The sequence below is a fragment of the Mustela erminea genome, chromosome 12, assembly GCF_009829155.1.
Source record: "Mustela erminea isolate mMusErm1 chromosome 12, mMusErm1.Pri, whole genome shotgun sequence".
Lineage (NCBI taxonomy): Eukaryota > Metazoa > Chordata > Mammalia > Carnivora > Mustelidae > Mustela > Mustela erminea.
The window spans coordinates 71,314,951-71,459,129 of NC_045625.1; the positions used below are offsets into that span (position 1 = coordinate 71,314,951).

The following is a 144,179-nucleotide window of genomic DNA, read 5'->3' on the forward strand; positions in this document are numbered from 1 at the left end:
ACACACACACACACACACACACACACATACACACACACACACACATATCATGCGGTATATAATTGCTTTTATTGTCAACCTACTAAAGGCATATTAGCTCCCATTGTTAAATCTCCTAAGTTTATATCCGTGAGAGTGTTAGTCTTTAACTAAACTACATCTATGAAGAGATGCATTATAATTCAGACTTTCCATTTATTCCAAAAACATTACCATCAAAGTAAAGTTTCTGACATTGGCAAAGTTAAATACAACACTGCTTTTTGAGAGGTTTTTTCCAGCTTCAACCTCTTGCATATTTCATCTCAGTAGCTCCCCGGACCCCCTTCTTTCCCCGCAATTGGCAATTGGCGCCCTTCAGCCGTTATCCTTTTCCCAATCCAGCACTTAGTACATTGCAGCCACTGTCAGAAAAGCAGCCTGTCAAAGACTAAATCAGAAAGGATGGACCCTGCTGTTTCCTTCACATCAGAGAGAGAATCCCCTGGGGTGACTTTAAGACACAGTGTTCACCTGTCATTTCTAGCTCTTCGGCAGAATCCACTTGGGGTGCTTTTCACATTGTCAGGTAGTCACATTTCTTTCCTTGTGTCTTTTATTTATGAAAAAAGAAACACCCCCACAGAAGGCCAAACCAGGACTCTTTTTGAAAGAAAATTCAGTGAGGTACAGATAGTAAATGCGTAATCTACTTGCCTTGTACTGCTTTCAAGCAGGCTTAAAACAAAGTATTTTATAAGGGCCAAACTGGAATTACTGTACAAGAGACTCAAAATCTCTCTTCAGGCTCAGTGGTCAAAGGGGCTGTGAGTTGAGCTAGCTTAAGGTACCTAAAATAAAAGGACTTTCCAGAGCTTCCTTCCACATCCTCTGACTACCTGTTAGGTTCTTGGGCTTATTATCATCCAGGGAATCTCAGATCTGAGACTGATTGCTAGAAACAAGGTTTGAGGAGTGTACATCTTAGTGTGAGAGGGAAGATTTAAATTATTTTCCAGAAGTGCACTCAAATCTGCCTAGTGCAACTGAACATAATTCTTTAAGCTCATGATTGCCTAACCTGCTAAGTGCCCACTCTAGCCCTCAGAGTTCCTTCCAAATGAGCTAAGTGCTTTCTGCATGCAAATTTCATGCTTGGCGATAGGCATTTAATGGAACAATTCTGTAGTTCTATGGCACATAAAGACATTGGAGAAGAGGGGACTACCTTCTGATAATTGGGACTGTTAAAAGGTCCCCAACCTGTTTAGTAGGAAAAAGATTGATAGGGTGTATATCCAAAATGCCAAGGGGATCAGACCTACCTGAGTGGACCAAACATTCCCTTTCTGCTCCAAAGCTTCCCTGCCAGGCCAGGCCCTGCTAGAGGCTCAGAAGTTATTCATCTTATAAATGAAAATTAGCACCCTTTGACTTACATCTCCCTTTTTCCGTGACCCCCAGCCCCTAGCAACCATCTTACTATTCTGTGTTTCTGTGAGTTTGGCTTTTTTTTTTTTTCTCTTTTTTTTTAAAGATTCCACATGTAAGTGATACTGTATAGTATTTGTCTTTCCTTTGATTTAGGGCTCCTAATTAGCCATACTGCTTTTTAGGGCCTCCCATACCAACCACTCTGTATGCCATTGCAAGATAGAACTTTATAAACTACCACTTTTCATGAAGATGTTCTCAAAACTTCATGCTATCACGACGATGCTCTTGTATCATATCTAGCCCTGCTTCTTTATTTTTCTTTCATTTATTCACTTAAGAAATATTTACTGAGTGCCTACGATGTGCTAGGCACTAAGTCTGCTGTAATACAAGTTACATTTTAGGAAGAGAAGACAGACAATAAAAAGAAAAAATTGGGAAAAACAGAAAACATGGAAAAAGAACAGGGTGATCAACAGAAGCTATTTCAGATAGGGTAGTCAGAAAAGGACTCTCTAATAAGTGGGTGCTTGAGAAATACTGAATGAAATTAAGCTGCAAGCCATGCCAATAACAAAGAACAGCATTCTAGGCAAAGGGTTAAGAATTCCATTTTTAAAAATTTTTTAAAGATTTTATTTATTTATTTGAGAGAGAGAGAGAGAATGAGCAGTTGGGGGGGGGGCAGAGGCAGAGGGAGAGGGAGAAGAAGACTCCCCACTAAGCAGGAAGTCCGACCACATTGGGACTCGATCTCAAGATCCTGAGATCATAACCTGACCCAAAGGCAGCTGCTTAACTGACTGAGAGACCCAGGAGCCCCAGAATTAAGAATTCTAAAAGCCCCAGGTGCCTAGTGAGTTCTAGAGCCATCTTGAAGGCCATTGTGTTGGGAATGGAGAGAGTACTATGTAGAATGACAGGTAGTGACGTTAGAGAAGGAGGCTATATTGCTATCATATATTCATCCTTATAGTCAATATTATAGACTTTCTGTTTTATTCTGTCCAAATGAGTAATTATGGAAAGCTTTGAATTCATGAAGTTTAATCTCTAAACTTTTATCTCATTATAAGCCCTTTAGTTTTGACCTCCTCTGCATCATTACTCACTCTTCTTTTCATCCAATCATAAAGTATATTGACTACCAACTTTATGCTGGATACCAAGGCAGGTACTGGGCACACAAAGGTGTGTATGCATATGGTATATAAATGTTATCATAGAAGCATTTAGAGAAAGTTCCAGAAATCTCATCCAACTTCCCCAGGAATCTCATCCAACTTGGAAGGCAAGGTACTTGGAATGGGAGGAGGTCAGAGAAGTCTTTGCAAGAGTTAGTGAGCAATACTATTCCTTTGGCAGGCATTCCTATGCTGTTTCTCACTTTGACAAGCTTTTTTATCTCCTCCCTGCTTATTTGAATCCTGCCTATACATCAGTACTCTACTTAGATGTCATGTGACTTCCTCTGAAGTACCCAATCTCACTGATTATACTTTGCTTCTATTCCAGTGTCTGCCAGGGCCCTGTTCCTCAGTACTTTTGTTCAGATTTACTGAGGAGTAACTGACAAATAAAATTGGCATGTATATAAAGTGTACATTATGAAAAGATGCCCACATTCAAGTTAATTCATATATCCTTCACACCTTACATAATTATTTTTTCTCTCCTTATTTGGTTGTGAGAACACTCATGATCTACTCTCAGCAAATGTTCAGTTTTCCCAACACCACTTATTAAAGAGACTCTCCTTTCCCTATTCTATGATCTTGACACTCTTAGTTGACCATGTGTGCACAGGTTTACATCTGGGCTCTCATTTTGGTTCCACTGATGTATGTGCCTGTTTTTATGCTACCACAATCCTGTTTTAATTGCTATAGCTTTGTAATATAGTTGAAATTGTGAGGTATGATGCCTCTGGCTTTGTTTTCATTGCTTCATTACATAAGGTTTGCTTTTCTGACACATTTAAAATATCCTGAATGCTGACGAGGTCATGGTTTAGACTATTTCCTCATACCCTTCAAATTATCCAGCACAATGTTTACATAAATGAAAAGAAGTGATCATGGGCTATATGAAGATTAGAGGCCTAAAAGAAACAGGCAGCCCCAGGATGAGGCCTTTTGTTTCAACCTTAGAGGCCAAAGGAGGTATCTGAATAGTAAAAGAAAAAGCGAATCATCTACTAAGAAACATTCATTCTTTCACTCATTCACCAATGACCTGACAAGCATGTGTAACAGCCCAGAGTCTGCCAATACCACACACACACACACACACACACACACACACAAAATGATTTTATTCCCACAGCAGCAAAAATACAAGGCATGTGAAGGTATTCATAAACCACTTTTCCTTTGCTCTATTTTATATGGCTTCTCAGGAATAAAACTAGTGACTACAGCAGAAATGCAGTACAAATGAGGCAGAAAGTGCTTTGCTCTGAGCAGTTGCTGACAGAGGGAGTAAGCTCCTTAGGAACTTTACCAATGGCACTGTGCAACATTGTCCACAGGGTGATGCAGAAGTGGGTAAGGTGGTCAAATGCAGAGCCATGAAGAGCTGGGGTGTTTCAAGAGGTGGGTTCAGACCATACTGGGATGGGCCCCAGGACCACACATTCTCTTATCACCCTGGCTTCATTAGTCTTCTCCGACTCCCTCACATGGAGGATGCATAATTAACATGAACCACATTGCGTGTAATCGGAATTGATGGCAAATATTTACATCTAAGTTTCCTATTAGTAAAGTGTATGTAGGTCATTCATAAGGAGGGCTTAATTCTCCATGTGTCCTTTTGCTGCTCTCCTAAATTTCCAAATCTAAGAGATACATATCTCGTTAAAATAGAACACCTGCCTTGTGTGGACACACCACTATTTCAACAACTGCTTTGATGTCCTGATTGCTACAAGGTACAAAGGACTTAAAACGTTAGAATGGAGATCTCTTTTGAGCTACTACATACTCACCCATTCTCAGACACTATGAATACCCAATACATAATTAGTTGATTAGAATATCAAGTCTGTCACTTGATTGAATCAACAAGTTATTGAACTGCAATTTCAATTATGTACTACAGGTAAACAGAAATTCAGGTAGGATTCAGAAACTCCTACATTGGAGGAGGGAACAGCCTTGAAGCTAAGTCCCCAGAAAGCTTAATATTTTCTGCTATTTACCCTGGAGTTCAGTCAAACACATCCACTGTCCCTGTGCAGAAGGCACTGTGATCACCGATGTGATTAATATGCTGCTTTTGCTGTGGCAAAAGCTGCCTAAAGCCAGTTTCCAATGAGCTCTGTAAATGTCTTTTTTATGCCCTCCACTGAGCATAGGCCTACGAAGTTTAGGTCAACAATGGGTATTTGAAGGTGCACATTGTATTGGCAAATACATTCCTCCCACTTTTGAACTAGTCTCCCGATGACAAGGCAAAATCGCAATCCTGCCTGACTGTTCACTGCCAGGCTCTTTAAGTTCATGACTCCCTTACACAAGCAGTGACTAGGTGACACATTTACTTCACTTTAGCACTGAAACAATGACAGCAAACCACGCAGAGGAGTTTTTGCTAGACACACACACACAAACTCTTCCCTGCCATCAACTGTGAGTCGAAAAGGCAGAGAATGCCTCAGAATTTGCCATCCATATGCACATGCAGGAGACACATGCAGTTTCTCAAAGCAGACAACCAGTGCCACAGTTTATGGATGGCTCTCCCTCTCCAAACTGGGGATGTGGGTGCAGGATATTATACATGGGCTCTCTTTTGGGTCACTCCTTCAAAGGAGAAAAAAGAAAAAAAGCTAACCTGTAGCAAATCATCCTTGGAAATCAATGCTTGGACGAGCTCTTGGAAAGTGTGAAACAAGATAAAAGCAAGATGAGCATTCACTCTAGTCAATAGCATTGCAGTCCACTCCACAGATTTTAAGATAAACTGCCAGAGTTTGTTGGGCTACAAAGACATTTTACCAGAGTAACAAAGTCCAGGCACAACACACATGAAAAGCCAGTTATTGTTCTGACCTCTCGAATGCCCTCTGGGGACTCCAGTATAGATTCCTTTTTTATACTGGAAGCTCACAGCCCTAGACGAGCTTCATGTGGGGTTTAAAAAAGGAAAGCCAGTCTCACTTGTAATGTTTTTTCTGCCCACTGATTTATTGCTTAAATTTAAATTTTTTCTTATAGAAATACTAAGGATGGCCTCATCTTATAGTAAAAGAAGCCATTTATTCACATCTCATTCCTAGAGTCTCACACACACTATTTATGTGTGTCTGTACGTTGTTCGCACATGTGTATACTTATGTGCATATACATACACGCAGGTTTACACACACATTTCCTAATAAAAATTCTTCACACAGAATGATTCACAGCTACTTACAGCTAATTTCCTCATAACCGGGCTCTTTGTGAAAATTCACAAACCTGGCATATGACAGTGCCTCATTTTCACTTGTGATGAGACTAATGTATTTATGCTATAATGTAGCCACTTTTATTTTTTAAGAGCAAATAAACTAAAATGAATGATCTTGTCCTCTGATCAAGAATATTGGCTGCATAAACCAAAAATATAGAAAGATACAGATAAAAATACAATGCAATATTCTCAAAATATAAAAAGTGACAAGTTACTTAAATAATTGTCTCATATATTCAAAGGGTATGGGAACTATGTTTGTTCTGTTTACAGAATACTGAATCATATGCTTTTTCCATGTTAAAAAAAAATGGATTGATTCCTTGCCACCAAGTCCCTGATCCATTTTAGTAGATTCTCCTTCTGCAAAATGGCCCCTCAGTGACTCTGAGGATGAAAACTAATAGAGAGATGAGAGATTGAAAATTTACCATATGTTAGAACATGTGTACAGCGGAAGTTGCCTTGGATTGAATGCTGTCAACATGGGGATTCTTCAGCTTAACTGTGTCATTTCATCCACACCTAAAGCCCTCAGCAATGCTTTCTGTCCTTTGTTTTCTTTCTATGAGAGAAGCCCTTCAAATAACAGATGTTTGCAAAAGCACAGTGCCTCATACCAAGATCCAAATAATTCACCACTATTCAGGTTTGGTGCATTTTCAAGATTCTCTAATGCCATTTGCCAGACTTCTAATTTAATTTGTATTTTTAGCAAAGTTGTATAGGTGCATGATTTACATAAATAAGACTGCAAAACAGCAGTCACCTTACCTATTCACCCTTGCTTCTTGTTTTCTAGAAGCAACCACTCTCAGTATTTGCTCCTGAAATCTACCTGCATATTGCTACACAGTATCCTTACTGGGTTTTGGGGTTTGTTTTTGTTTGTGTTTTTGTTTTTTTTTTTGTTTTTGCAGCTTTAGGTATTATTGTTCAATCTCCTACTGTGGGACATAAGGACTTCAGTGTCTTCAGTGTCCTTACATATCCACCCCCAAGACACATCTATACCTTTTTTACTACCTCACTACCACCTCTTGATACCAACTTTTCATGACAAATACGCCACAATTTTCAATAACACCCAGAGCTAGTAACTTTCTTGTTTAGCATTTTATTTTCTAGTGTTAATAATTGTCCTGGGTTTTGTTTGGTTTGGTTTTGTTTTTTCAAATATCTAGCATTAGTACATCCCAAGAGTGTGAATCATCTTTCAAAAATCTAATACAAAACCGGAGAATATTTTTTTCTGTAAAAGGCCAGACAGTAAACAGTTTTGACTTTGTGGACTATATGGTCCATATTGGAACTAATTGACTCTGACATTGCAATAATATAAATGAGTAAGCCTGAGTATGGGAAAGGATCTTTATTTTCAAAAACAAGCAGGGGGCAGGATTTAGCTCTAGCCATAGTTTGCTGACCTTGCTCTTACATCAGGTGATCTATAAGTTCCTTTCTTTTTCCCTAAGATATTCTTTCTAGATGTTTTGGCCCTCTTGCTTCGACCTGTACTCGATTCTTTCCACACCTATTGGAGAGTCATTGTCCTGACATTTCCCCATCCCTCTCTCTTAGGCTGAATTCTTCCTTTCCCGAATCCTCTTTTCTTTCTTTATATCATCCTTTCCATAGCTTGCCTAGAAAAAGGGCATAGCTGGTAAATTTTCTGATTTCATTGGTTCCTCAAATGTTTTTCTTATACTCACACACATCTTTGCTATCTTTACTGGGTTTAGAATTCTATATTAGAAATAATTTTCCTCTCAGCATTTTTAACCCTATCGTTTTCTTGAAATTTCCAATTATCATTGAGAGATACAACTTTATTTTGATTCCTGGTCTTATTGGTGTGACTTCTTTCATTCTTGCTGGCAAACTTAGAATTTTTCTCTTTTTCTTCAATATTCAGAAATTATATGATAAAACATTTTGTTGTTTTTTGTTTTCATCAATGTATTAGAGACTCAATGGATCCTATCAACATAGAAATGTGTATCATTTATGGGAATATATTTGGAATAATTTTGGTGAATTATGTCCAAAATTATTTTCCTTTCCAAAATTCCTTCCAGTCAGGACCACCATAATTCATCATATCTTTCCTCTTCCTCTTTCCCAGTTGAGCCTCTTGCTTCTATTTTTTAATTTCAATATTTATATTTTATGAAACATGAAGTTTTATAATAAAATTGATAGTAACAAAACAAATAAAATAAGCCCCAAACATTTTCAAGGGTGTTTCTCCAGAACAGAGATAGGGATTTTGCTTCTCCTTTTCCCTACCACCCGGCTCAATGCCTGGCACAGAGTGAATGTTCAGCATATGACTTAGTTCTATTTTTAAAAAGCGTTTTAGGACTTTATCTTTCAACCAGCATGGAAGTTACAACATGTGATGAAGTAATGGATGCAAATATACAAAGAAATACTATTAGAGGATGTAAAGTTCTTTGATCTGGGAGCTTATGGAGCCGATTTGCACAAAGCAGGCAGTAACATTATATGGTTCTGAATGGAGGTATGCTTCCTAGATCCTTCCTAGGACCTCCCTAGAGGAGTGTAGCCTTGGATAACACCTATCGTACAAACAAGGATTCCAGTGAAAAACATCCCTGATGTTTACAGATGACATATCATATTAGACATTTTTAATCAAATTTTTTTTCTTTGCCTGTGTTTCTTCTTAGTTCCTTTGTTTTATTTATTTGTTTTGATCTCTTCTGTTTCAGACAGTTTCCTTAAGTGTTTGATGCTCCTTAGTTGTTTATGTTTATGAATGATATACTACAAAACTGATTTGAATGAGACAGCCATTAGTTTGACATTTTTTAAAAAATATAATTCATTGACCAGCTATGCGAGCCTAGACAAAAATGTAAACTTCAGTGAGCTACACTTTTCTCATATATAACCTGGGGATATCGAGTCTCTTTCTTGTATGGCAGTTTTTAATACTTAATGAGGTCACATGTGCTAAATGCCTATCAAAAGCCAGACTCTTAAAATTTGTAATGGGCTTTTCAAATTAGCAGTCCCTTCTCTGCTAATTAGCATCTGAAAGGATGGTTATAGTATTAATTATCAGTACAAGGCAGACATTAGGCCTAAGAATCAGATAAACCAGAAGATGTTTCCCAAGCAACTTTATTATTTCATTTATTTATAAATTTTAAAATATTTGTTAAATATCACCTCTGCCTTTTACTAGCTGAGTGAGCTTAGGTAAATTACTAAATGTCCCTCATTATCTCTTGGTCTACTGATCTATAAAATCAAAATAAGAATATCTACATACCAAGGTGGTTGAGAAATGGAAGGAAACAAAAAACCATAGTAGATTGTCACTGAGAAATATATAATGTCAAATGATTAAATAAATGAATTATTAAGTGGTTACATAGCATTTTTTTAACTTTGTTTTCTTGGAGTCTGAACTAGAATAATATTAATATATCTATAAATACATTTTCCTCTAAATGTACTTGTATTGAAGACAAAATACGGTATCTGTTCAATGTATTTGCTTAACATTATGCAGGCTCTGTGGGCCCTTCAAATTTACATCTTCAGTAATTCTGGGAGATACAAATTTATCAATCCTTAGGTCATACCCACTGAAGTAAGAAGCTATAAGAAAGGTATTTATGAAAGCAGTATGTCAAGAAAGAGAAGTCTCAATAGCTTGAATTTTGCTTATGAAAACTGGCTTATTTAGGAAGAGTATTTCCCACTTGCAGCTTTTCCTTATGATGTGATTTATCATTGAAAAAAAAAGACTCCTGAGGTCTCTGACCTATTTTAAGACTGTCTTATCTCAGGAGGCATTTCTTTAGTGACTCTCAGGATAAAGCTGAGAGATGGGCATTGAAGGTATGCCATATGGTACAACATATGTACAGTTGGTATACATGCCTTGAATGGGTAGCAACATAAAGACACACTTTATATACAGTGTATCATCACACATAAACCTTTCAAAAGAAGTCCAGAATATGTGTGTGCATGCATATAATTATAGGAATACTTATGCATAAATGTGCATATATATGCATATGTACACTCTCAGATATGTGAGTGTACAACAAAGAATTTTTTTCATGGGGTGTTTAAAATATTGGGAGATGCCCACCTTAACAATTTTACAAGTTTAATTTTAAACCAATTCATTTATTTGTTCAAAAATACTTATTGAAAATCCTATTATATGCCAATATTGAACATACTATTGAATGGCTTCATAGGCATTGCAAAGAAAATGATGTTTTGTAGCAAAGAGAATTTGTCACCTTCTGCAGAAGATTTTTAGGAAGAAATGGGCTGGCTGAACATTTTCCACATTCTCAGTAAGTCTTCCTTGGCAAATGTTAGTCCCATGGCTAAGGATTTTTAACCAGGGAAAAATGTATTTATTTTGTTTATAAATTTTAATATAAATGTAAAAAGATGAAAAAACTCCTACTAATTCAGTTATTACTTTGAGCCATAATTTTCCAACTGCTTGCTAACACAAAGGTACCCAATTAAACCTTAAAGAATTAAACAGTTACACACACACACACACCCCACAATAACTAAGAGATGATCAAATTAAAGAAGCTCTTTAGAAGAACTTAGAAGTTCTTAGAAGAACTGAAGATCTGTGGAGTATCCTCAACATCTTCAGAACCCATCTGGTCCATTTTGGAAATAACAGGACCTTACACTCAAGCACCTAGCTCTGTTTTCCCTTCTACTTATGTTTCCCTTTTCATCTACATAGCACTTCCTTCTCCCAGCCCTTCCCCATTTCTTTACTTTAGGTCTTCTCCTTTCTTGTTAACTCCTCTATTTTCTTTTACTAAATAGCCATTTTCTGTGAAGTACCTAAAAAACTATCACTATAAAGGCAGTCTATAATACAGCCAATAAATGCATGAAATCCTGGAGAATGGTGGCAGAAGGAAGACGTCAATATGAAGGCAACAAATGCAGAGTTTGAAAAAGAGCCAGCTAATCCAAACATGTTTAGAAGTCCACATGTCACCCTAATCATTATATCTGTTGAAAATATTTCCACTACTCACAGGTCAATGTGATGGGGCACCTATAAAACTCTCAAGGGTGGGTCTAGTAGTTTCCTTTGGCAAGATGTACTCTTCCTCTTAAACACATAAAAACATATGTATGTGTGATAGAATAGCAAATGAGAAGATATTTCTCTTGAGAAATAAAAATAGTCAACCAGAAAGACAAAAATGTAGTATATATTACATATTACAAATAACAAATAATTTTAATATAGCAATATATTTTAACACAGCAACATTTCTATACTGAAGAAAAACTTGCATTAGAGTCCATTAGATTTTCAAAAAGTGAAGTCAAGTCCAGTTACTTTAAGTAATTTTAAGTGCTATCTTTGCCTCTCATTGACTATAACAAGATATTTGATTAATTTGTTATTCCTTTATATTCATCATACAAATAATGCAGCCGGGTCCTTTGTTTCTTCCAATGTTTATATAGAGTAGGTACTCAACACATTCATTTGGTCAGTCTTCTCCCATCATTAGGTCATGTGAGCAGAGTCTCAAGTCTCTCCAACAACTCTGGTCTTCATTTCTTCAGTTAGAGTTGTCACTGCCAAAAGTTATACTTGAGGCCATAGACACAACACTAAAGATCACTTTCTTGTAGTTCCTCCAGTCTAAGAACAGGGTAGAACTTTCATGTAGCCCAAATTATCTGCCAAAATGTCTTCCAAATCACTGAATCTGGTTGCCTGGTGGCTTCTACTTTGGGGGGCATTAATGTTGGTCAAATAACAACATCAGCAGTGGCAGAAAAATAGCTACTTCTATATAGCAAAACTATGTACTTGGCAATGTTTTCTATAGACATGATCTGATTCTATTTTCATGGTGATCTGTGAGGGAAATGTATTATTATTATTTTACTAATGTGAAAATACCCAAGAGAACTAAGAAAACTTGTGCAAAGCATACAACTAGTAAGTGGAAAAGTGGGGATTTAAACCCAGATTTTTATGATTCCAAATTTATGTTAAAAAACAGAAGGATATATTGCTTTTTCCTGCCAGGTAGTTCTTGCTGATTGCTTTACTTCTGTGAAGCTCCTAAACATGTTCCCCATCCCCCAAAAAAACAGTTTAAAGTTTTGAATTATCTTTTTATTCTTTTCTTCTCCCTCACCAGAGGCAATTTATTGGCAAATTTTTCCTGATTCTACCTCTAAATATTCGGTTCAGCCTTCTCCCTTTTTCTATTTTTACTGCCACTAACTTGTTGAGATCCTTCTTTCTCTCACCTGGACTCTTTCAATAGTGCATTAACTCTTGTTTCCCCTTTAAGCCATCAACTTCCCTTTTATTCCATTTCACATTTCCTCAACCTCAGCACCACTGACCTACGGGGACAGATAATTCTTTGTTGTAGGAGGCTTTTTTTGTTGTAGCAGCATCATGGATTCTATCCCCTAGATTCTTCTCCCTTTTATCATGTAGTTGTGACAACCAATAGTGTATCCAGATGTTGAGCAATGTCCCTGGGGGACAAAATCACCTTCAGTTGAGAACCACCATACGTCTTAATCACCAATAGTTAACCTTCCATGTCTTGATAGTGTTACTCTCTGACTCAGTATGTTTCAAGACAAATGTTCCCAACTTATCCTTCTTACTCCATTTCTTCTCTTCGTATCCTCTGTTTCCAGCAAATTTATCCCAATTGTTGTAAACTAAATATATCCTGTCTTCATGCTCTTGCCTATTCTGGTGCCTACATGTTCCACCTGGATACACATTCTTATCAGTTTTTCCTCCTGAAATTCCATCTATCCCCCATGGTCTATCTCAAAATAGGTGTCCCCAAGAGCTTTCTGTGATACCCCAGCCAGAAATCATGGCTCCCTTTTCCATGCTGTCTCTATTAAGGCTTTGTCTCTTACGGTTGACCTGGTAACAATCTTCTCTGAATTATAACCACCTGTATCCATCTTCCCTAACATACTCTTGGCTCCTCAGGAATAGTTTATAATTATAACAGTGCTGGTACCTATCAAGAATACTATAAATGTTTTGTGATTGAGTGCTATTAAAAATGTTTTGTGATTGAGTGCTACTAAAAAACAAAACAAAACAACAACAACAATTTAATGTCAGGAAAATTCCTTAGTCCCAGCCAAATAGCAGAGAGAAATGTAATAGTAACCTGTCTGTATAGACAGTATCCAGTTACTAGAGTTCTTAGACTCCAAGTAAACTAGAACATATGCCCCTAAATTTGTCCCTTATAAGCTGTGTAAGAAACAAGAACACTCAGCATGTCGGGGCTGAAGGTTAGATAGTGGCTGAGTTGTGCTGGTGGTGTTGGCAGGATGCATGGCAGAAAGCAAGTGGGAGTCCTGAGCAAGGGAGTTGCAGAGAGCTACCTATGATGTAAGGAGGTGAGGCATGGCCTTTGTTTGTGGAGGCTGGTTGTTGGCCAAAATATTCCTTCTGTACTGGCCCTGCCGTGTTTCTCCAAGCCAAGGGTTGGAAATTTCTCTGGTATGACATGAATCTCAACTGCTAAAGTATCATAAAAACCCACATCCCCAAAAGGATGGAACACATGAGTGGTCATTCCTTACATCTTCTAGGCCTATGGCGTAAATGCTGTGTATGAAGAGAGGGTAGGGAGAGGAGGGACTTTAAAAATGTCTTTAAGATCCTAAACACTTGGGCGGGTACCATTTTAAGGACTGCTATATATAGCCAGCACACAGGTATATGCTATGAATCAGATGGGCTTGCGCTGCAGAATAGAGTGAAAAATGACAACTGGTAAACATGTGAAACTAATGCACTTTCAGAGTTTAAATAGAAAAGTGACATTTCACAATGTGCTGCACGAGTCCACCAGATTGGCTGTAAACCAACCCAAAACACATCCAATACGTCCTCCCAGAAGGTCTTCATGAGTGGTAACACACATTTCCTATACTTCCCACCAAATGTCTACCCTGAATGTGACTGTTGGTACAACATGCGCTGTAGCAGCCTGACAGGGAACTGCAAGGTTTTGCGGTCTCCAGCCTCCTCTCAGGAGTGCGTATGGCAGCTGTCCTCATCACCTTTCACCCTGATTATGGGTTTTAGTTGATGTAAGACTGAAATCTGTCTCATTGTTGGCAGGGTAGAAGGAAGAGCTAATTCAGGATTCTTGCATTTTAGATTATATTTTGGATGATGTAATACGCACCAATAATTGCAGAGTATTGTTTCCATGAGCCAAGCGTGTAAGAGACTTACTTATCTTCATTCTTGTCATACACGTCTCTTCCCTTGGCCTCCCTTCTTTTCCACCCACCACATTCGTTTGTGACAGTTGCATTTCCTTTAAAGCACATTTTCTTATCCATATTGTATGTTACTCGAGCTCTTTTATTTGGGGTTTTTCACACACCCTTCACATCTTCTTTGCAGCTCCAGTCAATACGCACTAAGACCTAAATACGCCTTTGCATTTCATGGCTATTCCCTTATCACATGCATTTTCTGTTGCCTCAAGGAAGACCTGTACAATTTTTGTTATTGGAATCTGAATTTTTTTTCCCTCCCAAGCAGATGGAGGATGTGTAAATGTGTCTAAAGACTCAGAATAGCATTAAGTCTGTTTTTTTTTCCCCCTTCCTACAAAGCCCTAGGAGGCAGAGGATTTCTCAGGCACTCATTAAAAACAAGAGGGGAGAAAAAAACAGCAACAATTCTACAACCCAGAGAAAATTGCAATACATGTTACGAAGCCTCCTCTACATGTGGACTTTTTTTTTTTTTTGGACTGAGGAATCAATCTCCCCATCTTTGGCAAGACAGTATGATTCCCAAATCATCCATGGATGGATTACATTATTTCATCATATATTGGTTTAAAGATGTAGAGTTTTTATATTGTTATTTGTCTGGGCCCCTTGCCAGACAATGTGTGGGAAATAATGCAGCACAGGGAACCTCAATTTACCCACCTGCTACACTGACACTCTCTTGCATAGATTGACTCGGTATATATTAAGATGCATTTCACAGCAAATAAATCATTTTGGATGGTTAGGTTTCTATGGCACACCATGAAGGCTGAATTAACCCTTAATAGGATACTTCTCCACTTTTGTTTTATACTCCTAATTCACCAAGCCACTCTTTGTTCACCTGATATACCTGCACACATACAATTCAGACCCAGCTCTTGTTATTTTATACTTTGAAGGCTACAGTCATCCTATTCTCATTGAAGCAGACATCTTTCTTTTCCTTTGTGAAAGTAACTCTGAGACATTTGTGATTGAGCTTAGGCATTGTCTCTTGTAGAAAGCTTTCTCTGATTCCTTCCTAGCCTATCCACCACCCAGTAGAGTTACGTGGGTTCTCTGGTTTCCCATCATAACCCAGGCAGATACAGTGTCAATGCCATACTACAGTGTTTACAACAGTAGATTAAGATGCTATTATTAGCCTTCTCTTTGATTTACTAAATTTAAATTCTTGAAAATCAAGAATTTAAAGGGGCCCTGACATATAACAATATAAAAATTCCACATCTTTTAACCAAGAAGTGGTAGTTGCTCTATATGTTTTCTTAAATGGCAATTTAATTGGTAGTCACACAAGTGCGGTCTCTAGGAGTCCACCTCTAGCACACTCTCTTCCTCTCTTCCTGCCAAACACAGTGAAGCTCTCTGAGAGTCTCAAATTCACTTCTGGAAGAATCTGAGTCATTATCAGCAAAGAAATCTTTACACTGTCAAGGCGGCTTGGGGAAATCCAGTAACATGTGAGTTGGGATGGAGGGGATTATATGGGAAATCTAGAAGCAACAGAAGTACATGCTCTGCAGGAAGAGTGCTGATGTTAGATATCTTAAAGTGGACACAGAGATCTCTGCAGAGATGACTCAGGGGACACCAGGTATCATATACATATAACCCCCATGGGTAAGTCAGATTCTGTCTATATGGAATGGCAAAAATTCCATAGACTTTGCTTTAACCTAGGATGATTTATCAACACTTACTCACCAATTTAATGATTTTCTAATCTCATCTGTCTACTGGCTACTCTTTGAAGCTTTCCTTCATCATATCACTCTTCTTCTGCAGAAATCTCATAGTTCTCCGTGGTCCTAGTGCCAGTTTATAAATATCCCCTCCAGGTTCCCATGGCACTGTAGCTGCCACTCCCTGTAGCATTTAATGGCTACTCCCTTACAGCACTCAAAGAGAGCACAGAACCTTGACATTGGACAGAATTTTTGAACACATCTAGTTTCTCCTTCTTGTTACACACCTAAGGAAACTGACACCCAAAAAGTAACATGTTTTGTTCAAGTGCTCACAAATAATTAGAAGTGCAAGGGTGACAATCTATATAACCTAATTTTAAGTTTATTGTTCTGGCTGTTATATTAACAATCTCTACCTTGTCATACTTAACAAATTCTATCCTGTCATATTTATGTCAAAATATGGTTTGTCTTTTCCTTGAAGGCCAGATATCTGTCTGATTTGCCTTTGTATGAGCTCAGGTCCAGAAAGGAAAGACAGAACATTAAAATTGGTCATTTATATTTAATTTAAGGGACTATTCACAAAGTTGTGGGCAGGGTTTATGTTCTCCTTAACAGAAGATAGTGTAGTACTCTAGGACTGGCAACAGCAGGGAGCCATTATTACCTTAAAGGGTCAGGGTATGGGCCATTTACTAGAACATAAAGAGGGTAGCTTCATGAGTAAAGCAGCCCAACTAGGATGACCCAGCAAGAAGGAAGCCAAGAGGATACCTACTGCACCTTCATTCTTTTCCCATCCTGATCTCATGTCAGTGTTGCCCAATTGGCTCTAACAGGAAGCCAGAAGGAAAGAAACTTGCATGGATATAATCTGTATGCATCCAGAAGCAGCAGAGAAGAGTGAATCAGGAGAAAAATTGGAGGGTAACAAAAAGAAATGCCTGCCTTGTACAGAGTAAAAGCTCAGGAAATATTTTTAAATCAATCAATGTACTTAATGACAAAAATATTTATATCATTATTTTATATTTCAGGTATGATGTCTTCACTTTCTCACTTAATTATAAATCTATTGAGAGTTTCCTCACACTGCACAGAGAAAAACTGTGCCCAGAGTCAGCATTAAATAAGTAATAGGGAAAGAAAGATTAACTAGCCTAGATAAACAAAAAAGTGAAATCATTTTTTTCTTTCTGGACAGTAATGAAGCAGCCTCCTTAGAAACATGCATGAAAGTCAGACCCAGTTAGTAGAAAAGATTTAACATTCCAGACACTATCAAAGATAAGACTCTCCATCCTTCATGGATTTTCCTGCAAGTCATTTCCCCCAACTGTGGTTTCTATGTTCTCTTCATTTACATTAGAAGTTTGAGGAACAGGAGAGACATAAAGCTACACACTCTTTACAACATTTATTGCCTGATTAGACTGAGACTCTTTTAAATCATGATACTATTTACTTCTACAGCTAGATCCATTGTTCTTCAGTTCCCTCAGGTTCCAAACTCAACTAAGGCATTTAAAATGGCTACCATATGTACACATGCTGGAGTTATTTCTTGGGTATCAGATTCTTTAGAAACTCCTTATCTATAGCTAACAACAACAATAATACTCAAAAAGCTATAAAACCTGATAAAAATTGAGGAACTGTTAGAGAAAAGTTATTTTTCTCTGGAAGAGTAAATATTTAAAAAGACTAACTCTATACTTCAAGGGATTTTTAAATGTTTATAAAATATTGTCCACTTAATTCTACTCCTCCTCTCATTCAGTGTACTGCCAAAATTTGTCCAAATGAAAGATGACCCATGCAATTCATGCCACAGAGTTTTCTAGTGGTTTGTGAAGGACAGAGGAGTCAAGCTCAAGACTCAGCTGCATGCCAATGCACATGGAAAGCAAAGACCTCTTTTTTGACTTCATAGCATCTTTTCTTATTAGCCAACTACTAAAAAGAGAGGCGATTTTGGAAGGTGAAAGGTGAAAGAGGGTGTAGTCATCTCCTGAGTAACTATTAGAAGTAAAAGTGAGGGGCTTTGCAAGCCTATCACATGAGGAGACTTCCTGAAAGACCTCATATTGAGATACCTAAGACCTTCTATCCTGCTCCCTTGTTCTGTTCTGACTAAAATCAGTAGGTTCATCCAAGCGCTCTGAGGATAGAATCCAATCTCTATGTTCTAAAAATCAGAAAAACTACACAGGAACAAATTTTTTCTTTCTATTCCTAAGAGTCTTTCCTCCCCACCAATCGTGTGCCCATTTCCTTACCTTTTTCTTCTCCTCCCTATTTGCTCTCAGGAAGGCTAACCTGAGCTGAGCCATAATGAGTGAACAAGATTTATTATGTGTGACTACCTAGGGCAAGAAAATGACCGATGTACATATAAGACAGGCAAGATGCTCTAATCAATATAAGGGAAGGCTTCTGAGAATAGAGCAGGTTGACAGGTTTGTCTCTTTTGTTTCTTGCCTGGTGCTTGGCTATTTCTCTCAGAATTTTTCAGGAAAACAGAAAACACTGTAGGCATTCTGAGCAGCAATGAATTTAATACAGGGAATTAGAAGGTTGCCCAATGAGTAGGATGGCTGGTGAGTTAAGGTCAGAGAGATCTCTGATGGCTTTAAGGAAGTCTAGAAGTACCAGAAATGCAAGTTAGCTGCCACCAAAGATCTCAGTTGCTTGTGACACAAAAACGGATGATCATCAGGAGAATGTTCGTGAAACCCACTGTCCCTGTGTCATCTGCCAGAGCCTACTTTCCCATTGCTACTGCCATAGTGATGCCTTCTCTTTCTCTCCTGGCTTCTAAATCTCACAGAAATGCTCTCGGTAGGAAAACTTAAACAGAATAAATCATCTGGGTTTGTTACTCAGAGACAAAAGACAGTGTTTGTCATACAGGGAGAGTTAGAGGGACTTAAAACATATTTGATAAATTAATAAATGAATAATTGAAGAGAAGAATGGAGGGAGGGAGGAAGGGAGTGATGCAGGGATATTTTCTCACAGAATAGGCTGCTACTCTCCAGAGATTGATGTAACAGAGCCCAATGTCACGCAAAGACTCGAAAAGTCCTTTTGCACCCTCTGGTTTGTGGGTCTCAAGCTTGAATTGATTACACTTTACCAGGCCAGAGCTCTCTTTTCTTTAGTTCAGGGAATTGAATTTCTAATTTTAGGCTATTAAACATTTTCTAACATGTGGTGAAAAGTTTGAAAAGGCAATATGGAGTCCTTCCAGAATCCCTAAACTTTCCATGAGGCCTATCACCTAACTCTACCTACTAATAAAGAATGCTCATGTAACAAAGCAGGGCACAAATCTGTGTGAGTACACACACACATACATACATACTCCTCTCCATCTATACTGTGTTCAGAGATTAGTCCTAATTTAGAAAGCTTTATAAGAAATGGTCATCTCACATTAGACACAATTTTACCTTTGTTAGACATAATTATCGACCATGGCTAATAAACATCTATGGATATGTAATAATGGGAAGAATAGGCCCTCAGGGCTAGACATGCATTTTTCAAATACCAATTATTACAATGGTTTCCTGAGTGACAATATATGTCTTTCCACTTCTTAGACTCTCAGTTTCTTAATTTGAAAATTGAGGTGTTGGAAATGTATAATCTCTGAACTGCTTCAAGGTCTCAAGAGCTATGGTATTATAATTTGTCACCTGTATGAAAAACGTGACTTAGTCATTACTGACACTGTGACCTCACCTGAATGCTGTTTGCATGACCTCCTAATTCTTCCTTGACCATTCATTCTACCATGTTGATATTTGTGATTGGATTATAAGCCAAGGTTGATAAAGCTGCTTCAGTTCCTAGACAATATTCTTGGTCTCTGAAGTGTCCTTGAAAGAAAAAAATGTATTGCTTTGTCACTAAAGAAACCTTATTGGAAGATCACAAATTTCTATCTTCACCCATCTTATCACTGGGATTGAGGTGACATTAGGTAATACCAGAATGGCCTTAATTTGATGTTTGGCCAGAGATCAACAGTATAAATATACTGCCTTGGGTCAGGGCTTTGTCCTGTCAACAAGTACCCTAAGGAAAATATATATACAAAGAAAGCTAAAGCAAAGAAATAATTCATTATTTGGGGGATCTGACCCCAAACACCATTAAGTTGGACCATATGGAAGTCTCTTTTTACTTAAGGCTTCTTTTAATTAAATAGGCCCAAGTACTCTTGAAACAAAGCAGTTCTCTAACTGCTACATATTTTACTTCTAAGGCATAAACCCTAGTCTCACATCACACCACTACACCAAAAGGCTGATCCAAAGTTCACCTGCCAGATCCTGAGAAACTAGAACTAGAGAGAGAAAAAAGAGGAAGAGAAAGTTTGCTCCCAATGCCTGGGGTCAAGTTGACCCTAGGCTGTAACAGGGCAGTAGTTCTAGTGTTGGGAGCCACATGGGAGGAGGAAGAAGAGCAGAAGATGGCTGAGACTGCTTCCCCTGGGCCTCTGGGAAGGCAAGGAGAGACACCCTGCCCAAATGTGCTCAATTTCTAATCATTTTGAATTCCAGCCATAGAATTCAAGACTCAAGACTGGCTACATATTTTGTAGGGCCCAGTGCAAAAGGAAAATGTAGGGCCCCAGCCAGAGGTAGAAAAGTCAGTATCTACCTCCCACAGGCCCCACTGCCCCAACCCATAGCATATGGGCAACCCCCAAGGGCCTGCCATCTCCAAATAGGACAAGATGAATACCTGACTCCCTAGGTGGAGAGCACTATGGAGAAGGGAGGCTGGGCAAGGCCTGGGCAGTCTGAGCGCAGGGAGCAGGAAGAAAACAACCCACTGTAGGGAGGCACGAGGAAGCTTGAGGAGACGCTGGATTTTTGCCAATGCTCCAAGCCCTGAGCACATGCTCTGCTGTCCCATTAGATTTCACTTACACCACATAAATTCAAAGATAAAATTATTAAGAATTTTAAGACAGTGATGGCAGAGCATTAAACCCCAGGTGCAGGGCTCTTATGGGCAAGGGGCATAGTGTGGCTGCAGTGATTGCCTACCCATGAAGCTGACCTTACTGCAGCCCATCAAACTTCCCTGGCTAGGTTAATGCTCCTTCTCTCCCAAGAGCTGTAATGTCTGGCAGGGCAGGGAGGAATGGATGTTTGTGGAAAGTATAATGCTCTCTGTAGGCTATGAATAGGATAGGCTGCAGAACTTGGAACAGGAAAATTCTACCAGCCAGCATTCTTACCTGTGTTCCCATTGTAAGGTTTGAGCAACTACTGACTCCTGCAAAGCCCTGCCTTGATTCTGGTTGGCAAAACCCACCTATCCAGGGAGGTTCTGCAGTGCAAAAAAGAAGCATGGACTTTGGAGCCAGGGAGACCTGGATTCAAATTTGACTTTGGTTCAACTGGGCATAGATCATTTGACCTCTTGGAGACTTAGCTTCCTCAAATGTTAAATGCAGATGCTAAGACCTCTCTTAGAGCTTATATAATAAAGTGCTTGCCACAGAGTCCAGCTGTGTGTTATCTGTTTTGGGTGGTAGCAACCTCTATCAGCAGGGATTTTACATAAGCGCTTTCTGCATCATTTCCCACAGCCTCATCCCAAAATGGCTCTCCGGGGCTTTTAGCAGCTATATCATCAGTCAGACCCAGCCATGCCCAGCACCCCTCTTGCCTGGGACTTCTGGAGTGCCCTGGTGCTTTCTGCTTTCCTGAAGAGCTCTAGACAGATGGAAAACTCAAGGTTTTGTTGTTGTTGTTATTGTTAGTTATTTTGTTTTGTTTTGGTATCACCCTCTGGTTCTTGCTGAGCCCTGGAAAAACAGTGACTGTTGAGAAGGTCTCAGAGCAGCATTAAGAGAGAAAGAAGTGTCTGTCTCATGTTGATGCCACGCATCTGTTTTTGTAGTCAGGGTTGGTCTTCTAAATCTCCTGACCCCTGAGTTTCATAGCTGAGATGAACTTCTGATCTCCATCAGGCTCTTCTCCTAGAGTATGGATGCCAAGTGTGCCCTTCTGACAGTGTCTGAACTCTGTATTTTAGGAGACTGGGGATTGGCAAAAGTCCCAAATCTCTCTTTGCATAAAGCTCTAAAGAACTCAGGAATGCCTATGCAAGTAGGACTTCCAGAACAATCTCTGTATTCTGGTCTTTCCCAAAATAGATTTGCAAACTCAGTTTTAATAATGCCCCTGGATTATATTTCTGTGTGCCTATATACTTACTTTTTTTTCTCTGCCTATCTCATCTTCACAGCCAGATTTCAAACCCCTGGAGGACTTTTTGGATAGTCAGCCTTCAGTGGATGCCCTTGCCTTGATAGGAGCTCAATGAGTACTTGCTGATTCAGTTTACACCAGTCAAGGCTCTGAAGTGCTCCTAGTCTGAGGCAGGTTGTCATTTTACAGTCACACTCTTCGTGTTTTAAAGAGGACCTGCCACTGTGGATTCACTATTGGGCATTTTGGACCTGGGCCTTTTATAGCAGAGCATAACCACCATTAAAGTGCATAGAAATGATCTGAGGGTCCTGTTAAAATGCAGATTCTGACCCAGTAATTCTAGGGTGGGGCCTGGGATTCTGCTTTTTTAATGAGCTTCCTGGGTGATACCCATACTCTTAGTCTGAGGACTACAAGAATTTTGACAATGCTCATTTTCCAGAAGGAAAAATAGAAGCACTAAAAGGTGTGGAACACTAGGGAGAGGCCTTACTTGGAACTCTTGGGCTCACATTGTACGTGCTGAGCTGCAGGGTCCTTTAGATGAGGTTTCTGGCCCCTTTCTTTCCTCACTCATTAACTCAGACTCTAACTGTTTTCTTTGGCTCTCCAGACCCTACTTGGAGATTCAAGGCCAAAAAAGTCGACATTTTCATGACAGTCCCACTGGAGCCCCACCAGAGTTCAGAGTGAGGTTAAATTTGCTCTGGCTGGGTTGCTGACAATCACTTTGGGTGCCCAAACTCCCAGACTTAGAGATGGAAATATAATATTTCCCCAAGGAAGCACTTTTATTGAGCCTATGAATAAGAGAACATGCAGTTTGTTGCGTCTAATTTCAACTCTCTCTCTCCATGTGGCATGCCTGGAAGGCAACAGTGCTCATGGCTGGGTGATATCAGAAATGTGGCAGGAGATAGAAAAATATTGGCACCTGTGTTGAAGCAGAGAGCTATTTATAGAAACATAAATGGTAAATGGCTACACTGAGCCTGTGCTTCTTTTGCTATTATCTAGGATTTTTAAATTATGAGGTGATTTGTTTAAGAAGGAAACATAGTCAAGAGTCTCTTCCTCTCTCTCAACTCCTTCAGCACCCCCACTTAAAAAAAAATACACTTATTTACAAAATGATAGTTGGCACAGGAAGATCAGGAAAGGACACATCTGCCTGGTTTTAAAGTTTCATTCTAATGTTCACTGCAGAGAAACAATATAGATAGTAATAATGCAGGTGATGTTACCTAACAAGGCCACAGGATTGAAGATATTTCCCTAGGATTGTTTGAATAAAAGTCTGGAACATTATTATTTTAGTTTCTGGAGGAAATTTTCTCCCCTATCACGAGCAACAATTATTGGCTCTATATGTTTAATAGAATCTGTAGAGATTTTACCTCCAGGGAGCCCCAGGGAAGAGCACCTTTAAAAAAAGTGCGGCCGAAGCAGTTTGCAAATATGCAATGATGCAATACTAAATTTAAAAAAGAGTTACTCTGAATATTATATGTATATAAACTCAAACATAAGAAACGCTAATGCTTAATTATTCTACCATTTAATTTATGGCTTTTAATCCCAATCCATAATATAGTCCAAACGGAATAAGGAGGATATAACATAGGGATAGTGGGAAGTTATATTTATTCACTAATATTTAAAAATGTATTTTCTTTTTGCTTACCACACATAAAATGCAATGTCTGATACTTATATTCCCAAACAACCAAAATTATCAGGCTTTTCTCTCTTCTTAGTTCATCTGCCAGCTGTATTTTACCAATATAACCATAGGAAAGAGGTTCCGTTTCTGCATGGAACAAATCTTTAAAAAAAATAAATAAAGGGAGGACATACATTTTCACAGCACCATAACAGGTGCTTGGGGGTTCATAAATCTTGCCTAATTCAGACCCTGTGTTTGGTGGCCTTTTTAAACAATAATTTCTAATCAATGTATACTTTACTGGAACAGAAAAAAATTTACATTGACTGGACAACCACAAAAAGAATTATACGGTGTTTTGCTACTTGTGAGTAAATAAGTATGTTTTGGCATTCCTGGATATCTGATCCATTAAGTGAACCAAAACAACCATTTGTCCTGCTTTTTTTATGGTTTAAATAAATTCTAGAAACCTATTACAGCACTCAAGGGCAAGTACTTCTGTGGTTTAAGCTGCAGGAAATATTACTGTGTAGCATAAAGTATGGCAAATGGGATGTCAGGAGATGGGAGTTCCTCCCCTGATCTACCACCTACAAGTGGTGTGACCCTAGGCAAGTCACTTTGCTTTTCTTAACTACAGTTTTCTTATGAACAAAGAAAGAAATTTCATTCAGTTATTCAACAAATACATACAGTTAACCTTTGAACAACACTGGTTTGAACTGTGAGGGCCACTTACACATAGATTTTTCATAGGAAAGTATTGTGAATGTATTTTCCTTATGATTTTCTTAATAAAATTTTCTCAAGCTCACTTTATGAATATATAATACACATAACATGCAAAATATGTGTTAATCAACTATTTTATATATTGGTATGTCTTCCAGTCAACAGTAGGGTATCAGTAATCAAGTTTTAGGGAGTCAAAAGTTATGTGTATGTTGGGGTCCCAACCCCACAATGTTCGAGGATCAACTATATTGAGCTCCTGTTGCACCAAGTACATTCATGTTTTAGGAACACTTACATGAACAGAAAAAGCATGGGCCCTGAACCATATTGGTCTAAATTTTAGATGCTAGAACATAGATAATCCATAATTTTTTTTCCCAGAACTGAGACTTAGTACTTCATTTATTTTCAGAGCTTGTTAGAAGGTAAGAACTTGAAGTAACAACAATTAAGGTAGGAGAGTTTGGGGGTTTTTAGTTAATTTTACTTTTTTGTAGTTTTTCTCTTCCTTTTACAATTGACAGTATGGGACTGTCTGTACACAGGTATAAAAAAAAAAGCAGTGGAAGTTTTTTCTTTTTTGTATCTCTGATGACTCATTTCTACCCAATTCTTTTCTACATCCTAAGCCTTCAATGCAGATCTCAGGAGAGCTTTGAGACATTGCTATTCTTAAGCCTCACCTCTTCTGAATAGGACAGCAAATAAGGATTGCTATTTTCCACTTGTAAACGAGGGGCGAACTACTATTTCAGGGTGAGACAAAGGAGATTGAGGAAAAAGTTTCCAACATCACTAGAAGGCTTCTTGCATTAAGACCACCTTATCCCTTCACTGTAACACTCGGCATATGAAAATAAACTTGGTTTTGTATTCTTGAAACACTAAATAGCAAATGAAAATAATTCTGGTACCAACAAACTCTGGGAAGTAAGAGATCCGATTTGGTTCAATCCAAGAGTTATTCTTGGTATATTTATTTGTATGCCAGGCACTCTGCTCAGATGCAAAAAAGAAACTGACCAAAATCCCTCCCCTGACAAATTTTCTGACTGGTGGTGGAAGGATGGGGAGGAAGGCAGAATATAATCTGACATTTGAAAGTAGGAGGATGTGAAGGGTGCCATGCTAAAGGGGAAATCAAAGCAGTTCATCCTGACAGAGTCAGGGAATGTTTGACAGTTAAATTTATTTTTGAACTGGATGCCTGCGTCATGTTCCCAATGTCTAATGGGATAAGTTACACTTCATGGAACATTGGTCCAGGCCCTGGACTTGGCTGGCCACCCTGAGGCAAAATCCCAGTGAGAAGCAGGGATCAGCGTGAGTCCAAAGGTCCTTTCCCACTACCACCACCTCACAAAAAAAACTCCTTTGAACTCTTTACCCAGACACCATCTCAGGAGGTCCGGGAAGGGAAGCAGAAATCTGAAAAGGCCAAATTTACCCCAAAGAGACTGAGGAAAATAAAAGATACCATTAAAAACAGAAGAGAGCTGAAAGATATTAATTGTCAAGTTAAAGTACTCCAGCACCTCTGCTACCGGGAGAGGGGAGTTTATGAGGAAGCAAGAAAGAATCGGTTATAGAAAATAAAGAAGCCAAATGTTCTCTATACATCTGAATTGCATTTGTTACATTTTAAAACCTGTCATGTCTCCTGCTACATATTAAGAGCACCTAAAATTACATAGGCCCAAAAAATCATGGTGATTTCTCTTCCAAAAACAACTATTATGTTATTTTCTATAGCAGGGGCACCCCCCCCATCCATTCAGATTTAAAATCCTAAAACCTATGACTCACTTTGCCTTTCATAGGAAACCCATCCCCTAATGATACTGAGTTTATTTACTACATATATCCTGAATTTTTCCATTTTATCTCTCTCTAGAATCACTATATCCTCTTTGGTATTTATTTCTCTCTCTTTTCCATATTCCAGCCAGAGATAACACTAAAAATGCAAATGCTATGATGATCAACCACCACCATGTATCCCCTTCCTATCTATCTTAGAATAAAGATTAAATCCATAATGCCTCCCTTTCCACTACTGCTTCCTACTAGTCTCCCCTGCTCTGTGCACTCACATTTCCCTGTCTGTCTTCTGGGGTCGGCATCCCTCACACTACATTGTGTGTCTCACACAATGTGTCTACAATGGAACCCCTTCCCACACTACACTATCCCTGGTCCCGCAGTTAACTGCTATCCTTCCCTGAGATCCCAGCTCCCTCAGAGAAGGCTCTCGATCCGCAGCCCAGGTGAGATCTTCTGCTACATGCACTCATACGAAGAGGACTGAGAACCCTCCTTTCACACATCTCTGGAATAGCTAACTTTGCATCCCAGATCCAAGGCTGACATTCAAGAAATAGAGAATTAATGAATGGATCTATTCTCTTTTTAATGGATGGACTTTTCCTGAGGTTGTCTCTTTCACTTTTCTAGTATAAAACTGATTTTAGAAAATCTTAGCCAACTTCTTTTTTTTTCCCCCTCTCCAAAGTACTGCTTAAGGTAAATAGAGACCACAGTAGGAAACAGGAAAAGAATAAATATAATACTGTCTATTTCCATAAATTCTAGAGGATAGCTTTTAAAAATGTGTTTTCTCTCTATTAATAACAAGACAATAAAAGATACAAGTTTGAAAGGAATTTGTGTCTGTCTACAAAATTGTCAAGGAGGCTCACTGAGGCTGAAATTACAGCACAAGAATTTCAAATCTAACTCCCCCACACTGAGGGAACTTTCCCTCCTCCTTGCAACCCTATTTTAATTGCTTCCTTCTAAAGTTTCAGTAATTTTCTCTTGCATTATCTAGCTCTTGCACTAAATGCTGAAATGAGTTCAATACTTACTCTAATCTTGGTAAGTAATGTTCAGGCAATCGTTTCCAGTTCTAAATATTAAGTTTTAGTTTGGCACAGAACTGCATGGTTGGGTAATTCCAGTACTGCCAGTAATGAGAGTTAGCTGGGAACTTACATTCATGTTTTGACCAGATCCTGATTTAGGTTTGTATAAGTGAATTATACCAACAATTTTTTATTTTAAGTTGGTATAGTCTTGTCACTCTGAAGGCTTGAGTCCAGTCTCATCCACAAAGGATCTGATTTCAAGCGAAGACAAGCAATAACTGCATCATTCTAACCATACATACCTCATTTATTATATTTCTATACGAAAATGTGTTCTATTCTCTAGCAATGGATGGATACCAAGATGGGGGAGTCTGGTGTTTCTCATCGAGGTTAGCTGTTTTGGCCATAAGAATGACAGGAGATAAGCAAGGAAACTATTCCTGGCTTTAGTCTTTGCAGCTACTTTAAATTTTTGCAACTCTCCACCTCCAATGAGCAGCTGTCACTATAAAGAACATTCTCTGAGTGCTCAGGGTTAAGATCATGTAGACAGAAGCAGAGGCAGAAGTCCCAGGACAAACTTGCCCCAAACTTGCTCCAAGGTTCCTGATTGAATGTTTACATGTAGGAATATCTATGTCCTGAATTCAGAGACAGTCAAGCCCATGTACTAGCCACAGGTTTCTCTCAAAAAGTGGACTCCCTTAAAATTAATTCCATCACTCCCAGTGCCAAGTGAATTGGGATATTCAGAGAACACTAGTGGTAGCAGCTTGTAATGGCCATTGACATTCAATCCCTCATAAATGAGCTCATCTTCCCTCAGTTGCTTCTGACAGTAAAGTAGAAATATCAAAGTTTCTTGCTATACCCACCAGAAGTTTTGTAATTATGACTAAGCTTAAGTCAGCTTGCTTTAACAAAGCCATGGCTGAAAGATGACATGCAAAGACTGAGAATCACTTACTTGGGCAGCTTCATAGAAGGAAGACTTCAAAGTTATGCTAATTAGAGGTATTATAGCCTCAAGATAAAAGCCTTCTAATGAGCTAATTTTATAGACATAGAGCACTTCAATGTTGAATCAGTCTGCACTCAGGCTGCATACTTGGGGCTGTGTGTATTTGTCTCTACATCAGCACCTCTTTTACACCTCTTTTATACTAAAGAATTTGTCCTGACTACCAATCAAGATACTTTACCAGGAAAAAGTACATAATGAAAAAAAAAAAATGCAAGAGAAAGGACTTACGAATCTTGACATGGTATTCCCTTTTAGGAAACAGGAAAAGTTAGAGGAAAAGAGCCCAGAGAAAGAAACCCATAATGGGTTAAAAAGTCATTCACTCTTTCCCTCATTTAAGGAATTATAGATACACAATTATGTAAAAGTTATCATGGTTAGCTGTGTGAGCTGTTGCCCCCCAAGAAGCATGAAAGATTCAACTTATCAAGGCGAAAGTTGATATAGTGACAGGACATACCACAAAAGAACCTGTGGGAGGTAGGAGGTGGGAGCTGGAAGGGGTCAGGGCCAAGTAGGGAGACTGCTGAGGAGATGAAATCCACCTTCTCCTCCAGCCCCACCTCAGGAACCTGAGGAAGAGCTCATCAAACAAAGGTGTGCAGTGAAAAAATGTCTCTGCAACCACAACCAAGAAATATTGGAAGACAGCTAGACGGGAAGCAAGAACTAGAGAAAAGTGGGGATAGACTGACACTGTTAAAGGAAACCTGTTTCCAGATGGTATCAAGAGAATTTTAAATATCATAAGGAAAAAAAAAAAAAAACCTGTTCTCCAATATGCATCTCAGACCACATGTTGAATAGCATGAAAATAGAAACATATCTTTTTTGAACAGTGATTCTTTTAGGCTTGATCCAGGTCTATGGCACAGAATTGGGTGTGGGAGGATCCAGGGACCCTAGAGTAAAATTTGGACAAAAGGTAACTCCTCTGAAATATAGTTTTAAGATCATTCTGGGTTTAATTTTCAACTTTTTAACTTTTTGAGGGATTTTGATACTACAAATTTCTAAGGATGAAAAAATAGCCCTGTTGAAAAGGTAGCATATGGGGAAAGAATTTTGATTATGCTTTCTTCAAATATGAAAGTGCTTCTTCAGCTGCAACATTCTGGACTCTCGAAAATGGAGATTCTTATAATGTCATGAAAAAGGAAACTGTAACAGATTGAAGCGAGACAAGTTTTAGCATTATTTAAGGACTTAACAGATCAAGTATTTTAAAAAGGAGTTTGGACCAGTGCCAAAAATTAAAGAGAGAGGGAAACAAAGAGAAAAATTATTTTAAAATGTATTTAGGATCAACGTGTCTATAAGCATGCTCTCACCTGCATTTTTTTGGTTGTTTTGGGAGTTTATGAAGTCTTAGCTGGTTCTAACTATTGCTCTGAGGTTGTAAAATGATGTTCAACTGTCCTCAACCTGGGGAGGAGTTGGCATGAATAGGGAGGGATAGAGACTAGGAGCATAATCAGAAGTGTAGGTAACCTGCTTTGGGTTCAATCTATGTCTCAAGTTAATGCCCCCCTCAAAGAGAAAAGACTTACTGAAGACATAAAACCTTTTGCTGAAGGAAAAGTGCACATGAGATTCATTTGTTGCTTAAACTCTCCCACCTCTGAGTCCATAAATAGAGCAAAGCATTTTGTGAGTTGAATGCAATAATTTGTTCTCCCACATCATATCTGCTCTTAAGGAAGATTTAATTTTGGTAGGCAGACAGCCAGGAAAGAGACAAATCCAATACAGGATGATGATGATGATGATGATGATGATGATGATGGTGATGATGATGGTGCTGGTGATAAGGGTAGTGCTGTATACTAGGTACCTTGGAACATAGGACAGAAATCCTCTACACCTGGAAAAGGCAAGGAAACTGAACAAAGCAGGTGCTTTTAGATGCATTTAGAAAGAAGAGTAAGTATTTCTCAGTTGGTCAGGATGAAGAGAGGGTCATTCCAGCCAGAAGGCACACTATAGGAACAGACAGAGAAGCCTATGTAGTTTAGGGTATTCAGAGAATTAGAAATGGTTAGGTAGAGGAGGTTGGGGAAAGGCAATGACAGGAGACGTAGGTTAGCAGGTGGGGTGGCTAGAGCCCAGATTATTAAAATGATGTTATGGAGTTTAGGTTTTACCTTATAGATGATATAAAGATACAGAAAGTTCTTAAGAGGAAAATGACACGCCCAAATTTTCACCTTTGGAATACATTTTAGCAATAAGTCTGTCAGAGTCAATAGTTCTCCCATCATGTTGATCAATCAGGATAAGATTTCTCAGTAGCCTTTGAGCTTACATTTGATGTGTCAAATGTTCAGGCTTTTCTCAGAAGTTTCTGAATCAAACTATATGACTTGCCCCTAGAAAATTACTAACCTTGATCTCCTTAGGTAAGTAAATGTAAGTAGACACTGATCTCCAGAGGAACAAAAAAATAACTATTAGGAAAAACATATTTATTTTTATATTCTTACCTACTGATAAATAGGGACCATTCATAGGATCATTCATTTTTTCTTCATTATTAGGAGTACTCTGGGTGTCAAACCTATGCCTAGTTTAATTTAACCGACTGCAATAATTATCAAGAACAACACATTTTTATAAAAATCATCTTATTTGCTATGTCCTTAGAATTTATTGCTGCATCAGGCTGCCATAACTAAGCAAGAAAAAGGAGGTTAAATTAAGATTGTCAGCTTTTCTTAAATCGGACTGTCAGGTTAATGACATCCCCAGACCCAAGGAGAGTATTCAGGAGACTATGGGAAGTACCATATCGCTGCTCAGGGTTCTCAACCTTAAGTTATGTCATGGGGCTATAACTGCCCTGCTCATGACTTCTAAGAGTGGGAAGCAAAGTGATTTGAGGATTACAAAAGAAAAGCCTCTCTACTCATGAGAGGAGGAAATCAAGTGTGACAGTTAGATGTAAGTGTTCTTAGGAACAGGCTCACATGATTTGTGTAGAAGTTATGAAGAGCTGTTAGTAAAGTCTAGTGTTTTTCAATCTCTCTGGGTGAAGTGTAAAAACTTCCTTACCTCTAGGATGAGTAGAAGTCTTCCTACATTATATCTGAGTTAATTTGGGAATTGCCTGTCTTCTTGCAGAGAGATACAAGATTGCCTTTGTCTTTACAGTTTCAATGGTTCTTGAGCTTTGGAGTTGGATCTGAAAGTGGAAAAATGAAAAAATCATCAGTCTAGGGATCAGAAAGCCAATTTCCGTCCTGGTTATGCCATGTACAAGTGGTCTTGTGGGGCCATTGGATCTCAATTGGGGATTCTGATTTTTAAAACTGGGACATTACGCACCATTCCTATTAGATTCCTTCTACTAGAGGATGCTATGTGGGTCTAGAGACAATATACAAGCATCAACCTAATATTTTAATAGAGCTATATAAATATAAGCATCGGTATGAGTAATGGCTAAGGAGGACTGTTAAGATGGTATTTGCTTAGAAGAAGACATGAGGGCATAGGGTTGATACTAATGATCTTTGAGAGCCCGGATGAATGGTGTAAGTGATGAGAAATTGGAAGGTCTGAATTTTTCTCTTAAGAACTGAGATTTTGGCAGGAGAGTTTCAGGCCTTCCAATTTAATGAAACTACAACTTTGATGTGATAATAGAAGCTAATTTTATAGATTGGCCTTGAATTTTAACAATTTGCAAAAGAAACTGTTAAAGACACTGCAGCTAAGAGGCTATTGTGTGAAGTCAGGCATCAAACTGAGCAATGCTTCCTTCTTCCTGGTAAGGAGCCTTGGGTTGGTCCAGGTGACAGCAATCTTGTTCCCTGATGTTTACAGCCAGAACATCAGCACGATGACGTAAGACTCACTGGGAAAGTACACATACGTAGTTTGGGGAGAGAAACCACACAATTTGAGACCCATTAAATTTACCATATACAAATCAGAACATGGTATCTCCTTGCCAACATAGGCTCCCTCTCTTGAGTTTTCCTTTAAGCACATAATTGTGTAATTATTGCTGACCTTTTTTCCCTTCTTTCTGTGCTCCATTGTCCAAATGGTTGTGAAGATATAGATTAGTATTGTTGTATCCTTTTTGTATCCTCCTCCTTGAAAGGGAGAGGGTCCAAAGGCCCACAAGGACTCACAACACTCTTTATGGTGATCCAGACTTGAGCTCCAGATCCAGATAGCATCTGGAAGTCTAGCTCCTGCTGCACTGTGAAGAATTCAAAGACCAATGAACTAAACTTGAAGACTACTCCCAAATTTTTGTTTCCATCAAGAGACTCGTCTTGCCATCCTGCCAATAACTGCTTGTAATGATCTTTTCAGCACCCTCCCTCTTCTTCCAACCATCAAGAATAGGCTCTTCTATTTGTGTCAACTCCCCACTTGCCCCTTGAGAGCTCAGATTCTCTACCAACAGAATAAAACCTTCATTCTTGCCTTTTGAGATTCCCCAAAAGCTACAGCAGTTTTGACCACAGAAGTTGTTTTGTCCATAACTTCAGCTATTCACTCCTGCTTCAAGGGTCTGAGAAAAGGTCAACCAGATTGTTCTCTACTCTTATTTTATAGTGCTTAGTCTCAATCTGGTTTCCTGGACACCTCATTTCGTTCCCTAGGCCCATTACCAAATACTAGGTCTGGTTTTCACTGCATAAGAATTTGGGGTGGGGTAGGGGTGGTAATATTACAAATGACCCAACAATGTAACAGTTAAAAATGCTTTCCCAGAATTTGAAAGGTTACAAATCAAGACATGTGGTTATTAACTGTACAAACAACTAATACCAAATCTAAATTGCTGGATCCAAACTCTATCACTGTAATCACCATAATCTGTCCTTCTCAGGTTGCTTCTGTCCTTTGGAAGTACTTGGGAGAGTCTATGATCATCTTCTGAATAGTTGCCCACACTGCTCCCTTGGACATTATGTTTCCAGGCCCTGTCCTGTGGCTCCCTAAGCCGGTGCTACTAGTGTTACACCCACTGTGTGCCCACGGCACTTCCACTCCAGTTCTTCCTTTCCTGTTCCTGCTACTGCACTAGCTTCCCCCATGTGGGAGCACATTCTCTAAAGAAAGATTTGTGGACTAAAGTCCACACAAAGGATGTGAGCACATGTACTGCTCAGAATCAGATTTTCTCCATTCTACATTTGCATCCTGGCCTCCTACCCCTTCTTCACCATGTCACCACCACCATCAGAGAGTAATTCAGGATGCATCAAACCATTCATATTTCCTCTCCTAAGAAGTACAACATCCAAGGACTAGAGCAGATATTCTCTACACACATCTGAATGCACCACAAACAGAGCGCACTCCTTGGGTACTGAAGAGGGGAATCACACAGACAACGGAGCATTTCTTCCTCCAACAGGCATTACCAATGCTCAAAGATGAGGGTCTCTTTCATCCCCTGTTTGCTCTTGTCTTCATCCTAGCCTAGTGACTAAAGCTACATCCCCACCTCACCCCCTAATTAAGCTATTTCTTTTCTTCCTAAAGATGCAAGGAAGATAAGAAATATGGCTCAAGTTCCTCATAAAAATACTAATGTTAAGCTTCATATATTTTCCGATTTTGACAAGTAGTGTAATCATTTTAAAGAAATACTTTGTCAGGTAACTGAAATCTACAGTAGCCACTATGCCCCAGAATGGATTCTGATTGCATTGTTAGCCATCTTTTCACCTAATTCCTGTTTAAAGCTCTGATGTTGCACAGACTGAGCTTCTTTAACATATAGTACAGATTAAAAGCAAGAAAAATTCATCAGCAAAGCAGTAAACTTAAATATCTAAATGCTAAAGAGCTGGAAATTCAACCTAATTAAAATGGCTGAACACAGAGTCACAATTAAACAGTGAGAGAATTATGGAAAAGTAAATATTTACACACACACATTGTACACTTATTAGGGTTTACAAAGAAATGCTTCTCATCTGCACAGCTTTCCTTTGTAATGATATTGTTATGAGGCAATAAATGTGGTTATAGTTAATAACAGATGTTAAATGGCATAATTCATCCAAAGCCTTACTAATTACTGCAGAAGCACAAGACAAATGTACAGCATCATATGGGAGGTACTGCTTATCTGTTAGTTAATAAACTGAAAAAAGAAAGGTCACTTGTAGAAACGGAAATGCTTAGAGTAAAGCCTTAGCTATGTAAATGGAAATTTAAACACTTTAAAATTACAACAGGCTTCCCCTTCTAGAGAGTTCATGCTTCATTCAGAGACAACAAATTGGCCTAAATGAGTCTGAGTTAACTTGACCACTCTAGTGGTAATCACTTTCTAAATTAGTTTAGGGAAAATGTTCCATATTTTAAACTGTATTACATGCTGTCTTTAGAATGATGCTTACCATCAATTGTTTCATTTTCCTTCAACCCAAACTTCTCTCTTTACAAGGGCATTGGGACAAGTAAGAAGGGAAAAAGAAAAGCAGAGTATAAGGTCACCTAGAGTAATTTTATTTTACATAGATCATAAAAAGCTGTGAAGTACAATGCTTAAAATAATTTTTCATAATAAATTTGGGAAGGCTGGTGGAAAAAAATAAAATCAAGGCATCTTTTGTTTTCCTCAGAAAAACTCAAAAGCCAGATAATTGTGAAAGTCCATGCTCTATCAGATAGCTGACTTTCATTTTAGTCTAATGTTATTCAGTTGTTTCCTCCATTTCCATGTTGTCTTAATAGTGGTGCCCTTTGAAATGTTTGCGGTTGATTTGCACCATATTTTACAAAGCTTTACTTCTTGGATTTAATTTCTATTGCTCTTCAAAACCAAAGAGCTTGCTTTCCATCTTGGTTCAAATAAAACCAGGACACTGAAGTTAAAACAGCCAAAGTTTCCAAGGTTTTTTGATTGTACAAACACACATGTGTGCACACATGGACATACAACATACAATGAGAGTGGGGATGGGGGAGGGAAGGAAGGAGGGAGAGAGAAAGAGAGGCTAGGACAGAAACAAAGAGAGAGGCAAATAGTGTTTTTCATTTTCTACGAACCATTATACCAAACCTCAATTTTCTTCACAATGTTAAGTTGCCCCTTTTTATTATGGAAAGCCTGATAGCCAAGTGATTTTTGTTTTTAATCTCTTTGAGTAAAGCAAACTTGAGTCTCCTTTTTTTGATTCCCTAAAGAATAACTTCCCCAAAAAAGCAGAAAATTGACAATAAAAATCAATGTATATCCATCACTATAATCATTTGAGTCAAAGGAGAATGTTTTTATTTCTTCCGTATTATCTTTTGAAACAATTTGGAAAGAGATCTCCTCAGGAAAAAGGTGAAGTCAGTTTATTCTAGAGATAGACCCAATGGCCTGGACCAGTGCTTCTCAAACCTCAAAGTATCTATGTGTCACCTGGGAATCTTTTTAAAGGACAGACTCTGACTCAAGGGCTCTGCAGGAGGCCTGCCATCCCGTATACCTAAAAAGCACCCCCCACCCCTGTTGGTGCTGCCCATGGCTGGCACCAGGAGCCAGGAGCAGGGAAGGCCCAGAGAGCACTGGCAGTCTCATCTAAATCTGGTACCCTCCACAATCCTGCCTGAATCATCAGTCATAGAATTCTGAAAAATGAAGCAAAGTGAAAGTTCATATTGTGCCTTAAATTAGAAAGCTGCAAGGGTACTTAAGGGGAACCCTGATTTATTTCCCATCACATGGTATTCTATAGTATCACATAGAAACCATTCCAGATGGCTGAAAAAGTATGTTTGTAACAGTCTCCCTTGAAGACAGCCTGCAACATTGCTTGCTAAGTTAATTCAGTTTTTAATAACCTCCATCACATATAGCAAAAACTCCCTTAGCTGTATCATCAGCTAATTCTTTATGTCCAGACCTCACTAAGGTAAAAAATTCCTCTAAATAATAACCCTTTATGAACCCCAAAACTATTCACTAATATGTAATCTCAGAGTTTCTATTTTTTTACACTGAGCTATCTCATATGGTTTAGCCTTTTCCCAGTGGGGTATTTCTCAACACTTTAATCATTTGGGTAATCTTACCTAAGCGATGTCATTCCCCCTACAGAGTAATTCATTTTATCCTCAGTTAAAAAGCATCTGCCTCTTCTTTGTTTTCATTCTTCAATCCCTACTTTCCAAGAATTTCTATATCATCTTTATAAATCATGCCATCTCCTTAATTCTTAAGATCTTTTAGTAAGTAATCACCGAAATATCAGTGTTGTTATTTATTTGCAAAGTAAGAGACCACAGTTAAGATACAAAATTATCATCATGTAGTACCTGTGATGCTTTTATGTGTTTTTGTTACCTCTAAAACAATCTAATAGTCCTAAATCAAAATAGTTCCTAAAATAGACATATATAAAAGACATATGAACCAAGCTAAAATATACGGACTTTTAAAAGAAAATTTAACTTTTTTATATTTAGCTTTTTAAAAACAGTTTTCTTGAAAAACAGTTGTGTACAATTGATACACAATATACTGCACATATATAAATATAAAATTTGATACTTTTTTTACCATCATACCCTGGAGCCCTGGACCGCTATGAGGGGCCAGATCCCATGACCCTGACTGAGATCATGACCTGAGCAGAAACCAAAAGTTGGATGATTAACCAACTGAGCCACCCAGGCACTCCTATAAGTTTTCTTATTTTTATAATGGAGGTACAATACCTACATTATAGCTGTTCACACAGATTAAATCAGATAATATATATAATGTGCCTTGCACATTGAGCGCATTCAGTGAATAATTACTTCACTCTTCTCTAAGCAATGAAACCTACCAATTAGACTATCACTAGTACATTGAATAGCGTTTTTCACATCGCAAGCATTCAATAGATGTGCTGGATAGATGAATCAAAATATACTCAACTCAAGTTGAGTGTTTGGACAAAGAAAAGTCTCTGGATTTGGTTAAGTCCCACTTCCATTATATTGACAAATTCCTATCAATTCCTCAGACTTAGCTTTTAAAGTTTTCATTCCCAGGGTTAAAACCATAACAAAAACGAGATACCAGATTTAGGTGAGACTGTGTCTATCTAGGTCATGTGAATCATAATGGTATAAAAATATTAGACCAGCTTAGAATTTTTTAGAGAAAAGATAATGTAAATGAACCAAATTGTATTACAGAAGGATTATATTAATTTGTTAGCAGCCTTTACTTAGATAGGCAAGACTATGACCATTTTACCTATAGGGATTTTGTTAAAAATAATATTGCCACGGTTAGCTCACAATTAAGGAACAAGCCTCAAGAAGAAGGTGATAATGAACAAGCGCAGACTTCTCAGTGCTCATATAGACTCCTATTTGCTGAATGAATACCTGTATCTTAGCAAAGCCACTGATTAGTGGGGTAAATTTGGATGTCCTGGGTTACCAAAAACTTTAAATTCTCAATTGCAACGTAAGAATGAAAATGAAAAGCTGTGTATGTGTTAAATAATACAATGTGTTACCACAGCCTTTATCGGTGTCCAAAAATTTTAGTTATTTTTACACTCATTGTTTACTCAAATTATGCAAAGTCTCCTTCCTGCATAATGAAGAATTTAAAATTATTGAACTCAAAATCTGTAAGATATGATATATACAATTATACTCCTATCTAAAATAGAAAGGCACATACCTCAATATCATCAAAGCCATCTATGAAAAACCCACCGCAAATATCATTCTCAATGGAGAAAAACTGAAAGCTTTTCCGCTAAGGTCAGGAACACGGCAGGGATGTCCATTATCACCACTGCTATTCAACATAGTACTAGAGGTCCTAGCCTCAGCAATCAGACAACAAAAGGAAATTAAAGGCATCCAAATCGGCAAAGAAGAAGTCAAATTATCACTCTTCGCAGATGATATGATACTATATGTGGAAAACCCAAAAGACTCCACTCCAAAACTGCTAGAACTTATACAGGAATTCAGTAAAGTGTCAGGATATAAAATCAATGCACAGAAATCAGTTGCATTTCTCTACACCAACAGCAAGAGAGAAGAAAGAGAAATTAAGGAGTCAATCCCATTTCCAACTGCACCCAAAACCATAAGATACCTAGGAATAAACCTAACCAAAGAGGCACAGAATCTATACTCAGAAAACTATAAAGTACTCATGAAAGAAATTGAGGAAGACACAAAGAAATGGAAAAATGTTCCATGCTCCTGGATTGGAAGAATAAATATTGTGAAAATGTCTATGCTACCTAAAGCAATCTACACATTTAATGCAATTCCTATCAAAGTACCATCCATCTTTTTCAAAGAAATGGAACAAATAATGCTAAAATTTATATGGAACCAGAAAAGACCTCGAATAGCCAAAGGGATATTGAAAAAGAAAGCCAACGTTGGTGGCATCACAATTCCGGACTTCAAGCTCTATTACAAAGCTGTCGTCATCAAGACAGCATGGTACTGGCACAAAAACAGACACATAGATCAATGGAACAGAATAGAAAGCCCAGAAATAGACCCTCAACTCTATGGTCAACTAATCTTCGACAAAGCAGGAAAGAATGTCCAATGGAAAAAAGACAGCCTCTTCAATAAATGGTGCTGGGAAAATTGGACAGCCACATGCAGAAAAATGAAATTGGACCATTTCTTTACACCACACACAAAAATAGACTCAAAATGGATGAAGGACCTCAATGTGCGAAAGGAATCCATCAAAATCCTTGAGGAGAACACAGGCAGCAACCTCTTTGACCTCAACCGCAGCAACATCTTCCTAGGAACAACGTAAAAGGCAAGGGAAGCAAGGGCAAAAATGAACTATTGGGATTTCATCAAGATCAAAAGCTTTTGCACAGCAAAGGAAACAGTTAACAAAATCAAAAGACAACTGACAGAATGGGAGAAGATATTTGCAAACGACATATCAGATAAAGGACTAGTGTCCAGAATCTATAAAGAACTTAGCAAACTCAACACCCAAAGAACAAATAATCCAATCAAGAAATGGGCAGAGGACATGAACAGACATTTCTGCAAAGAAGACATCCAGATGGCCAACAGACACATGAAAAAGTGCTCCATATCACTCGGCATCAGGGAAATACAAATCAAAACCACAATGAGATATCACCTCACACCAGTCAGAATGGCTAAAATCAACAAGTCAGGAAATGACAGATGCTGGCGAGGATGCGGAGAAAGGGGAACCCTCCTACACTGTTGGTGGGAATGCAAGCTGGTGCAGCCACTCTGGAAAACAGCATGGAGGTTCCTCAAAATGTTGAAAATAGAACTGCCCTATGACCCAGCAATTGCACTATTGGGTATTTACCCTAAGGATACAAACGTAGTGATCCAAAGGGGCACATGCACCCGAATGTTTATAGCAGCAATGTCCACAATAGCCAAACTATGGAAAGAACCTAGATGTCCATCAACAGATGAATGGATCAAGAAGATGTGGTATATATACACAATGGAATACTATGCAGCCATCAAAAGAAATGAAATCTTGCCATTTGCGACAACATGGATGGAACTAGAGCGTATCATGCTTAGCGAAATAAGTCAAGCAGAGAAAGACAACTATCATATGATCTCCCTGATATGAGGAAGTGGTGATGCAACATGGGGGCTTAAGTGGGTAGGAGAAGAATCAATGAAACAAGATGGGATTGGGAGGGAGACAAACCATAAGTGACTTTTAATCTCACAAAACAAACTGAGGGTTCCTGGGGGGAGGGGGTTTGGGAGAAGGGGGTGGGATTATGGACATTGGGGAGGGTATGTGCTTTGGTGAGTGCTGTGAAGTGTGTAAACCTGGTGATTCACAGACCTGTACCCCTGGGGATAGAGTATTATGCCTCCATCAGAAAGGATGAATACCCAACTTTTGTAGCAACATGGACGGGACTGGAAGAGATTATGCTGAGTGAAATAAGTCAAGCAGAGAGAGTCAATTATCATATGGTTTCACTTATTTGTGGAGCATAACAAATAACATGGAGGACATGGGGACTTAGAGTGGAGAAGGGAGTTGGGGGAAATTGGAAGGGGAGGTGAACCATGAGAGACTATGGACTCTGAAAAACAATCTGAGGGTTTTGAAGGGACGGGGGGTGGGAGGTTGGGGTACCAGGTGGTGGGTATTATAGAGGGCACGGATTGCATGGAGCACGGGGTGTGGTGCAAAAATAATGAATACTGTTATGCTGGAAATAAAATAAATAAATAAATAAATAAATTTAAAAAAAAATAAAATAGAAATGAATGAATAGATTTGTATTTGTGGCTTCAGATTGAGTGATGATTTATGGCATTTATTTTCATATAATAATGCTATTATTTCTAGGTTTTAATTATAAGCCTAGATGATTACATGATTATCTACTAGCAATTCCAGTTACAATTGTATAAAAAATATTTCCCCCCAAAAGGAGCATAATTTTATTAATAATCAAGTAACACTAGTATTGATGATAAATGTATTATTAAAACTACTGAATTTGTAGTTTCAGGAAAAGCATGTAGATTTTAAAGCAAATTTGGAATGGTTTTTGTCATGAATTTGGCATTAGCAAAATTGTTGGCAAGTTCTTTTAATTAATATTTTAAAGTTGTACAGACACTTGGTTTAAAGGCAAGTAGCTAATTCTCTGCTAGGACAAACAATAAGCCCTCCAGCCAAACCCCTTCCCCAAATTCGAACTCTCCAGTACCCTTTAAATCTTTTAGTTTATTCTTTCATTATTTATCTTCATATCTTTAAATAATTAGCATACTCCAGCTTTTTTCCATTTTTGGGCTTGATTTACTGACATTACTTTTGTGGCAGCTTTATTTCTCCCCATCTCTTTACACATGTGTACACTTCCTCAGCCCCCTCATCCCAATAGAGAAAAGTCATATAATTTTGGCTAGATCAATACCCAGTGCTTACATAATTATGACTATGTAAATGCTATGCACAGTTGAGCCATGTAGTTTAATATAATTACTTTTATATTTTTCACACTTAATTTTTGTTATTTTTGTTGTTGACATTTGCTTATTCTTCCTAAGATGATAATGATTTTTTTCATTCCTTAAGTTTCTAAACACTTACCACTAACAGATCTACTCTCCTCCAGTTGAAAAAATCTCAATACTCAAATTCCTTAGGTATTTGGTCAATGCTATTGATTGAATAAATCTCTCAGAGCCTTTGACCTGTTGTAGTTTGCACTGGCTGCTCTCCAGACCTGCTGTATAGCTGTCATCCTGGGAGTTCATTTCCTCCTTTTTAGGAGGATTGTATTTGTCCATCTCTTATGTTAGATTGCTTGTCTTCTGGATTTAATGTGTTTATTGTTTTTGATGTACTTGTTTTGTAGAGCACATAATTCATAACTTCAATAATTTGGGGGAGGTAAGTTTTTGAGAACTTATCTGTCACTAAATGGACTTATTGTACTTCTACACTTGATGGTTTGGTCGATAGAGAACCATAAACCAGAAATCATTTGTCCTTAGAATTTTGAAAGTGTTGCTCTATTATCTTCTACCATCCAGTATTTGGTTCAGAGGTCTGAAACCAGTCTGATTCATTTAGTATGGCATTGTTATTGTTGTTATTCTCTCTGGAATTCATTTGACTCTTCTCTCTGTCCACCATATTCTGAAATTATATAGTGATATGCTTGGTATGGTGCTATTCTCATCTATTTTCAAGGCACCATTATATCTGGAAACTCATGACTTTCTGCTATAGGGAATGATCTTGAATCATTTGTTAATGATTTTCCACATTTCATTGTCTCTATTCTCTCTTTTGGAATTTCTGTTATTCAGCTATTAGAACTTGCAGATTGGTCCTCTTTTTCTGCTTTGTCCTTGTGGGTTCACAGTTTTAAAGATATATATATAATACACATATATACATATGTATACATATGTATATATATCTTGTATACATATGTATATATATCTTATATACATATATATATCTTTACTATTGATTTAATAGAAGGTTAGAAAGGAGTGAAAGTAAATGCACATGTTCAATCTGCCAGTTTTAATTAGAAGTCTCTATAACTAGTTGGTAACTATATATTGAAATGAGATATTTTAAAACCTCCTCTGTTGAAGTTTTATAGTCAAGAAGGATCCGTCTCTTTGTTTTTCTTTTTATTATATTTTAATAAAATATCTTCTAGTGTTGTTCTCCTATTGGGGAAAAAAGCACCAGTGGTAAAGACTGCCGTACTGTAAAACAAAGTACCATATTATACAAGCTCATTGAATTGCCCTGTAATAAATAGTTAACAAATACCTGTTGAGATTTTTGAGCTTTTTTAAAACCTAGACTTACTATTATAAAACTAATCACAGGGAAACTCAACTGGCCCTTCCAGGTCACTGTGATGAGACTTAGTTGTATTTTGTTTTGTGTTTAGCTATGAAAAACGGCCCTGGTGTGGAGTATCCCTTGCTTTGGAAGTAGTCAGAACTCCCTAGACAATCAGCAATATTCCAACTTCTTAGAGAAGATCGTGAGACAGATCCTTAATTAAGAAGAAAAATACTTTTACAAATGCTTCCACTTTGCCTACTTGGTCTCTTTGAATGGCTCCCCTGGGCCCCTGCATTTCTGAGGGGTAAATATGAGGAGATCTGATTTTCTCTTGAAGTGTCACTGTCTATGACTTTCCAGTGGCATTAGGTTCTATAATAACTTGTTGAAAGGTCCACAGGTAAACATAAAACAAAACAAAACCAAAAAAAGCCTGGATTGACTTTCTGCTAGATTGCAATTCATGAAGGAACTTGAGCCAGATGATTTCCAGGTTTGCATTGCAGGTTTTTTTAGTTTTATTTAGTACCGCTTGTTTACCTCTCAACCCATGCTCTACATATCTATCTTGTTCACCAACATCTCAAGTGTGGTTTCACAGATCCGTCAAAATTTACAGTAAATTAGAAAGGTAATGCTTCCAAGAAGATTTAAAATTACTGGTAGTAAAATAGTGACCACAACCCAGATGGGACCCTCTGGAGAAGGCTGAGGTTTGCTTTTCCTGAAGTGGTCAATTTTAGATTGTGACTGTGGCAGCTTCCTGAGTGATGAGTGAGTTAAGGAGAAGGACTATAACAAGCCCATATGTTTCAAGTTCTGTAATTTCATCCTCTTGGTATAGATCCATCACATTTTCTGAAAACGTATTTTTATGTCTTCCTTTCCCTAAGCAACAGAAAATACAAAACAACATGAAACACTATAGTGGTGGTTTTGTTGGTGTTGTCGCTTACAATTAAACATTTGCTAAAATAAGCCTGCAGGTTTGCGAAGGCAGTTTGAGAAAATGTTTTACATGACAACTTCAGAGGTTTTATCTTAGTGTTACAGATGTAAAGACCTCTCCCAAATCCTCTCCATTTAAGAAAAAAAAAAAACACTAAACGATTCCTCCATTTGCAATATATAACCAAAATACAGTGACACACTGCTTTCAATTAAAAAGGCAGCAAGCTGAAAGTGGGTGTCAGTTATTTGTTCATTTATAATGAAGAAGAGAGAAGAAAGCAAACAAGGTGGGGTTAAGGGCTGTGGTCCAAATTTGCCAGTTTCCCAGGTGAGTGCTGTATTTGAATTAAAATATTGGTTTTTGCCAACTCAAGTCAATAGAGACTCCTATCCCCACAATTCCATACAGTATATAAAGAACAAACCTCAAAGCAATTCAGTGAGTACATATTTGGTAGTTGAAACACTCTTTCTTGCAAGGCACACTAAAAGAAAAATAAAATCCTCACTACATTCAGATATAGCTCCTTCCCAGCTGAATCTAATGTGACCACAACAAGGAGTACAGTAACGAGTTACAGGTGAACCTCAAAAGGCTTAACTATTAGGTCAGCATGGAATTACTTAACTAATCTGCCTCCATGATTTATAAAATTGAATCGACTCCTTCATAAACTACAAGGGTGAGTACCAAATTAATGTGAGATGTCTCTTGAAATGTAGCTGTACTCCACCCCACTTAATTTGGAAGTTAAATCAATGAAAGAGGGATCTAATCTTTAATATTCTTTATAATCAAACTTACTTACGCAGTTTTAAACTTTAACATGGGGAAAATAATGCACAGCTTGAGTTTTTTCCATACCCCCCCTCCCATAAATACTTTGGCCCTCTAACAATTTTTATGTGCAAAATTACATATAAGGCCATTTATTTTCTAAACATTTGATGTAAGGATTTACACGAGGATTCAAAATATTAATCAAAATTTCCCCCTACTCTTTCTAAAAAAGAAATTCCAGACTTAAATTGTGAGTAGAATTTTAGCTTAATTAAATGCATATGACCAGTTTCATTGCCTAAATCCTAGGAGTATTTCCAGCTTTGGATTTACAGAATTATTACATTTACAAACACAAAATACAAACTTAGACTTGCTTTAATGTTGGAATGACATGAAACAGTTTGGCTGACTGAGTAGACAGAAAGATTTTCTCCAAATGTTTCCAGACCACCAGTTTTCTCACATATGCCAACTGGGCAGGAGGCAAGAATAAGATACTGAAAGGGTGGCCCATAGACATGGTTTCCTTTATTGCAGAACAAGCACACTGATGGGAGAAGGACTGATCCAAACAAGAAGCTGCTCTCAGCATCTTCTGGGGGTCTGTCTCTGGAAAAGCATGTGTATAACATACACTTGTTTTTGTTTTTGTTTTTCTCCTGCCAGTAGATACAGTCAGTTCAGACAAGCATCAGAAAATTCATTCAAAGCCTTTCAATCCATGAGAATGAGAAATAACCATGCACCAATTCTGCCCTCAAATCTTCCAGCAATGCTTTATGAGACCAGTGATGTACAGCATTAACCTTCAAGGAACTCAAGGCAGAGCATATAAGAATGCTGAAAAGGTCAGACCTTCACACCATAATTACTACCAAAAATTCATAGGATACTTTCTGTGTTAAAATTTTCCAATTATTCACACTTAAAAAAACATCTAACAGCATTAAAGAGGAAAATGACTTTCTCTTCCAGTTTTCAGATAATTGGGCAATGCTAGTTGTGCTTGTTAGCAAATAAGCAGGATATACTCACTACATTCTTTTTTAACATAAATTTGAAGTACAATAGTGGCAAGGGTGGTTTTATTTGGTCTGAGCATTATAAAAGCCTTTACATTCCTTTAGGGCATAAAAATAGAAATCTCAGACAAAAGCTTTGGAGACCACCTGGATTTTCTATCCAGATATATATTCATTCCACAGTGCTGGCAGCCATATGGCTTGGAGTGGTTTTGTTTTAATGAACTTGTCTCATTCTCATTTAGAAGACCTCTCATTTTCCAGGACTTCCTGACACCAGTTTAAATTCTCTTCCTCTTCTTTGCCCAGTACTCAGGAAATGGGACTTGCTTCTGCAGAGTGCTGTAAAACTGTGCCCAGGTCTTCATGCTAGATTGCATTTTCCACACTCAGGACACAAGCAGTGGGGATGCAATTTATATCACTAATATCCAAGGAATGGCAGGAAGTAAATTTATTTGACTTCTTAGATTCTCGTGAACCATGATTATTTTAAATTAGGAGAAGCTTAGACCAGGGTAGTATAGTTACTGTGGCCTGTGAGGCAATCTGGGCTTTTCCAGTATGGGAAGGACAAAGAAGGGGGGAAAAACCAACAACATGCATTTCTGTTATAATTTAAAGATCACCTAGACTTTACGTGAAGATGGAGCCTGTTATTCCAGTGTGTGTGTATGTGTGTGAGTGTGTAGGAGTATGCATGTATATATACACAGTATTTGCTGATGAGGGAGCAGAAGGCAAGCTGAGGACAGAGCATGAGCTGACACCCCGCAACAACCCCCAACTCCCCGGTGGGATCTGTGTGGCATTCCTTAGGCACTCCTGGCTGCCCTGAAGCTAAGGGAAAAGAAAAGCGAATGGTTAATTTAGAGATTACAATCTAGCAAGACATGAGCCTCCCTCAGTTTAAAAAGGTTTTAGTAATTTGTAAGAAAAAAAGCAATCTTATCAATAACCTAATTTCCGGAAGGAAACTCTCAACTGCCTTAATGTGAATGCTTTACTAGAGGGAAAAACAAACTTAACTTGAAAATGGCAAGGCCTCCAAATATCTTGTAGGTCCTCTTTAGCATTCAAAAATTCTTCTGAAAACCTCCTATTTTCTTTACCCCAACTCCTAATTATATAATCAGTCCCCCCTCACAAACCTGGTGCAGCAGCTCTTTCTGCCCATGGACTTTAATAAAACCATCACTTTGCTTTAATAAAATCACCATTTTGCACCAAAGACATCTCAAGAATTCTTTCTTGGCTTTGGCTCTGGACCTCACCCCGCCAACACCAAACCTCACCTATTTTCCTAAACTATACCATTTGCCTTCACAGAAATTATACTCTATTGAAGAAAATAGATACCATAATCACCTATCATGTTAGACAAAACAAAATCACTATAATAAGTTTATATCAAAAGGGAAGTCTGGGGCTTGTAAAAAAATTCCATTTAGGGATTTCAGGGAGGCTTCCCAGAGGAGCTGAATACGTTTGATAGAAGCAGGGGTAGAAGGAGTTAATTAGCTGAAACTCTATAACTGAATAGAAAGCCAAACTTGCCCATAGGAGAGTTCTTCTGTTCCATATTCAAATTCCCTCACTATGGTCACCAACTTGACTAAACTCAAAACCCCCACTTTTGTCAGATCTGAAAAACATTACTGCTCCTATCTACAAAGGTAAGAAAGCAGAATTACATTACTTGCTATTTATAAAATATAAGAGCAATTCTTATCAGATTGGAGCTACAAGAAGAAAAATTTAATATTTGTAATGTTTATATAGAGATTTATCTTGAGATGCTCCTCTCATATACATTATTTCCTGGTATAATCTAATATTTGCTAGGAATCTTCCTCATGTTCAATACTTTTTAGAACTGTAATAAATAATCCAATTCAATTTAAAAAATAATAATGTTTTCCTCCAAATTCTAATAATCCTGTGATACAATCTGTCCCCAGTTGTGGTTACATGTAGTAATTTCCCCTCCTTTTCAATTTCTTTGTCAAGTTCTTTTCTTCATCCCATTAATTTTTTTATATGTGATCTTTCGGTTCAAAGAGGTCATGAGAAGTTGGTCAGGTTCTTTAGAATTCATAGTTTCATGAGATGTTTTCAATTTATTTATTTAGTGTTCCAGATATTACTCTCTTGACATATTACATTAAAAAAACTAATGGACATCATTGCTGACGGGGTCAGATGTTTCATTTGTACATTTAAACTGAACTGTAATAAATCTTATATGAGGTGTTTTTTGTTGTTGTTATTTTTGTTTTTTACTTTTCTTTATGCTAGAGGCATAGGTAGGGAGAGGCAATGCTGCCCTTATGTATATTAAATATATTAAAGCTATCTGCACCAGCAAACCTATTTTCTGAATTAAATTTCCTTTCTCAGCAGATGAACCCTTCCTTTGAAATAAACATTTAATTGTTGTGACCATTTGCATTCATAATTTTTGGTGTAGATTTTAGCTATAACCACATTTGGATTTTCATGTCAGTCTTTTGCAAGTCTCAGAAGAAAATATTCCTATGTCCAATTTAATATGAGCTGTATATTTTCTCTTGTTAATGAATGTTTAAGTACACCATTCTTCAATTTCTCCTTCCCAGGAGCACCCTCGTTATCTTATAGGAAGTTGACTCTCTGCTACCTCAATTAGGTAGGTATTGGTCGGACCAACTTTCCACTATGGCCTCTATCTCCTGACCATCAAAGTCTGGATCCTGGCTGAGTAGCTGTCCTTGTTTCCTGCATATTTTTTTACATTTTGGTTCTCTGGTCTTTCAGTGATTCTATGAATCTTAATATATTTCCTATATTCCCCTGCTAGTTTTGATATTTTATTTAAGATAGACTAAGAGAGTCTGAATAGCTTGTAACCAAGAATACAGACAGATACGGGAAGTATCATTATGAGATCAAATCCACAGAAAAGAGGAATGTTATCAAGGTCTTATTGAGAGGTTGAGAGGATTCAAAGTCACACTTGTTAGAAGAACATCAAAAAAGCCCAATCCATTTTTAATCATTTGACTTAAAATAAAAAGACTCTTAAAGTGGCTATAGAATACATAATAGTTTTACATCTGTGTTATTTTCCTAGCATTTATAATAAGGTTGTGGTATGTAGCAGAACTCCCCCCGTCTTTTTTTTTTTTTTTTTAGATTTTATTTATCCATTTGGCAGAGAGAGAGAGACAGCACAAGCAGATGGAGAAGCTGGCAGAGCGGGAGAAGCAAGGAGAAGCAGGCTCCCGCAGAGCAAGGAGCCCTATGTGGGGCTCGATTCTAGGACGCTGGGATCATGACCTGAGCCAAAGGAAGATGTTTAACCAACTGAGCCATCCAGCACCCATCTCCTTTTTTAAAGAAAATACATACCAAGGTATTCAGGAGTAAAAGAGCATCATGTCTATAATTTCAAAAAAAAATTTTAAAAAGTATAGCAAGAGGAGAAGGGAGTTGGGGGAAATTGGAAGGGGAGGTGAACCATGAGAGACTATGGACTCGGAAAAACAATCTGAGGGGTTTGAAGCGGTGGGGGGTAGGAGGTTGGGGGAACCAGGTGGTGGGTCTTAGAGAGGGCACAGATTGCATGGAGCACTGGGTGTGGTGCAAAAACAAGGAATACTGTTATGCTGAAAAAAAAAAAAACTAATGATATACTATATATTGGCTAACTGAACATAATAATAAATAAATATGTAAAAATAAAAAATAAAAGAATTATAGCAAGGTGGATAGATATAAAGCAAATGTAGTAAAATGTTAACATTTGGAGGTTTGAGGTAATGAATATTGGCAGCTAAGTTTTCTTTGTATTATTATTTTTTTTATTATTATAAATTTTCTGTAAATTTGACATATTAGCAAAATAAAAAAAAAAATTTAAGACACTTGAAGTTGCAGTGCTTTCTAGGCTCATCTAATCCACTCTGCCTTTCTTTCACAAAGAAAAAACCCTGAGAAGTTAAGCAAGTTGCTGAAGGTCACACTGTTCAACAGTGGTGAAGGCTTATGCAAGGATAAAACAAGGCAGAGAATAGAACAGAGATCTCACTGAAGTTCCAGTTGAGGAAGTCAAAGAGTCAAGTACAGTTCATAAGGAAAAGGTAAGAAAAGTTGGATTGAGAGACACAGCCTTGAGGGTCTCACAAATGAGTTGGGAAAGGAGTGGGGGTATAGGTGGTGGAGTGTCAGAAAGAGAAGTGCAGCTCAGAAGGTTCCCAATGCATGCATTTTTAATGAATTTACTTGTCCTTGAAAAATAACACATTGGTTGTCCTATATCCTGGCTGTAAAATGCAGGTGTCTATGTCACAACATTAATAGACACAAGCAGTTGTAATACAGATCATAGCCTTGGGCAAGCTTCTTCACTTATGTGGCCTCAGTTTATCAGTAGTAAAATAGGGATAACAGGACATCATAAGTTTTAGTGAAGATTACATAAGCAACGGTAAAGTGCTTATAATAATGCCTGGCACATAAGTGCTCAATAAATACTACGTGCATAGTACATACTAGCTATTAGCTATAATGTAAGGGTGGGTATATCTCCCCATCTTGTTTCTTCTAAGTATATAGTTTTAGTTAAAGTATACATTTGTATATACTTATGTATGTATAAAAGAGTAAACACTCTAAATTTTGAGTAAGTCAGAGTTCTAGAAAAGGTATGCATTATCACCTGAATTTAAGAATTGATCAGTTCCAGTAAGCACACATAATGACTGTGTATTGCAAGGAAATGGACTGATCAAAATGATTCAGAAATAAAACTTAATACCTTAATTTCCTGGGATATGCTGGCTCTGAATGACCTTATTAATTACTACATGATGGTAATGAAAGTATACTGCCTGAAACAAATAAACTAATGCAGAAGAATTTGTGTTCCAACCAGTTTCCAGGTTCTGGGTATTCAGCGGTGAACAAGTTTCTGCCTTCGTAGCATTTATATTCTAGTTAGAGAGGCAGATAATAAACTAATAAAAATGCAATATGGTAACAGTAGGGTCATAAACATTCTACTTGGAAAGACATAGCAGGACAAAGAAATCAAAATTGGTGGAAAAGTGGTTTGTAGATAAAGGGAGAGAAGGCCCTCTAAGATGTGACATTTGAGCAGACATGAAAGGGGTGAAGTGTGAGCCACGTGAAGTTTTTTGGAAGTGTGTTCCAGGGAGGGAAAGATAGCAGGTGAGAATGACCTTGGTTTGTTTGTGAAAGACAAGAAAACAATGTGCAGTAGGGGAGGAGATGGGCTTAGAGAAGAGATTAGAGGAATAGGTAGAGGCTAAGTTGCCTAAATTCTTACAGGCCCAGCTAAGGAGTTTGCCTTTTATTCTTGTTGGACACAGAAGAAACAGGACCTGATTTTTGTTTTTAAAAGATCGCCCTGGCTGGTTTGTGAAGATTTGACTTTGGGGATCAAGATGGCAAACAGGCCAGGTTGAACGCTATATAATGGTGGTTGGGCAATGTGGCTAAAGCAGTGGTGAAAGGGGATCAGAATCTGGAAAAAACCCTGAAGGATTACTGGATTAGATGCGGAGTGTAAACAAAAGAATGGAATAAAAATTAATCTTAGATTTTTGGCCAGAGCAGAGTTGAACAGTAATGCCCTATTCTGAGAAATCAAGACTTCAGTTCAAATGTAAAATTTGATATGCTTCCTACATATTTAGGTGAGGATTGTGAACAACTAGGATAGAAAATTCTAAAATGCATAGAAGCAGTCAGAACTGCCCTTGAAGGGGAGAGGCATCTCTTATTATGTCTAATGTTGCTAAAGGATTGAAAAGATGGGAACTAACAAATTATCACTGACATCAGAAAAGTGAAAATTCTGTTATAATAATAAAAATACTGGACTGATGGAATAATAGTAAGAGCTTAATTGTAGTAGCTTAAGAGAAAGGAGGAAATAAAGAAGTGGAGATAATGACAGACATCTCTTTCCAAAAGTTTTGCTAAAAGAGGAGCAGAATCATGGGATAATAGCTGGAGGGGAACTTGAGGTCTACTTTTCTTGAAGAATGTGAGATATTTTTACATGTTTATAAGTTGATGGAAATAATAGAAAGAGAAAAAATGATGCAGGCAAAAGATAAGATAATCGCAGAAACAAAGTCCTTCAGTAAGAGAGAGAAAAATAGGATATGGCTCTTGGAAGCAGGACAATCCACCCATTTTAACAGGAGGAAGGACAGACTGTTCATAACAGTGGGATATTCTACATCTGTGAACATGTATGAGCTCAGTGTCATGGATGAATCTCACAAACAAAACTAAGCAAAAGAAGCAAGTAATAGAAAAATACATGTGGTATAATCATTCAAATCCAGGGAAATAAAAAATATATTTTACAGATATAATCTTAAGTATGAACCTTCTTTTAAAAGCAAGGAAATGATAAACATAAAATATAGGGTAACTTGACTATTCTCTTATACCATACACAAAAATAAACTCTAAATAGACAAAGGACCTCAATGTGAGATAGAAATCCATCAAAGTCTTAGAGAAGAACATAGGCACTAACCTCTTCAACATAAACCACAGCAACTTCTTTAATGACACATCTCCAAAGGCAAGGGAAACAAAAGCAAAAATGAACTTTTGGGACTTCATCAAGATAAAAATCTTCTGCACAGAAAAGGAAACAGTCCCTAACAAAACTTAGAGGCAACCCATAGAGTAAGAGAAGATATTTGCAAATGACATTACAGTCAAAGATCTATAAAAATCTATAAAGAAGTTTTTAAATTCAACGCCCCCAAAACAAATAACCAAGTCAAAAAATGGGCAGAAAACATAAAGAGACACTTCTGCAAAGAACACATACAAATGGCCAACAGACACATGAAAAAATATTCAACATCTTTAGCCATCAGAGAAATTCAAATCAAAACCACATTGAGATATCACCTTACACCAGTTAGAGTGGCAAAAATTAACAAGGGAGAAACAACAAATGCTGGAGAGGATATGGAGAAAGGGGAACCCTCCCTCTTACATTGTTGGTGGGAATGCAAGTTGATAGAGCCACTTAGGGAAACAGTATGGCGGTTCCTCAAAAAGTTAAAAATAGAGCTACCTTCTGGCCCAGTAATTGCACTGTTGGGTACTTACCCCAAAGATACAAAGGCAGTGAAAAGAAAGGGAACATGCCCCCCCCCCCAGTGTTCATAGCAGCAATGTCCATAACTGCCAAATTGCAAAAAGAGCCGAGATGCCTTTCAAAAGACAGATGGGTAAAGAAGATGTGGTCCATATATACGGTGGAATATTACTCAGCCATCAGAAAGGATGAATACCCACCATTTGCATCGACATGGATGGAACTGGAGGGGATTATGCCAAGTGAAATAAGTCAAGCAGAGAAAGACAATTGTCATATGGTTTCAGTCATACATGGAACATGAGGAATAGCACCGAGGACATTAGGAGAAGGAAGGGAAATTGAAGGGGGGAGGGAACTGAGGAGGAGATGAACCAAGAGAGACTATGGACTCTGGGAAACAATCTGAGGGTTTCAGAGGGGAGAAGTTTGGGGAGGATGGGTTAGCCCAGTGATGGGTATTAAGTAGGGCATGTATTGTAATGAGCATTGGGTTTTATATGCAAATAATGAATCATGGAACACTGCATCAAAAACTAATGATGTACTATATGGTGACTAACACAATAAAAAAATATATTGGTGATAGATTATGGTAGAGTGTATAGAGGTAGCTTCAATTTTACTAGTAAAGTCTATTTCATAAGTTGGAGGTAGGATCATAGGTCTTCAAGTTTCTATGTCTCTTACCTTAGATAATTCATATTAAATAATACATAGCAATTTTTTAAGTATTCTACTAGGATTTCAAAGTGGGTAGCCTTAGGAACATTCTACAAGACTCCATAACACATAAAAAGTATCTCCATTGACTTCTGGGAGTCACTAACTTTAGAACATCAATGATAATTCTGTGTTTGGAGTAATCATTTGAGCCTACAGACCCTCCAACCATACTGGAAATATTTTTAATACATTTAGCTTTGTTGATAAATGACCAGTCCTACAACAAACCTTAACTCAAATAAGGAAAGAGGATTTTCTAGTCTTCCCACACATAGCCAGCTGTCTTCCCTAGCCAAAAATCTGAGAGAACATGCTACTAACTATTAACTTCATTTTATTCCCACTTCAAAGGTTTTGATCCTACCTTAACTAAAATGTCCTGCCCAAGACTCAACAAAATATTGGATCCATGTGTAAAAAGTTAGGAAATAAATACTCCTCTTCACTGCTTCCCTGCCTCCAATTTCAGGACCTACACTCTCTAGCCCTATGTTCATTAAATTTTTTTTATTGTTCCCAAATATATCAGGTATGTTAAAACAAATTCACACTTTCAAAACAAGTATTATAACAAAACTTTTTTAAACTTTTTTAATTTATTTTAAGCATAAAAGTATTCATTGCTTTTGTACCACACCCAGTGCTCCATGCAATCTGTGCCCTCTCTAATACCCACCACCTGGTTCCCCCAACCTCCCACCCCCGCCCCCCGTCACTTAAAACCCCTCAAATTGTTTATCAGAGTCCATAGTCTCTCATGGTTCACCTCCCCTTCCAATTTCCCCCAACTCCCTTCTCCCAACTCCCCTTGTCCACCATGCTATTTGTTATGCTCCACAAATAAGTGAAACCATATGATAATTGACTCTCTCTGCTTGACTTATTTCACTCAGAATAATCTCCTCCAGTCCCGTCCATGTTGCTACAAAAGTTGGGTATTCATCCTTTCTGATGGAGGCATAATACTCCATAGTGTATATGGACCACATCTTCCTTATCCATTTGTCCATTGAAGGGCATCTTGGTTCTTTCCACAGTTTGGCAACCATGGCCATTGCTGCTATAAACATTGGGGTACTGATGGCCCTTCTTTTCAGTACATCTGTCTCTTTGGGGTAAATACCCAGGAGTGCAATTGAGGGTCATAGGGAAGTTCTATTTTTAATTTCTTGAGGAATCTCCACACTGTTCTCCAAAGAGGCTGCACCAACTTGCATTCCCACCAACAGTGTAAGAGGGTTCCCCTTCTCCACATCCCCTCCAACACATGTTGTTTCCTGTCTTGCTAATTTTGGCCATTCTAACTGGTGTAAGGTGATATCTTAATGTGGTTTTAATTTGAATCTCCCTGACGGCTAGTGATGATGAACATTTTTTCATGTGTCTGATAGCCATTTGTATGTCTTCATTGGAGAAGTGTCTGTTCATATCTTCTGCCCATTTTTTGATATGACTATCTGTTTTGTGTGTGTTGAGTTTGTGGAGTTCTTTATAGATCCTGGATATGGACCCTCAACTCTATGGTCAAATAATCTTCGACAAAACAGGAAAAAATATACAGTGGAAAAAAGACAGTTTCTTCAATAAATGGTGCTGGGAAAACTGGACAGCTATATGTAGAAGAATGAAACTTGACCATTCTCTTACACCATACACAAAGATAAACTCAAAATGGATAAAAGATCTCAATGTGAGACAGGAATCCATCAGAATCCTAGAGGAGAACATAGGCAATAATCTCTTTGATATCAGCCACAGCAACTTCTTTCAAGATATGTCTCCAAAGGCAAAGGAAACAAAAGCCAAAATAAACTTCTGGGACTTCATCAAAATCAAAAGCTTCTGCACAGCAAAGGAAACAGTCAAGAAAACAAAGAGGCAACCCACAGAATGGGAGAAGATATTTGCAAATGACAGTACAGACAAAAGGTTGATATCCAGGATCTATAAAGAACTTTTTTTTTTAAAATCAGGATTCCCTTCTTTAACCAGCTTTTTCAATAATATGACAAACTAAAAGCCAAACTGCACCAGACAAGGGTACTCATTATCTTATAAAATTAAGGACACAGACTGGCTGAAGAAGGCTTCTGGGGTCATAAGTCTCCACTGAGGGATGTCAGTTTAAACACTATGATGGAAGTTGCAAAAGAGAAATCATCACAGGGGGCCTCAGTGTTGACTAGCCTAAGCAGCTGTCTTATCATCACCACCCAATAAATAAGCTTAGCTCCAAAGCGGTTTTATGTCAGAAACCCAGGACTTCTTGGGAAATTGTAAGGAAAGCAGGTTTAGGGAAGTCTTTACATTTTTTAACCTCTTCAATTTATTTAAACTATAGAAAACAAAACACAGAAGTAGCTCACCCATAACCACCTATGGCAACCACCAATCCATTGTTTCTGAGTTTGGTTTGCTTATCTGTCTAGCTACATGGCTAGCTATTTTAGATTCCACAAATAAGGGAGATTATATGGTATCTGTCTTCCTCTGACTTATTTCACTTAGTGTAATGGTCTTGAGGTCAGTCCATATTGTTGGAAATGGCAAGATTTCATTCTTTCTTGTGGCTGAATAATATTATATATATACATTTGTGTATATATGGTTTTTTATGCATTCACCCACTGATGGGACACTTGGGTTGTTTCCACATCTTGGCTAGTGTAAATGCTGAACTGACCACACTGAACATCATTGAACATGGGGGTGCATACATATTTTCAAATTAGTGTTTTTCTTTTCTTCAGATAAACACACAGAAGTGAGATCACTGGATCATAGGGTAGTTCTACTTTTAATTTTTTGAGAAACCTCCATTACTGTTTTCCATATTGGCTGTACCAATTTACATTTCCACCAACAATTCATAAGGATTCCCTTTTCTCCACAACCTCACCAACACTTTTATTACCAGTCTTTTCGATAATGGCAACTCTAAGTGTAAGGTGATACCTCCTTGTGGTAGATTTGCATTTCTCTGATGATTAATGATGTAGAACATCTTTTCATGTACGTGTTGGCCATCTGTTTCTTTTCTTTGGTGAAATGTCTATTCAGAACTCCTGCCCATTTTTTAATTGGATTGTTTGCTTTTTTTACTATGGATTTGTATGAGTTCTTTATGTATTTTGGATATTAGACCCTTATCAGATGTATGATTTGCAAACATTTTCTCCCATTTGATAGATTGCCCATTCATTTGTGAATGGTTTCTTTTGCTGTGCAGAGAATTTTTAGACTGATGTAGTCCCACTTGTTGATTTTTGCTTTTGTTGCTTTTGCTTGTGGTATTAAATTCAAAGATCATTGCTAAGACCAATGTCAAGGAGCTTATTGCCCATATTTTCTTCTAGAAGTTGTATAGTTTCAGGTCTTATGTTTAAGTCTCTAATCCATTTTGAGTTCATTTCTGTATGGTATAAGATAGAGGTCCAGTATTATTCTTTTGCATGTGGCTACCCAATTTCACCAGAATCATTATTGGTTTTTTAGAACTGCAACAGATTTTGTGTATTGGTTTTATATCTTGCAATTTTACTGAATTTATTAGTTCCAACAGTTTTTTATGGATTCTTCAGGGATTTTTGTATATACTAACATACCACCTATAAACAGTGATAGTTTTATATCTTCCTTTCCAACCTGGAGAGTTTTATTTCTTTTTCTTGACTCATTGCTCTGGCTAGGGCTTCTAATACTATGCTGAATAAAAGTGGCAAGAGGAGGTATCTTTGATGTATTCCTAATCTTAGAAGAAAAGCTTTTAACTTTTCACCATTGACTATGATGTTAGCTGTGGGCTTGTCATATGCCACATATGGCCTTTATTATTTTTAAGTACATTCCCTCTATACTCACTTTGTTGAGAGTTTTAACCATAAATGGATGTTGAATTTTGCCACATGCATTTTCTGCATCAAGATGATCATATGATTTTTATCCCTTGTTTAATTAATATAGTGTATTACACTGACTGCTTTGCAGATGTTGAACCATCCCAGCATCCCTGGAATAAATCCTCTTGATCGTGAAGTATGATCCTTTTAATGTATTATTGAATACAATTTGCTAATATTTTGTTGAGGAATTTTACATCTATGTTCATGAGGAATATTGGCTCATATTGTTCTAGGTTTACCAGATTTTTAAAAATGTACTGAACCAGCAATGTTTCACTCTACTTTAGTTCTCTCCTTCCATGTCATACAGTAGTCATTACCCTACATACAGTCATTCTTTTCCCCTTTCTTCCTCCTTCATACTGGACTAGACAAAGACCAAGCCTGTCTAAACCCAACTGTTGATCTACATCATGGCTTCAGCTGGGCATGACTAGTGAAATCTATTCAAACAAGCACCACCTGATCATTTCACTCTCTTCATGTCCAAGATGAGGTATTTCATACTCTACTTTCTCTGTTAAAATGCCTTATTTTACTAAGAGAAGCAACTGGAAGAATCTGTTTTCTATCAGTAAACTTACACACCTATCTGTTCCTTTTTCTTTGTTTCCCTGACTTCTGCCAGTTTCTATTTTATCTTTTGTTGTCCACCTACTTCCTGCTTGAGTTCGTACATTTCACTTTCAAAGAGGTAAATTTAAAGGACATGGTTCGATCACAATTTTTATAGTCTCCTCAGTAATATTTTTTCTAGTCATTGTTCTAGACGAAGGTCTAAAATAAAATTCCATTTTATTTAGATGTTTTTGCCTTACAATATCTTTTTCTTGACACTCTTCCAACACCCTATTCTTACTTGTCATCGAATGGTTACATTTCCCCAGTAGGAGAGGGAAAAGGCTTAGGTTACCTTACACTCTTCACTACCCTTTATTGCATTAGCATTGCTTCCCTCAAATATGGCTACTTCATCTGACAATTTGTATAGCCTTATTTCCTATGTGTTTTTTATAAAAATTACCCGGTAAATCTTCTTCCCCTGAACCTCTGAGGCATTTCCTATCCTTGTTTTTTGGGGGGAAAAGGCAGTGGAAAGATTTCTCTCTTCAAAGAGATACCTTACTTTCTGCAAGTGTATTTTTTGTTGATTCAGAGATCTCCTGCCACTAGAATTTCACCACTGAATATGTTCTCTTTACCTCCCTATATAGTTTCTCCACAACTTCAACAGCTTTTACATGGCTTTTATTGTATGAATTTGTACACTTATTACTTTGAAAAAAAGATGTTTTAAAATAATTTTTTTGTGTAGAAAAATGGGGTCAGAATTCTCTTTGTTCCTTTTGTATGATTCCGGGAGGGGGAAAGCAAATGTTGACAGCTACATTCATCTAAAATTGTGTTGTTACTTTTTTATGTCTTAATTGGATGCTAATCTTATCAATTTGTAGCCATTCTCCTCTACTAACTGAAAGCATTTCACTCTGTTTCTGAGTACCTCTTAAACTTCATCCTACAAGTTTTAAATACAAATTCATTATCATTCAGTTAGAAGTATTTTAGGGACCCCTGGGTGGCTTAGTTGGTTGAGTGTCCAACTCTTGATTGCAGCCTAAGTCATGATCTCAGGGTCCTGAGATCCTGTCCTGTGTCAGGCTCTGTGCTCAGCGGGGAGTCAGCTTGAGATTTTCTCTCTCCTCTCCCTCACTCCCACCCCCCACAACCCTGGCTGCTCATGCTCTCGCTCTCTAAAATAAATAAATAAATATTTTTTGGAAAAATAAGTACTTTAAATGCTTCAATATGATTGCTTTTTGTCTCCTACATCATATCTAGGGGTTTTACAGTTTTAACTTCTTTGTATAGACTTCCAACTTAATTACAGTGTAATCATAGAACATAGTCTGTATAATTCCTGTTCTTCAGAAGTATTAAGACTTATTCCATGCCTGGTACAGAGTCAAATTTGGTAAAAGTTCTATGTATGATTGAGAAAAAAGAAAACTCACAATCCTGCCAAGTGTGAGATTCTATATATGACTATTAAATTAAACTTGGTACTTTTTCAACTCTGCCACAACTTTACTTGTTTTTGTCTGCTTGACCTATAACGACTGAGAAATGTTTGTTAAACATTTCCAAAAACAGTGAGTTTTTCTCCCTATAATCCCATAAATTTTTATTTCTATATTATAAAGCTATGTTATTAGTTACAGGTATGTTTAAAATTATATTATTCTCCTAGAAAGTGACTATATATACATTTTTTAATGAATTATAAAGTAAATAAATATTTTCACACATCTTAAAATCTACGTACCTATGAACACTCAGTACCCACCTAAATTCACATGATTTTTTTGTCTATTATTTTAGCTCTATTTCTAATCAGAAATATTTGAAAAATACTTATTTATATACATATGTATATATTTATATACATATATACATATGTGTTTATCAGTTTCTTTGCAATGTCTTTTCTTATTGCATCTAAAACTTTTTTTCTAATGTCATTATTATTCTTCCTGAGGTACATTTTTTTAAGGTCCTTAAGAAAAGATTTGTTGGTCGTCAATTATGTTAGTTTTAGTTACACTGAAAAAAATCTATCCTTTTCTCACTCTTAAAAAATAGTTTCATTGTGTACCTAATTTTAATTTCACAGTTATTTCCTCTCATCCTTTTAACACTGTTTTCAGGATCTTTTTCATTGCTGTCTGGAAGTCTATTGTGCCTGTTATTTTTTTCTAGGCAATTGAGTTTTTTCTCCTCTAGTTATTGAGGATTTTTTCCTCTTTACAAAGTTTCTATGAGTTTATTTTTATATATTTGATTTGATATTTACTGTACTTCCTTTAACGGCAGAATTGTTTGCAAAGACATGGATTTAAAAATGAAGTCAATGAAGCTCAAGTTTTAAGGTCCTTCATTTGCATGGATGATTTCCAAATCTCTGCAAGGGGCATCAGTATTATGTTCAAATGCTCATATGCTGTGAATTTTCAAAATAAGATACTTAATCCCAGTTGGCTAAAATTATTGTCTATTTCCACTTCAACTCTTCCTCCTTTACATTTCCTTAGCGTTGGGTAGCACTGGAGAAGCTGCGGGCATTTTGGGATCTGACTTAGGGTAACTTGACACTTAATTTGGGTTCAGTGAGATATGTTTATATAGTTTGCAAATCATTTCTATGTGCAGGTAAGTTATTACTAGCCATTTATCCAACCAAGCATAGCCAGTTTTCTGAAAATATCCTAGTGCCTGTTGTGGTTACTTAACTGACACCATGATATGATAGTACAATATCCAACTAAAACCCATAATATGCCATTACAATAAAAACATTAATGACAAACTGGTAACAAGGGTCATTAGCTCAAAGAAAACTTGAAATACTCTGAAATCTTAAACTCATAAATAGGCTTTAGGTTCCATAAATATGAATCTTCCCTTTGGCTCTTTGTATATTACCTCTTACCCAATTGTTTATATTTACTTACTCTAGGCCTGCAGTTATATATGTATTAGGAATTCACATATAATCTTTCATATTTCTTAACCTTTCATTCATACTGTCATTTCCTTGTCTTTCTGCACTGTGGTATATTTTTCTCCAGCTCAATCTTCCAATCCACAAATTTTCCCTTAACCTGTGTATAACTTGTTGGTTAACCTTATGCCTGGATTTTTAAATTTCAATTGTTAAAAGTTTCTATTTATAAAAACTCTATTTCTTTTCATTTTCTTGATCATGTTTTTGGAGTTGTGTTACTTGTTCATTTTTGTGATTCCATTTTTATTTGTGCAGACATCTCATGCAGAGCTACATATTATTTTGTATTTGATCACTTCAATATTTGAGAAATTTAGGGGTCTATATCTGCATGCTATTTCTGTTGACTACCTTTCATGGTGACTTTTATCTTGTTTGCTTGGTGATCTTTGCTTGTTAATCTATATTTGGTTGATTTTAGAAAATGAACTCCTTAAGTTTTAACTTGGAGATGGTTTCTTCCAAAAAGGGTTTTCTTTTTCTTTCTTCAGGATCCAACGATATGGGCAATCTGAGATTTCTTTAGCCCCCTCCATCGATCTTGGTTTAACACAAGAGTAGCAGATCAGCATCTGTATTAACCTATACTCCCTTTGGGCTTTCAGCAGTGCATTTTTCCTTTGTTTGTATATTTTGAGGGTTATTGACCCTTGGAGTTTTTGTTTAGTTCCTGCAAGTCTATATTGTGACATCTGTTTTGATGTAGGGCCCAAATGTATTACAATAGAAAAGCCCTTCAAGGTATGTACTACTAGATATCCTGCTAGAGCCTTCTAGAAGAATGTTTTTTGTATTAGGTTTTAAGTGATTTCTCAAAATAAGGGACAGTACCTTTCTTATGATCTGGGGCTCTTTATTAATAAGTTATGTAAGTATATTAATCACAGGCTGATGAAATGAAAAGGAACTTAGAAGTAATTTGTCCAATTCTCATAATACTTTACTCTCTTAACATTCTGATGTCACCTGTTTGATCAAAAATTTATCAAAGTATCACTAGGATGAACTAGGATTACCAAAAAAAAAAAAAAAAAGAAATTCATTCTTCAGACAAATAAAAAAGGACTCAATGTTTAATGCTAAGCCTCAAAAATATCTTGAATGCTTAGTAATTTGGATATTTTCCCTAGAAATCTGTTTCATGTAAGCATTACTCATCTTGGTGTCATCTGCCTAGAATTAGTTTTTCCTTTAATGAATATAGATTTAAAAATTAATTATGAATCTGGAACTCTCTATCCACCTACTCTTAAAAGGATGTTATTATGATGCAACTAAAATGAAAAGCATGTTTTATAAAAGAATGTATCTTTTAAATGATTCTAACCTGTGGAAAAAATAATTATTATACATCAAACTCAAAGGCATTCCTTCATGTTTCACAGAAAGTAATATGAACAGATGGATCATAAGAGGCACTCATTCTGCCTTCCTCAAAAGGATTTGTAGCAACCCTAATGTTATTGGAAGTACTTTGCCCTGAAAACTTCTAAAAGACAACCTACAAATCAAGCACTAAAAAATTTTAAAATAAATGTATTTTAACTGAAATGAGAATAACTTTGTCTTTTCAATATTTTGTCAAAACTTTACTTTGAGAATGGAAGAGTTTGGTTATTTGGGATGTGAAGTTAGCTATTAAGAGACTACCTTTTTTTCCTTTTAACAACAGGATTTTGGATATCAGATGTTATAGGAAAGGTTTTCTCTACAGGGGGAAATTACAACATTAAGACTTTTCCTTCCTCAAAACGTCAGTTCATTTTAAGGATTGTACTAAGTTATAATAGGTATTTCTTCTCAAAATTGAAGGTCAATAGAAATAAATGTGATCAAAAAATAAATCTAGGAAATATTCAAGTAGAAAACCTAATCTTAAAAAGGCAATATGTGAAAAAAAATAAAAAGGCAATATAGGGTAAAGATGATTTTTAATAGAAATAAAGAATCCAAAATAGTATGGCCTAGGCTATGCTCAATGCTAAGAGGAGTACATGTTGGCATATACTGGAAAACAATTGTGGTATATGTTCCCAAAGCAGTAAAGATGTACATGTCCTTTGATTCAGTAAACTTACTACTAGAACAATAATGTTGCTTTTAAATAGTAAGATTAATTATACTTTTTAAATTTAGACCTTTGTATATTTTCCAGATTTTCCGTGATTACCAAGAATTATATTTTAATAAGTTATATATTCATTCACAGAATCTTTCCTTGAGCAGGTTGAGACTTACTATGTACAGAACACCCATATCACCCTGACAATTTGCCTTCCATCAACTGATAGGCTCTCATAGATATTCCCCAAAGTGTTACCAATGTTATTGATAAACTTGCTATTCTTAGCATTAACTGTTTAGAGCAGAAATAACAACTGGTATAATATTGAGGATTGGGCTGGCTAATTTCCAATGTGCTTTCTAATTTTAAAATAATCCTTGTCTTTAAAAAATGTTTCTCCATAAATTATAAAGAGGCCGCTGTGTAAGTAGATCAACCCACTGAAGTTAGAACAATCAACATTTTCAAATACAATGGATAAAATTTACCAAATCTACACCAACACTTTAGTCACATACTTTTGATTAGCTAGATATGTATAAATAAGATAATGAAAAGTTTCTCAAGCATAATGAAGTAAAAGGAAGAACAGGAAAATACATAAAAATATTCTGTAGTACAACCAGTGTTAAGTATAAAATATTAGGTAAATAATTGTTTAGGTATTATGTAAATAAAGCAAGTGTTATGAAAATGACAAATGAACAACTAGTATTTGGGAAACTCATCATTGATGTGCTGTGCCCATGTTGTGTCTGTGTTTTCTGTGTGAGCTATATGTATTTTCTGTGTAGTGTGTATTATTTGTGAGTGTTATGTGTTTGTCTATGTGGTTGTTATATATAACACACACACACACATATATATATATATGTGTTAACATGTGTATGTGGTATGATCATTGAGTAAATATGTTGGGTATGTTTGTGTGTCATATGTACTGTCTGCTGTATGTATTGTGTTCTGTGTGAATCTTACTTATATTTTGTGTATGTATGGAATTTTGTATGTTGTAGTGTATGTATGTATCTGTGTGAATCCAAGGAAGCTGGGTCAAATAGAGACTAGTAAGCCAAAAAAAAAAAAAAAGGAAAAGAAGAAAACATTGATACTCTGGCTACATATCAAACATATAAGTTGCATGTACAACCATGGAAATTGCAAACAGCGTTAATAATAAGACTGAGCATGAAGGACAAGATTTTAAGTGCACTGTGCATCTGTGTGATGTGTGTGAGTGCATGAACCTTCATGCACTCACACATAGACAAAATGTTAGGAGCCTGAAAGCATAGGGTGGGCCATTTTACAAGGACTATTGATTTCCTGGGTTCCTCTGGGCTTGCTTTTCCATGGATCTGGTTTTCTGAGCTGGCTAAAATTGTAGTAGGTGTGGATTTCTGCCAATACATTAACAGTCTCTGATCTCTGCCCTATCTGTTATAGATGAGGGACTCAAGAGTAATTTAATTCTCTTTGAAGCTTTCTTCCTATTACAATAATAACTTAATATTGAATAATAAACTATAGTTTGAAAATGATTTCACAATCATTAAAGTGTTTTTCCTTACAATTCTAGAAGGTAAGGTATACGTCCTACCCACTGACCCAAGAAAGAAAAAACTTGAAAAGAAGATAAAACAGTTAATTTTGCCCAAAAAGGAAACTGAAGCTCAGAAAGATTAGTGATCATGTCTAAATACATGTGACTTTAAGTGTAAAGCTGAGACTGGAAATCACATTTTTTGATTATTAACCAAGCGCTAGAAATATCATAACATACTAACCATGTTTCGCATCCTGGGCATATTTTCATTATCATTTTATAATATCTGATAGTAAGGAATTACCTTTAAATTATCCTTGAAAGATTTCAATAATTTTGGAGATTAACAATTCCTTCTTTGGCCGATATAAGACCTGGCAGGAAAATGCATTTAATAAAATGCTATGCACATAGTTCTAATCTTGGTTCGAACCCCTATAATTAGGGTATATATACACTATATATACACTCTATGACTTGGTTTCCTTGCCTTCAGTCTTATTTTTTCTGCTGTATCATTCGAATGCTGCCAGGAGTATCTTTAGAAAATGCAAATAAGATCACCCCTTGCTTTGATTAAAATCCTTTGGTTGTCCACACAGCCCCAGCAAGAAATCCAGTGTCCTTAGCAAGCCTCTCTCTCTCTCTTTTTTAAAGATATTTTTTATTCCTGAGAGACAGAGACAGAGACAAAGAGAAGAAGCAGGCGCCCCTCAGAGCAGGGAGCCCGATATGGGGCTCGATTCCAGGACCCTGAGATTCTGACCTGAGCTGAAGGCAGCTGCTTAACCGACTGAGCCACCTAGACACCCCATTAGTAGGCCTCTCTTAAGGAGTTTGCAGACCAAATTCATTTATTTCCAAATTCATTTCTTACGTTGTGCTACTTCATATACTATATTGCAACCAAACTTAATCATTATTCAGTATTCAAGTTTGCCACATTCTTTTAAGACTCTGTAACTTATTTACAATTTCCCCTTCCTAGAAATGCCATTCTTCCTCGTCTTTCTGAAGAAATTTTCACTATGCATCTAAATTAAGAATTTTCTCTCTCTCCTGCACTCTGTATATCACTGGTCATGCTATCCAAAACAATACATTACACTTATTTACTTATATGTACATCTTCTACTAATCTGAAAGCTCTTTGATTGCAAGAACCAAGTCAGTTATGCTTCTATACCTCCACTGACTAGCACAGAACATGGCATCTGTTGACCAGATGATGTTGACTTTCAGCGGTTGGCAAAATATGACCTACAACCAAAATACAATCCTTCCTGTTCTTACAAATAAAGTTTTATTAGAACATAGCCCTGCCTAGTCATTTATGTTATGTCGATAGTTGCTTTTGCGCTCAATGACAGAGATGAGTAGCTACGATGGAGACAGGATGAACTGCAAAGCCAAAACTATTTACTATCTGGTCTTTACAGAAAACAACAACAAAAACAACAACAAAATTGTCAACCCCTGGCTCAGATAATCTCTAATGACCTTAAAGTATTGCTTTGATTGCAATATGGGCTTTAAGAAAAATCACATAAAAGGCAAGAAACATATTTAGAATTTACTGCATTGTACTCACTGAGGTACCAGAAATTTTGCATTTATCTTTTTTGCTATTTTTATTATTGCTGCTGTTGTATATTCCTTTTTTCTTTTTTTTGTTGTTGTATATTCTAACTGCAGTTTAAATCTATGTCATCTCCATAGTGTACAGTTCAGATAGCAAAGAACTAAATTGCCAGGTAAATCTGGATAAATGTTTAATTATTAAAAATACAGAATATATTCTTTACTCAGAAATTTTAAGGGATAATGGATATTTGAGTCTTCAAAAAACATATAAAAGCATATTTGAATACCTTTAAACATACATTTGGATTAAAAAAAATCAATCAAACAACTGGATAAATACCAGTCAATTACTGAGAGGATATATCCTTGTAGTTTAAATTTATCTCACTAACCCATAAATTTATTTTATTTTTAGATATTTTATTTATTTATTTGACAGAGAGATTGAGCCAGAGAGGGACCACAAGCAGGGGCAGAGGGAGAGGGAGAAACAGTATTCCTGCTAAGCAGGGAGCCAAATGCAGGGCTCAATTCCAGGACCCTGGGATCATGACCTCAGCCGAAGGCAGATGCTTAACGACTAAGCCACCCAGGTGCCCCAATGAATTTATTTTTTATTATGGAAACCAGATTTATTTTCTGAAAAATGACTAAAATTTTGTAATGAAATTCTCTTTTCTTCTTCTTTTAGTAATGTGGATATTTTATAATTTGCTTTCCCTAATTTCCTTTGAATCACAATCTTAGTCTTATTATTATCAAGTAAATGTATTCCCCAAGCATAGCCTTACTCAGAAAATGCATACCTTCTTAGCCTTCATGGGGCTTAATTATATTGAATGATACTGTATTAAATATTTCTTTGTATTGAACCTGGAAATGGAGGTTCTAGAAGGATAAGGAGCCTAAATCCATTATTATCCTTGGTTTCATAATAACGTACCTTTACGATTGTATTAAACCCTGTCATTGTTTCCCTCCCCAAGTCAGCTACCACAAATAAGCTAAATGGCATTTAAATTAAGTAAGTTTAACATAAGTAATCTCTAAGAAATTTTTAACAAATCCTCATATATTTCAAGCTAATTGGAGGTGTGCTAGTGTATTATAAAACCAGCGTTAGGAGTTATTTCAAAGTTGAACCTGTATCATATATCACTCACTCTAATTGTCACTAATTTACTTATTTTTTATTTTTTTATTATGTTAAGTTGGCCACTGTATATTACATCTTTAGTTTTTGAGGTAATAGTCAATGATTGCATATAACACCCAGTGCTCACCACAACATGTGCCCTCCTTAATACTCATCATTCTTAAATAATCTATTACCTGTCATTAAGCACAAATACATGTTTTCTTGACACTTCACCCGTTAAAGCATAATAACGACAATAATAAAATGATAAAAATAGTAACAACCCAACAAACAAAATTCAAACCCAGAGCATTTCAAGGTATTCCTTTCAGAGTGATAAACAATCACCATATCATTCATATATATATATATATATATATATATATATATATATATATATGGTCATGTTATCCCAAACTATATATATATATATATATTTATATACCCTCAAAATGCACATAAACATAAATGACAAGTGAGATAATCAGGATATTTATGAGCCACACAATATTGTGATAGTATACGAAGAAAATAAGTAATACTTGATGGTAGTTATCATTTATTCTGAACTTAGCCTGTTTTTTCATGATAAAGAAATATTTCACAAAATAAAAGAGAAAATTTTTCACCTCTATTCCTTAAAATGTAGGCTATCTCAAAGCTTATATGAATGAAAATTTCAATATAGAGTGTTTCAAAGGTTTCGTTTGTTTAAATGGCAAACCCCAAAATTTGACAAGAGAATTTCTTCCATACAGATGTCCCCAGATTTACATCTTAGTCATGCTTGTCAAGTCAAAATACTATAAGGACTTCTTATGTTGGTTATGAAGAAAGCAAAACTGACATCTATTGAAATTTCAAATTTCCTATATCATGACTTTTTATTTGCTTATTTTATTAATTTATAGGGGAGGTACGTTAAAGTCTCTCCCTGTAACTGCACATTTGTCTCTATTTTTGGTTCTGTCATTTTTTGCATTATGTATATTGATACTATGTTATTTGGTGCATATAAATTTATAATTCTATCAACCTGGTATTAAATTTTTATCAAGAGTAAATGTTTCTCTTTATCTACAGTAATGCTTTTTTTTTTTAAAGCTTTTATTTATTTATTTGACAGACAGAGATCACAAGTAGCCAGGGAGGCAGGCAGAGAGAGGGGTAAGCAGGCTCCCTGCTGAGCAGATAGACCAATGTGGGGTTCAATCCCAGAACCCTGGGATCACAATCAAGCCAAAGGCAGAGGCTTTAATCCACTGCACCTTCCAGTGCCCCTACAGTAATGCTCCTTATTCTAAAATCTACCTTGTCAGATATTTGTATAGTTACACTTTACTTTCTTTTCATTATTGTTTGCATGGCTTCTATCTTTCCATTCTTTTACTTCCCACCATACAATGCAATATATTTAAGGCATGACTGCTGTAAGCAACATTGCTTTAACTCTCAGTTTGAAAAATGTTTACACTTAATGTACAGATACATCTGAGTTAATATCTAGCATCTTCTCTGTTTTCTAGTTGTTTCACCTATTTTTTATATTCTTTCCTTGCTTTTCTCCTGGAATATTTCATGTCTTTATTATTCCATCTTCCCCATCTATTGCTAATTAATAATACAATCATCCACTATTATTTTAATGGCTACCTTACAGATTATAACACACACCTTTCTTTTATGTCATTTATTAATTTTACAAGTTCCCAGTTAGAACTTTAGAACAATTCTACTCCATTTGTTCCAATGGCCCTTCCCTTAATGTTGTTATATATTTTAATTCTGCAATAGATGTAGACACCAAAAGGACATCAGTGCTGTTCTGTTCAGATGATATTAAAATATGTCTGTCCACATATTTTCACTTTCTGTTACTCTTCATTCCTTCCTGAAATTCTTTGTTTCAACTTGAGTTTATTTTTTTCTTTTTAAAGACTTCCTTTTGTATTTCAATTAATGCAGATCTGATGGGGATGAAAATTTTCAGTTTTGCTTCCCGTGAATGTCTTAAAGATTATTTATTTATTTTAGAGAGAGTGGAGGAGAGAAGCAACTCTAGTTTAGCCCAATGTCGTGCTCATGACCCTGAGATCACAGCCAAAGCTGAAACCAAGAGTCTGGCACTCAATGGACTGAGTTACCCAGGTGCCTCCTCTTTCTATTGCTGTCATTTTTAAAGGATATTTTCAGTGAGTATAAAGTTCTAAGTGGGCAGAATTTTTCCCCTACCACCTTAAAGATAATCATCATATTATTTTCCAGCTGCTGTTATTTGTGTTGAGAAGTGAGTCAACAGTTCTATTGCTTCTTGGAAGGTAAGGTGTCTTTTTCCTTCTGTCTGCCATTGATATCATCTCTTGGTCTTTGGTTTTCAACAATTTCAGTACAATATGCTAGACGTACTCTTATTTTTAATTATATCTCAACCAATTACCTCCTTTACATATTGCTTCTGTTCTTCTCTTCTTCTGGGACTCCACTATATGTCAGACATTTTTACTGTGTCTTATATAATCCTTTCTGCATGTTCATTCTTGTTCCTCTCCGTGCTTCAGCCCAGATATTTTCTAATGACCAATTCTCAGTAACCAATGTTCTGTTTTTCTTTTCTTTTCCTTTTTCTTTTTTTTTAAAGATTTTATTTATTTACCTGACAGAGAGAGAGATCACAAGCAGGCAGAGAGTCAGGCAGAGAGAAAAGGGGAAGCAGGCTCCCTGCTGAGCAGAGAGCCCAACGTGGGGCTCGATCCCAGGACCCTGAGATCATGACCTGAGCCGAAGGCAGCGGCTTAATCCACTGAGCCACCCAGGCACTCCCTGTTTTTCTAATGCTTCCATTCTGCTTCTAAAGTCATCATTAGATTCTTAAATTTTATTATTGTACTTTTTAATTCTATATTTTTATTTGTTTTTTAACTAAGTTCTACTTCTTGGTAGCATTTTTCATTTTTACTTTGTTGTTCTTTTCAGCATTTTAACAATACATTATTTTATTTATTTGTTTAAGATTTATCTCTTTATTTGAGAGAAAAAGAAAGAGAGAGGGAGCACCGGCAGGGGCAGAAGAAGAAGGAGAGAATCTCAAGCACACTCCCTGCTGAGTGCAGAGTCTGACATGGGGCTTGATCTCAGGACCCTGAGATCATGACCAGAGCAGAAAACCAAGAGTCAGACACTCAACCGAGCCACCTAGGCACCCCTTAATAACACATTATTTTAAAGTCTGCCTTTGGGGGTACCTGGGTGGGTCAGTTGGTTAAGTGTCCAACTTCTCATTTTGGCTCAGGTCATGATCTCAGGGTCCTGAAATCAAGACCTGTGCCAGGCTCCACACTTGGCCTGGAGTCTACTTGTGTCTCTCCTTTCCCATCTGCCTCTTCTCTCACTCAATCTCTCTCTCTCTAAAAAATGAATAAATAAAAATCTTTTTTAAAAAGTGTGTGTTTAGAAATGGATGCATTCCTAGAAACATATAAACTACCACAACTGAACCAGGAAGAAGTAGAAAGCCTGAACAGACCCATAACCAGTAAGGAGATTGAAACAGTCATTAAAAATCTCCAAACAAACAAAAGCCCAGGGCCAGACGGCTTCCCGGGAGAATTCTACCAAACATTTAAAGAAGAACTAATTCCTATTCTCCTGAAACTGTTCCAAAAAATAGAAATGGAAGGAAAACTTCCAAACTCATTTTATGAGGCCAGCATCACCTTGATCCCAAAACCAGACAAGGATCCCATCAAAAAAGAGAGCTATAGACCAATATCCTTGATGAACACAGATGCGAAAATACTCAACAAAATACTAGCCAATAGGATTCAACAGTACGTTTAAAGGATTATTCACCATGACCAAGTGGGATTTATTCCAGGGCTGCAAGGTTGGTTCAACATCCGCAAATCAGTCAATGTGATACAACACATCAATAAAAGAAAGAACAAGAACCATATGATACTCTCAATAGATGCTGAAAAAGCATTTGACAAAGTACAGCATCCCTTCCTGATCAAAACTCTTCAAAGTGTAGGGATAGAGGGGACATACCTCAATACCATCAAAGCCATCTATGAAAAACCCACCGCAAATATCATTCTCAATGGAGAAAAACTGAAAGCTTTTCCGCTAAGGTCAGGAACATGGCAGGAATGCCCATTATCACCACTGCTATTCAACATAGTACTGGGGTCCTAGCCTCAGCAATCAGACAACAAAAGGAAATTAAAGGCATCCAAATCGGCAAAGAAGTCAAATTATCACTCTTCGCAGATGATATGATACTATATGTGGAAAACCCAAAAGACTCCACTCCAAAACTGCTAGAACTTATACAGGAATTCAGTAAAGTGTCAGGATATAAAATCAATGCACAGAAATCAGTTGCATTTCTCTACACCAACAGCAAGAGAGAAGAAAGAGAAATTAAGGAGTCAATCCCATTTACAACTGCACCCAAAACCATAAGATACCTAGGAATAAACCTAACCAAAGAGGCACAGAATCTATACTCAGAAAACTATAAAGTACTCATGAAAGAAATTGAGGAAGACACAAAGAAATGGAAAAATGTTCCATGCTCCTGGATTGGAAGAATAAATATTGTGAAAATGTCTATGCTACCTAAAGCAATCTACACATTTAATGCAATTCCTATCAAAGTACCATCCATCTTTTTCAAAGAAATGGAACAAATAATGCTAAAATTTATATGGAACCAGAAAAGACCTTGAATAGCCAAAGGGATATTGAAAAAGAAAGCCAACGTTGGTGGCATCACAATTCCGGACTTCAAGCTCTATTACAAAGCTGTCATCATCAAGACAGCATGGTACTGGCACAAAAACTGACACATAGATCAATGGAACAGAATAGAGAGCCCAGAAATAGACTCTCAACTCTACAGTCAACTAATCTTCGACAAAGCAGGAAAGAATGTCCAATGGAAAAAAGACAGGCTCTTCAATAAATGGTGCTGGGAAAATTGGACAGCCACATGCAGAAAAATGAAATTGGACCATTTCCTTACACCACACACAAAAATAGACTCAAAATGGATGAAGGACCTCAATGCGCGAAAGGAATCCATCAAAATCCTTGAGGAGAACACAGGCAGCAACCTCTTCGACCTCAGCCGCAGCAACATCTTCCTAGGAACAACGCCAAAAGCAAGGGAAGCAAGGGAAAAAATGAACTATTGGGATTTCATCAAGATCATAAGCTTTTGCACAGCAAAGGAAACAGTTAACAAAATCATAAGACATCTGAGAGAATGGGAGAAGATATTTGCAAATGACATATCAGATAAAGGACTAGTGTCCAGAATCTATAAAGAACTTAGCAAACTCAACACCCAAAGAACAAATAATCCAATCAAGAAATGGACAGAGGACATGAACAGACATTTCTGCAACGAAGACATCCAGATGGCCAACAGACACATGAAAAAGTGCTCCATATCACTCGGCATCAGGGAAATACAAATCAAAACCACAATGAGATATCACCTCACACCAGTCAGAATGGCTAAAATCAACAAGTCAGGAAATGACAGATGCTGGCGAGGATGCGGAAAAAAAAGGGGAACCCTCCTACACTGTTGGTGGGAATGCAAGCTGGTGCAGCCACTCTGGAAAACAGCATGGAGGTTCCTCAAAATGTTGAAAATAGAACTGCCCTATGACCCAGCAATTGCACTACTGGGTATTTACCCTAAAGATACAAATGTAGTGATCCAAAGGGGCACGTGCACCCGACTGTTTATAGCAGCAATGTCCACAATAGCCAAACTATGGAAAGAACCTAGATGTCCATCAACAGATGAATGGATCAAGAAGATGTGGTATATATACACAATGGAATACTATGCAGCCATCAAAAGAAATGAAATCTTGCCATGCGACAACATGGATGGAACTAGAGCGTATCATGCTTAGTGAAATAAGTCAAGCAGAGAAGGACAACTATCATATGATCTCCCTGATATGAGGAAGTGGTGATGCAACATGGGGGCTTAAGTGGGTAGGAGAAGAATCAATGAAACAAGATGGGATTGGGAGGGAGACAAACCATAAGTGACTCTTAATCTCACAAAACAAACTGAGGGTTCCTGGGGGGAGGGGGTTTGGGAGAAGGGGGTGGGATTATGGACATTGGGGAGGGTATGTGCTTTGGTGAGTGCTGTGAAGTGTGTAAACCTGGTGATTCACAGACCTGTACCCCTGGGGATAAAAATATATGTTTATAAAAAATAAAAAATTAAAAAAAAAGTGTGTGTTTGATAACCCCCATAAGTGGTTAATTTGACTTTTCTCTTGATTTTCTTTCTTGGTATGCCTGGTAATTTTAGGGAATGCTAGACATTTATATTAATAATTGCAGAGGTTCTAGATGACTTTATCTTACTCCAGACAGCCTTTACTCTATACTTTGTATAATTATCTTAATTTAGTCAGGAGGCAAGCCTTGGTATATACCTGGTTCACACTCATTCTTAGGATATAGTTCATTAAGGGTTTCAACTGTACCTGATGGATGCTGAACTTAATTGTTTTTCTCAGAATCATAAAACTGCTAAATATTCCACCGTGTTTTTCAGTAGGTTTCTGCTTAGCTTCATAGCCTCTTTCCCTATGTAACTTAAGATTTCAAAATCATGAAATGTCTGATACTTCTTTATGCCATGCTTATCTCTATGATTTCTACCCCTCAGTTCAGACCTTAGCAATGGCAGCATGCCTCTATGATCATAATTCTTATTAGGCAGGCCCTCCTCCCCAGTTCTGAAAACTTTCTTTCCACTTGCACATTCAGGATTCGAAGTGGTAATGGCTTTTTATTGTTGCTGGTCTCAGGATACTTCACCCTCTACTGTTGCTTACTTTAGTCATGCCCACAATTCTTACATACTATCCTTATTGAAATACCTTCAGTTAAACCAGTTCAGTAGGTTGTTCTTTACTTACCAGTACCCCGACTGGTACAGTATATAACTCTCAGAAAGGTAAGAACTGCTACTCTGAGGTATTAGTATTTTAAAATCCACAATCTTAAGCAAAATTTGTGCTTTAACTGGATGCTTTAAGATATATCAAAGAGTTTTGTTATCCATCTGATTCATATAATTTGTAAGTAAAGAGGCTAGTTATATGAAACAGAGGAAAACAATTTTATACAGATTGTTCTTTGGTTGAATAAGTCTGTGAAGTCTAAGCATTGTCTTGAATGAAATATCTCATTCCTCTCTGCTTCTTCTTCTTTTGATAAATACGTGGAATTGTTTATGGAACCCTTCTTATCAACAACCTCACCAGCTATCAGACATTTACATACCATAAACAAAATGAACAATATGTTGCATATATCATTTCATCAAGGCCAGTCCCTTCGACCTTCAAAATGAGTCATTAAGAAATGTTGCATAAATGTCACACTCTAGTCTCCCAAGACAGAAATCTTGGTGTCAATCAAAACTCCCTGCAATTTGTTACCTACTGATGAAGTTACTTCCCCATTTGAAAACCTTTATATTACCCTTGAGAGAAATTTCAGTGTTCCCTCCATCATACCCCATTGCTTTTTTTTTTTTCTTTTCAGCGTAACAGTATTCACTGTTTTTGCACCACACCCAGTGCTCCATGCAATATACGCCCTCCTTAATACCCACCACCTGGCTCCCCCAACCTCCCACCCTCTGCCCCTTCACTAACCTCAGGTTGTTTTTCAGAGTCCATAATCTCTCATGGTTCACCTCCCCTTTCAATTTCCCTCAACTCCCTTCTCCTCTCCATCTCCCCATGTCTTCCATGTTATTTGTTAAGCTCCGCAAATTAGTGAAACCATATGATAATTGACTCTCTCTGCTTGACTTATTTCACTCAGCATAATCTCTTCCAGTCCCGTCCATGTTGCTACAAAAGTTGAGTATTCATCCTTTCTGATAGAGGCATAATACTCCATAGTATATATGGACCACATCTTCCTTATTCATTCGTCCATTGAAGGGCAACTTGGTTCCTTCCACAGTTTGGCGACCATGGCCATTGCTGCTATAAACATTGGGGTACAGATGGCCCTTCTTTTCACTACATCTGTGTCTTTGGGGTAAATACCCAGTAGTGCAATTGCAGGGTCATATGGAAGCTCTATTTTTAATTTCTAATTAAGACATATGCCAAACATTATAAGAACTTGTAATCTATAATAAAATATAATAATAACTAATAAAAATCATAATATGATTAAGATTTAAGTTATGAAGTTATTAAGTTAAGTGATTAAGATTTAGTAAAGACTAAACCTAGAAAAATGTCCAGGAAGTTCAACTGAGTATGAAATGGGATTTGAATGCCCACAAATGTGAGTAGGAATCATTTCTACCTGGTTGGGAAAGAGCATCAGTACATATCTTCCCCCAAGTCAGTTAAAAACTTCAGTGGCAGGGACGCCTGGGTGGCTCAGTTGGTTAAGCAGCTGCCTTCGGCTCAGGTCATGATCCCTGCATCCTGGGATTGAGTTCCACATCGGGCTCCTTGCTCAGCAGGGAGCCTGCTTCTCCCTCTGCCTCTGCCTGCCATTCTGTCTGCCTGTGCTCACTCTCTCCCCCTCTCTCTCTCTGATAAATAAATAAAATCTTTAAAACAAACAAACAAACAAACAAACAAAACCTTCAGTGGCAAAGCTTGGATTTTAAAAAGAACTAATAAACATATGTCTAGCCATTTGACAGGTCCTTTGAGCCCCACTTCCCTCATTTGATCTAATAGTTCATAGGACATTTTTGCTAGAGAAATGAACTCTTACATATAGACTGCCTCAGGTTAGTTCTCTGCTATTAAATCTTTAGAAGAGGAGTGAACATGAAAAAGTTTCTAGATCAGTAGAGTGATGTTCTGAAGTTCCATTGTTTTTGAGTCCTACTTTTCTGATACAAGTCTTCTCTAACCCATCAAAGAGAGTTGTTGGTGAAAAGGAAGAGAAAATATGATGAGATGAGAGAAATGAGTTCCATGATGTTCATATCATCCATTTGGGCCTCGAGGTAAAAATGCTATGCGAGGAGTTCTTTGCTGGTACCAAAAATAGAGAGAAACTGTGAAAAGTGAAAGCCTCTGGGGTTCAGGAGCCCCAAGACAACATCAACAGTCTCCATTTGCTACCTCTAAGAAGGTTTGTAAAGGGCAGAAAAATATTTAGTTTTGGACATGGGACCTGAACATCACAGAACCCAGAAATACCTGAGCAATGTTGGTAGTAAGGACCTCTTGAAAGAGGTAGATCCCTGATTATGACATTAATTGCTACCTCGGTACCAGAACCAAAGACAGCAAGTGAAAAGAAGCCACAAGTCCAGTGTTTTTCCTTCTTTTTAGATGAAAAACAATCCTAATGACCTGGGGGGAGTGGGAGAAGTACCCACTCCAAACCATATAATTATTCCTATTAGCTGATATTAATTAAACATTCTGATGAGAAATTTATATACCTAAACTCACTTAACTTTCCTAACAATCTCATGTAGTAGTTATAATCACAGAGAGGCAGAAAACTGGTTCACATGGTGACTCCACCACCTTTGGGCTATAAGGCCAGAGCAAGTTATCTAACCAATCTATGATTAAGTTTTTCTTTTTCAAAATGGAGATGATAATATCAATAATAATAATAACAATAAAATAATATCAACAAGGCATTTAATACATTAATTCTATCCATTACAAATGCATTTCTAAATATGTTATGCACTTGCTATTTCACTCATCTGACATTGCTGTTTACTCTTTTTCCCATAAGATGAATTTAATAAGAAAAAGTAAGGATGGGTTCTCACCAATATTTCCAACAGCATGCAAAGGAAGAGGGAGGAAAAAACCTTTCCTTTACATTGTCCAGCATCTTGTTGCATTATCTGTGCCTAGAAACCACCCAGAAAAAAATTATGTTGTTTTTATAATTGGTAAAATGATAGTTAACAATGATCCCAAGTTTTTAGCTCAAAAGGAAAATGGGCTTCAGAAGTAGAGTTAAATAAGGCAGCTGTATTGTGGACGCATGAATTCACACTCACAGCCCTGCCTTCAGGCACCCCCTTGACCCTCTGGCATCCCTTAGAGGACAGGGAAATGTCAGCCAGCAGCCTGAGGTCATTATTTCTGACATAGCTTTTATTCCACTTCCAATAATCTTAGTGAAGTTTCCAGCTTTCCCCCCACATGCATCACATGTCCATCAGCACCACAACATGCATATGGGTATAAGCCATGGCAAAGAGATTGTGAATAGGTCATATTTAAATTTTTCTTTCCATACTGACAGATGACATGGGGCTCCTATGGGTGTACATTTGACACCCTCATGAATACAAAATGAATTTATTATGATTAGTGCTTTCACCTAGAATACGACATTAATTCATAATGATTGATGGGCTACTTAAAATAAAGTAGTAACCTTTTCCTAAGGTGGCTAGGTGACCCCACATCTACTTCATTAGTAATATTCTCTGAACTGTATTTATGTAAATGGGAAAAAACATCATAAGCCTACTTTATCCCTTGTAGTTGAGCATAGCTCTCAGTATAACTATATCTTATACAAACCAAAATATAATTCTGTTTCTGGAATATTTGAAAATTTGTATTTCCATCCTTGGAAAAATAAGTACACTGAAAGTGAACAAAATGTTCACCAATCATTAAAAATATAGTAATGATCATTTTAAGTCATATTAGGAAGAGCTGTTTATGTGCCTTTTGCTGTCAAGAACTATTATTTAGTTCTATCTTAGATGAATCAATGGTGAGTCTCGCTCACATGACTAATATGATGTTTTCACTGATGCATGTGTTACATATTTATGAAGAAACAAAACCTCAGGTCATTTAGTACGGATTCTTACTCACTCCTTTAGACTAAAATATATGAACAAAGGGAATCTCTGCACCCTACATTCAAGCTGTTGATTGATATTTAGAAACTGCTTGAATAAGAAAGGGCAAGAGTTTAAAAAAAAATTTTTTTTAATACAGAAAACCAGTTGGGAAGTTGCATACTATTGGGTTTTCTTGGCTTTTCTACCAGTTCTTTTCAATGTGGTACTTCTCACAGCCTACCTACTCATCTACTCATATCATTATGAAAATGGACCCCACACCTTTTTAGTATGATTTTGACCTAAAGAACAAAGTAAAGGTTACATGACAAGTAGAATAAACAATCCATGATACACTGAAATAAGAATAACATGATGTACAAGATATCAACAAGGATGAAAAAAACTGAGTTGCTTGAATTGTATTCTGCCTAGAAACACAGAGGTATAATGGTGAGTGCTGTGAGTTATGTAAGACTGATGATTCACATGCCTGTACCCCTGAAGCAAATAATACATTGCATGTTAATTAAAAAAAAAAGATACAAAGCATAAAACAAAATCAAACATTATGGAATGCTACTTAACCTCTCATCAATGTGCAATGTAGGAATCTAACATACCAGATGCAATGGTGATTCATTCAAGCTAATATTTATTGAGAGATTTCCATGTGTACTGAAAGGGATGCAAATATAAAATTGGTCATGACTAGAAGAAAAGTGAAGACATACACATAAATAACTAATATATATAAGATAGAGAGTGGCAAGTAACAGTGATACACGAAATAAAGATAATCACCTGTAACAGTTCAAAGGAGAACCAGAAAGGCTTGTGAAAGAAAGTTCATTAAATCTAGGCCTTAAAATATAGACTTAAGAAAGAGATGTGGAAAAATCCATCTGGAAAAAAAATGAGATTAGGCACCAAACCTGGTATTCCACTAACAAACTTCAAGGTGTTCCATTTAGCTCTTATGTTACGGATGAGTGAGGAAGATGTTGGGGAATTACTTATTAGTAATATTTACTGAGTGCCTCCTATGTGTCATGCACCACTCAATATGCTAGGGAAAGACCAGTGATCAAAACAAACCAAATCACTGCCCTTGGGGGAAGGGAGGCAACATTCTAGTAGTTATAAACATATGCCACAAATGTCTCGAGCCCATGATCACTTTCCACAGTAGCCTTCTTCATGATTAATCTCCTCTCAGAGTAGACAAAACAAACCCACACACACAAGCACACACACACATTATTCATTTAGACCCTAAATTTTAGAGGATCACCATTTAATGTTGTCCAATTAATCACCAATTAATGTTGTCTGATTATACCTGAGCAAATCTGGCATTTCTCAAAGTGGGTAGAGGAAAAAAAGAAGATGGGCCCAAAAAGGGGGCAAAGAGAAGGAATCTCCCCTGGTTTTCAATGCTGGACGCAAATTAGAATCATCTGGGGAGATTTAAAAAAATACCCATGTCTGGACACCGACTCCAGAGCAATTAAACCAGACTCCTCTCTGGAGGTTGGACCCAGACATCATTATTTATTTTTAAAGTTCCTCAGGTAATTCAAATGTGCAGGCAGATGAAAAACCATTGAAGTAATCAATACTCCAAAGGACTATCTCACTACTCCCCCCCCCCCCCCCACCCCGCTTCATTGTATAGTTAGATAAGTAGATAACTTGCATTAACCGCCTAAATCTTTTGTTATAATCCAGTCAACAAGTCAGAATTTTGGAGATGGGAAAGGAATCAGATTTGGGGACAGCTGAGAAAAAGCCTAAAAAAGTGAAACTGACAATCATAAGGAGAATTACTTGGAGGTGGCATTGAAGTAAGTGGGGAGAAGTTGAAATGCAAATATGATTTCTTAGATTTGAGTCTTAGCTTCACAGCTGACTTTGTGATTTTCTCATTTATAAAACTGAAAAATATAATAAAAGACCTCTTCCTCATACCTTGTAGGGCTCTACTGAGAATCAAGGGAGACAGTATTGGTAAAAGTCTATTGTAAACCAAAAAAAACTCTACTACAAGTTTGAGGGATTATGGCCTAACAGATGAAGCAACATCAGAAAGGAAAAAAAAAAAAAAAAAAAAATCCCTAGTGAACAATGTCTAAAGCAGTGTCTTTATTATGGATTTAGCATGCATTTAGATATGGCAAGTAAAACCAACACTTTTAGAGGTACACTTACCAACTAAAGTCATTTTTTTTTTATATGCAAGGTATTTATGTTATATATTTAACCAGCAAAGGTTTTCCTACAGAAGCTCTACTAGAAATCCTTGCTAATAATGGCAGGAAACAAAAACTAATCAGCTGTTAACAATCCTATCAGATTATCCTAATTTAGTTTACAACCAAATAAGGAGGAGAAAAGGAAACGTGGTGGCAGAAGCGGGGGGAGTAGTCTTAACAGTTCATGAAGAAAGCAGTAAATCTCTCTGATAGAAGATAAACTTCTTAGGCACCAAGGCAATGAAAATGGTGTTGATCTATGTGTCCACAGATGTGGCTCCAGGGTGTAATCTGTCCAGCTGCTCAATATCAGGACAGCCACATGGGCAACACCTCAGGGAAGATAAATAGGAAACCTCTTAGTCAGGGAGATAAACACAATTGCTGCTGCTAGTTCTTACATGGAAAACCTGCTGATTGTCACTGTTGGATGGAGGAAGTGCTACCGAAATATTCTGAGGCGAGCAAAAGACCTGGCCACAAACCCAAGAGGTAGGATGCAGACAGACACAAAGTTTTGCTCGTATCAATTCTCTCAAGGTGGATAAGGATAACCACTGGATTTCCTTAGGTATTAGATTGAACAAATTTAGAAAGCATAAAACAATTGGGAAACTTGAATGTAAAATAACATGTAAATTTGTATAACTTACACAATTGTTAGGTGTAATATGTACAAGCTACCCCTCAAGTTTAGGGAAGATCAGAAACATGAAAGTTTGGAGAGAAAAATGTATTAGTATATTGGCCAATGGATCAACACCCCATTCCATTAGCACCAATAAAAGTCAACCCAACCTTTATGTAAAGAGGGTCTTATACTAGTAGACAGGAGGGGAGAAGGGAATAAAACTATCTAATGAAAAGAAGATGGAAGAGAACTCATTTTAAAGATAAACATTTTGGAGGTGCCTGGGTGGCTCAGTGGGTTAAAGCCTCCGCCTTCAGCTCAGGTTGTGATCTTGGGGTCCTGGGATCGAGTTCCCGCATCGGGCTCCCTGCTCATCAGGGAGCCTGCTTCCTCTTCTCTCTCTGCCTGCTTGTGATCTCTGTCAAATAAATAAATAAAATCTTAAAAAAAAATTTTTTTTAAATAAAAAGATAAACATTTTGGCCTTCTCAGAATTTTCAGTCAAGTAATATGCCAAATTCAGGAAACAACATGGATGTTTAGAGCAAATCCATGCCTTTTTAAATTACTAAAGCCAACACATTATTATTCATTATGTGTGCATTCATTCAGCAATTACAACATGTAGATAAAACCCTAGGCCTTGAGGAAGAAAAAGAAGCATCAGCTTTCAAAGAGCTTACAAAGAACCAAGAGATGATGCCACATAAAAAGCAGCAATGCAGAGTAAAAAATACAAGCCCTACAGCAAAAAGTACCATCAACGGTGAAGAGGGAGGGAGATTCCTTCTAAAAGGCTTGATTGTGGAAGGATGAAGCTGCTTTTATTTTCTTGTCACTTTCATAACTTGACCTAAAATTGATTCTTCCTCATTATAATCTCTTAGAATATATCTCAGTGGAATAAATAATCTTGGGTTATTTTTTAAGAAACTTACTTGAATTTCTGCCTCTAGTTTCAGTAGGATGTCAACCCTGAGACTAAAGGTCTAGAATGGTGTCCAGCCTCTGAGAGCAGTTCTAGCTCATTTCTGACTTGATTTAAACCTATAGGAGGGGTTATTACCAAGGGTACATCCATGGGCTGCCCATATTGATGGGTTCTTTGCCATTACTTGTAAAAATGCTATAAGGAGGTACCCTGGTGGGTCTTTTTCATTCTTTCATCAAACTATGTCAAACCAGGAGGTGCTCTAAGGCATTCCTCAGATCTGTAGTACAGCATCAGGTCAGCCTGGGGAGAAGTGGACACAAGTGGGTTCCCCAGGACCTAGATGGAAATGGGGTCCTGGAGAGCAGAGTTCCCTCAATAAAGGCAATTTTGTTTTGTTTTGTTTCTGGCTTTGTATTGAAAGGACTTCCTTGGTTTAGCTTTCATGCTTTCCTTAAGAAAGGGAAATACAAAAGTCATTTTCAGGTGATATAATACGTATGTGTTCAAATGATAATATTGTCCTCAGATCACATGACATTCAGATATTCTACTGGTTCTAACTGAAAATGGTGAAAGCCACTGAATTTGAGAACATAGTCCTGGTCTTTATCTAACAATGTTGGCAACCATTTACCAGAGAATTTTTCAGAGTTTTATAAAGTGGGTGTTGATGGTACCCAAAGCAGGCATCAGTAATCTTCACTGGAACAGAATGAATGGGAAGGAAGGAAGACAGAAACTTTCTGTTTGGTATAATTGTAGTTTAATGTGCTTTAATACATCCCTGGATTGACTTGTATAAGGCACATACACACACACACACACACACACACACAACCAGTCAATTTCAGTGAACAGAAAACAAAATACCTAAAACCAGCTATTTATATTGTATGTAGATAATCACTGCTTGACTGACTGAATTTTTCATGTTCTAACCAGCTGTTTTGGCATTTTGTAGACACAGCCTGAATAATTCCATCTACATTCTATCAGTCCTAAATTAAAGTGACAATGTGTTTGTGTTTAGTAGCTTTTTCTAAAATTGATAACATTGTCAACAATTAAATGGTTGGCCCAGCTTCCTAAAATACAGACATTTCCCACAGTAGATTGGTTGTTCCAAAAAAACCAAGTTTCCTCATTTCCAAAGGGCATTACAGAGACCACAGTACTACAATGACCACCTCTTTTTCTTGTTTTCAGGATCCACTTATCAATACCTCGCTTAAGTGGTACGTAAATTTATTTTAAATGGCTTACCTCCATTTAGGTGCCTATCAAGAGAAATGGAAACGTCTGTTCCAAAGTTATCAAAAATTTCCTGATAGCAATTTTTTTATTTAATTAAAAAATGAGAGAGAGAAAATCAAATCATGTCACAGGCAGGTGGAAGGACACCGCAGGCAGGACTGTGTTTTCCAATGGCATCCAGCGAGATAATGAGTCCATGTCTATGGAAATTGATTCATTAATATTTCATCGAGGCAGCTTCAGAGCAATTCAAGAACCAGCTCCCAGGAATTCAATCAGTAAATTCAATGAATTGTTGAGCTTAAAATACCAGGGGGGCAAAAATATACATATATTTGGCATGTGTGCATATTTATACATACTGATGTGACACGTATATGCACATGAATACAGGCATACATATTAAAACACAGCACATGTAAGAGACTGTCATTTCTAGGCGTAAACCTAGTCTCACCTGCCTATATTCTTTACTTAGGAAGAATTACTAAATAAAAATTCACTCCATTTAATATCATTCTGTTCAGTACCTGACATGCAAAACAAGTTAAAAAAAAATGTTGACCACAACTTGTTCACTGTTAATCATATGTTAATCAATACAGTCCCTTCAATCAATTAACAGCACATAAAGGCAGCTCTCAAGGACTCACGTTGAGAGCAGAAAAAGAGGGGATCTAATATTTCATGGAAGAAAGGCTGCTGGTCTGGGGCAGAACAGGTAATTTACCATGTGATATGCACATTGAGAAGGACCAGTTAGGGAAATAGATTCAAATTATCATGTCGGCTAAGTAATTGGTCTTTGGGTGTCCCTAAACACCAACCTATAAATAATTTTATTTTCATTTTGGATCAATGTCTTCTAGCCCTTGTCTAACTAACCTGTATTGATGTCTTTTTAATTAAACCATGCGTGATATGCTCGCTCGGCAGTGGGGCATACTGAGTGTGCATGCTAGGAATTCCAGATAAGGTAATTATGCTATTTGTCACTGTCATGATTAATGTGTGACAGCTGTTATGACAGCTGTGCCACTGTTTTGTCACAATACTCTGTTCATCCATAACAAAATTAGCTGTCGCACTCAAAGGTACACACTTGCTGCTATTTCTTTCTGAAGTCAACAATGAGAAAATCGAGAGGGAATATTACATGAACTCTGTGACAAACAAGAAAAACGACATCTTTATTTTTTTTCTTTAAATGATGATATAACCTGCCTGCATTGCAAATGCAGATAGCTCACCTCTAGCAAACAAGCTGTCACAAGGAGCCAATCCACCACTAATCTAGCTAACAAGGTCTCAGTATGTGAGGGGATTGCTTCATAATTTGAATCTGCCTTGTCAGGCAAGCCTTTTAGATGTTACCCAAATTAGCATTGGCTGGAACTGTTACTGCCTGTCAAGGTGGAAAACTGCAAATGCAGAGTTATAATAGGAAGTAGGAGACTGACTCACCCTTTCCTTTGGGCGTCAGTCAAGTGGAGCAAACTAGGCGGCGCTTCCTCCATGTCCCTGAAGAGAGCTGTCCCTCCTCCCACTCCACTGTACCCAGGACTGGGAAGGATGCTCCCAGGAGCTGACTCCACCTCCCTCAAGGGAGCTGTCCTTCCTCCTGCACCACTGCCCCCAGGTCTGGGAAAGATGCTCCCAGGAGCTGACTCCAAATAGAGATGTAAAGTGTCAGACGACGGTAGTTATTAATGTTAACCAATACTGTTTCTTACAAAGCCCTAAAACTGTACCATAAAACCACAGTAGACACTGATGTGAAGAGACAGATGGCTATAACAATAGCGCCATTATTCTATAGCTTTGGGTGAAGCGGGTATTACATATGTTCCATAAATTTTAAAGAAAAAAGAAAAGTCCATGTGGATGTCTATTCATAATGGACAAAAAAAAAAAAAAAAACTAACATCAGACACCTTGAATGCTTTAGAAAGAAAGTATGTCATGTCAGATATGCATACCTAGGTGAACATGATATTTCCTATCTTAAAAATTAAAGGGAGAAAAGCTGTAATTATTATTTTGCAACAAGTGATTAGTTTTATCTATTCACAATATACTTAAATGTACCAATAACTTAACCAGCAAATATAATGTGCACTTTTAATAAGGATACTGTTTAAATCATGCCCATCTGCACTGTCTCTCCCAGGCCTCTTCTCCAAAAACAATCCTGGAACAGAAAACTGAATTATTTCAAACAATTATAATGATTACAAATGAACTGTTACCACCTGCTGCTGACTCTTGGCAGTCGTCAGTCAATGAAGGGTTTAATTAGAATATTTATCAACAATGACCAAAACTCCTTTTGATTTGTCCCTGATTTCTCAATGTGGGAAAGAGAAACTCTTTGCAAATTCAAACAATTAAGAGATGCTGAGAAGGAAGCTGCTTGAAAATATTTCAAACCAGGACAACTATGCTTTATTCAATTGCGCTAATTGGTTTTCTCTGTGACAGGTATGAGAGGTCTTGATGATTCCAACACTTTTGATGAGTGTACCCTTTCTATCTCAGTCAATGGAGACCAAGAAAATTTATTGCCATATATTATTACCAAGAATATAGCACTCTGCTACTAGATCACATGTGGGTTTTAGATGAAGGAAGCAATGGCTGTTTCTGTGTGATGAATGTTCATACATTCTTAGCATTTAGAGAGAGCATCTTTGTTAACTCTGTTTCCATTCATCCTGAGACTTGCCTGTTGTTAAGTGTCCATCTTCAGGGTCTACCTCCAATGCCATCTCTTTCTGAAGCCTTTGCTGAAATGTCATCCCAAGTGTTCTTGACCTTCCTTTTTTTTTTTTTGAGCTCTCACAACACTTCTTGTTTTTTTATGTTAGGCATCAAATGCATTCGATTTGGGATGATAATTATTTGTGTGCTTTTCTTATCCACGAGTTCCCAGAGCACCAATCAAGAAACACTTCCTGAATCTTTTAATTCCTCACATAATCTATTATACAACCAGCCACACAGTAGGTCCTTTTGTTTATATTTATGAAGCAAATCACTTATTGCATAATTGAATGTTGAGAAGAGTGTGTATTATAGTATCTGCATTTAAGTGATACTAAAGTATTTAGGAGCTATTTAATGTGCATAACTTTTTATAAGTGAACATGAAATATTTAAACAAAAGCTCTTAAGTGATACTAATCAGACCACTCATAACATCATCTACTATACCCAGGTGGGATGTGAGATGATGGGACACCTGAAATAGCCATAGTAACAAAGGCTCCTAATTAAAGGGGGTGTTCCAATCATAGAGATAACTTACTCTTTCTGAAGCCAGGGAGCTCTAGACAACACCACTCTGTATAGCCAAGAAGGCATCTATGTACATTCACAGGTAGTATCAAACAGAACAAAATTTTTTTGCAGAAGTTTTATGGAGAAAATTTTTGCAGAAGGCAATTACACTGCAGGATAATTGCACTTCTAGAATTCCACAGGTCTGTGAAATTAGCAATTAAGAACCGAGAAAGTTACAGCAATCAAAACATAGTAGAGGAGGAAGCAAGGTGGTGGAGGAGTAGCAGACTGAAATATCATTAGGTCCCAGGAGTTCAGCTAGATAGTTATCAAACCATTCCAAACACCTACAAACTCAACAGGAGATAGAAGAGAAGAAAAGCAGCAATTCTAGGAGCAGAAAATCGACCACTCTCTGGAAGGTAGGACATACAGAAAAGTGAATCCAAACTGACTGAAAGATAGATTGTGGGGGTAGGGGCCAGCTCCTGGCAAGTGATGGAGGAGTGGAGCACAAAATCAGAACTTTTAGAAGTTTGCTCCACTAGGGGAATTTGCTCCAGAGGCTGAGCGGGGTGGAACCCTCACGGGGACAGTATGGTATCAGGACCTATGGGGTCACAAAAAGACCAGGGGTGCCTGGGTGCGACAGAACTGCCAGGTATCAGATGGGAATGCTTGCTACAGAGACGGAACCAAGGAGTGTGCTCTCAGCTCAGGGTTACCTAAAACCTTGACCCAAGGCACAGTCATGCCACTGGTCTTTGAGGAGGGACCCCACTAGTGGCAGTTCTGGAGAGACCCCCCCTTTCCTCCTCTGGGAGGAGCAGCACGGCAGCATGCTGCAGGAATCGGCTGTGTTTGGAGACTCCAAACAGGGCCATGCGCCAGAGATAGAAATGCTCAGTCATAGGATGGGTGGGCACGGAGCGCAGCCGGAGACCAGGGAGACAGGAGGAATTGACTGCTCTTCTCTGAGGGTGCACTAAGGAGTAGGGCCCTGAGATCTCAGCTCCTCCAGGCCAGACATTGGGAGGCTGCCATTTTCATTCCCATCCTCCAAAGCTCTACGGAAAAGTGTTCAGGGAAGAAAAGCCACCGAATGTGAACCAGAGCAGATTACTTACGCTGGCCCCTGGCAAGGGCAGTGCAATTCCGCCTCGGGCAAAGACATTTGAGAATCACTGCAACAGGTCCCTACCCCAGAAGATCAGTAAGAACATCCAGCCAAGACCAAGTTCACTGATCAATGAGAACTGCTGAACTCTAGAGCTAGAGGAAATCAGTGTACAGAATCAATGGCTTTCTTATATCCTTTTGTCTTGCAAAGTTAAATTTTTTTAATTTTACTTTTTCATATTCTATTTTCTTAACTTTTCCTATTTCCTCTTTTAACATTTTTAACTATTTTATCTTAACGATACAATTTAAAAAATCTTTTTAAATTTTCATTGTTATATTCATATTTTATCCCTTCATTGTATTTAACCTTATATTTTATATACATATAGGGTTTTTTTTTTCTTTAAAATTTTGGGATGCAATTTCTTCTAATAGATGAAAATATACCATAAGTCTAGCACATGCCTTTGTTCTAGTCTCCAGCCTGATCACATTCTCTTTTCTTTTTTTTACTTTCTTTTTCCACCCAGAAAGAATCTTTCTTTAATTTTTATCTTTATAGTCATATTCCATCCTTTCATTGTGCTTACGCTTATTTTTTTATATATGTAAGTTTTTTTTTCTTTAAAATTCTGGGAGGTAGTTTATCCTATGAGACCAGAATACACCCAAAATCAAGTGGGTGGTTCTGTTCTATCCACCAATTTAATATATATATATATATATATATATATATATACATATGTATATATGTGTGTGTGTGTGTGTTTTAAATTATTTGTTTGTTTGTTTGTTTTTAGCCATTCTTCTCCCCCTGGTTTTGGGTCTCTACTGATTTGGTGAGTGTATATTTTGGGGGGATCTTTCCCACACTTTCAGTGTATTATTCTATTGTTCATATATTCTTATCTGAATAAAATGACAAGGCAGAAAAACTCACCACAAAAAAAAGAACAGGAGGCAGTACCAATGGCTAGAGGCCTAATCAATATGGACATTGGAAATACATCAAAACTATAGTTCATTGGGTGTTGAGTTTGCTAAGTTCTTTATAGATTCTGGACACTAGTCCTTTATCTGATATGTCGTTTGCAAATATCTTCTCCCATTCTGTCAGTTGTCTTTTGATTTTGTTAACTGTTTCCTTTGCTATGCAAAAGCTTTTGATCTTGATGAAATCCCAATAGTTCATTTTTGCCCTTGCTTCCCTTGCCTTTGGCGTTGTTCCTAGGAAGATGTTGCTGCGGCTGAGGTCGAAGAGGTTGCTGCCTGTGTTCTCCTCAAGGATTTTGATGGATTCCTTTCGCACATTGAGGTCCTTCATCCATTTTGAGTCTATTTTCGTGTGTGGTGTAAGGAAATGGTCCAATTTCATTTTTCTGCATGTGGCTGTCCAATTTTCCCAGCACCATTTATTGAAGAGGCTGTCTTTTTTCCATTGGACATTCTTTCCTGCTTTGTCGAAGATTAGTTGACCATAGAGTTGAGGGTCTAATTCTGGGCTCTCTATTCTGTTCCATTGATCTATGTGTCTGTTTTTATGCCAGTACCATGCTGTCTTGATGATGACAGCTTTGTAATAGAGCTTGAAGTCCGGAATTGTGATGCCACCAACATTGGCTTGAAAAAGTGCTCCATATCACTTGGCATCAGGGAAATACAAATCAAAACCACAATGAGATATCACCTCACACCAGTTAGAATGGCTAAAATAAACAAGTCAGGAAATGACAGATGCTGGCGAGGATGTGGAAAAAGGGGAACCCTCCTACACTGTTGGTGGGAATGCAAGCTGGTGCAGCCACTCTGGAAAACAGCATGGAGGTTCCTCAAAATGTTGAAAATAGAACTGCCCTATGACCCAGCAACTGCACTACTGGATATTTACCCTAAAGATACAAATGTAGTGATCCAAAGGGGCACGTGCACCCGACTGTTTATAGCAGCAATGTCCACAATAGCCAAACTATGGAAAGAACCTAGATGTCCATCAACAGATGAATGGATCAAGAAGATGTGGTATATATACACAATGGAATACTACGCAGCCATCAAAAGAAATGAAATCTTGCCATTTGCGACAACATGGATGGAACTAGAGCGTATCATGCTTAGCGAAATAAGTCAAGCAGAGAAAGACAACTATCATATGATCTCCCTGATATGAGGAAGTGGTGATGCAACATGGGGGCTTAAGTGGGTAGGAGAAGAATCAATGAAACAAGATGGGATTGGGAGGGAGACAAACCATAAGTGACTCTTAATCTCACAAAACAAACTGAGGGTTGCTGGGGGGAGGGGGTTTGGGAGAAGGGGGTGGGATTATGGACATTGGGGAGGGTATGTGCTTTGGTGAGTGCTGTGAAGTGTGTAAACCTGGTGATTCACAGACCTGTACCCCTGGGGATAAAAATATATGTTTATAAAAAATAAAAAATTTAAAAAAAAAACAGGCAAAACCTAAAAAAAAAAAGTAGGGAATTTAAGGTGTTGGAAGAATTAACAACTCAGGGGAGGGGTGAGAGTTTCTGGGTGTACTATTTTAATACTCTTTAGGGGTGGTTTAATAGTTCTTCATTCTACAATAAAAATACATTGTACTTCAAAAAAAAAAAAAACTATAGTTCAGAATGACAATTATCAAGGTGCTAGCTGGGCTCAAAAAAGGCATGGAAGATATTGGAGAAACCCTGTCTGGAGAAATAAAAGCCCTTTCTGGAGAAATGAAAGAACTAAAATCTAACCAAGTTGAAATAAAAAAAGCTATTGATGACGTGCAATAAAAAATGGAGGCTCTTACTGCTAGGATAAATGAGGCAGAAGAAAGAATTAGTGATTTAGAGGACCAAATGACAGAGAATAAAGAAGTTGAGCAAAAGAGAGACAAACAGCTATTGGACCAAGAGGGGAGAATTCCAGAGAAAACTGATACCATAAGATGAAGCAATATTAGAATAATTGGGATCCCAGAAGAAGAAGAAAGAGAGGGACAGAAGGTATATTAGAGTGAATTATAGAAGAGAACTTCCCTAATATGGCAAAGGGAACAAGCATCAAAATCCAGGAGGCACAGAGAACCCCCTCCAAATCAATAAAAATAGGTCCACACCCCATCATCTAATAGTAAAACTTACAAGTCTTAATGACAAAGAGAAAATCCTGAAAGCAGCTCAGGACAAGACTGTAACATACAATGGTAGAAATATTAGATTGGCAGCAGACTTATCCACAGAGACCTGGCAGGCCAGGAGGAACTGGCATGACATATTCAGAGCACTAAACATGAAAAATATGCAGCCAGGAATACTATATCCAGCTAAGATGTCACCGAAAATAGAAGGAGAGATAAAAAGCTTACAGGACAAATAAAAAATAAAAGAATTTGCAAATGCCAAATCAGCCCCACAGGAAATACTGAAAGGGTCCTCTAAGCAAAGAGAGAGCCTGAAAGTAACAGTAACCAGAAAGGAACAGAGACAATATACAGTAGCAGCCACATTACAGGCAATACATCGGCAGTAAATTCTTATCTTTCAGTAGTTACACTGAATGTTGGGCTAAATGCCCCAATCAAAAGACACAGGGTATAAGAATGGATAAAAAAACAAGACCCATCGATATGCTGTCTATAAGAAACTCATTTTAGACCCAAAGACACCTCCAGATTTAAAGTGAGTGGGTGGAAAACAATTTACCACGATAATGGACATCAAAAGGAAGCTGGGGTGGCAATCCATATATCAGATAAATTAGATTTTAAGCCAAAGACTATAATAAAAGAGGAGGAAGGTCACTATATCATACTTAAAGGGTCTGTCCAACAAGAAGAGCTAACAATTTCAAATATCTATGCCCCTAATATGGGAGCAGCCAATTATATAAAACAATTAATAACAAAATCAAAGAAACACATCAACAATTATATGATAATAGTAAGGGACTTAAACACTCCCCTCACTGAAATGGATAGATCATCCAAGCAAAAGATCAACAAGGAAATAAGGGCTTTAAATGACACACTGGACCAGAAGGACATCACAGACATATTCAGAACATTCCATCCCAAAGCAACAGAATATACATACTTCTCTAGTGCATATGGAACACTCTCCAGAATAGATCACATCCTGGGTCACAACTCAGGTCTCAACTGGTACCAAAAAACTGGAATCATTCCCTGCATATTTTCAGACCACAATGTTCTGAAGCTAGAACTCAATCACAAGAGGAAAGTGGTAAAGAACTCAAATACATGGAGGCTAAAGAGCATCTTATTAAAGAACGAATGGGTCAAACAGGAAATTAAAGAAGAATTGAAAAAATTCATGGAAAAAAATGAAAATGAAAACACAACTGTTCAAAATCTGTGGGACATAGCAAAGGCGGTCCTGAAAGGAAAGTATACAGTGATACAAGCCTTTCTCAAGAGATAAGAAAGGTCTCAAGTATACAACCTAACCCTACACCTAAAGGAGCTGAAGAAAGAATAGCAAAGAAAGCCTAAACCCAGGGCGCCTGGGTGGCTCAGTGGGTTAAGCTGCTGCCTTCGGCTCAGGTCGTGATCTCGGGGTCCTGGGATCGAGTCCCACATCAGGTTCTCTGCTCCGCGGGGAGCCTGCTTCCTCCTCTCTCTCTCTCTGCCTGCCTCTCTGCCTACTTGTGATCTCTCTGTGTCAAATGAATAAATAAAATCTAAAAAAAAAAAAAAAAAAAAAAAAAAAAGAAAGCCTAAACCCAGCAGGAGAAGAGAAATAATAAAGATCAGAGCAGAAATCAATAAACTAGAAATCAAAAGAACAGTAGAACAGATCAACAAAACTAGGAGCTGGTTCTTTGAAAGAATTAATAAGATTGATAAACCCCTGGCCAGACTTACCAAAAAGAAAAGAGAAAGGACCCAAATTAATAAAGTCATCAATGAAAGAGGAGAGGTCATGACCAACACCAAAGAAATACAAACAATTATAAGAACATATTATGAGCAACTCTACACCAGCAAATTTGACAATCTGGAAGAAATGGATGCATTCCTGGAGACATATAAACTACCAAAACTGAACCAGAAAGAAATAGAAGACCTGAACAGATCCATAGCCAGTAAGGAGATTGAAGCATTTATCAAAAGACTTTCAACAAACAAGAACCCAGGGCCAGACAGCTACCCAGGGAAATTCTACCAAACATTTAAAGAAGAACTAATACCTTTTTCCCTGAAACTGTTCCAAAAAATAGAAATGGAAGGAAAACTTTCAAACTCATTTTATGAGGCCAGCATTACCTTGATACCAAAACCAGACAAAGACCCCATCAAAAGGAGAATTACAGACCAATATCCTTGATGAACACAGATGTGAAAATTCTCACCAAAATACCAGCCAATAGGATCCAATAGTACATTAAAAGGATTATTCACACGACAAGTGGAATTTATTCCTGGGCTGCAAGGCTGGTTCAAAAATCCACAAATCAATCACTGTGATACAACACATTAATAAAAGAAAGAACAAGAACCATACAATACTCTCAGTAGATGCCAAACAAGCATTTGACAAAGTACAGCATCCTTTCTTGATGAAAACTCTTCACAGTGTAGGGATAGAGGGTACCTCAATATCATGAAACCATCTATGAAAAACCCACAATGAGTATCATTCTCAATGGGGAAAAACTGAGAGCTTTTCCACTAAGGTCAGGAACACAGCAGGGATGTCTGCTATTACCACTGCTATTCAACATAGTACTAGAAGTTCTAGCCTTGGCAATCAGACTACAAAAAGAAATAAAAGGCATCCACATTGGCAAAGAAGTGAAACTATTACTCTTTGCAGATGATATGATACTTTATGTGGAAAACACAAAAGACTAAGACTCCACTCCACATCTTCTAGAACTTGTACAGGAATTCAGTAAACTGTCAGGATATAAAATCAATGCACAGAAATCAGTTGCATTTCTATCCACCAACAGCAAGACAAAAGAAAGAGAAATTAAGGAGTTGATCCCATTTACAAGTGCACCCAAAACCATAAGATACCTAGGAATAAACCTAACCAAAGAGGAAAAGAATCTGTACTCAGAAAACTATAAAGTACTCATGAAAGAAATTGAGGAAGACACGGAAATGGAAAAATGCTCCATGCTCATGATTTCAAAGAACAAATATTGTGAAAATGTTGATGCTACCTAAAGCAATCTACACATTTAATGCAATCCCTATCAAAATACCATAAACTTTTTTTTTTCAAAGAAATGGAGCAAATAATCCTAAAATTTATATGGAACCAGAAAAGACACCAAACAGCCAGAGGAATGTTGAAAAGAAAGCCAAAGTTGGTGGCATCACAATTCCAGACTTCAAGCTCTATTACAAAGTTGTTATCATCAAGACAATGTGGTATTGGCACAAAAACAGACACAGAGATCAGTGGGACAGAACAGACAGCCCAGAAATAAAGACCCTCAACTCTATCGTCAACTAATCTTCAACATAGCAGGAAAGAATGTCCAATGGAAAAAAGACAGTCTCTTCAATAAATCGTGTTGGGAAAATTGGACAGCCACATGCAGAAGAATGAAACTGGACCATTTCCTTACACCACACACAAAAATAGACTCTACATGGAGGAAAGACTTCAATGTGAGACAGGAATCCATTCATATCCTTGAGGTGAACACAGGCAGCAACTCTTCAACCTCAGCTGCTGTGACTTCTTCTTACAAACATCACCAAAGGCAACGGAAGCAAGGGCAAAAATGAACTATTGGGACTTCATCAAGATCAAAACAAAACAGTCAACAAAACCAACTGACAACTGACAGAGTGGGAAAAGACAGTCACAAATGACATATCAGATAAAGGGCTGATACCCAAAATCTATTAAGAACTTACCCAATTCAACACTCATAGAACAAATAATCCATTGCACTACTGCACTACTGGGTATTTACCACCAAAGATACAGATGTAGTGAAAAGAAGGGCCATCTGTACCCCAATGTTTATAGCAGCAATGGCCACGGTCGCCAAACTGTGGAAAGAACCAAGATGCCCTTCAACGGATGAATGGATAAGGAAGATGTGGTCCATGTACACTATGGAGTATTATGCCTCCATCAGAAAGGACAAATACCCAACTTTTGTAGCAACATGGACAGGACTAGAAGAGATTATGCTGAGTGAAATAAGTCAAGCAGAGAGAGTCAATTATCATATGGTTTCACTTATTTGTGGAGCATAACAAATAGCATGGAGGACAAGAGGAGTTAGAGAGGAGAAGGGAGTTGGGGGAAATTGGAAGGGGAGATGAACCATGAGAGACTATGGACTCTGAAAAACAATCTGAGGGTTTTGAAGGGGCAGGGGGTGGGAGGTCGGGGTACCAGGTGGTGGGTATTATAGAGGGCACGGATTGCATGGAGCACGGGGTGTGGTGCAAAAATAATGAATACTGTTATGCTGAAAATAAAAAATAAATTAAAAAAAAAGAAATGAGCAGAAGACATGAACAGATATTTCTGCAAAGACGACATTCAAATGGCCAACAGACATATGAAAAAGTCCTCCACATCACTCAGCATCAGGGAAATACAAATCAAAAGCACAATGAGATACCACCCCACACCAGTCAGAATGGCTAAAATTAACAAGTCAGGAAACAACAGATGTTGGCAAGGATGTGGAGAAAGCGGAACACTCCTACACTGTTGTTGGGAATGCAAGCTGGTGCAGCCACTCTGGAAGACAGCATGGAGGTTCCTCAAAAAGTTGAAAATAGATCTATCCTCCAACCTAGCAATCACACTACTGGGTATTTATCCTAAATATACAAATGTAGTAATCTGAAAGGGCACATGCACCCAAATGTTTATAGCAGCAATGTGCATAATAGCCAAACTAGGTAATGAACCCAGATGTCCATCTACAGATGAATGGATAATGAAGATGTGGTGTATATATATATAATGGAATACTATGCAGTCATCAAAATAAATGAAATCTTTCCATTTGCAACAATGTGGATGGAACTAAAGGGTATCATACTGAGTGAAATAAGTCAATCATAGAAAGACAATTATCATATGATCTCTCTGATATGAGGAATTTGGAGGCAGGGTGGGGGTTTGGGGGGTAGGGAAGGAAAAAATGAAACAAGATGGGATTGGAAGGAGACAAACCCTGAGAGACTCTTAATCTCACAAACAAACTAAGGGTTGCTGGGGGGTGGGGGGTAGGGAGAGGGTGGTTGGGTTATGGACTTTGGGGAGGTATGTGCTATGATGACTGCTGTGAAATATGTAAGCCTGATGCTTCACAGACCTGTAGCCCTGGGGAAATAATACATTATATGTTAATAAAAATAATTTTTAAAAATATGGTAAATGGGTGGTGTAGAGCAATGGCAAACTGAACTTAGAACTCTGAAATTAGATAACATCTAGTACCAGGAACCTAAAACACCATAATAAGATGGGAGTAGAGAGGTCCAAAAATGATACATAATTAGCAACAGGTAGGAAGAAGAAAATCCAACTCAAACCTATTGGGACTTTGCAAACTTCTCCCTAGTAGGGAAAATCAGTAAGTACCGGAACCCACTAGAGCTTTATTTGAACTTAATTTTTTTTTAATTTTGTTTGCTTGTTTTTAGTTACCTATGTAGCAACTTAAATATTTTATCTCATTATGGGGGCTTGGTTTCTTTTTTGGGGGGGAGGGGGGCTTGGTTTCTTTAAAGGCACAACTTAACCATTATTATTTAAAGGTATAATTTAACCGAAATTAGTAATGAGGGGCCCCAATCCAGTAACTTAAGAGATCATTGAATACAGTGATTCCATATCAGAGAGATCATATTTCTCTGATTGACTTATTTCACTCAGTATGATACCCTTTAGTTCCATGAGGGGCCCCAATCCAGTAACTTAAGAGATCATTTAGGGAACCTCGATATAGTGACACGGTATTAGTTGCTGAACAATGCCTTTTTCCTTTACACATCCAAGCCCTTGTACTTGTGCCCTAAGAATTAATCTCATGGGTTCCTCAATGATCTAAGGACAAAAGAGACTGAATGGCATCTGCTTTCTTGGGTTCTACTTCTAAGCTACAGACAGGGTACTTCCATGATTAATTTATCTAATTACACACTTGAAACACCTGCTGACTCTAACAAAATTCACATACTACTAATTTATCCTCATCCTCAACAACAACAAAAAAAACGATGGTTTGTAAACCATTATCCTCTCCAAGAGGCTTTTTATAAAGCTTTGTTAAGGTCAGATGGCGTCTCAGTGATGTCACAGAGTCAGCGAAAGTTGCGAGGCAAACACTGAACAGGCTGAAAGAGGCTAAGAGGCACATAAGCTCAGAATGACTTCTGCATTGTTAAGTGGTGGGGGAAATTCAAAAGAAGAGTATTTCATGACATGGGAAAGTTATATAAAATTCAAATTTCAGTTCAATACATAAAGTTTCATTGGGACATGGCTATGCTCATTTGTTTATGTGTCATCTAAGGTAGTTTTGGGCAATAATACAGTTAAGGGTTTGAGACTGAGATCATGTGGCCTGCAAAGGCTAAAATATTTATTATCTGGTCCTTTACAGAAAAAGTTTGCAGACCCCTACTCTAGTGATCTATTCCTTTTCCTTCATTCTTACTTGCAATGGAAAATGTGCTTGGTTTTGCAATTATATTGGGTTCTCAAGCTGCGGCCCTCTAACAGCATGTGTACAAGTGAGTGCACACACAGACATGCACATACTCTCTCTCGGTCTCTCTCTTATTTTGTCTCCTTTTATTCTGTCTTCTCACTTCTGCTCTGACAACCAGGAAATCTGAGCAACATCTGGTTCAGAACCAACTCTATTTCTTTTTCCTGGCCACAAGAATGGAGTTCTTGAAAAAGGGAACTGAAACTTGAAAGCAGAGAGAATCACCTTTCATTACTGCATGCTGCCTACTCTGGCCCAGCTCCTAGAAGCCAGGGTCTCTAACATATGCTACAACTTTTCTCCCAGGCTTTCTGTGTGGAGAGCATTTCAAAAGGGAACAAACCTTTCTCTTATTGCAATTTCCTATCAAGAAGCCTTGTGGCCAGAAAACAGAAGAGAAAAATTTAAAATCTGAGCACAGCGGCGCCTGGGTGGCTCAGTGGATTAATCTGAGCACAAATGAGAAGGAGTTGGAATAACCTATCGAGTCTACAGAAAGCATTTTTTTTATCCTTAATTTAAATAAAAAGCATCCAGAGTATGAGCCTTGATGATTAACAGGAAGTTCTATGTTCCTTTCCCCTATGAAATGGTATTGTGAGAAGAATACCCTTTGGACACACATAAAGGGGAAGAAGAGAGAAAAAAAAAATGAAAGGAATGCCTCAAACTTTCATGTTATTTGTAGAAGTTTGTAGATGGAACTATACTGATAATATGTTAATAGATCTGAATTTTGGAAGGGACATTTCTTTTGTACAAATATTCTGGAACTATGATTGAATGACTCTGGAAAGACAAAGATTCTAAGACTCTGGCACCTTCAACAGCAGCACAATGAAGTAGGAGGAGTGAGAATACCTAAACTCTGATCTTCAGGGACCAGGTTTATTGTTATAGACATGACCCCTAAATTTTTGAGTCTCAGTTTTAGTTTCCTAAATTTTTAAAGAAGGATCATGATGCCTCTCCAACTTGCCTCAAGGGGCTCTACTGAGGTTTGAATGTGATAACATATGTTAAAAGCATGTTATTGATTATATAGAACTAATCCTTTTTCAGAATATGGTTTTACACTTAACTCATTGAGCTTTATCTCCTTGCTCAATTAATCAGTTTCCTTTTAGGTCCACAAAAAACGGAACTTTTAAATCCAATCTCTATTTTGTAGCAGAAAATGCATTTCCTGGTGTCTACAAAAAATATCAATAAATAAAAATTATGGACCCAGAGTTAAGATTCTCAGGGCAGTTGTACATAATGGGCTCCCCTTTCAAGGCAAGGTAGCTGGGACCTGACTGGATAAATTACTCCATGAGCCACCATGTTTCCAGAATAAAACAATGTCAAATGTCTTCTGGAAAAAACAAAATGAACAAAACAAGACCCATTTTATAGTTCTCTAAACTCTCCAACTTGAAAACAGAACCTGTAGTCTCATTTTGCCACAGTTCTCAAATGAATGGAAGTTAGAGAAAATTTAACAGAAATAATAATGTACACTCAGAAATATAGGCCTAAAATAATATAATAATGTACACTCAGAAATACAGCCTCCTATCTACCGTAAAGTACTATCCATGTTATGAACTTGAGCTACTGTTTCCTTTTATATCAGTGTTTTTTTGTTTCATTTTTGTTGTTGTTTTCTATATCCAAGTGTAGATCATATAAACACAGTCAGAAAAAATAATATCTTGAAATAACATAACATCACTAAGAAACCACATGGTTCTATCATGTTATAATATTATGCTCTTTATAAAGGTAAGTACAGTTATCATTACCAATTTTACATTCAAAAAAATGGCCTTCTCGAGGTTAAACAAGCACTTTCAAAATTACATGCCAAGTTTGTGTATATCTGATCCTTTAATTCCAGAATGCCTACCCAGGCTTGTAATCTGTTCCCTGAGTGTTTAATGGAAATATCCATTCATTCAAAGATTCACAAAATACATACCAAGCACCAAGTAAGTGCTGGGCCCACTTGCTGCTGGGGAATCACTGGGGAGAGCCACGGTCTCTTAAATCTAATAGATGTGGGCTTTCTACCCAGTACACAATACTATCCCTGACCCTTCTTCTGATCAAAGGTTCCCTGGAACACCTGGGACTCAAGCATGGTCTGCTGTCTTGGTTCTCTGAGCCCCTTCTCTCTATTACACCCCACCCTTGGCAGAGGTTTCCAGTGTCTCTTGAATACAAAAAGAAAAGGAAACTAAATTCATCATACTCCAAAAAATAACGTTTGTGTTCTGTGTGACTTGTTTCACATTATGGCTGCATACTTTTAACACCCAGAACATATATTCCTACTACTATTACACTAACAGCACTAAAACAATACCAGATTCTGTCAGAAATGTCTCATGCAAAAGACCTTAATGTCCAATAAGGGAGAAATGAGAAAATAAAGTATGGTATATTCTCTCAGTACAACACTAGGTGGCCATTGAAGTTCCTAATAACATGAAATGTGCTTGAATAAAGAAAAGATAAAGGGAAAAAGAAAAGTGCTTGAGTAATAGTAACTTGCCTCAGGGGACTTGAGGTATAAAATAGCCACATCCTTTTTATTATTTTAATTGATCACTTTCAAACGCATCTGCCTCTACTATTGGCAGGCAACTTGGTCTCCCATGTCACCCCCAACCACAACTCTGTAGACCAAAGACTTCTACCATTTTTGCAACATGGGGGGACAGCCACAAGCCAGAGGCAGCACTGAGGCCGTGGCCACATCCAGGGTGGCTGAAACTAGAGGCAGGCCCCACGGCTGCACTGAAACTAGTTGGGAATCCCACTGCTGCCGAGCCATGACCTAGCACCTGGCCTGGGACCATATGAAGGCTCAGTTCAGGGTCTGCTAGAGCCAGGCCTATCTTACACCTTCGTCTGAAACTTGTCGAAGCCCAAACTTACTTTCTTTCCCCGTGAGTTCTCCTTAGTTACTACTAGAGTCCCTTCCTATCAGGGGACTCAGCCAGGGACGCTGTGGCATCTTCCAAATTTGTCTAGTATTAAATCTGGGGTCTTTTTCTCTTCACTCTCACAAGGCTGCTAGACTTCTGATGAAAAACTGGCTCACAAGCTTCACAAAGGTTCAGGGGTAAGAAAGGGAGACTTTGCTAAAACCAGAATGCTATGGTCTGTCCTTCAAGGCCAAACACAAAAACACCGGAACAGGCTACCTAAGCATTAACATAACTAAGGTAAGCCAGTCACTTTTCTTTTTCTCATAATAAGAAAAATTTTTCTTAAGGTAACTTTCTGGTTCACCCTCTGAAAAAGAGACTGTATTATATTTTAAAATTCCACCTCACCACATTGTTACCTTGATGATTTTAAAAATGTATTTTCTTAAATAATGGGTTTAAAAACTGGATATCCAATTATAAAGGGGAGAGGGGCATCTGGAAGGAACCTACAGGGAATTCACCCTTTACTCATAACCTTACTTCATGAATAGCTGTCCAGGGGAAAGGAAAGGAAAGATGAGACTTTCCTGCTCACTCCCAAGCAAAGGTGTGACACAGATGGTATCACCATACCAGGGAAAGGGAATCCATCTGCCCAAAGAAGGTGAGTCTCCAGACTGTGGGTGGCCCTGGTACCAAAGTGATAAAACTCAGGCACATGGTTGCTTCAGGGGCAGCGTTCTGAGAGGTTAGGAGCTGGAGGTGGGACAGGGAGACAGAAACCAAACTAGAAGAAAAGAGGCTGCCAGCAGTATCATGGAATGACACTGGAAATGTCATGCAAATGACATGGGAAGAATAAGTGAGAACCTAGAAGAAAGTGCTTGGCCATGAGATATGCCTGTTGCATAGCCCCAGACTTATGCCAAATATATATGTTAAGCAGAAATACACATTATATGATATAATCAACACTGTAAAGGAAAACAATATATGTAAAATAGGAAGGAAATACATGAAAATAGTAACTGTTGTTCTCTCAATGGTGGGAATATAAATCATTCCTTCTATTATTCACTCTTACTACTATTTTACAAAATTTTCAAAATAATTATGTACTGCCTTTTAACTTTTCAAAATTATTTTTAAAAAGTAAGTAGTTGAACTTCTTAATGATTAGTTCTTTATGGACTAACTTATAAAATAAGCAATGTAATGCTCCTTTACTTTTTAGGAATATGCATTTCTTTTTCATTAAAGTAACAGGAAAATGCTATAAGGTTTGAATTTTCCTATGGCTTAGTTGTTTGGTAAACTTATACTTGGCATAAGCATTAGTCAAACAGCACATAAACTGTTTGTATAAGGAAAAAAAAAAAGAAATGTTCTTAACATTATTTATCAAAATGTCTTATGCAATTTACAGCCTGGGGCTAGAAACCAGCATCTTGGACACATACTTCAAAAGTCCACTGCACTGGTTGCCTCCTAGAACATCAGGCAGCACCAAAATGGCAAAGAAGATAGGTTGTTAAAAAGTTCAAATGAGGGGCACCTGGGTGGCTCAGTGGGTTAAGCCTGTGCCTTCGGCTCAGGTCATGATCCCAGGGTTCTGGGATCGAGCCCTGCATCAGGCTCTCTGTTCAGCAGGGAGCCTGCTTACCCCGCTCTCTCTCTGCCTGCCTCTCTGCCTACTTGTGATCTCTCTCTGCCAAATAAATAAATAAAATATTTTTAAAAAAATCACTTAAAAAAAAGTTCAAATGAAAATGTTAACAAAAATTGAACAACAAAAGGTAGATCATAACAATATGGCCTGATTTTTTTTAAGATTTTATTTATTTATTTGACAGACAGAGATCACAAGTAGGCAGAGAGGTAGGCAGAGAGAGAGAGGAAGGGAAGCAGGCTCCCTGCTGAGCAGAGAGCCTGATGTGGGGCTCGATCCCAGGACCCGGAGATCATGACCTGAGTTGAAGGCAGAGGCTTAACCCACTGAGCCACCCAGGTGCCCCAATATGGCCTGATTTTAATGAATACTTTTATTTTGCATAATTACACATAATCCATGTCAAGTGGTAAAAATTCTAAGAACAAAAAAAAAGCCCCAATGAGATGACTGCTAATGATACAAAAATGTGGACTTTGCAGAATTGTTTTAGATATATTATCTTATTTGTTATAATAATATATAGATAGTATCACCTGATAAAACTGAATTTTTTTAAAAATGCATTTATCCAATTAATCAACAGCAACTTGGGTTATCTTGTCTCTAAGTCCAGAACTTTTTTCCACTTAGAAAAAAATCTGTGTATATAAACCAAACCATAAAAGTATACAAAACATTTTTTCATTAAGATGGTATACTTTCTTTAGAGATGTAAAGGAAAAAAGGATGGAGAAAAAAGGATGGTATACTTTCTTTAGAGATTCTAAAGATTCTTTAGAATCTCTAAAGAAAGTATACCATCCTTTTTTTTTTTTTTTTTTTTTTAAAGCCGAAGGCAGAGGCTTTAATCCACTGAGCCACCCAGGTGCCCCAAAGTATACCATCTTACTGAAAAAATTTAAAGTAATGCACCTAATTAAGTAGCTACTTATAATACTCCAAAAGCCATGAAACCTGTCTTGATTTGGGTTCCCCCAGAAGCGTACTCTGAAAAAGGATTCAAAAGCAAGTAGTCAATTTGAGAAGTGATCCCAGGAAACAACAGTATGGAAGTAGAACAGTGGAGGCGGGCAAGAAAGAGAGAGGGAAAAGAGAGAAAACAAAGCCAGTAAAGTTTATTATCATCTGAGGCTTCATCTCCCTGGGAAATTCTAGGAGATGGTACAGAACACACTCCAGAATTATCTCAACTGTAGGAAGCTGGGTATTTATGCACCAACATCCTTTCTGCCACTGGCTTAGAACTTGTACCAGAAGCATTAACTTTCAGAACTTCTGACCTGTCCTCAATGCAAGCCAACCTGTGACCACAAAAAAGACCTCTGGCTGGTGCATGTCTGCAGTCTTCAGCATGTAAAGTGAATAGCAAGGAGATATGGCCAGAACACTGGCATCAATTGCTACAGTACCCAGCTTGAGCATCTTTTTATGGGTGACCATTTACGTAATGTTTACCTCTAAACATATTACATACTAGTCTATGACTTGGGTACTATTACTATCCCCATTTTTATCAGATGATAAAACTTAGGGACAAAGAAGTAACAAGGTCACACTGCTGGAATTTGAACTCAAGCACTCTGATTTCAGAGTCCACACCCTTACCCATTTTGATATGTCACCAATACTATGGCTATGGCTGGTCAATCCATATAAAGAATAGTCAAGGAGCTTGGGGAGAGGTTCTCATTGGGGCTCTGGGAGAAGGGATGGTGGCTCCTTCCTCATCAATTTTCACTGACTCCAAAAAAGACAGCCTATGGTGTTTGTGGACCTTGCTACCACAGGTCAGCCAAGATAACAGCATCATAAAATGAAGGCCTGCAACAGAGTCATTTCCCTCTCACTTGCTTTCCACACATTGTCCACATGGGAACCTCTAGATTCTCCAGAATTTCTATTCAGAATCTAGTAGTCAGGTAGTCATTTTAAGACACTATAATTTTCAATAACAGTTTCGATTCTATGAGCCTCTAAGCCTTTCTCCCCATAGTGCTGTAATAGCCTAGGGATGGAATCAGTTTGACAGAGACTGTGAGCAAAGAGAAAATTTAGCTCTGCTTCAACTTACTGCGTAACTGTCATGGACACAGCATTAGGCAGGTGGTAAATTAGCTACTTGGAAGAGTCTTTTCATTCTTTCTGGCCACAGAGGCATTAAAAACTCTATGGGCATCTACCAGGCAAAGGCATGAATGCTTGTGAGATTCTAGCACAATTTTAGGAAAAAATCACTTATTCCAGGGAACCTTATTAGAAGGAACACAGCATAGTAGGTTTCTTTAAGACTATGAGCCTGAGTGTCCATCTGAGTTTGGTAAACAAAATTTGGAATTGATTCTAATAGGTTTAGACACTAAGCACTCTGCCAACTCTTTCCAATTAAACAGAGAATAGGAACAGATGAGAAATCAATCAAAATAAAATGAAACACCCTTGATCACTTGGGATGGGATTTGAGAATGGGCCCATTTCTTTGTTGTCTTATAATATCCTGTGTCATAATCAAATTCTGAGACAAATAGAAGAGCAGAATGAGCTCATATTTCTTTAATGAAATAACAGGAAAGGGGTGACTTAATTATATTTAATTCTTCCCATTTCAATAACATTGTGGACATTATTCTCTACCATTTTAAGCAGTAACATAAGTATATATACATACAAAAACAAACAAAACCAACTGGAGGATACATTAGATATTTTCATTCTACTATGTTGTGTTTTTTAATTCAGTAGATCTGTACTATACCTGAAATTCTCTCACCTTTCCCATGTGGGTGGGTACAGAAGCAACAAACTGCCAAGTTTGGAGTCTTCATGCTTTCTTCATTATTTTTAGGTATTACCACGGCAAGGTGTCTTCAATGTCTAGCACAGGGAAGGCTCTCAATATACACATTTTTTTTCAGGCATAGTAGAATACAACAGAGCTCCTGGTCATACAGATATGACTACTCCAATTTCATTTCAACTGCTACAATTTCCCAGTTATTGTGACTTAACATCTCAGATAATAACACCCACCTCTTAAAGTCACTGTGTGTTAGTAAGAAACAAAGGTTTGCGTCTTTTTTTGTGTGTATGTGCGTCTCTTTTAAATTCTGCATGTAGTGACATCATTTTGGTAGCTTGAAACTGGCCATGGGGAGAATATTTATGTCATAGAAATCATCAAAAATCTATAAATCAGGGAATTTCCCCCCAGAGACCTGATTTACTAGCTCATTGCTAAAAATTAAATAACGTGCAAAATGTTTAATAGCATGGCCAACTCTTTTCCCCTTCCTTTCCTGTCTTGAAGAGTTTAGGAAGATGACTATATTTCTGTATCTAGAATACTCTACTAACAATTTCACTTCATAATCAGTTATTTGTTGCGGATTTGACCAGGCTGCTGCTTTTGACAGTCATACAAAGCTATTTGTTAGGGTTACCTTGATTAGAATTTAACTACCAGGTGAAATTCTACTCTAGTATTTTGAACAATGGTGCTGCAAACCAATGTCTCTGCTACTTCACTTAAGCAGAACCAATAAATGCTATGTGGGAGTTTTTTAATTGTCTGGGTTCTACTGAGGAGCTGTCACTTCTGCTCAGCCTGAAATGACATCACCAAAAAAGTTTTCTCTTTAATCACACTTAAGAAATCAAACCAACCGGGGCGCCTGGGTTGTTCAGGGGGTTAAGCCTCTGCCTTTGCCTCAGGTCATGGTCTCAGGGTTCTGGGATTGAGCCCCCACATCAGGCTCTCTGCTTAGCAGGAAGCCTGCTTCCCCCTCTCTCTGCCCGCCTCTCTACCTACTTGTGATATCTCTCTCTCTCTCTCTCTCTGTGTCAAATACATAAAATCTTTAAGAAAGAAAAAAAAAAGAAAAAAAAAAGAAAAAAAAAAAGAAAGAAATCACACCAACCTGTTGCAACAGTTGGAAAAACTGATGTATTCCCAATAGACATAAAATACTACTAAAATTATCTGACAGTGTAATTCAACATACCACACTAGACAAAAATTGAAATTTGTGACACAGAAGTTACCATAGGTTCAGTGGAGTAGAACCAAATACCACACCAGAAGGTGCTGCACTTGGAAGATTATAGAAGGCCGCTGACTTTCTAATAATATACAGAGGATGTGGCAGGAATAGTGGGTATAAAGGAATCAGAGGTTCTTTCTCTTGGTGACCCTGGGGGGATTTCTTCATGAAATCCTGTAAGATACAATCTCCTTTATGGCACATAAGATTGTGAATGTTGACTAGGATTCTTCTATATACAAAATGTTGAAATATTCTTACAATTGGTTCCTCTTATCATCTCCAAAAAGTACTAGAGCTAGTACACAGCTGAAATTCCATTTCAGAGACATTTTGGAGTAATTCTGGTAAGCAGTAATATAGAATCTTGCATTAGGAAGAATAATACAAAAGGCTATAATTGTCAAAAGGCTATGCCCATGTTTTGATTCTGCATGGAACTTGGGCGTATTCCTTGATTTTTCTAAAGATCAAATTTTTCATCTTTATAGCAGACACCCATACAGGATTAATATGAGTACTGAAGTATGGAAAATATGTCCTATATAGTAAAAAACTGTATCAAATATAAAATGTCATTATTGCTCAAACATTCTTAATTACATACTATCAGTAATAAAAGGCTTTTAATGCAAAACCCCCAATTTGGCATTAATAGTAAGCTAAACCACATATCCCAGAAATCATTCTGGAATGTTAAACCATGGAGCAAAGAAGAAGGCAATATTCTAGTAATTAAGAGCTGGGTTTTCTAAAAAGCAGAACTGGATGTTTTTCCAAATTTTAATAAATACTAGCTGTTTTGCCTTAGGCAATTTATGTGCCTCTCTAAACCTCTCTGAAATGAGGATTATGATAGGATCTAGCTCATTATGTTGTTGTTGTTGAGAGAATGCATATAAAGGTGGATAGGACCATAGTTAGTTCTCAATAAATGTTACAATGTTTTTTGCTGTTGTTTTTGCTACTGTTATTTGAATTTGGAAATTTCTGAGGCAGAAAAAATGTTCCTACTACTGAAGATAAGAATCTCTAGAGTAAGTTAAAAGCACTTAATAAGGAGTCACAGATTCTTGCACCCCAGAATGTAAATTAATGAACTATGGCGGTGGTTAGTATTGGAGCACAAAAGCAAGCAAACCAGCCTCACTTTCCTCCAGGATCTTCCTCTTAAGCTTTCTTCCACGTAAACTGTGAGAAATGCCAGTTGGAAACAACTGTTTGCATCCAAGTTCTTCTGGGAGCTACAGAGCCCTAAAAGGTGAGATTCGACCCACTACTTCTCTGGGTAAAGTTTTGTGGACTTTGAAATAGCAAATTGGAAAAATGAGCTTCGGGAACCAAGATTAAGGATGGGGTGGTTTTATTGACCATAGCCACAAAGCATGGGAAAAGGGGAAAGGAAATTTTAAGTCCCAGGCAAATATATATCAAGGAAAAAAGGGACAGTCCAGAATGTGAAGTCCCAGAAAGAAAACCAGAGACTGGAAGCAAGCAGATACCAAAGGTAAAGAGAGTTGTATGCCATTGTGAACAAGCAGAATAGAAAGAATTCAGGAGGTCAAGCCTGAGGCCATGATTAACAGAAGGGTAGTCTCTACCATGCCTCTTTGTAAGGAAACGATTAGAAATGAATCATTATCTTGTTTTAAGGTTGGTGATAAGGAATATTAGAGAACTGTTGGCTTAAGTCTTCTTTTTTCTTCCTTTAAACTATCCCTTAAAAAACTAAATCATGCTTTTGCATGTAGGATTATGCAATGGGTCAATCTCAAGAAGTTTTGCTATTTTATTTACTGACATGGAATCCAAGCCTTTCTATGTCCAAGATTCTCCCAGGTTAAAACTCTAGAAGGGACATGAGTCAACCAAGAGTCTAGAATAACAATTAGAAGTGAACACAGAGTAGACAAGTTGTTGCCAGCGGCTGGGATAGAGTGGGGGATGTGATCAAGAGAGGTTAGTAAAGGAGACAAACTTACAGCTATACTATGAATAAGGTCTGAGAATCTAATGTAAAACATTTTGACTATAGTTGATAACACTATTTTGTATCATGGAAATTTGCTAAGAGTAGAATTTAAATGTTCTCATCAAAAAGAAAAAGAAGAAGAAAAATATGTGGGGTAGTAAATAGCCTCTCACAATGTATTTGTATATTGAATATTTAAAGAGTGATCACAGTTTTCAGTGTGAAAACTACCCAAAGCCTAAAAGAATCAGTGTGCTTTAGTACAATGCATAACAAACTAGAAAGCCTAGCTGCTAAAACCTCAAAAGCTGCTAACAAGACAAAATAAAATCTCAATCTACTTCTTGATGTCAAACTTGATTCCTTTTTCCAAGAATCAAAATCTTCAAAAAAAAAAAATTTTAAGTTCATTATCAGATAAAAAATCCACAAGTATTTCCAATGCACAGGACAAGAAGGAAACATTCATAACTTGAGTCTGAAATAACCTTGTCTTGTTCATAGTAAAGCAGAGTGCTCACTAACAAAATGTGTCAAGAGCACACTGCATTTGGAAGAGAGCACTTTATGACTTAAGGCTAACATTTGTGAGAAAATCATTTTCCTCTTGCAATTTTCCAAGACTTCCTGGATTTACTCAGGATCTCTATGGTAAGATTATAGCTTTCTCTGAGGGTATTTCAATGTTTCCATTCATGATCTCTCTGAAAATCAAGCATGTCTTAAAGGGCAGGAGCAGTACACATTATTAATTGTTACATACCCTTTTTAAAAACATAAGTATAATGATTTATTCTTTTTTTAATTTTATTCTTAAGTAATCTCTACACCCAATGTGGAGTTTGAACTCATAACCCCAAGATCAAGAGTCGCACGCTTGAGTCAGCCAGTCACCCCTGATTTATTCTTAATTAAACAAAATTAAGTCTGTGTTTCGGTGAAATGTGAACTATTTTACTAATTACAACTCTTATTATGTGAACAAATAATAAAATTTGCTCTATTCCCTTTTACTATCATGCTAATGAATTCTAGTTAAGAGTACAAAGATAACATAGAATAATAGAATAGTTGAGTTATGGAGGAAATTTTAGAGCTCATTTATCCAACTGTCTCTTTCAAGGTGCATGAAAACAAGCCTGAGAGAAGTAAAGTGACTTACACAAGGCCTTCGTGCTGTTAAAGTGAAGGAGAAATAAGCAAAGTAGGAGTGAACCACAGCTGTATGATAACCATTATCATACACTAATAAAGCAGCTAATTTTGTGAGAACTTACTATGGTTGTAGTATGTTTTCTGATCATAATGCAATTAAGGTAGAAATTCACTGCAAAAGGATAAGTTAAAAAAGTGACCAAATATTTAGAACTTACACAGTATAGTTATAAATAACCTATTTGCCAAAGAAGAAATCAGCTGAAAAGAGAATACTTTGAACTAAATGAAAACTTTTTAAAAAGATGTATGAAAACTTACAGAATTCAGCTAAAGCCTATGTTAAAAGGAAAAAAAAAAAACACTTAAGATCTATTACCTAAATTACCTCCCCAAGAAGCTATAAAAAGAATAATAAATTAAATACCTTAAAAAAGCAGAAGGAAGACAATAATGATAAAAGAAGAAATGAATGAAAAAGAAAATAAACATATAATAGAAAAGTCCAGAAAACCAATTGTTTGATTCTTTAAAAAGAAAGAACTAAGATTTATAAACATCTTATCAAAAGTGAAGATAAAGAAAGAAGGTAGAAAAGAACCATTACCAGAAATGAACAGTGGAGCATCATTACAGTCCCTACAGAATTAAAAAGAAAATAAAATATTATCAAAAATTTTATGCCAATAAATTTGAAAATTTAGATGCAATCAACAAATTCCCACAAAACACAGCTCTGACATATAAAAAAAGAAAATATTGATAGTTCCATATTTATGCAAGAAATTTAATCTGTCATAAAAATTCTTCCTAATACTTGTTTTTTAAAATATTTTATTCATTTATATGACAGAGATCACAAGCAGGCAGAGAGGCAGGCAGAGAGAGAGGAGGAAGCAGGCTCCCTGCTGAGCAGAGAGCCCAATTCAGGGCCCGATCTCAGGACCCTGAGACTATGACCTGAGCTGAAGTCAGAGGCTTTAACCCACTGAGCCACCCAGGCACCCCCCTAATACTTGTTTTTAACAAAAAAACACTTATTTTATATAAACTTTTCCAGAGACAAGAAAAAAAGGAAACATTTCCCATCCCAGGATAATTTGATTATCAAAATCTGAGAGGAACAAGACAATAAACTTGCTCTCCAGTCTCTTTCTGGAGTATAGATACAAAATCCTAATCAAAATAATAGCAAATTAAGTCCAGTTATATAAAGATATATAATATATTACAATGAATTCAAGGTTGATTTATATATATATAAAGACAGATCAGATAATTATTTTTTAAATTTTTTCTAAAGAATTTCATTAGGTACTTTACAAAAAATAATAGCCAGTACACATATGACAAGGTTCCTGACATAATTAGTTATTAGGGAAATGCAGATTAAAACCACATGAGTTATCTCAATACTCCCAGAATAGCAAAAACTAAAAGGAAATATGAAGAGCTGGTGAGAATATGGAGGAACTGGAACTCTTTTACACCGCTGGTAGAAGCATAAATTGTTACATAATTGTTACAAACTTTAGAAAACTGTTTAGCTGTATGTACTAAAGTAGAGCAAGTGAACATTCTATGATCCAACAATTCCACTTCTAGGTATACATGCAAAGAAATTCATTATATTCACCAAAAAGATACACAGCATTGTTCATAGAAGCATTATTCATAATAGCCCCAAACTGCAAACGACCCAAATACCCATCAGCAATAGAAGAGATAAAGAAATTACAGTGTTTTTATACAATGGAATATGATGACCCAATAAACTTTTGAATATTACAAACATTATGTGGAACAAAGGAAGCCAAATGCTAAAGAATATGTGCAATATAATTTATACAAAATTTAAAAATAGCTCAAACTCTAGAACTGATAGAAGTGATAGAATTCAGAATAGAGATTATCTTTGGGTAAATGAAGGGAAGCCTTCAGAAGTGTTATTGTTACATGAGTGTGTTCACATTGTCAAAATTCATCAAATATACACTTGTAATTTATGTGCTTTTCACTACATATATTATCCTTCAATTTAAAAAAAACAGAGGGGCGCCTGGGTGTCTCAGTGGGTTAAAGCCTCTGCCTTTGGCTCAGGTCATGGTCCCAGGGTCCTCGGATAGAGCCCCACATCGGGCTCCCTGCTGAGCAGAGAGCCTGCTTCCTCCTCTCTCTCTGCCTGCCTCTCAGCCTACCCGTGATCTCTATCTGTCAAATAAATAAATAAAATCTTTAAAAAAAAAAAAACAGAAAAAAGAGGGGAGAAAATAACAAACGTTGGGAGGCTAGAGAAGAATTGGCTGAGTCATAATTAGAAAGACCTGAGATATAAGGGAATGATATAGAGTAAAAGTAAGCTGAGAATCTAGATAAAGATCACTTTCTTTAAAGACAGCAAAAAAAGGAAAGAGAAACAATCCAGACATAATGAAAGACTGATCATTTTAATTGTCTTTGTCTGTGGCTGAGCAAAATGAAGCAAACCCATGGAATTATCAGAAATTCATAGTCAAATTAGCATCTTTGCCCTTGGAGAGAACATTGTACGACCTTACACACTTCTTCATTCCCCAAGTCTGAAGCCATGTCTTTGCTTAGATGAAGCATGGACTTGGCATTGCAGCATCCTGTGTTATGCTGTCTGAATACACACAGGCTATCAGACACTCGACCTGAGAGCCACAAAGCATCTAGACAGACCGAACACTTTCACCCATTCCTAATCAAACCATTCCCAAATATCTAATCAAAACCATTTAATCTTTTAGTACAATCAGGCAAGCCTCCTGGCATTTAAAATTTGGGGTTTCTCTACATCAGCATAAATAGCACTACACCATCATTTTAGTTGCTATTATTATCATCCTCTCGCTTACAAATGGCTCATGTTATATATATTCTCAGAAAAAAAAATCCTACAGAAATAAACAATGGGGCAAGGGGTCAGCAGGACTCAGAAGGAAAAAAGCAATGAGAAGGCTATGTTTGAGTGACCAAGGAATTTGATCTGACCCCCTAGATGTTTCTCAGTTGTTATAAAAGAACTCACAGCAGCTCTGGAAAACAGCATGGAGGTTCCTCAAAATGTTGAAAATAGAACTGCCCTATGACCCAGCAATTGCACTACTGGGTATTTACTCTAAAGATACAAACGTAGTGATCTGAAGGGGCACATGCACCCGAATGTTTATAGCAGCAATGTCCACAATAGCCAAACTATGGAAAGTACCTAGATGTCCATCAACAGATGAATGGATCAAGAAGATGTGGTATATATACACAATGGAATACTACGCAGCCATCAAAAGAAATGAAATCTTGCCATTTGTGACAACGTGGATGGAACTAGAGCGTATCATGCTTAGCGAAATAAGTCAAGTGCAGAAAGACAACTCCCTGATATGCGGAAGTGGTGATGCAACATGGGGGCTTAAGTGGGTAGGAGAAGAATAAATGAAACAAGATGGGATTTGGAGGGAGACAAACTATAAGTGACTCTTAATCTCACAAAACAAACTGAGGGTTGCTGGGGGGAGGGGGGTTGAGAGAAGGGGGGTGGGGTTATGGACATTGGGGAGAGTATGTGCTTTGGTGAGTGCTGTGAAGTGTGTAAACCTGGCAATTCACAGACCTGTACCCCTGGGGATAAAAATATATGTTTATAAAAAATAAAAAATTAAGAAAAAAAAAAAAGAACTCACAGCAATCCTTGGGACTTTTGATCTGTAATTACATTCCTCTAAACTACTGTTATGCTTCTACCTTGTGGGGCCATACTTTTGATGGTTCTTATGAGAGGCCTGATTCTTCACAGCATCCCATTTTGGAGAGGTTTTGGATTTCTAATATAAAATAACTGGAAACTAAAAACAAAAACAAAAAAAAAACTGAGATAGAGCATTCTACAACATCAGTGGAGAAAGCCAGGTCTAATAGGCCAGCAACTGGCAACATCATCTAAAATTAGGGTGAGGAGCATTGTCTAATAAGAAGAAACCTACTTCGAACTTACTGAAAGTTCTCTCTCTGGCCCCATTCCATCTCCATTTTACACTATCCCACCTTGGGAGAAGACAGAAATTTATTTTCTGGAAGGATGTTGGGGAATGTCATTGAAAAAATGTGACCTCCAACTGACCTGTGAGCTGACGCTCCTCACTCATTTCCTGTCCTAGAATGTGGGTCCCACCTGCCTTCCCCACTCCTAGAGGTTGCTCCAGGAACACAGCCTTGAGATAGTGACGCTGTGTAGAGAACACCAATGTGGTGTTCTGAACTCAGTTAAGGCCTCTTCACCAACTTTTCAGATTTGACGGGCAGGTGTGGGAATCCATCCCTCTTGCTGCTGGCCAAGTCAAGCCTCATATGTAAGTTCCTTTTGTTTATTAAAAGTGCCTATCTACTAACCTGGAGTGGCCTGTGTCTTTCTTCAGTCTTTCATGCCCTCTGAGTACAGGGACCATTTTCAAATTACACCAGGGAAAGTTGCCAGGAGGGTTGTAAGCCAACAAAAGGACAAAACAGATGGTATCTAGAACTAGGAGAACCAATTAGAGACAGGTATGCTTTACTAAAAATAAAAATTTAACACATACATACTTTAGTCTGCTTCCTCCACTCAGCTTCCAAGTGTCAGCTGCTGGGCCTTCACCCTCCAGGCAGGAGATCACGAGTCTCTTCTAGGGAAACTGTTCAGCCAATGAGGAGAGACAAAACAATACTGAAATCAGTTTTCCAACATCAATGTAACCAGCTCACCCTACAGTGATACTACTGTCAACTAGTTCCATTCACTTGTAAGCAGACATCCAGGACTATTAAATATCCTAGGGCTATGAATAGAAAAAAGCACCTTGCAGGAAATAGAGATAATGTAAGAAAAAGAAAGTCTCGAAATATTTATCTTGAAAGCCTTCTGAGTAACACGAGAGGTTAATGCAACCTTGAAAACAAGAGTAGAAGACTGACTACAGATCAGCTGCAAAGAGCATCCTCAGGATGGTGGAAAATGGGAATCCAGAGTGACAGCTGTGCACTAGGTCTAGAGGGCAAACTGTATACACTGGAGCAGGTCAGAATGCTCTGAGAGGGATCAGAGGACAAAACTATTAGAATAAGCATGTGAATGAAAGTACTAAAAGGAGATTAAGGCATCTGGCAGTGTTCACTGCTGGCCTCTTTAAAGTATATTAAAGGGGCTGCTGGGTGGCTCAGTTGGTTAAGCATTTGCCTTCGGCTCAGTTCATTATCCTGGGGTCCTGGGATGGAGCCCCACATCAGACTCGATGTGGGAAGTCTGTTTCTCCCTCTGACCTCTCCCTTCTCATGCTCTCTTTCTTTCTCTCAAATAAATAAGATAAAATAAATCTTAAAAAAATAAAGTATTTTTAAAAATTAACAAACAAAAAAGGGAAATTATTATATCCAAGAAAAAAAAAAGCAGCACAGGTAAGGAAAAATGATCATAGTTCACTATATGACTCACGTCTGAATAATGTAATAGAAATGTAAATACTAAATTTACCAGGTAAATTTAGGTAAAATTAGGTAAATACTAAATTTACCTAATTTTACCACACTGACACCATAAACATTTGCCATTCATATCATGAGTAGCAGAGGGTAGAATAGCAGTAGGGGAAAACCAAATGTTTACCTTCCATACTGTGAAGTCAGCAAACAATGTCTCAAGTTCAAATACCAAAAAATAAGGCCAAAGAGTAGAAAGTGATTGCCTCTAGGTAGGGGACTCAGGAAAAGGAGACTAAGGGCTGTTAATGGCCTTAAAATACCTGGTAGAAGTCGCTGACCTTTTGAAATAAGTACATGATGATTTGATAAAAATGAAAACTATCTTGAAACAAACGAATGGGTAGGAGTTAGGTGCCATATTACGTTAAGAGGAAGGGCATGACTGACAGAGGGCTGTCATGGACAAAGGCTACAAGGTGGGTAGCCACAGCACAACATAATAAGGGACTACAAGCAGAAGCATGTTGCTAAAGCATCATGTTTGACTTATTGGGAGATCTCTAGATTTCTTCTTCTATGTGACTTCCACATCTTAATCCACCATGGAGGTGCTGGAAAGCGAAGACGCGCCTAGCATGTTGACAAACAGGGTCACCAAGAGTGTGCATAGTGCTTCCCCAGCACAACTTGAATCAAAACTGGACTGTTCAACCTAGTAAGAAACCTGTAGTGTTTTGAATGAGGTGCAAGGCTTACAAAATACTTATCAGTCAGGTTACAGATAATCTGTGAGAATCTTGCTCAGAGCAAGCAACCCCAGAACCAAGCAAGCCAGAGTAAGCCCTCAGAGAGAAGACTCTCAAGTGTGTGGGAATGCTGGTTCTGGGCAGGCAGCCAGCACACTCCGCATACTCAGGCTGGCAGAGATGAATGAGAAGGGGAAGAAGCTCTCCTAGCGCCTTGGAACTCTGTGCTTTTGCTGGTCACCTGGAAGGAGGCTTGAATTAAGACAAAAACTGCTGAAGTTAAAATGAAATAGGAGAGGTGTTGTGTTCCTTTCATCTGGGTATTGAATAAGTCATAGTGCAAGAGGTAAAAAAGCAAAACCTCAGTCATTGAGGTGAAAGGAGAAAGTCTGGCTTATAAATGGGAAAACTGCAAGCAAGTAATCAAAAAACAAAGGTTGAAAATTAAATAGTAAGCACTAGAAAAAGCAGAACATTATAACCCAGAATTTTAAAAAAAAGTTTTGTAAGCACTATGGGTATTTAAGAAGACGAACATCAAGGAAAGATTGTGTGCATTTATAATAATTAGAGACAATGCAAAAGGAAATAACAGAGACAGTAAACAATTACTTGCAGCTGTCTTTACAAATATAAAAGACTAGAGATTTGTCCCATTTATGGATCAGATTTCTTCCACTGAAAGCACGAGAATTCGGAAGTGGGTAGATAATAGTGATACTGCTGATAAAGACAGAATATCTTTCATCTGATAAATCCAGACAAGAAGAAAAGGGCAATGGGGAAAAAAAAGAGCCAAGGTTTTTAAGAGATTCATTTTAAAATTTTGTTATTTTCATTAAAAGCAAGAGGTTTAGATAGTGACGACAATGTTTGCTTGGGATTATCCTCTGCTTTAGAAAAGTATCAAACAAATAGGCAGTATAATTTTGGTGAAAGAAAAACATTCAGAAAAGATGTAATCAGAAAGGAAATATACGCACTGTGCCTTTTGATATATGAAATAAGCTCTTAGATTAGAATCTACTCCCAAATTCTTAACTGAAGACGGTGAGAACACACAGGCATAATTGCTACGGAGCAAAGACAAAGAGGACACTCCTGGCACTATCCCATAGTTCTGAAGCTTCAATTTGATTTACTTAAAATTTCTCTGATTTAATAATCTCTAAAGGATTATTTTACCCGAAGATGAATGCTAGAAGTAAAATTAGACCATTTGGGGAGGTTTTGCTGAAGGTTTAACAGGGTCTCCCTATCAGCTGCAATCTCTAAATTTCTTTCCTTTAACAACAAGAAAAAATGAAAGCCAAACAAATGTCCAGTCATGCTTTTCTCAATCAGAATATCTGTAGAGAGTACTCATCTCTTTGAGGCTTTGTTTCCAGTCCCTGTATTAATTCATTTTTGGTTTTAATCAGATTTCCTTTTTACCTTTCTCTACTCATCTTTAAATAGGGACATGCAAGACTGGCTCACTGCACAAAATTTTAGGAGGTTCATGGTGTAAATTGCATTGACTTTGCTGTTTCCAGTTTATGAATGAAAATATTATCTATTTTTACAGAGTGCATATTACTTTTTATTTCTACTTTAATTTTTAGAACTACAGCAACCTGACAATAAAATTACCTATGTTGTTGAGAGCTAAGGCTTGGAATGTGTATGAATAATCAGTTTTACTATTCCTTTCTTTTTTTTTTTTAAAGATTTAATTTATTTTTTTGACAGAGAGAAAGACACAGCGAGAGAGGGAACAGAAGCTGAGGGAGTGGGAGAGGGAGAAACAGGCTTCCTGGAAGCAGTGAGCCCAAGGCAGGGCTCGATCCCAGGATGCTGGGATCATGACCTGAACTGAAGGCAGAGGCTTTAACCCACTGAGCCACCCAGGTGCCCCATTCCTTCCTTTTAACTGCAAATCATAAAGTCCTTATATAAGTGAAATGACAATCTCTTCTCTCTTTCTCTCCATGTTTCCCCAACCTCTCTCTCTCTCTTAGATACCTATACAGGCATACGTGCATACAATTTCCTAATCCAATAATTATGCAAACATTTGAATAGTAGATTGGTAGGCTTAAAATTTTAATCTTAAAATAACATATATAAAATATAGTTTATTCTATTAAAATGTTATTCCATTCCTGTGAAATCCAATCTAGGAAAATGACAAGAATTGCTATGAATTGGAATATACAAACTAATTGAACAGAGAATTCTGATATAGAACCAAACACATATGGGAAATTAATTTAAATGTGACATTTTTCATCAATGGAGGAAAGCAGGATTACCTATAAGTGAGGTTAAAACAAGCAGAACACTGTTAGAAAAAATCAAAGTTAAATCCCTCTTTTGATCTTTTTACCAAAATAAATTCCAGCCATATCAAAGGTTTAAATGTGGGAAAAAAAAAAAAAGAATCTTTAGGAGCGCCTGGGTGGCAGTGGGTTAAAGCCTCTGCCTTCGGCTCAGGTCATGATCACAGGGTCCTGGGATGGAGCCCCATATCGGGCTCTCTGCTTAGTGGGCAGCCTGCTTCCTTCCTCCCTCTGCCTGCCTCTCTGCCTACTTGTGATCTCTCTCTGTCAAATAAATAAATAAAATCTTAAAAAAAAAAAAAAGAATCTTTAAACATTGTCAACAAAAGCACAAATAAAATTATTATTGTTTTGAAATAGAGATGGTCTTTTTGACTAGTCATATGATTAAGAACACCATAATAAAAAAAAGGTTAATACATTTAGCAGTACAAAACTTTAATTTCATTATGACAAAATTAAACAGATGAGGGGCGCCTGGGTGGCTCAGTGGGTTAAAGCCTCTGCCTTCGGCTTAGGTCATGATCCCAGGGTCCTGGGATCAAGCCCCACATCTGGGTCTCTGCTCAGCAGGGAATCTGCTTCCCCTCCCCTCTCTCTCTCTGCCTACCTCTCTACCCACTTGTGATCTGTCTGCCAAATAAATAAATAAAATCTTTAAGAAAAATAAAATAAAATAAACAGATGATAGGAAAATAGGAAACATTTTTACAATGTGTATGATATAAAAGTGTTTACCTTCAGTTTACACATTAAAAATGTGGATAACTTTCTTAATATACAAAGAGCTTATACAAATCAATAATTGTTTTTTGAGTAGTTCAATGGAAAAATGAGCAAAAATGAGCACACAGAAGAGAATACAAAAGAAATGCAAATGAACCATATCATACGAAGAGAAGGTAAACCTTATTCAAAACTCAAAATGTAAATTCAAACAAATATGATGCCATTTTTATCCATTAGAATGGCAAAGACAGATAGAAAAAGAGATAGATGACAGATTACTTTCTGTAAAGAGTATTACATTTTATATATAGAAATATACACATATATAGTCATATGCCCTGCTTGTATATTATATCTAAAAAAATAGGCAAGATTTGATTGCCTTTAAAAATGACCCGAATGGGGCACCTGGGTGGCTCAGTGGGTTAAGCCTCTGCCTTCAGCTCGGGTCATGATCCCAGGGTCCTGGTATCGAGTCCCGCATCGGGCTCTCTGCTCAGCAGGGAGCTTGCTCCCTCCTCTCTCCGCTTGCCTCTCTGCCTGCCTCTCTGCCTACTTGTGATTTCTGTCAAATAAATAAATAAATAATCTTTAAAATAAATAAATAAATAAATGACCTAAATGTGGCAAAAGGAGACTTTTATTTTTTTTAATAGACTTTATTTTCGTTTCACAGAAAAATTGAGTAGAAAGCTGAGTTTCCAAATATATCCATTACTCCCATATGTATAGCCTTACCCACTATCCATATTTCATACCAGCTGATATTATGACTGAGGAATCCACAGTAACACATCATTATTACCCAAGTTTACATTAAGGTTCCTTTTGGTGGTGAAATTTTTATGGGTTTTGACAAATATTCAACATGATGTATCTATCATTATAGTATCATTCAGAATACTTTCACTGCCCTCAAAATCTTATGCTACATCAATTCTTCCTTCTTCCTCACCACCCCTATGATCTTTTTATTGTCTCCAAGTTTTGCCTTTTCCAGAATATCATATAGTGGCATCATATAGTATGTAGCCTTTTCAGAGTACCTCTTTTAATCAGCAATATACATTTAAGATTTCTCCATGTCTTTTCATGACTTGGTAGCTCATTTTTTTTTTTAGCACTGAATAATATTCCATTGTCTAGATATACCAGAATTTATCCATTCATCTACTACAGGATAACTTGGTTGCTTCTAATTTTTGACAATTACAAAATTATGAATAAAGTTCCTACGTACATCCATGTATAAGTTTCTGTGTGAACATAAGTTTTCAACTCCTCTGGGGGAAAAGAAAAAAAAAAACACAAGGAAAATTACTGCCAGATGACATGGTAAGGATATGTTTAGTTTTGTCAGAAACTACCAAACTGTCTTCCAACGTGACTGTGCCACTTTGCATTCCAAAAGCAATGAAAGGGAATTCCTGTTGTTCCTTATTTTGTCAGCACTTAGTATTGTCAGTAGTCTGGATTCTCATCATTCTAATAGGTACAAACTGGGACTTTTGCTTTTTATATCTCATTTTCAACAGTACTTGAATTTCTTCATCATGAATTTTTTTAAACCCATGATTATCTACCCAGAAACCCACATAAATCGCCCCAGCTCAGGAACTACTCTGCACTGGATTCCTCTGTTCCATGTCCTTATTTTTAGAATAATTATATTCTATGGAAAGTTGAAGTAATCACACTAGGATCAGAACCCAGGGTTGAAGACCATAATTTGGCCTGAGGCCATAATTTGGAAATGATTAGATGATTGCATGGGCTCAGCTATAAAAAATGCAATATTGTAATTCTCTCTGGTTCAAATTACCTTTCTTACAAATTATCTATATTTTCTGACATTGTTAAGATTTTGAGGATTTGGCCATATCTGAGAAATTCAGATCAGCCATGTAATTCAAGCAGTCCTCAACTTGTCCTTATACTCATCTCTAACCCTAATATGCTCCCAGGTCCCACCCAAAGGTATCTGATACCTCTGTAGCAAAACAGAGAGCAAAAAAGAGGACAGAGAGGGAAGAGAATCTGACCATTACTTTGAATTTCCTTGCTTGTGTGGGTTTTGGTCAGATAAAACTCCAATTATTTTTGACTGTATTAATTTCCTTTCCAGTAAAGCGCTTAAAGAATAGTATACTTCCAGTTAAAGCTTTTAGGGTGGACCATTGCTCAAGCCATTTTCAACTTTATTGGACAAAGCATTTGAAAATATACTATGGGTAGAAATTCAGATATGGCTTTTAGGGAAAAGCAAGATGACTTAATAGGTCTCCCTATCAACCCACCTAACTTCTATGATTGAATTAATAGAGAGGATAATGGGGGAGGAGGGATGGATATGTGAGTTGTAACCACAATTTGAGCTGTGTACAGTTACATCATGGCATCAGTTTTTCCACTCAAGCTGGTAAATGACTACAACCAGAGATATGTGAGCCCTTTCTGATGAGATATAAATCAATCCAACCAGTCATCCAAATCTCTCTTGCAATGAATTTAAACCGTATCTTTCCCCTTCTTTTAGTCTTGGGCTCTCATTTCATTCCTAGTTCACTGTGGTCTAAGCTCAGTTTTTAAGGGATTTGATCTAGTTGCCTACCCCAAAACTTGAAAATTTTTAAAAAATAAGTCCCAACTAGCAAATCCTAAGATCTGTTGGAGTGGAATCTGTCATAGGATAAAGGAGTGCAGGAACAGATCTCACCTAAGTAGCTCATAGAAATTTAAAGACTATATTTACCAGTTAGCTATTGCAGCATACCAAAACACCTCTATATTTAATGGCCCAAAACATTTTGCATTTTTATTGCCCAGAAGTATCTGAGAAGGTTGGCTTTTGGGTCTTCTTGTTGGGGTAGTTATGCTGGTTTTAGCTAGGATCTCTCATACATCTGTGGTCCACTGTGTGTTGGATAGGCACTGTGCCAATCTTGACTGGCTCATTACTAGGTGTATAGGATGGTCTCATCAGAGATATCTCATCTCCGCACAATGTGGTTTCTTAATCCCCTGCTGGCTAGTCCAAGCAGAAGCAGGGTCCAGAAGAAAACAAAAGCAAACAGGCCTCTTGACTTAGAATTGGCACACCATTACTTTAGTTCACATTCTGTTAGCCAAAGTAAGTCATAAGGATAGCCCCAGATCCAAAAGATGGAGGATAGACTTCACCTTGTAAGACAAGCTTCAGAGGGTATTGACATAGGGTGAGCAGTTGGAGGGATCATTCCAGTAATTTATAATAGTACTTGATCTCTTTCTCTTTCTAGCTGAAACTTCCCACATTCTGGCACATCCAAAGGGGATCCCAGCATCCAGGGCAAGGTGTTTTTTTGTTGTTGGTGGTGGTTTTTTATTTGTTTGTTTTGTTTTGTTTTGTTTTGTTTTGGGGAGGTGAGCTTTTTAATATCATAAATCAGTGTCCAGCCTGGCCTCCCACTGCCAGTCAGCTTTCTGGGCTTCCTACCTTCATATTGCCTGGAAGGCTGCCTGCAGCCAGGGCTCCTTCCATCTCCTAGGAAGGATCCTGCACCAGCCTGAGAGGGGAGGCAATAACAGCTAATGGGGTGGGAAGGGGGAGAGACAGAATCTTGCGCAGGTGTGTGTGTGTGTGTGTGTGTGTGTGTATACTTGTGAGTGTGAACACACGTGGTGTTAAAGGTTTACAGACCCTGGCTCGGAGACAGTCTAGGATGGGAGAAGAGGTAGGGCAAAGAGAAGCACATCTTTTCTCCCTGGTACCTCAGCCTCACCCTTCCCCAGGGACAGACACACAGGGTAAATAGGAAATCCATCCCTGAACTGGAGCCCTTTTGAGTCTGGTGGAGTCACAGACCCAGTCTGTAGGATCACTGAGTCTGTCTCCTTTTGAAAGCCCTGGAAGGGTGGAAGGTAAGAAGTAAAAGGTCTCACCCTTGGTGAGGGACTTGATGCCTTGGCCATGGCTGACAGTGATGAACTCAGTCTTGTGCTCCTGCTGTAGGGCCTGTAGAGCCTGAAGTAGGGTTTCTTCATCCAGACCATGGAGCTCATCCTCTGTGTCATCCCCACTTGTCAGTTCATACAGGGTGAACATAGAACATGCCATCACACCTGTCTTCACCATTAGTAGTGCTCAACAACAGTGATCCTCCTCAAATTATGCAAGCTTCAGAAAGACAGGTAGGCTCTGCAGGCAACACTGGCATGCACTCTCTCTCTCTCTCTCTCTCTCTCAATCTCTCTCTCTGTGTCTCTCCCCTCCTTTCCTCCCACTCACTCTCACTCCCATCTTACCATATACTATATTCCTGTATTTCTAGGACATTAAACAATGCCTAGCTCAAATGCTCAATATTTGTGAATGAATAAATGAATGAGTGAAAGGAAGCATTTTGTAAGAGGCTCTATTAACAGAGTCAGATGGAGAAAGTGAACCAAACAATAGAGACTGGGGAAAGCAGTCATGGAGTGATGCAAAGCAGATAAGAGAAATCAACCCCAGAGAAGACTTCAGGACTGAAGTAAAATGACAGTGGTGACGGTGTTTTTGAAGTTCCTGCTGCTGCTGCGAGCTTGGCCATGCTGATCGTACTTAAACAGGCCACAGCACAGTAGACAGGGAGCAATGACTCCGCTGCAGGGATCAAGTGGAGCAGGAAAAGCAGGAGATTACACAGCTCGCTGTCCTGGAAAGCAGCTGATTCCAGGTGACTGAGGATGAAGGGAAAGGGCGACCCTCTCTGGAGTGGATCTGGGGTCGATTCTACTCACTGGCCTGGGAGGTCTGGGAAGCCCAGAGTGACATGGAGATCTGTCAGTAAATGTCAGGGACCCTGCCACCAGGTAGGGCTTAAAGGCAGATCTGTGATAAACGACGACAGCCACTGGGAGGAAAGAAAGCTAAAATGACAAGAACTAGGCCCTGGGAATCTGAACATGGCAAAGAGAGAAGCTGATGGCATCCACCAAGGCAGGACAAAGAGAAACAAACGGTTAGTGCATCAGGGATTCCCCAGCTCCTCCAGGCCATGCACATATTTGACCTCGCTGTCCTTTAGCAAGCAGAGATGTGTTTTATCCCATCAGTAAAATCTGCATTGCTGGGATGACAGGACTCACTTTCTGCAGGGTGCATAACAACTTTCCGACATGTTGTCAGAATGTGTCAGGTCGAGTTACTGTGATTCTGTTTCATGAGGATGTGACACACGGCGCCATTGCTGGCGATTCAGACGTTTCCTGTCAATGCCTGCCACTCACGAATGGATGTGTAATCAAACGCAAGTCACAGCTAGGCTTTTTGCATGAGAGTCACTTCCAAGTTTTACTTTTAATACCTGAGGTTTTGTGTTACTGATATTAAATAAAAACTCTATGCAATGAATTTTAAATGAGGTAAAAGCTCTCACCAGAGATTTGTTAAAAGCAGATGAACAGCTGTTCTCTTTTCCCCCCTTTTTAGTGGAAGGGCTTTAAATTATATATTAACCAAAAAGGTAAACAGAATAAAATGGGCAATTAAATATTAATGGAAGATGTAGTGGAATTGTCCTGTGCTGCACTTAAAACAGCCTGAATGATTGAGCTGTGAATTGCTCTCCCTGAGGTATTGAAATATTCATCAGTGCTATTTAATAAATGTTCATATTCGAAGGCACTCATGTTTACACTACAGCACTTGCAAGAGAGTGCTTACTAAAGAAAACATGCTAATGGAAGGTGAACTTTCCTGCGCAGTGAGTCACCTTAAATTATAGAGTGTGCCGCTGAGGAGATGGGGAAATCTCTCCTCTGACAAACGAGAAGCTTGCATAAGAGAGAAGCATCTTTTGTTAAGAGAAGGGCTGGGGATAGCATAGCGGCGTTGTGGCACCAAGACTCTTTTGAGGTTTTTAAAAATTTATCTGGTTTGCATTTTAAAAATGTTTAACCTTTCCTGCCTGAAGCAGAGCTTCATTCCAGTGCTATTACTGCAAACTGCCTACCTTATGGGAAGGGATGTAAGAGATAGCAAAAAGACACTGTGGCGGAAACCCTTCAGCAACCAAGGTACAAGCACTCGAGGTGACAGCAAAACCGACACAAAGACACACACAGCATTTACGGGCAGAGGCGGACACTACCGCTTATCGCTTCTTCTCTGTGACATTTATTTAGTCATTCTTTCCCAAGAACTGCAGATACTGTATCGCCTCAAGTGGGAAGCCTGATTGTTCTCGTAAGTTAAACAGGATCAAGGCCAATCAATATCTTGGAATTGGCTGATCTCTAGGGAAGACTTTAAGATTTACTAGAGCAGCAGAGGGAAGGGGCTGAAGCTGCGGCTCCTGGCTTTCTGATGGGTGGTCTGACCTAAAAGGAACATGCCCATCCAACGTAGGTACCTGTTTACTGAAAAATACATAGTCACTCAAGTTCAGCAGCATCTTGTTCATCTGTGCTAGAACAGGGTCTAATGGAGGCTTCCTTTGCGACAGCTCTTCATCATCTTTCATGATTAATCAGAAAAAAATTTGAGTTAATATTTATTTGGGGAGAAAAAGGGATCTTGGTTCCCAGAGTAACAAAAATAGCCATAGAGTATTATAGATTGATATTTTTTTTGTCCTAATATTTCACTCTTCTGTAATAGTGTCATACCACCATGCCTATGTCCTAGCTTTATAGTGGTTAGAATATACTTCTCACTCCTTGAATGAGGGCTTAGCCAGGTAACTTGCTTTGGCTGATGAAATGGACAGGACATGCAAAAATACTGAAATGTTGATGCACAATGGGTTCACTCTCTTAAGCCCCAAACTTTGGCCATATGAAAATGCCTCCAGTAGCTGCTAGTCCAAGGAAGATGAGCCCAACTGAATCTACCTAGATCAGGTGAGCTCTACAATGTTCATATGATAAGCCACTGAGTTTTGAGTTCATTATATAGCATACTTATGGCACTATCAAGATCAGAGAGGATCATTCCAAGGCTTCTATAGACAGTGGCAACTACCGATTATTGTTTTTCTCTTTGTTAATATGTTTTAGAGAGAGTGTATTATATTACTAACACAACCTATAAGTTCAGACATAAAGATGCGTTCCTTTAGGGAAGGACATCACCTTGCCTTATACCCACATTTGAAACACTGGAGGCTTCCTTGATTACTCTTTCTTCTTCAATATATTCCCTTCAAAAGGTCACCAAATCCTATTGATTCAAATATATAAATGCATCTTCTTCTCTCCATTTGCACTGCCACTGCCTACTTCCATGTTCTGTAATTTTGAGTATCATAAATGGCCTCCTCAGTTGTTTCCCAATGTTTACATTTCTGTCAGTCATGTTTCTAACAGATCATGGAAAACTTTCTATCCAAAGTTTCTATCTTCCTTCTTTAAATCACTTTAATAAACAAACCCCTATTAATGGTTGTCCATCAGTTCTAAATGCTTCAGAATGATTCTCCATGATCTTAAAAATCTGTTTCTAATTACCCTTCCATTTATAATGTTGTTCATCTCTCTTCACTTTCTCCTAGAATATGGCACTTCCACACAATTTTTACTCCCATGGCTTTTTTTATGTTGTCCCTTTTGCCTGGGATAATCTCCTCACTGAATCACTGCCTAGAATGTCCCAAGTTCCAATGTAATCATTTGCTATTCTTTCCTCTAAACTTCTGTAAGACTTTAAAGACCATTTATCCCCTTCTATTAAAAACTTTCATTGCCAAATACATGTCTCCCATTATACTAAAAGTTATTTAAAAACAGAAGGAAATGGGGGAGGAGTCAAGATGGCGGAGAAGTAGCAGGCTGAGACTACTTCAGCTAGCCGGAGATCAGCTAGATAGCTTATCTAAAGATTGCAAACACCTGCAAATCCATCGGCAGATCAAAGAGAAGAACAGCAATTCTGGAAACAGAAAATCAACCACTTTCTGAAAGGTAGGACCGGCAGAGAAGTGAATCCAAAGCAACGGGAAGATAGACCGCGGGGGGAGGGGCCGGCTCCTGGCAAATGGCGGAGCAACGGCGCACAAAATCAGGACTTTTAAAAGTCTGTTCCGCTGAGGGACATCGCTCCAGAGGCTAAACCGGGGCGAAGCCCACGCGGGGTCAGCGTGGCCTCAGGTCCCGCAGGGTCACAGAAGGATCGGTGGTACCTGAGTGTCGCAGAGCTTGCGCGTATTGGAACGGGAAAGCCGACTGCAGAGACAGAACCGACAGTAACCTCGCAGCTCGGGGTTACCTTGAACCTGTCGCAGGCTCTGTGAATCGGAGCACGGCCAGAGGTCAGGCAGACGGGAGTAACTGGGCGCTGTTCTCTGAGGGCGCACTGAGGAGCGGGGCCCCCGCGCTCTCGGAGCCTCCGGTGGGAGACCAGGAGGCCGCCATTTGTATTCCCCGTCCTCCGGAACTCTACGGAAAGCGCTCAGGGAACAAAAGTTCCTGAAAGCAAAGCCCAGCAGATTACTCAGCCCGGCCCCTGGTAAGGGCGGTACAATTCTGCCTGGGGCAAAGACACTTGAGAATCACTACACCAGGCCCCTCCCCCAGAAGATCAACAAGAAATCCAGCCAAGATCAAGTTCACCTACCAAGGAGTGCGGTTTCAATACCAAGGAGAGCAGCAGAATTCCAGAGGAGGAGAAAGCAAAGCACGGAACTCATGTTTCTCCCTGTGAATTTTTTTTCTTTTCTTTTTTTTTTTTTTGTTCCCTGTGATTTTTTTAGTCTTGCAGTTAATTTAATTTTTTTCTTTTTCATTTTTTTTCTCTTCTTCTCCTAATATTTTTTTAAACTTTTACCCTTTTCTTTTTTAACGTTTTTTAACTCGTTTATCTAATATATATTTTTTCCTTTTTATATTTTTCTTTATTTGTTTTCCTTTTTAAAATTCTTATCTTTTTTTTTCTTTCTTTCTTTTTGAACCTCTTTTTATCCCCTTTCTCCCCCCTCACGATTTGGGATGTCCTCTGATTTGGTTAAACCATATTTTCCTGGGGTTGTTACCACACTTTTACTATTTTACTTGCTCTTTCATATACTCTTATCTGGACAAAATGACAAGGCGGAAAAATTCACCACAAAAAAAAGAACAAGAGGCAGTACCGAAGGCTAGGGACCTAATCAATACAGACATTGGTAATATGTCAGATATAGAGTTCAGAATGACAATTCTCAAGGTTCTAGCCGGGCTCAAAAAAGGCATGGAAGATATTAGAGAAACCCTCTCGGGAGATATAAAAGCCCTGTCTGGAGAAATAAAAGAACTAAAATCTAACCAAGTTGAAATCAAAAAAGCTATTAATATGGTGCAATCAAAAATGGAGGCTCTCACTGCTAAGATAAATGAGGCAGAAGAAAGAATTAGTGATATAGAAGACCAAATGACAGAGAATAAAGAAGCTAAGCAAAAGAGGGACAAACAGCTACTGGACCACGAGGGGAGAATTCGAGAGATAAGTGACACCATAAGACGAAACAACCTTAGAATAATTGGGATTCCAGAAGAAGAAGAAAGAGAGAGGGGAGCAGAAGGTATATTGGAAAGAATTATTGGAGAGAATTTCCCCAATATGGCAAAGGGAACAAACATCAAAATCCAGGAGGTGCACAGAACCCCCTTCAAAATCAATAAGAATAGGCCCACACCCTGTCACCTTATAGTAAAATTTACAAGTCTTAGTGACAAAGAGAAAATCCTGAAAGCAGCCCGGGAAAAGAGGTCTGTAACATATAATGGTAAAAATATTAGATTGGCAGCTAACCTATCCACAGAGACCTGGCAGGCCAGAAAGAGCTGGCATGATATTTTCAGAGCACTAAACGAGAAAAACATGCAGCCAAGAATACTATATCCAGCTAGGCTATCATTGAAAATAGAAGGAGAGATTAAAAGCTTCCAGGACAAACAAAACTGAAAGAATTTGCAAACACCAAACCAGCTCTACAGGAAATATTGAAAGGGGACCTCTAAGCAAAGAGAGAGCCTACAAGTGGTAGATCAGTAAGGAACAGAGACAATATACAGTAACAGTCACCTTACAGGCAATACAATGGCACTAAATTCATATCTCTCAATAGTTACTCTGAATGTTAATGGGCTAAATGCCCCAATCAAAAGACACAGGGTAACAGAATGGATAAAAAAACAAAACCCATCTATATGCTGCCTCCAAGAAACTCATTTTAAGCCCGAAGACACCTCCAGATTTAAAGTGAGGGGGTGGAAAAGAATTTACCATGCTAATGGACATCAGAAGAAAGCAGGAGTGGCAATCCTTATATCAGATCAATTAGATTTTAAGCCAAAGACTATAATAAGAGATGAGGAAGGACACTATATCATACTCAAAGGGTCTGTCCAATAAAAAGATCTAACAATTTTAAATATCTATGCCCCCAACGTGGGAGCAGCCAACTATATAAACCAATTAATAACAAATTCAAAGAAACACATCAACAATAATACAATAATAGTAGGGGACTTTAACACTCCCCTCACTGAAATGGACAGATCATCCAAGCAAAAGATCAGCAAGGAAATAAAGGCCTTAAATGACACACTGGACCAGATGGACATCACAGATATATTCAGAACATTTCAGCCCAAAGCAAAAGAATACACATTCTTCTCTAGTGCACATGGAACATTCTCCAGAATAGATCACATCCTCGGTCCTAAATCAGGACTCAACCGGTATCAAAAGGTTGGGATCATTCCCTGCATATTTTCAGACCACAATGTTCTGAAGCTAGAACTCAACCACAAGAGGAAGTTTGGAAAGAACCCAAATACATGGAGACTAAACAGCATCCTTCTAAAGAATGAATGGGTCAACCGGGATGTTAAAGAAGAATTGAAAAAAGTCATGGAAACAAATGATAATGAAAATACAACAGTTCAAAATCTGTGGGACACAACAAAGGCAGTCCTGAGAGGAAAATATATAACGGTACAAGCCTTCCTCAAGAAACAAGAAAGCTCTCAGATACACAACCTAACCCTCCATCTAAAGGAGCTGGAGAAAGAACAAGAAAGAAACCCTAAGCCCAGCAGGAGAAGAGAAATCATAAAGATCAGAGCAGAAATCAATGAAATAGAAACCAAAAAGACAACAGAGCAAATCAACGAAACTAGGAGCTGGTTCTTTGAAAGAATTAATAAAATTGATAAACCCTTGGCCAGACTTATCAAAAAGAAAAGAGAAAGGACCCAAATAAATAAAATCATGAATGAAAGAGGAGAGATCACAACTAACACCAAAGAAATAGAAACTATTATAAGAACATACTATGAGCAACTCTACGCCAACAAATTTGACAATCTGGAAGAAATGGATGCATTCCTAGATACATATAAACTACCACAACTGAACCAGGAAGAAGTAGAAAGCCTGAACAGACCCATAACCAGTAAGGAGATTGAAACAGTCATTAAAAATCTCCAAACAAACAAAAGCCCAGGGCCAGACGGCTTCCCGGGGGAATTCTACCAAACATTTAAAGAAGAACTAATTCCTATTCTCCTGAAACTGTTCCAAAAAATAGAAATGGAAGGAAAACTTCCAAACTCATTTTATGAGGCCAGCATCACCTTGATCCCAAAACCAGACAAGGATCCCATCAAAAAAGAGAGCTATAGACCAATATCCTTGATGAACACAGATGCAAAAATTCTCACCAAAATACTAGCCAATAGGATTCAACAGTACGTTTAAAGGATTATTCACCACGACCAAGTGGGATTTATTCCAGGGCTGCAAGGTTGGTTCAACATCCGCAAATCAGTCAATGTGATACAACACATCAATAAAAGAAAGAACAAGAACCATATGATACTCTCAATAGATGCTGAAAAAGCATTTGACAAAGTACAGCATCCCTTCCTGATCAAAACTCTTCAAAGTGTAGGGATAGAGGGGACATACCTCAATATCATCAAAGACATCTATGAAAAACCCACCGCAAATATCATTCTCAATGGAGAAAAACTGAAAGCTTTTCCGCTAAGGTCAGGAACACGGCAGGGATGTCCATTATCACCACTGCTATTCAACATAGTACTAGAAGTCCTAGCCTCAGCAATCAGACAACAAAAGGAAATTAAAGGCTTCCTATTCGGCAAAGAAGAAGTCAAATTATCACTCTTCGCAGATGATATGATACTATATGTGGAAAACCCAAAAGACTCCACTCCAAAACTGATAGAACTTATACAGGAATTCAGTAAAGTGTCAGGATATAAAATCAATGCACCGAAATCAGTTGCATTTCTCTACACCAACAACAAGACAGAAGAAAGAGAAATTAAGGAGTCCATCCCATTTACAATTGCACCCCAAACCATAAGATACCTAGGAATAAACCTAACCAAAGAGGCACAGAATCTATACTCAGAAAACTATAAAGTACTCATGAAAGAAATTGAGGAAGACACAGAGAAATGGAAAAATGTTCCATGCTCCTGGATTGGAAGAATAAATATTGTGAAAATGTCTATGCAACCTAAAGCAATCTACACATTTAATGCAATTCCTATTAAAGTACCATCCATCTTTTTCAAAGAAATGGAACAAATAATTCTAAAATTTATATGGAACCAGAAAAGACCTTGAATAACCAAAGGGATATTGAAAAAGAAAGCCAACGTTGGTGGCATCACAATTCCGGACTTCAAGCTCTATTACAAAGCTGTCATCATCAAGACAGCATGGTACTGGCACAAAAACAGACACATAGATCAATGGAACAGAATAGAGAGCCCAGAAATAGACCCTCAACTCTACAGTCAACTAATTTTCGACAAAGCAGGAAAGAATGTCCAATGGAAAAAAGACAGCCTCTTCAATAAATGGTGTTGGGAATATTGGACAGCCACATGCAGAAAAATGAAATTGGACCATTTCCTTACACCACACACGAAAATAGACTCAAAATGGATGAAGGACCTCAATGTGCGAAAGGAATCCATCAAAATCCTTGAGGAGAACACAGGCAGCAACCTCTTCGACCTCAGCCGCAGCAACATCTTCCTAGGAACATCGCCAAAGGCAAGGGAAGCAAGGGCAAAAATGAACTATTGGGATTTCATCAAGATCAAAAGCTTTTGCACAGCCAAGGAAGCAGTTAACAAAACTAAAAGACAACTGACAGAATGGGAGAAGATATTTGCAAATGACATATCAGATAAAGGACTAGTGTCCAGAATCTATAAAGAACTTAGCAAACTCAACACCCAAAGAACAAATAATCCAATCAAGAAATGGGCAGAGGACATGAACAGACATTTCTGCAAAGAAGACATCCAGATGGCCAACAGACACATGAAAAAGTGCTCCATATCACTCGGCATCAGGGAAATACAAATCAAAACCACAATGAGATATCACCTCACACCAGTCAGAATGGCTAAAATCAACAAGTCAGGAAATGACAGATGCTGGCGAGGATGCGGAGAAAGGGGAACCCTCCTACACTGTTGGTGGGAATGCAAGCTGGTGCAGCCACTCTGGAAAACAGCATGGAGGTTCCTCAAAATGTTGAAAATAGAACTGCCCTATGACCCAGCAATTGCACTACTGGGTATTTACCCTAAAGATACAAACGTAGTGGTCCAAAGGGGCACGTGCACCCGAATGTTTATAGCAGCAATGTCCACAATAGCCAAACTATGGAAAGAACCTAGATGTCCATCAACAGATGAATGGATCAAGAAGATGTGGTATATATACACAATGGAATACTATGCAGCCATCAAAAGAAATGAAATCTTGCCATTTGCGACAACATGGATGGAACTAGAGCGTATCATGCTTAGCGAAATAAGTCAAGCAGAGAAAGACAACTATCATATGATCTCCCTGATATGAGGAAGTGGTGATGCAACATGGGGGCTTAAGTGGGTAGGAGAAGAATCAATGAAACAAGATGGGATTGGGAGGGAGACAAACCATAAGTGACTCCTAATATTACAAAACAAACTGAGGGTTGCTGGGGGGAGAGGGGTTGGGAGAAGGGGGGTGGGGTTATGGACATTGGGGAGGGTATGTGCTTTGGTGAGTGCTGTGAAGTGTGTAAACCTGGCGATTCACAGACCTGTACCCCTGGGGATAAAAATACATGTTTATAAAAAAAAAAAATTATAAAAAAAAATTATAAAAAAAAACCAGAAGGAAATGAAAGGGCCTACTACAAAGTAGGTACTTAATGAATGACTAAACTCAAATACTACAGCCAAGCAGCACTTCTTACACTAATTTTTTTGAATAGGAAATGCCTGAGAGTGAAGGAACAATTTTAACAATATAATAGATTAATAGGGAATTGCTTAGGGATAGGATAGAAATAAGTAAGTTCTTTGGAGTTTAAAATACATAAACAAAGCAGTAAATAAGAGACTGGTTCTGCTTTTATATTTGTAGAAATGACCTGAGAAAAAGTGAACATAGTAAAATTTTGAAGTTTACAGATATAATTTAAGTTCTTCTGGTCACAAGATTTCAAGCTGATAGGGATAAGTACCACAAAGCACCTTGAGCCTATTTGAGTAGGTATAAAAATTTCAGGTGAAAGATGGAAACAATCCAACTGTCCATCAACTGATGAGTGGATAAACAAGATTTTCCATTTTATATATCCACACAGTGGAATATTATTCAGCCATTTTTAAAAATGTAGTGATAAATGCTACAATATAGGTAAACTTGAAAGATTATGCAAAGCAAAAGAAGTTGATCATAAAGGACAATGTATTATAGGAGTCCATTTATATGAAATGTCCAAAATGAGTGAATATATGGAGGCAGAAAGCAGATTAGTGGTTTCTTAGAGCTGGGAAAACAGGAATATTGACAGGTGATAGTTCAGAAGTATAGGGCTATTTTTCTGAGGTAAGGACTATCCACCAAAACTGATTACAGTGATGGCTTCACAACTATGTGCATATACTAAGAAGTATACATGGAACACTGTAAATGGGTGAATGGTACAGTATGTGAATACCGTTACCAAAAAAAAATTGTCTCTGAATGTCTTTAAAAAATAGTTCAAATTTGGGGCACCTGGCTGGCTCAGTTGGTTAAATGGCTGCCTAAGGCTCAGGTCATGATCTTAGGGCCTTGGGATCAAGCCCCACATCTGGCTCCCTGCTCAGCAGGAAGTTTGCTTCTCCCTCTCCCTCTGTTCCCACCCTTCCCTCCAACTCATGCTCTGTCTCTCTCTCAAATAAATAAAGTCTTCAAAAAAAGTAATAATTCCAATTTTATTTGTAAGAGAGTAGGCTCTAAGTTCCAGTACAGCCTGATAAAAGGACTTAAATGGCATAATTAGACATGGATGGGACCTTAGATTGGTTCTGAAATACTGCAATGAACAGCTATAGACCAACAGTCCCACAAAATACTAAAGATAACCAGGAAGTGAACTGAAAGCCAAACCCAACACATTAAATGATTTACTGTGTTTCCATGGCTGCCATGATAACTCTAGTTGTCATACTAAAATCAATTGTTAACCACAGAGAATCTACTGTAAGTTCAACTCTGAATAAAAATTTTAGGAACTATAAAATATAATTAAGACATAGTTTCTACCCCCAATAAACATAATTTTAGTTGTAAAGACAAGAAAACACATGAAATAATTGGCAAAGTGATATCATGAATTACTGTTTTAGTATTTAAAAGACATAAAGGAGATTACATGAGTTACTCATGAAGAATCTTTGAGCTATTTAATCATTTTTTAAAAGGAAACCTGGCTAGGATTTTTATAAGATAATTTCTAAAACTGAGTCCCTTGAAATGGCCCCCAAATCACAATTATGGCATTTCCACTCCATGAACAGTTTCATGATATCATGTAAATTTTCTTTTTTTCCCCCCAGATTTTGGTAAGTTCAGTATATAGAAACTGACTTACTCTTGAGGGCAAGAATATAAGAAGAATTTTGAATTTTAGTAAGACCACCAGATAGTAACCTGGTTAATACTTTGAAGAATAATACAAACAGGGAGGGCTCTGACTTAATTCATAGATTCAGAATGAATTAAGGAAAGCACTACTACCATGAGGAGGAATCCCAGTTCAGTGAAAAAGTACTAAATCATATCTAAACATTTGTTTCCTTAATAGCTTCTTCTAAAATCCTTCTTAAATATATTTTTAGAACTAGGATGAGACTTAGTGGCTTATAAAAGTTGTCTTTCTATAAAAGCAAAATTAGGGGCAGCCTAGGTGGTTCAGTCACTTAAGTGTCTGTTTTCAGCTCAGGTCGATCCCAGGGTCCTGGGATCAAGCCCCACATCAGGCTCCCTCTGATGTGGGAACCTGCTTCTCCCTCTCCCTGCTCATGCTTTCTCTTGCTATCTCTGTTGCTGTATCTGTCTCTCTCTCTTGAATAGATAATTAAAATCTTTTTTTTTTTTAAAGCAAGATTAAATTTAAAATGTGCTTTATTTTTAGGTGTGTCTGGTGGCTCAGTTGGTTAAGCATCTCACTCTTGATTTTGATCAGGTCATGATCTCAGGATCATGACCCTGTTTTGAGCTCTGAGGTTAGTGGGAAGTCTGCTTGGGCTTCTCCCTCTTGCTCTGCCCCTCCCTACAATCCCTAGAAAAGCTATCTCTCTATATATAAGATAAATAAATAAATCTTTAAAAAACAAAATAAAATATGCCTTATGTTTGTTGAGAAACTTCTAAGAATCCTAGTTTGTTAGATCACGAGACAATTGTCCAACTGTTGCCAAAATATCCCAAGGAAGAATATCATAAATATAAATTTATAAAGTAACAGCAAATATGACAGCCACACATAAGAATTTAACCTCTGAAATTTGATCTAATGAGAACAAAGCCACCAATCAACACAGAAAAATTGGTACCTTCAATTTACTTTTATTTGCTGATTTCCTCCTAATATGCTTATGGAATACTTGGATACTGTGTGAATACTGTTTTCAAAACCATTCTATAGATAAACACATGTATGTTGAGTGTCATAACTCACCAAACATCAACGTAAGTTCTGACAGTAAGGCAAAACTCTCAGACCAGTCATTCTTCTGATTAAGCACTGAAGGCAAGATGATTACATTCTACAGATGACACATTGAACTTTAGAAAGAACTATCCATTTTGAGTCTATTTGAGTTCTTGCTAAAACAAAGTTGAAGGATAAGGTAAAGGACAAGAGAAATGATGACAGAGAGAAAACAAGAATTGTGGGACCTTTAGCCCCTACCCCACAATACAACTGACTTGCCCTGCATGCACTATTTGTGCCTTGAAAATGTATCCAACATTGGAAAGAGCTAGTCTGAAACCATAAGAGACTCTTAATCTCATGAAACAAACTGCGGGTTGCTGGTGGGTGGAAAGGTAGGGATAGGGTGGCTGGGTTACCGACATTGGGGAGGGTATGTGCTATGGTGAGTGCTGTGAAGTGTGTAAGCCTGATGATTCACAAACCTATACTCCTGGGGCAAATAATACATTATATGTTAATTTGAGAAAGAAAGAAAGAGCTAGTCTGTCTTCCATATTTCACCCTAGGCCTTTGAACCAATCCAGAGATCTAAACAAAAATACCTACTTCTAATAAAGTAGGATCTACCAAGCCTTATCCTATAGAGAAGAAAAATTTACGGTCTTATTCAAGAGAGGAGAGTGACCTTGTTAGCACAAGTACACTAATATGAATACACTGAGCAAAAGTATCAGTGTGAGTGCTGTAAAGCATCCAAGAAGAAATTAGCTGTTTTAAACCATGGAACTAATGTGAACCATTGCTAATAACTGCTTATTTATCACCAGCATAAAAAGATAATTTGGCTAAGCTAATGAAGTAATTCTAAGCTTTTAAGTGAATGCTAGTTATTAATTGAATGTTACTGAAAAAAAAACAGAGGAAAACTATACGAAGGAATGAGTACAACCAGTTTCCATCTAGTATTTTGTATTTTCTTGATGTTTTTGGATAATATTCCAGCTGCATATATTTAGGGATATCAAACTATTTAAGCAGATGCCCATGAAGGAAGTCTGTGTGTGTGTGTGTGTGTGTGTGTGTGTGTGTGTGTGTGTGTGTTTTCCTTTGGCTTGTCCTTCCATCTCACTGCAGGTCAGAAAAAAATCCCAACAATAAAGTATAAAAATTGAACCTAGCCAGAACGATATTTAATTCTGGCTAATACTTTCTATGGTATGACCTTAAATTTATTGTTTAACGTTTTTTGGGGGGGTTTTTTTTGTTTTTTTTTTAAAGATTTTATTTATTTATTTGACAGACAGAGATCACAAGTAGGCAGAGAGGCAGGCAGAGAGAGAGAGAGAGAGAGGGAAGCAGGCTTCCTGCAGAGCAGAGAGCCCGATGCGGGGCTCAATCCCAGGACCCTGAGATCATGACCCGAGCCGAAGGCAGCAGCCCAAACCACTGAGCCACCCAGGCGCCCCTATTGTTTAACGTTTTAAGCCTTAACTTCAACCTTCTCTAAAATGGAAAAATATCTTGTTTAAAAGTAAACTGGTTTAGAATGCCTGGGTGGCTTAGTCAATTAAGTGTCTGCCTTTGGCTCAGGTCATGATTCCAGAGTCCCAGGATCAAGTCCTGCATTGGGCTCCCTGCTCAGCAGGGAATCTGCTTCTCCCTCTGCCCTTCACCCCACTAAAGCTCTCTCTCTCTAATAAATAAATAAAATCTTTAAAAAAAAATGAACTGGTTTAAAAAAATAAAAATAAAAATAAACTGGTTTATTGAGTAGTATTAATTTTCTGAGGTATTAACAATAAACAATTTTGTGTTTTTTTCAATACATTCCTCCATAGCAAGTCAGCTATGTAGAACTAACCCTTCCTTCTGTGTAATGACTTCCTTCATAAAACTGTGGCAGATTTCATGAATTTTCAGTGAATTTTGATTATTAGAACAATCTTATTTCAGTACTGGAAAATACTGTTCTGATTCAAAGTTCTCTCTGCCTCCAGGGTAGGACAGACTATGACTCAAGCAGTCTAGAGTTGAGTGGAGCTTTTCATGTGCACATCTACTCATTTACCCACCCTCATGTACTTCCTTGTGCTGATCTCTTCCTTCCTTGTGCTGATCTCTTAGAAGGTGGGCAAGGGTGAGAGAAAGAGGAGTAATAAATGTTTCCTTCTTGGCTATGCAAGATTGTATTCCTCTCCTTGGCTGCAGTGACTGTTGTTTGGGTTAGTTTATGGACTCTTTGGGATAAGGCCAACCACAGAAGGCTGCTGAGGAGTGAACTCTTCATCATACCACATCTCCCTGATAGGCCTTGCACTCAGCCTTCTCATACTATGGCAAGACCATGGCATCCAAACTCATTTGCCCTCTATGGCCAACTCTCTGGCCTGAGTTCTCATGAAGCATTCAGGTAACCAAGTGTTTACTGAGTTCCTTCTATGTGCTCTCTTCTAAGCCCTCTTCTAAGCCCTGAAGATACATCAGGGATTAAAATATGAAAAATCCTTGTCCTCATGTAGTCTGAAATACCCTAAAGTCTAGTAGAGAAAGAAAGAAAAGAAAACACACTAAATAAAGAAAAATATACTTCTTTAGATGGATAAGTGATACAGAGAAAAATAAAGCAAGTAAGGAAGGTGTGGCATGCTGATGTATGCTAACAATTTTAAATGGTGTGGTAGGCCTGGATGAAATGGGGATGGTGGAGCAAAGAGCTAAAGAGGGTGAGGAAGTGAATCATTTAGAAATCTGGGGGACTGGTTTCCACGTAGAGGGAAGAAGCAGTAAAAAAAAGTTTTTGAGGTTGAATGGTGCTTAAAATTCTAAAGGATAGGGAGGAGACTAGTATGTTTGGAGTGGAGCAAACAAGTGCAGCCATGACATAAGGCAGTCCAGTTTACTTAGGGTTGGAGTGTACGCATACAAGCAGGCACCTATGTTTGTATGCACACACACACATGCATACACATCTGAGGCAAGGGTAGAAGTAGCAAATCCTAAGGAGCAGCATTCTTTATTTAAATTTAGTTATACATAAGACAATAATTTATATAACCTAAGCAGATACTATAGTGAAATATTTAAGATTGTAGATACTGAAATCAAACTGAGTGCAAATCCTGATTTTTTTACTTAATATTTTTGTGAACCTTGCAAGGATAACATAACCTCCCTCCACCCCAGTTTCTTTTTCTATAAAATAAAGATGAAGTTTAAATCTTATCACTGCTGTGAGATAATAAAGTTAATGCCTGAGAGCATACAGTACACTGTCTGTCTATGGTGATTTTAATGGACAGCAAGGGTTAAGAATCACTATTTACAACTCTGTTTGGTTCGTTCTTGCTGGTCAAGCTGAACTATACTGTCACCTCCTCAGAAAAGCTTTTTCTGATAATCATTAGGAATGTTCATAAATATTCCAGTGATCCTTCTGGGCACTTGGTATAATTGGATTTTCTTACCTCCTTTGAAATTAGGCATGGCAACATGACTTGCTGTGCCAATGAAATTTAAGCAGAAGTTGCATGTAGAATGTTTACACAGAAGTGACACAGGTCAATTCCAGACAGAAGCTTTTAAGAGCCAGTGTTTGATTCACCACATCTCCTCTACCCTGCTATGATGATCATGAAGATAGATAGATAGATAGATAGATAGATACACATATATACACATATGTGTATATGTACATATACACATATATATAAATGGAGCCTCTGACATCCTGTGTTGCTCCAGACCTTGATGATCAGAGCACAGCTTTCCTGCCACCTGTCTGCTCTAGAGAATCTTGACTGGTATTGTTTGACCACATTATATAAAGTAGTTTCCTCATCCCCCCGTCACCCTTTAGCACATCTTCAGATTTAATTTTCATTATAGTACTCTACGATTTTTTGAAATCACCTCATTCATGAATTGTATAGAAGAAAGGAGTTTGTTTATGTCATTTTCAACTGTATCCTCAGCACACAATAATGGCAACTAAAGGTTATTCAGAACTCAATAGATATTTGTTGAATTATTAAAATGCACAGCATATAAATCCTTTCATTTGGAGCTTTAAGATGGACTAACGTTATGCTAAATTCTACTTTATATGGAGTAATTGCAGGATATTTATATCAAAATTTAAAAATACATGATAGACTTCAGTCCTAGAATGTAGGAACAACTTTATTGTTTCACAGTCAAACTCTTTTCATGAATAAAGTTAAAATGTATTATCAGTGGTCTAAACACACCAATTGAAAAACAGAAATTGTCAGAGTAGACCAAAAAACACAACCCAACTATACTTTGTCTACAAGAAACCACTTTATTTTTTTTTAAGATTTTATTTATTTATTTGACAGAGATCACAAGTAGGCAGGCGGGGGGGAGGCAGGCTCCTTGTTAAGCAGAGAGCCCGATGTTGGGCTCGATCCCAGGACCCTGACTGAGATCATGACCGAGCCGAAGGCAGAGGGTTTAACCCACTGAGCCACCCAGGTGCCCCAAGAAACCACTTTAAACATTAACACAAATATAAATTAAAAGTAAATGGATAGAGAAAATATACCATAGTAATATGAACCAAAAGAAAGCAGGAATAGCTGTATTAATTTCAGAGAAAGAAAACTTCAAATAAAGTTATTCATGAAAAGGAAGGCATTACGTAAGGATGAAGTAGTCACTTCTCCAAAAAGATGTAATAATGCTTAACATGTATGCCCCTAACACAGAGGCAAACTACGTAAGGCATAAACTGATAGAAATGCAAGGAAAAATAGATGAATCCACTATCATAAATGGAGACATCAACATCTCTCTCAGATCAAGCAGACAAAAAATCAGTAAGAACATAATGCCATCAATCAATTGGATACAATGGGTATCTGTAGACTATTTCATCCAACAAAATCAGAATTCACATTTTTCTCAAGTTTCCATGGTACATTTGCTAAGATAGACCACATTCTGTGCCATAAAATACCCCTTAACAAATTTTTTAAAAATATCATACAATGTCTGCCCATAGACCACAGTGGAATTAAACTAGAAATCAGTGACAGAAATATAGCTAAAAATCCCAAACTGCACAGAGATTAGACAACACACTAACAAATAACACAAGGGTCAAATAAGAAATCTCCAGAGGAAGTTTTCAATATTTTGAACTATGGGGTGCCTGGGTGACTATTCCTTTCAACTTGGGTCATGGGATTGAGCCCTGAATTGGGCTCCACACTCAGCAGGGAGTCTGCTTGAGGATTCTCTCCCTATGCTCCTCCTCCCACTCTTTCTCTCTCTAAAATGAATAAATAAATCTTAAAAAAATAAAATATTTTGAACTAAATGAAAATTAAAAATACAACTCATCAAAAATTTGTGGGATACAGCAAAAGCAGTACAGAGAGGGAAATTTATAACAGTGATTGCATATATTAGAAAAGAAGAAATATCTATAATAAGCAATTTAAGTTTCTACCTTTAGAAACCAGACAAAGAAGAGCAAATTAAATCCAAACAAAAAAGAAGAAACTACTAAGAATTAGAGCAGAAATCAATGCAATTGAGAATAGGAAATCAATAGAGAAAAGCAAGCAGACCAAAAGCTGGTTCTTTGAGATCAAAAAAATTGGTAAGCCTCTAGCCAGGCAAACTAAGAAAATAAAAGAGAGGACATACTACCAATATCAAAAATGAAAGAGAGAAATCACTATAGATTCCATGGAAATTTAAAAATAATAATAATAAAATACTATGAGTAAGTCCATGCCCACAATTTTGATAACCTAGATGAAATGAACCAATTCCTAGAAAGACACAATCTGCCAAAATTCAAGCAAAAATAAAATAGGCCTATGTGTATTAAAGAAATTGAATCAATAATTGATAATCTTACAAAACAGAAATAACAAAGCAGATAGGCTAGGTTCACAGTGAATTTTCTCAACTATTTATGGAAAGAATTATACCAGTTCTCTATAAACTGTTTCAGAAGATAGAGCAGAGGGAATACTTCCTAACTCATTCTATGAAGTTGTCATTATCCCAACACTAAAAACCAGATTAAAAAAAAAACACACAAAAAGAAAAGAAAATTATAGACCAATATCTTAAGAACATGGATGCAAAAATTCTCAAAAATATATTAGCAAACTGAACTCCCAAAAAGAATAAAAAGAATTATATATCATGACCAAGGAGAGGTTATCCCTTATATACAAGGTTGGTTCAACATTTGAAAATCAAGTAATGTAATCTATTACATCATCAGACCAAAAAATAAAAATCACATGATCATATCATTTGAAAAAGCTAAAAAAGCATTTGACATAACCCAACACTTATTCACAATAAAAACTTAGTAAACTAGGAATATAGGGGAACATCCTCATAGATAAAGACTATCTACAAAAAACCTACAGCTAACATCATACTTATTCATGAGAAACTCTAACCTTTTCCACTAAGATCAGATAAAAGGTGGAGATGTCCATCTCACCACTCTTTTTCAACACCATGTATGAAATCCTTGTTAATGAAATCAGGCAAGTAAAAGAATAAAAATGTATTCAGATTGGGAAGAACACAAAACTGACTTTAGCAGATGACATGATAGGTTGTACAGAAAATAAAAATGACAAAAATACTCCTGGAACTGTAAGCAATTATAGCAAGGTTGCGGGATATAAAATTAATATACAAAAGTCAATGGTCTTCCTATAGATGAACAATGAACAAGTGGAATTCGAAATTAAAACACAATACCATTTACAATAGCACCCCCAAAACACAATATTTAGGTATAAATATATCAAAATATGTATAAGATCTTTCTGAGGAAAACCACAAAACTCTGGTCATAGATATTCCATGGTCATAGATATTCCATGGTCATAGATAAAAGGACTTAACATTGTCAAGATGTTGGATCTTCCTAAATTAATCTATAGATTCAATGCAATCCCAAAAGAAAACTCCAGCATGTTATTTTATGGATGTTGACAAACTGATACTGAAGTTTCTATGGAGAGAAAAAGACCCAGAAAAGTCAACACAATATTGAAAAAATATTGGAGGGCTGACACTACCCAACTTTAGGATCTACTACAATGCTACAATAATCAAGACGAGTAATCAAGACAGTGTAGCAGAACACGCTGAGAAAGAACAGACAAGTAGACCTTGTAGAACACAATACAGAGCCCAGAAATACACTCCTATAAATATAGTCTACTTATTTTTGACAAAGGAACAAAGGCAATTAAATGGAGCAAAGATAGTCTCTTCAACAAATGGTGCTGGAACAAGTAGACACCCATATACAAAAGTAAATAATAAATAAATTTACACACAGACTATACACCCTCACAAAAATTAACTGAAAATGAATAACAGACCTAAAGGTGAAATGCAAAGCTATAAACCTCCTAGAAGCTAACAGGAGAAAACCCAGATGACCTTGGATATGGTGATGCCCTTTAAGATAAATACGATCCATAAAAGAAATAATTGATAAGCTGGAATTCACTAAAATTAAAAATTCCTGCTCTGTGAAAGACAATGTCAAGATAATTAGAAGACAAGCCATAGAGTAGGAGAGAATATTTGCAAAAGACAAACCTGATACAGAACTGTTATCCAAAATATACAAAGAAGCCTTAAAGCTCTACAGTAAGAAAACACCCTGATTTTTAAGAATGGGCCAAAGACCTTAACAGACACCTTACCAAAGAACATAACATATGGCAAATAAGCATATGAAAAGATGCTCCACATCTTATGTCGTCAGAAAAATGCATATTAACACAATGACATACCACTACACGTCCATTAGAATATCCAAAATCCAGAACACAAGCAATATCAAATGCTGGTGAGATGTGGAGCAAAAGTAATTCTTCATTGCTGGTGGAAATACAAAATGGTACAACTATAATAGAAGACAGTTTGGCAGTTTCTTACAAAACAAAATATATTGTTACCATATAATTCAGCAATTTTGCTCCTTGATATATACCCAAAGGAGTTAAAAACTTACATCTATACAAAAACTTACATATAGATGTTTAGATGTTTATAACAACTTTCTTCACTATTGCCAACACTTGGAAGCAACCAAGAAGTCTTTCACTATGTGAATGGAGAAATACACTGTGATGCAGCAAGACAATGGAATATTAATCAATGTTGAAAAGAAATAGAAGCTATGAAAAGGAATGCAGGAAACTTAACTGCATATTTCTAAGTGAAAGAAGCCAATCTGAAAAGGCAACAAACTGTATGATTCCAACTAAATGATATTTTGGAAGAAGCAAAACTATGGACAAAATAAAAATATTACTAAGGGCAGAGAGAAGGGGGAAGAGAAGAATATCCAGTACACAGAGGATAATTAAGGCAGTGAAAATGTTCTGTATGATATTATAATAATGGATATATATCATCATACTTTTTTCTAAACCTACAAAATTCACAATAGTGAATAAGAGCGAACCCTAAGGTAAACTTTGGGGTCTGGGTGATTTTGATATCAATTAAATGTAGGTTCTTTCTTGATTAAAAAAAAAAGGTACCAATCTGGTGACTGATGTTGATAATGTGGGAAGTAATGCATGTATAGGGTCAAGAGGTGTATAAGAAATCTCTATATCTTCCTTTCAATTTTGTTATAAATCTAAAACTGCTCCAAAAAATAAAATTTTAAGTAAGAGGAAGTTAAAATTGATTAAAGCACATGTTCAAAGAAAGAAGACATCTATAGTAATAATCATATATCTCCTGTTCACAACAATAAAAGAGGCTTCTGGGGTTTTAAAGATGATATTGTTCACATTCTCCAATCCCATCTAAATTTTAAACCAATTGAGAAACTGAGAAATAAAAAGTCAGACTGGTGGAAAGAAAGACATGATCTTTATTACTTAGACATGGGACCA

At 37.5% G+C, this 144,179-nt stretch overlaps 2 long non-coding RNA genes across 5 annotated transcripts; one reads left to right on the forward strand and one right to left on the reverse strand.

The window, feature by feature from the left end:
• Nucleotides 1–19,676: 19,676 nt before the first annotated feature.
• On the reverse strand, nucleotides 19,677–113,693 carry LOC116570513. 2 transcript variants are annotated; one of them, XR_004277462.1, is made up of 3 exons: nucleotides 113,611–113,693; nucleotides 31,512–31,641; nucleotides 19,677–19,807 (listed from the first exon to the last, which is right to left on the reverse strand). It is a non-coding gene; the product is annotated as an uncharacterized LOC116570513 (long non-coding RNA). The 2 variants fall into 2 exon arrangements; XR_004277463.1 differs by lacking the exon at nucleotides 19,677–19,807 and adding an exon at nucleotides 21,688–21,753.
• LOC116570507 lies at nucleotides 47,140–83,837 on the forward strand. 3 transcript variants are annotated; one of them, XR_004277451.1, is made up of 5 exons: nucleotides 47,140–47,207; nucleotides 48,150–48,199; nucleotides 49,495–49,652; nucleotides 83,083–83,111; nucleotides 83,736–83,837. It is a non-coding gene; the product is annotated as an uncharacterized LOC116570507 (long non-coding RNA). The 3 variants fall into 3 exon arrangements; XR_004277452.1 differs by having other exon boundaries at nucleotides 83,756–83,837; XR_004277453.1 differs by lacking the exons at nucleotides 83,083–83,111; nucleotides 83,736–83,837 and adding an exon at nucleotides 50,863–50,885.
• Nucleotides 113,694–144,179: the final 30,486 nt, after the last annotated feature.